Below are 137,910 nucleotides of genomic sequence, written 5' to 3'. Positions count from 1 at the left end.
AGACCCTTGAACTTTGGTCCCCTGAGCAAGGCCCTTAAATGGTGAAATCATCCTGGCGACCTTGGGATTTGAACCAACGACCTTCTGACTGTCCTAACTCGCTGAGCCACAGGCCAACATGTGGGTGAGGTGGGAGTGCATTTGGAGCTGCCTGCGTGACCCGTTACCCAAACTGAAAAGGGAGTTTCGGACCTGGTCTCCCCTCTCGCCTGAACGTGATTCATGCGAGTCATGCAGTATTAATCATTTCCGCCATGGATGTTTCAGGATGACTTTTTAATGAGAGGAAATTAAAGCTGTTTTTGTTTTTATAACCACGGTAACCGTGCCTGTAGAACCAGCTTAAGTTAGTAACATAAGGAGTTGGTGCAAGGAGGTGAATTTAATATTAAAAATTACATGCAAAATTAGTTTTTCTCTTTTCCATCATCAGCAAACAAAGAGCTGTGAAGCTTTCAAACCATATCCAGGACCCTGTTTTTTAAATCTATTTAATCAGTAAGGGTTAATCATTTTAATCAGTAAGGGTTAATGCACAAGACGCTGCACTTCATCTGCTTTTAACTGCACGGCTGCTCAAGGCACAGAACCAGGCGACATGCCGCATCATATGCGGAGTACATTTAAAAACATAGAATGCACAGCTTGGTGTGCATCAACCCGCTTACACCACAGTCACTACACATTTAACTAGATTATTTTCACGTTTACAACTTGAAAATGCATTTATTAGCAGAGCTATTTGCTTCTGCCCTTGATTAAACGTTTCTGTTTACTGACTGCTACTGGAACTTTAAGTGACGTTAGTTAGAATCAAAGATTGTAATAGCACATTGATTTATTGCTGTGATTCTCCTGACTGGCACCTCATGTGCGCTTATAGTAAATGACACAACAGCTTCCTGACCAGTCAGATTTGAGAATCCAACAATGCCCTGGTTTAAATTGACTTAACCGCCATCTTTAGCTGTGCACCTGAAAGGACTGGTAATGTAATAAAGGACTGATTTGGGCAAATGAAAGAAGCAACCCACTCTTCAGATATAAGGCTCAGTCAGTAGACACGACCCCCCCCCCCCTCATTTTTTTGGCCAGCAATGACCTTCCCAGATTGAAAAGGTCACTCGTGTTCCCTGAGTGAGGCCATCTGAACCCCATCAGCCGTGAACGCCGGCCCACACATACGCCGGCGACCTCCGTTAGTCACGCCTGAGGTATCTCACCCTTCTCCAAGGCACCGCCATGATGAACATTATAGCTACCCAAGGATGAACTGTAATACTTGGTGTAGCGACTGGATGGATGAAGGGAGGTTTTCATCTTTAATCACCGAACTTTAATTTTTATATGAGTATGGTGTTATTAAGATTCCTTTGCAAATACCTCCCTCTGATTTATAGCCCTTTGGCTTATTTCAGAAGGAGCAGATCCTAGGCTTCGTTCTTTCGGTTAAGCAGAGATATTTCGTCTTCGGGACCTCGGTTTGTCCGCCGGTGCCGTTGCTGTCTGTCGGAAAGCCTTTCCGCTGTGCCTTTCCTGGATTTCCTGGAGTCGGTCTGTTTCGGCCTGCGTGTGACCCTCTTCCAGCCGTGTTGGCATATGCCACGCAGACCGCTCCCCCAAGGGCCTGACCTTGACAGTGTCCACATGCCCTCTGGGCACATTGCTTCAAATTCCGCAGAGTCTCTCTGTTAAACACCTTGCCTCCATGCTCAAGCGCTTCTGACTCAAGGACACATTGAATTTTCTTCCATGTACCTCCTCTGGCACTTAAAAATCCCCTCACGTTCATCTGTGATGCCTCTCTGCCATTGACGTTAAGTGTGTTTTTGCACAGAAGTAATGGAGTTGTAATGCCTGGTCTGTGGGTACGCTGCTGCAGCTACACACCTCTTCAGGTTTATTCCTGGCTTCTTAGGCACACAAGTCATTTCGAGTCCCTGAGCTTAGAGATTTGTTGAAGACCGACCCATTCTTGTATCCGTGTTCCTTGGTTCTCTGTTCGATCCAATTCAGTTTTATTTGTATAGCACATTTTCAGATCATTACATTGTTTCAACGTGCTTTATAATACCCCTGCTATACATTCTGAGGTAATTGTCCAGTCAGTTTACTTCAAATGATTATGTTCATATGCCTTATTTTTAATAATACATTCTCCTACACAAATGACCAATTTTTCAATCTTTACGTTTTATGTATCACCTGCTACCCAGCTGAGACATCTTCATACGAAAGCATCCTGACAAAATCAAAAACAGAACGAGGGTGATGTCATGTTTAAGTTCTGGAGGACCCCACAGGTGGCTAAATCAATGCCTGTGTTGTGTAGAACATGCCTGCTGGCTTTCTTTTAGCTAGTTCTTGTCCTTATTATTAAAAAAAAAACAGAACTTAAAAATATTTCTTGGTTAGAAATATTCAAAGGAAGATTTGGTCAATCAAGCAGCGAATGATCCTGACAGTCATTAACATTGAAAGAAGGACATTTGTAAAACCATTAGGGTATACGGTGACCTGGGGATAAGGTATTAAATAGCCAATGGTGCAGAAGAGAAATTATCCATAGTGACGTCTTGTGAAACAGACTCCGTTCCCAGTTGGCTGGGACACCAGTAACTCCAGACCCTGCCATCACCGACGGCACTGGGGGGGGGGTGAAGTTGCTTGATTTAATCCACTGGGATCTTTAAATTTACCATCCGTCTTTTAATAAATCAATCGTTCTGCGGTTAACTGAACAGCAGAGCGACTGCGGGCGTGTGGAGATGAAGCAGCGGTCCGTGAGCAGCAGCAGTATAGCTGCCGGTTAAACACCTGCCTTCCAACACCGGAACCGAAAGAAAACCGCAACGCGAATTCCCCGAAGTCACCAGTAAATGGACTGCTAAGCTCAGAGGCTTGCTCTTGTCTTGCTGCAGTTGCAGCACCTACACCAGAGTGTGATGCGGCATCTAAGGCACCTCGACTAAGCAGGACAATGAAAATAACGTGACCGTCGCCTTTTTCTTGGGCTGTGTGAGGCAGTAACAGTGCCGTCCCAACTTCCCCTACAGGCAGGTCGAGAACATGAGGAACTCTGTGAGGAATCACAGAGCTCGAATGCGCAGCTCAGGGAATATTTCGTGGAAATTATTATCAACATAAATGCATTTATGTGAAGATGTCATAAAACAAAAGAGTATGTGTTACATTAAGTGAGGAAAAATGATAATTAGCACTGTAAACTATAAAAAAATAATGAGGCAAATAAAAAAATAAACCTTTCCATCATCTATGAATATCCTCTGAAACTCAGCTGCCAGCAATTTTAAGTAGCGGTTCATTTGTTTATATCGCACTCTTTATATAAGCTTTAAGATCCATAATCTGAATGATATGTCTATTTTGGACAAGCCCCCGGTACCATTTCAGATGCTGTATGGCGGCACAAGTTTGGCATGGAATGTAACTGCAAACAATTTAAGTTAAATACTTTGGTTTTGGGGTTTTTAGCCTGGAATCCTTTTTACAGCAAGGTCGTTTCCCTCCAGAAGACATAGTACTGAAGAGTGGAGCCTCACATTTAGCGGTGCGGCGTGGATCTCCAGTCTTAAAGGCACAGTATGCGTCCGGTCTGGGTGCTATTATAGATGCTCTCTGATGGCTATGAAATAATAGCACTATTTATATATTTATGAAAGTGTTTTTATGTTTCTGAAAAGTGTTTCTAGATATTTGACGTCTCCCACAGCTGTTGACCCCCCTGCAAACAGACAAAAGTGAGTTGACCCGGGTTTAATAGCTTTCCGGTGGATGATTGAGGAGGGGAATCCCAGAAGACTTCAAATAACTGGGTAGGTAAGATTTAAATGGCTGTCATTGGGTTAATTAGGCAGGAATCCTGTCCATCGTGGATTTGGGTCCTACCGCTGAGGTGGCCCAAAATCAGTTAGGGCCGGGCACCCAGCTGCAAATGGGCGTCTCCACTCAGGCTTCTCTAAGGTGTCCTTGATGAATGACTAGCCTCGGGCTGATGTAGTCCTCACCTTTGAAGCTCTCCGTTGACAAAACCCATGCATTTATAAACCCATAATGGTTATTAATAGCAAAAACATCAAATGAAATTGCATGTAAATCATTAATATTCATTTCCTTTCTTTATTAAAGAGACCCCCTGTGGTGACTGTAAGCTAATGCCATTCGCGCACCTCTGATGAGGGAATCATGTCACACCCCTTCAGGGTTGGCCGTAGGATGGACAGGGGATGTGACCTGGATGTGTGGCTGGTCCTGCAGTGAGTGACCAGAGTCCTGTTGGTTCTGCTTAAAAGTCCTTCAAGATTACGATCTCTACTGGTCAGCAGGTCATTCGCAGTGACCTTTTTTAGATTGCTTTATATTTTAACTTATGTTTATTTTATTTAGCCATTTACTTAAATGTTTTTTTTTTCCAAAGTAGAATAATTTTTGTTTTTTCGGAAAACAGGACCAGACAGTACCTGGGGCAATTGGAGGTCAGGAGCCTTAGTCAAGGGCCCAACAGTAATATCACTCTGCTGACTATAGGATTTGAACCAGCAACCTTCTGATCACTGACACAGCAGCTTAACTAAACTAAAACACACACCACTTTCTCCACTATGTGGAAATTGTTGTCGTTTCCCCGTGTACCGTATGTTAGCTGCAGGGAGATCACATCCACTAAAGCTGGTGCACACGTTGAAAATATTAGCGCAAAACCCAGAAAATGCTCTCATGAATCATCGCTCAATCAGCTTCTTAGACCTCAGGGGCATGTTCTTGATTTGATACCCTGCAGATAAACATTGTTGGGGGAGCCAAGAAAAAGTAACCTTGAGAGGGTCCCCCCCCCCCCCCCCCATCAACAAGCCCGGAATTAAGTCATCACAGCATGTGTCAAGAAAGAATGAATATAAACCTCAGTATTACAGGGCAATTACCTGCATACAGATGTTTGTGACTGTCAGGTGATAAGTGTGCCTTTCATATGCGGCTGCTGACTCCGGTGTGGTGGTTTTACACGGACGACACCCCCAGGCAGGGGGTGCTGGAGGAATGTGCCATTCTGAAGGAAACAGTTGTTCTCTTGGAGCCTGTAATGACTGCTTGTGTGAACAGCGTTTGATTTATATCTGTACAGCTCGCCTCTGATCTCCGTCGGGGCACGCAGGTACAGTACCGTCATGGCTGTTCACGTGGGTTTGCAGCTACCGCTCGATCCGTGTGGAGTCTCTGAACAACCATCGTCACCTCGTTTCAGCCCATGGAGATCGTCAGGTCCTCTACGGTAATGTTGTGTGCTCTCCCATCACGGTTTAGAAAGTTTAATTACTAATTTTATTGAAAATTTTGACATTTCCCTCCAGATTTCCTTTCAACTGACATGCATGCATTTTAGGGGAGACTTCGGCAACCTTATTTTTTGTCTCAGCCCCCCAGTAAAATTTTCTAAATTCATGAGTCTATCTAAGGGCCAAATTCTAGAATACATCCCTGTTCCAGCTGCTTTAAAATCTCATCTTTATTCGGCAGACTTATTATTATTGCGAGACATCCAATACTGTGGAGAAAATACGAAGAAGGTTCTGCGTCTCTGAATTGACATGTTGTGTATCTGAAACTTCTTCAGGTTCTCTGTCTGACATCTGCGTAAGAGGTCATTCCCATAGTGCCACACATTACTGATTGCTGGGATGGAGAGACACTTAAGCTAGTTTGTATATCCATGATAAATAGCATGAGGTCAAAGGTCACATTGGACCACATTTGTATCTTTCTCCAAAACTGTTTTGAGGACAACCCCTCCCAAGTTTCACTGCTCAGATATGAATGGAGCTTCTGTGGGTCCCGTATTCAAAAGAAGACTTCCTTGTTGAAAGCCTAAATCACGGTCTATTCATGCAAGACCTGTTGAAGCGTGCCCTCAAGGTCACTGTCCAGAAATGCAAAGAAAGGAACCTCATGATTGCTCTTCTGCCACTTGACACTGCACAGGCAATGTTGCCTGAATCTATTTAAAATCTGTTACATAAGAAAACAATAGTTCTATGTCTTCCAAACATCCCCTCATAGTTAAAAATTCCTTGACATCTTATCTGGTCTTGTCTTATCTGAAGCACACATGCAGAGGTCTTTTAAAGCCGTTCTGTATAATGATGGTGCCTCTGAGACCTATTTTTCTTGTGTGTTAGAGGATCTGACTTAGTTGAGGGTAGGACACAGTCATGCATATCAAGGACTTGGATTGAATGTTAGAAAAACACTTCGGCATGAAATGTTATTTGTCAGCCCGAGTCGCATTCGAATTCGCAGCAGCCACGGCAACGGTCGAGAATGCTGATTGGACGTAGCAGATGGGAACTCGTCAATGGAGAAAATTCTTCAGGACGGCAGGGTACCAGACCTAGTCTTTTCCAATGCAATGTACGCCATGTCACCACTGGAGATCTCGCTGATTTAGCCCGCATGTTTGTGCTCTGTGTGCTAAAAGGGGCATCCATCCATCCATCCATACATCAGTTGATAAACTGTTTTTTTTAACCACAGTCCTCTATATGATATTTTGGTTTGAACACTATAGGATACATGGTTTATTTGCTGATGATCAATATGCCCGATATTATCTCCATTCTCCTCATACGCCGGTGGACTGTGCTTTGCTAGATGTCGCATGACGCATTGCTTGTTTTTGACGCACCAGGGCGTTTTATGGACACTCCTGTGAAGGTAATTAGTGCAGCTGTTTTGTGTTTGCAATTTTTAGCTGGGGGCTTCTCTGCCTTTGGAAGGCAGTGTTTCCTTTGACCAAACAAACTGTACATTCACTCCTGCCTCAGTCTCAAATGACACAAATTAAGTGCATAATGTCTGCCGCAAATTAAATCAATCCAATATGGTATGTACACAAATAATTAATTGCTGTAATAATTAGGTAATTATAATAATTAGAGACAGCCAGTGCCTGCGATCAGTTGGCCTGCAATTTCAGCCCCCCAATTTCAGCCCCCATGTGAAAGCTGGGTGTGCCTCAGGCTTTTTCTGATTGGATATAATGTTTCGGACCCTGGCGTGCGGCGGGATCCATATTGAGTTTCCCAGAGGTCACCGTCACGTGTATGTGCCTGTGGCAGCCCTTTGCAGAGGTCATCTGGGCTGCCGTGAGGGATCACCGATGGTGCAGATATGCAAGTTTGGTGCATGTCTACCTCTTAGCTACCTTCAACCAAACTATGGTAAAGAGTGCCAGAGTTTAATATGCACCATGTCACCTCATGTATATACAGGAAAGGTTATGTTTATGTTTTTAAAGTGAATGTTTTGTGTCGGCCCGTCGCACTGAGATTTGAATCCTGAAATTTGGACTGTTTGGGACGTAGCCATCTTGTCCATTTGAGTTCCTCTGCTGGCCCCTGGAGGATGGGCTCCTCTTTTGAATCTGGTTCCTCCCAAGGTTTCTTCCTTCTAGTGCTTGCTCACTGGGGGCTTTGGGTAGGGGTAACGCAAAGCGCTTTGAGACAATGTAATGTCGTGAAAATGCGCTATACAAATAAAACTACACTGAATATTAATTAAAGGTATTTGTCTTTGCTGAAGGTTATCACGCCCAGCGTAAGAGCAACATGACTGGTGCCATTGCACTGAAGGGCGGGACTAAAGGGAAGCAGGATATTAAAGGTTTGGAAGTTTTCCTGGGATGGTCTGGATGTCTCACATTCCAGTTGACCTTATAAAGCCAATGCTGGAAGGGTATTTGATTTGAGAGGTCTGAAAACTTCTGAATATAACTATAGCTTACTACAGATTCAGAAGATTTCATTCTGGGGTTGGGTTTTTCACTTTATCACTTTGAAGCGATTTATTGACGTTAAAACCCTGGCCATTCCGAAAGTTGCAGAAAATGGACGAATGGTCTTCGTGATGGGTTATGTGGAGCTGATTGCTATGTGTCTGCTGCCCTGGAGGTAAGTGGAGCCACTGGATCGGTGTCTGAAATGAGGTTATCTTTCAGACCTGGGCTCTAATGATTCCCGCGACCTCCGGCCCGTACACTTCCAGAGAGCTCTGAGTGGTCTGAAGGTTTCTGAAGTGTCAGAGCGACCTCATAATTCATTTACCGCCGGCCCCAAGCTCACAATAACTTACCCAAATTAATATTTCATGCTGAGATAATATAGATCCTTCCCAATCCTCCAAGTGCCCTCTAGCTGTGTGCGCAGTCAATTGATAATTGTGGAACAGAGGCAGGTAATTAACTCTTCGATGGATTTTTTTTTTTTTGTGCCCACATTTCATTAAAGCGCAGTCAGCCTTTGTTGCAATTAATTACATTTTTAGACATTTTCGACAAGAAAACAAGCAAGCGGGGGTGGCAGCATGTGCCGTTTGAGTTTGATTTGGCCTCGAGTCGCTGAAATAAAAGGAAACCCTGCACGCTTTTTTTCTTTTACTATTCTGTCTCTTAAAATATGTGCATAGACATGGGAAATTGGAGAAAGTGGAAGGGCTCTCGGAGCCCTCGGAGACGGCAATGAGGAGACAAATTATAAACGTCAGATGGGTGGTCTGAATGTTATTCAGGCATGCTGAAATATTAATGCTTTCTTCACGGACATTTTTATATGGGAAATTGTATAAGCAAGCAGAAAACTGCAGCAAATTCAGAATATAAAGTTATATACATATAAGAAAGAGAAGTGATGGGGAACAGATTCAGCCCCCAAAGACAGATTAGTGAACATTCTGCCACTGGATATCCAGTTTTCTTTCAAGCTCACATGACCTGTCACACGACAGTAAGAGCGTGAAGGTGCGACATTAGCCTGGTGCCTCGGAAAGTGCACCATGACTCCCGGAAGCATGGCCGAGGTAGACGTCTGAGAGGGACCCCCCCCCCTCATCTGCTCATGGCCATAGCCTAGAAGGCCCAAATACAATCACCTCGATCAAACTGCTGCTTTAAGAGGAGAGGTATGAATACCTTAAATTTCAGGATTGTGGGGTTTGCTTTCAGGAGTGCTGGCATTGCAGTTACTAGGAAACCACATCAGACGAGGTTGTTGCTACCCAGGTGTCCACTATCCACTGGGGTTGTGACGAACTCAGCATTGCTACTGCTTCAGTTCGACCCTCCCACCCCACCAAAATGCTCCGGATAATTGCCCACAGGTCATACCTCTTTGTCCTCCATTTCAACTTATCCAGTTGATTCTCTCATCACCGCCACTGATTTTAGCTTATGGGGGCGGGGCCTGGAGTGGGGTGGGGCCTATTAGCACGCCAAACTTTGTTGCATCATGGGTTGTTAGACTCATCATGCTGCCTCCTACCGAGAGTGAAGAGTTGAGGCGGGTGATAGCAAGGGCTAATCCCATAACACCCCATTACGTGTCAGACTCCATCGAGTGACCCCAGTCGGACAGAACATTACAGCCAAAACGCTGTCAGTCACTAAGGGGAAAGTTAGCCAATTACATCAATCTGGGCTCTGACGAGCTCAAGGCACCGTCAAAACAAAGCCAAATAGAGACGTTTGAAGCGTTCGGCATTTTGCCCAGAACATCTTTAAAGCTTGTTTCAAAATATTTTGTGAACCGAGTGCTGTGTAATTTAGTCATTCCCCTCATGAATACATCTCTGGCTGTGAAATGGCAGTCAGATCCATCCTCTCTGGCTCCCCTCGTCGTTTGTTTACACGGAAATTTGTATTTTATGCATGACAAATAGCATAATTTTATTTACAGGGTCCAACTTTTATGCTGACAGAGTATGAAGTCACCAGTAGTTCGCAGAGTGGATAAGTAAAGCATTTTTATGTCCTGTTGTGGTTCTAACTTTGCCGGCGTGCAGGTTGTATCAAAATGCTGACCTGTGTCTTTCTGGAAAGAGCGCAGACTGGTCATTAAATCGGTTCGTGATTTGTGGTGAAATGGAGTTCTTGGCGGGTGGGGGGGGGGGGGTCTTTTCATGATCTGCCAAAAAGGCTGCAAACGTTAATATGAAATATTAATATTGAAATGGGATTCTGGGGGTGTTGGCCTGTATGAAATTGTTCTAGTAAAATATATACAGTTTTCAGGGAGAGGACTAAAAACACGGCGCATTGCCTTCTCAGATTGTTGCCGTCGGTTTGTTGACAGTGCAACATTGCTGAAATAACATGGAACTGGGATCCAAGGTGGGCAGTACGACCGATCTTTGTTATTACATAGAAAAGTGTATGCAGCCATTAGATTTGAGAACTTGCTTCTATAGAGGTAAACCGTAATTATTACATTTCTACTGATAAATATGTACATTAAATATACAAAAAATGCAAATGTAACTCTTTCCAAAGGTAGAGAATGTGCTTGTTTTAAAATCAGAACTTCGTTTAGATTTTTAAAATATATTTTATGTCAGGGAAGTAACTGGAAAGTACTGAGAAGGGTTGACCTTCAAAAGCTCATGGTGGGACGTCCAGAGCAGATGGTATTTAACCCCCCTGGCCCCAGCTGACCATCTCGCTGTTCAGGTGCAATGGGGTCCATGCTTGACACCCCCACCATCTTTGGCAACCAGATTCGGCAATTCCCACCCATGGCTACTAAACATGGGGGCCACGATGGCTCTGTGACTAACAGATCTCCTTCACGCTTCTCAAATTAATCAATCCATCAATCAACCCTTCAATTAATCAATAAAGCAATCGCTTTATTTATTAAACACATTTAAGACACCATGTGTCAGCCAAGTGCTGTACAGAATACGAATAAGCAATAAAAGTGGGGGTGAATTAGAATATTATCCATATCATGCAGGTTTGCTCCCCCAGACTAAAGACGTGCAGGCGGGCTAAATGGCGTTTCTACATTTCCCCGTAGTGCCGATTAGTGTGTGAGAGTGTGTGCCCGTGTTCTGTGATGGGCTGGCATCCCATCCCGGGCGTGTCTATCCAGGCCCCTGCAACTCTGACCTTGATGGATGAAGATGGATGAAGATGAATGAATCTCTCACCACAGAAAAATGCTTCACAGTCTGCTGCCTGTTAAGCTATTTGGATTAAATGGCTTCTGTGAGGACATTCCCCTGCAAGGCGGTTTGTGTACAGACATATTCCTCAGATAGTAGCACTTTCTTGTGCGGAGCGGTTAGGAAGGTGAACCTTCAAGCTGTGGCCCATGATAGATGTCACACGATTATACTCCAAGGTGGAGCAACGTGCGGGGTGTGAAGAGCGAGAACCTCAGGACATCCATGACCTTCACTGGGAGGTCTCTGAAAAGTAAACATCGCATGTACGGTCCCAGAACAAAGTCATGGTCTGTGAATCGGTCTCTGTCACACATGGACATTTTGTCATGAGTTCCTTGCTTGGAGATATTCATTAGTCTCTGTCATCTGTGGTGTTTGATTCATAGTGTTTGTCTTCCGCGATTCCAGCGAGATTCCCACAGTAGTCCAATGGTAGCGCAGCTCTTAGTCAATTCCCAGAGCTGTCCAGGTGTGTAGAAGTGTTTTACTGTTAGGATAGACAAATGGTTATCAAAGCTCAATCAAAAACCGTATTCTGTGACCTGACACTGAGTCACACAGCTGAAGGATGACAGCATTTGGCTGTTTGTCCTACGAGATCTGTTGGTGCCATTGCAAAGTGAATAAACACCGCCTTCGGCAAAATGAAATGTGCGAAGGATTAATTAGGGCCGAGGGTGCAATTTATTCCCGCCGTCAATGTGGGACTGTAATATTTTCCGTGATATACTACTTACATGGTGTTGTTTGTTTATTTCGGCTCGAAGCAGAATAACAGGTCGAGGTTGGCTGTCAATGCCCCTGCTTTAAATCACGCACACGGGCAGATATTGCGAGCGATCTCGTTTGGCATTCAGGAAGCGAGCACGGCTTCGATCCAGTCCACGGCTGTTGTATTTCTCAGGGCTGCTACTGCAAAGCTGTGCTTTCCTGGTGGGTCTGAGGACCTTGGTGGAAAATAGGCTCCGTCAAACGGGTCTCTGATTATTTCCCGGACTGTTCTGAGGACCTCCATTGACGGCAGGTATAATTGGACAACGAGAGGAACTTCCATCGATTTTCTGCTGCCTCCGACTCGTCATGGGTGAGAAGGGTATGATTCGCGATAGATTAACACGTCACCTTCGATTTGTACGGCTGATACATCAGGGAGGCGGGCAGGGTCACACTTTCGACCGGCGTGATTTCGATACCATCTTCCTGGATTTACGGTGAGAAATGGCTGACCTTTCTCGGATAGATCTTCACCGTACGGGGGTGGCGTGTTATTAGGGGGACGGCGAGCAGCTTCCTGCTCAGTCTTTGGGGATGCTGCCGTTTCCCAAAAACTCCACATGTGGCTGAGATGGACCTCCCCCCCCCCCCCCCACAACCCCCAGCCCGGTGAAATGCAAACGCTTGCTAATGCCTTCAGCTGTCAAGGACGGAGGAGGAGGAAGTGTGTGGTCCTGTTTGGGAACAACAAGAGGATTATAAAGGAATCACACATGATCTTACAGCAGCTGCTGTTTCTCACCGAACTGTGTCCTGTATACAGGACTGTGCACAAGTCTTAGTCCTCTGCAGGAAATCACATCTAAAGCGATATGTCTGGACAATAAGTATAATTTTGGTCAGAAAACAATAAATATTTAACATTGCAAATAAGATAAGATAAGATAAGATTGCCTTTATTAGTCCCACGGGTGGGAAATTTGCGTTTTACAGCAGCAAAGTGGACAGTGCAGCAGAAATAAGCAGAATGCAGAAAAAATGTAGAAAAAAAATCAAGTATCAAACAATAGAAATAAGAAATATAAATAAAATACAATACAATATATACAATACAATACAATGCAATACAATACGGTATGTGCCTTAGTGTTTGTTGTGAAGTCTGATGGCAGATGGAAGAAAAGACCTGCGGTATCTCTCTGTCGCACACTTTGGATGCACCAGTCTGTCGCTGATGGAGCTGCTCAGTACTGATAGTGTGTCCTGTAAGGGGTGGGAGATGTCCTCCAACAGGGAATGTAGCTTAGCCAACATTCTCCTGTCGCTCACCACCTCCACTGAGTCAAGGGGACCTCCCAAGACAGAGCTGGCTTAAATATATACAAATAAACAATAAAAATTGAGTGATACAATAAAAAGCATCAATAATCTCTTCCATTCTCCAAAAAGTTACTCATGTTGCTGGACGACTAAAAGAACACAGCTTTGCTTCCCAAATCTCTTCTCAGAGGCACCATGGCAGTCCATGTCTTAGTTAAATTTCACCCCAACTCTCTGATTGACTTAATTAGTTATTATGAAGTATTGATTAGCCAAGTGAGATCTGCTTCTGAGCCGAGTTCAACAAATCTATGGGCATATTTGATGGTAACTGGGGTTTAGGTTTTGAAGTAGCTGAGCTGACATACTACAGACAGCAAATCAGGGCTTCGCGACCAACGTAATTTAAACATACTTCTCTTCAACGGCCTAAGACTTTTGCACAGTGATATTTTTATTATTGCTAATGATTGTCTCGCCGTCAATGATCTGCTGGTGAGGGAGGAAGGGGCATTGAGGCAGTGTGTCACTCACTGGGTTTGCATGCTGTGTCTGCAACCAGAAGGTTGCTGGTTCGAATCCCAGTATCAGAGGTGTGATGGCTCTGTTGGCCCTTATCCCCTAACTGCTCCAGGGACAGTCTGACCCTGCTTTCTTGAAAAATGTACGACACTTTGACGAATAGCGCCTGACAAATAAATAAATAAATAAATACAATGTAAATGTGGACTGGTGATGTCACCCCCCTCCCAAAAGTCTCATCCTCCCCCCAGTTTGGAGCAGCATGAGCCCCAGCAGGGGGGGGACATATTTTGACGGCTCCACGACTGCTGGCGCGAGGGATCGCAGACGGCGTTTTCCCACAATGCCCCTGGAAGCTGCCTGATCCCCCCTCCTCGGCGTCTGAGGTTTGGTCCATCCCTCCAGGAGCCCAGATCTGCGAGCTCAGCCTCCAGCTCCTGGCTCCTGTGTCCTACTGCCGGTTCCCCACCCCCCCGAGACGTGTCTCTTTGTGTCTGTGCATGCGGGTGTCTTGGCGCGTGCGTGCGCGCGTGTGTTTAATATACATATCACTCAGCTTGTACTTTCAGGGGGCTCTCATTCCCTCCCTTTCCACTAAGGATATTTATGTATTTAGCTGCCATATGAGATTCCCGCAGGAAATAGCTGCAGCTCCGATCCCTGTAGCTCCCCTCAGACACTTTTCCTATAAGAATGAATCCGATCAGTAGCCTCTGCAGTACTATGAGATGAGGACAGTAGTGGCTCAATTCATTTCAGGCCAAGTCAAGTGTCCTACCGTCCATATACAGGTACACAGTGGACCGAAATACCGTTTCCCCAGGAACATGGTGCGATATACAGACAGCTAGTAAAAGGGGAGGGGCTTCACTGGATTTACAGTGCACAACACAGGGCAGTGCATGACTGGGGAGCTGGACACAAGGGTGGGTATACACAGTGCAATGGGTGTGTAGGTGAACAACGCAGCAGCATAGCAGGGTAGGATAAATATAGTGATGGTGACGTCTGTCATTATCGGGGCTTTTGTGCATGTCACACACAGGATCTTAGCTGCGGTGAAGGTGGAACGTCCTCGCAGATAAAGCAGACACACTACACACACCCGGGGAACAAAGGAGAAGCGGGTACGCTTTGTTTGGCGTGCCGATTTGCCGCAGGGGGATAGAAGCGGGGGTCCACGTGGACCGGCCAGAGCTGGCACACGGGCCCCCGCCAGCCTGGGATCTGACTCCGAGGAGTCCCATCTGTTCTGACATTTTGGTGTCTCTCCACGTGGTGAGTCACAGTCAGAGAGGGGCAGTAGATCTTTCTGCTGCTTCCTCAACCACGCCCAGTATGCCAGGGCGTACTCTACGGTCGGCCGGCCTCTGGTACGAGGTGTGTGAGCGGTGATAGATAAATACAATGTAAATGAACAAAACAAAAGAACAAAAAAAATCACTGATTCCTAAAACGAAAGATATTTTTGTTTGTGGGAAAAAATGAAAGGGGAAACAGATGCTGAAGGCGATTACCATGGAGACCAGCATCTAAGGAATTAAACGAAATCGAAAGGGAATGACGTCATGATCCAATGTGCTCCTCTTGGTGGATCTGGACTACCTGCTGGATGTTTAGACATTTCTGAGACACAACTTATGAAGTAAACATACTCTGGCGTGCAAATGTAAACATAGACACTTGTGTGCTTTGAATGCTGGTGCCCCAATATTAAATCGACATGTGCATCTGTAATAGATATTGTTTCATGTGGATATTAGCTGGATTGGGAACGATTGTCTTTATTTCGCTAATTCCATGCTATTGTGACCTAGACCAATGGAGATGTGACCTTCCCTCAACAGCAGAGCGAATGGAAACATGAAGCCTTGATAGAAGCCTTTTTCTTATCATCGGGTGTATTTTTCCAGTCACAGTCTTAACATCCATTCAGAAAAGGGACGTCATATGAAATCAAGACCCAGCAAAGCCAAGAATGAAATCACATTCACGTGCCTCCATCTGTAAGCATCCATGATTGCGAGCTATAGGAAACAAACTGACTGTACTATTTGGACCGGAAGACGTGCGATTTGCTGAGCTGGAATTAGCCTACAAGCAGCCCTTGGGTAGCGTCAGACGCTCCCGCTTAAAGACGACGCGTTCTAGGGAAATTGCTTAGATTGCTTCAGCGCCACAGCTGGCAATCTCTCTCTGACACAGAGATCCCTCACTCCGCATTTAATGCTCTCCGCACATGCGAGGTCTCTGCTGTGACCCAGACGTACAGCGGTGGCACCTCTGGGTTCCACCCGTCCAGCCAGCAGCCAGCTTCTCGGTGCCCCTGCGGTTTTGCCTTGACCCCAGAGGAACCTCGGAACTCCCGAAGAGCCCACCTCTCAGATTCTTCCGGAAGTGTCCTGGAACTGGGGTAAGACGGAAGCATTCCAACATTCACGTGACGGTGAAAGGGGGTTGGCAATTAGCAAAGTGTGTGCTGACACATTATTTTCGGCAAAAGGTTTTCTTTGTGTTGAAAAAATATATATTTTTTTGCTGTCTTTCAAATATGATTAAGATTATTAATGTTTGGAAGGTTCTAGTACCATTAAAGTGAAAGATGGTTTCTGGACTGTTTCAGCTTCATCTGTAGTTAGAAAATGCTCGACTTTATTTGCATTTGAACAAAGAACGGTGGCTATAGACATTTTAATAACAAATCTGTAAATTCAGTTTTACGCCTACGAAACAATGGAAGTCTTCTGTCTGTAACTGACTGAGACACAGATTAAGTTAAAAATCTTAACAGCTGAGTACTTCACAGAAGAGAGCTGTCACACAGTAGTCAAGCAAAGTATTTAGCTGTTATAAATATAGATATAAATATATAGATGCAAGCATCTGATTGAGCCTTTGTACTGTGGGTGATAATTTCATTGTTACCATGGACACAAAATACAGGAGAATTTCGAATCTCTTTTCAGGAGTCATAATGTCTTTCCTCGTCACATATTCACAAATCCGATGCTGGATATTACATGATATTTTTATTATATGAGGATAATATTAATGCGCATGGAAAGCTTTGCCTGTAGAGACTGCAAGTAATTCTTATCCTTTCAGTTAATCACATTATTATACAGGTATATTATACATAATCCAGTTATTGAGTGTGGTTATTAAGAACAGTATTTAAAGAGAAAAGCCTGCTTTTTCTATACTCACAGTAACTGACTGTTTGATGAAGTGGACATGCTTCAGAATTCCGAGTGTAATGTGTGTAAATCTCATAATGCTCCGGAATTTTCCATAACGCTGTGTAATGCTATAGGTCTGGCAGAGCGCACAGGATAAATAGGGATAATGTGAAAATCGTATTACATGTGGATGGATTTCAGTGCGTCGGCTGGAATTTCTGAGGTACCATCTGTAAGTGGACACGATCACATCTCTCTGTGACCTGGATTAATCGACTGTGATAGGCACTTCACAGGGCCTGGGCTGATGTGGGTGCATGTTATTCGTCGAAGTGTGTGATACGGCCAATCGGATGTGTGTCTTTACAATAGCACATCAGGGACGGATCGTCCGACTGGGGGGCAGGCTGGCCTCCTCTTAAAAACCAGGAAATATGCTGTAATTGTGCACATTCAGGCTTCAGCTATTCAGAACCTGAGAACTTGTTAGTCTGGAGGGCTTTAATATGGCTGACGATATACATACTGTCTGAGCTCCTTCTGATGCTCATAAATTAACGGGCTGGCTGCCGCCCAGCTTTTCTGCTGGGTGTGAATCAGGAAGGTGTACCTTATTGCGCCGGGAGCGTGTGCCAGCCAGTATGTGAGCGGTGCTGCTTTCGAAACGTCAGAAACGTGCATCATCCGTGCAGAAGAATGTGGTACCACGACGTATCTGTCACGTCCAAGATTTAGAGAACCTTCATCGTCTTCAGTGTCAGGGCACTTTATCTTATATCAATGCTGTAAGTGGACTAAGACCAAATCCTTCTTGATAACTGGATTCCGTGGGGGGTAGGAGGAGATCACTTGGGAGGGTTATAGCCCAATATTTCTCAACCCAGATCTCAGGGACCCGGTGACAGTGCATGTTTTTGCTCCCTTCTAGCTCCCAGCCAATGAAGAACACTGAATACCTGCTGGTGCAGCTGGGAGGGAGCGAAAACATGGAGAAGCACTGCTCTAGGTCCTTTACAGCTGGGACACCAAAGTTTGTTAACTAGTTAGTTTAGGTTAAGCACAAAGGGCCAGTGTGTGTGCAGGTTTTGGGGGTAACTTTAAAGTCAGCTGTCCAAACCCAGGGAGTTGTAGCGAAAACCTGCAAACACAGCGGCCCTTTCTGGATAAGATTGGCCACCCCTGCTTTAGGTATTTCACCTTCTAATCACAGTGCCATTCTCACAATGTCAACAGAAGATCGAAATGTAGTAACTTCATTCTGACACTTCTCTTAATTTCTTGATTTGGCCGAACATGGTTTGCCAAGTAACCTATACATTAATCTTTCACAAACTGCGCCTCATCTCGTCCCAGAACCAGCCGATGTCAGAGATCGATTCCGTCCTCAGCTGAGGGCAGATTGATAGCCCTTTCATGAAGGAGATGCATCTTTAGGGATTACACTGTCAACATCTCCATCGGCCGAATCGGTCTTTCTGTTCGGGGTGATCTTGCTCGCTCTAGGGCGGATGAAGATGCTGATACAGAATTTGCAGTATTGGATTGCAGGAAGAGCTCCGGACTCGATACCATGGTAATGTGCTGTGCGGCCGTCCCATCGGGGAGAAATACAATAAGCACAGGTCACCAGCTGAGACGTTTCTTCAGTAAAAATAGCTCCACAGAAGTCAGTTGCCTCCAGATAAAAGACCCTCAATAAAGACCCATGATTTGGCTGGAATTGTTAAAGGTGAGCTGGAGTCAAACCTGGATTGCTTAGGGTTGGACTAACTTTTAACGTACTTTCATTTTTTTAGATGTGAGTCTTTATGTCTGTAGGGACGGGGTCACAGGGCCACTGGCTTCAGCTGGAAGCCCATTGGTCCACAGAGTGCCCCCTCCCCTCTCTTGTCACACACCGATTCAAAACATATCATTCACTGTTGATAAGGTTGGTCCTGCTGTGTGAAATATGGTCCCTCTTATGGCCCCCACCTTAAAAATCCTAGAATTGTCCCTGATATTCAGCATTCATCCGCTTCTATTACGAGTGTAGGGATAATATTTGGTCATTTGCTCTGACAGCTTCTGCCATTTGGAAGCACTGGTCCCACACAATGGCAGCGGTGGGGGGTAATGCAGCTGGAAGCTTGTAGATCTCACTGTAGGAGTACACTGTGCACTGTACAAAGAGTACACAGAATACACTGAACACAGAGACACTGTACACAAAGTACACAGAATACACTGTATACTGCACACAGAGTACACTGCACACAGAGTGCACTGTACATAGAATATACAGAATATTCTGTCCAGAGTACACTGTACTAGAGTGCACTGTACATAGAATACACAGAATATTCTGTCCAGAGTACACTGTACACAGAGTGCACTGTACATAGAATACACAGAATATTCTGTCCAGAGTACACTGTACACAGAGTACACTGTACATAGAATACACAGAATATTCTGTCCAGAGTACATTGTACACAGAGTACACAGAATGGACTGTACACAGAATACACTGTACACAGAGTACACTGTACACAGAGTACACAGAATGCACTGTACACAGAATACACTGTACACAGAGTACACAGAACATACTGTACAGAGTACACTGTACGCAGAGTACACAGAATACACTGTACACAGAACACACTGTACACAGAATACACTGTGCACAGAGTACACAGAACATACTGTACAGAGTACACTGTACACAGAGTACACAGAATACACTGTACACAGAGTACACAGAACACACTGTACACAGAATACACTGTGCACAGAGTACACAGAACATACTGTACAGAGTACATTGTACACAGAATACACTGTACACAGAGTACACAAAATACACTGTACACAGAGTACACTGTACACAGAGTACACAGAATACACTGTACACAGAATACACTGTATACAGAGTACACAGAACACACTGTACACAGAGTACACAGAATACACTGTACATAGAATACACTGTGCACAGAGTACACAGAATACACTGTACACAGAGTACACAGAACATACTGTACAGAGTACACTGTACACAGAGTACACAGAATACACTGTACACAGAGTACACAGAACATACTGTACAGAGTACACTGTACAGAGAGTACACAGAATACACTGTACACAGAGCAGACAGAATACACTGTACACAGAATACACTGTACACAGAGTACACAGAACATACTGTACAGAGTACACTGTACACAGAATACACTGTACACAGAGTACACAAAATACACTGTACACAGAGTACACTGTACACATAGTACACAGAATGCACTGTACACAGAATACACTGTACACAGAGTACACTGTACACAGAGTACACAGAATACACTGTACACAGAGTACACAGAATGCACTATACACAGAATTTACTGTATACAGAATACACAGAATGCACTGTACACAGAATACACTGTACACAGAGTACACAGAATGCACTTTACACAGAGTACACTGTACCTTATTCCCATTATTCAGACCCTTCTTTCCCTGCAAACTGAAGGCCAGAGTCCATGCACACAATTAACCGAATGAAAACAAATGACTCTTTATTTCATTTGTAGTCTGAGAATGTTCTTTAAAATTTCTTATAGTAAAAAATACTGCACATATTTTATGCAGTAGGACTGCAAATTTGTTAATTAAAACTGAAAAGATCTTTCCCTTTCCTTTCGTTTTCTTAACATTTGATTGGCTACTGAAGATTCCCTCCCATCTGAAAGTCTAGGTCAAAGGTCAGGGGCAGTTTCCTTTTAATTTACTGCTGGTTCAGGCAGTGTCAATACCACTCAGATTTTAATTGTGCCCATCCTAATGGGGGGTGGGGGGGGACACTGCAGGGTCGCCATGACAATTGTGACACGCCGTGCCACCGTGGCAACAGATCTAATACGGACGGTGACCTCTGCGTTGGCCTTGGACTGGCTAAAATCAGCGGGGTCGTCGGGTGTGACCTTTACTCTGTGTCGAGGCGAGGCTGCCTCTGTCTAGCCGTCTCAGAAAGGCCGTTTCGGCAGGCTGGGTCTTCCTTTGATCAGTCAAATTAATCGCTCTTACAATTGGAATGTTTTCCTCCTCGAGATATAGGTATGCTTTAAATTTGGGGTTTAAATTGGGATTAAAAGGCCATTTCTGAATGAGGGGCAGCATGAGGAAGGTCAGGTGTCCCCCCCCCCCAAATCACATCAAAAGTGGGAGTGACAGGAGAAACCTGCAAAATCCAACGGCAGGAAAGAAGGAGTGCAAGTAAAACAAAACAAAAGGCAGGGCGAAACCAACATGGAATTGGAAGTGTACAGGTAATGGGAATATAGCATCGTACTCATATAACAGTATGCAAACGGGACCAATAAATGTAATAAATACAACCCAAGGTCATATTAGTCTGAGTATGGATGGTGGATAGGAATGGGGGGGCGGCTCGCACCTCTGGGACCTGGGCTCTAGTCTCCACCAAGGTTCCACGTGTGTGGAGTTTGCATGTTCTCCCCATGTCATCATGGGGTTTCCTTCAGTCCAAAACCATGCTGAAGTTAATTGGAGTTTTTCCATAGTGCATGTGTCGTATTTGGGGTTGTTCCCTGCCTTGTGCCTATGGATGGATATATGTGGTAAAATGGTTTATTGACCAGAGTTCAAGGGCGTGATGCTTCCCTCATGAGGACAATGTGGGTTCAGTTGTCAATTCTGCATTAATCTGGGTGACACAATGGCCAGACATCTTTATTATGTGATCTAAACCATCCCATTTAACTGGCTTAATTCATTAAAGGTTTAATCAATCCCCAGACTGAAATATTTACTGATTTATATGAACAGAACATTTTTGGAGAGAATGCTTAGGTAGAAGACCAAAAACATGGATCAGGAGAAAGATTCGCCAGAACTGCAGATGAAATGATCGTGAAAATGTAAGATATCGGGTAGCTGGTAATGTGGCACTAAAGCCTCGTTTGAGCATCATTCACTATTCCAGGGTCCCTTGATTGTGCAGATCTGGTCAATACAATCACCGGTAAACTTCAGGACTCGTTACCCGATAGGGCAGATTAATTGAGTAATTTGTCTTTAACGTCTGTGCCTAGCAGGGTCAGCTGCCACCTTATCGATTTACTACCAGCACCTGGGAGGAATAATTAGGAGCAGCCTGTATAAACGTGATCTATTACAGGATAAATGCTCCCCATTAAAAAACAAACAAACAAAAAAAGACATCGACAACATGATATATAGCCACCTTCAAAAGAAAAGGTCAATTCCCTCGCTTGTCCTTTACGCAGGGCATTGATACAGGTGATAACAATACCGACAAAGTGGAACAGACTGCGTACAGTAACAATTAAAACGCTCCGCCTGCCTCACAGAATGATCAATGAGCTGGAATGGAGCCGGGAAGTGTGTAATTAATATTCGTTAAGGGTAACAAGCCATCGTGGCTGCGGGAGACGGAGATAATGCCCAGAATGCAGGTTCTCATTAGAAACCGTTCTTCCTACATTCACTGATAGTGCTAATGTTTTCCAAGCAGGCTCATGCTAACCAAAGACAATTTAAATCTGTGTACTGTGTTCACAGGCAGGAAAGCCGCAGTCCGCCACGTCGTCACACATAAACCTTGACCGTAAAACCCTCAGTGGGGATCAACATTTTTGATAGCAGAATGTTTTGAAATGTACTGCATGTGGAATTCAAACCATTCGAGGCTGAATTCTCACGGGTTCAGTTCCTACCATCATAGACCGTGGAGAAACAGCGGCTTGCAATGGCTTTATTTATAGTCGTCACTCCAGACAGAGCCTACACAAGGCATAGCTATTCCCGAAAGATTCGAGGTGGCACAGTGGCTCAGTAGGTTGCAGGTTCGAATCCCACCTCCTCTCCATGTGTGGCATTGGCACGTTCTCCTCATGTCATCCAGGTTTCTTCCCACAGTCCAAACCCTGCAGCTAGGCTGACTGGTGTCTCTTAATTGCCCCTGGTATGATTGATGTGTGTCCCCAGTTCAGCACTGGTGTCCCATCCGAGGTGCACTCCTGCCCTGTGTTGCCTGGGATAGGCTTCACACCTTGTCCTGGGTACATAGCTGGAACATAGAAAACCTCCTGTACAGTATATTATCTAGCTCATTTAGCCAAATTGCTACATTAAAAGGACAGAGGAAACCCTTGGGAATAGGGCTAAGACAGTCACATGACATTGGGATTTTTTTGTTACATAATTGCTGGCAGATATTAAAAGGGTAAAGTGAATGATGAACTTTGACCCAAAGCTCTTGGTTTGGGCTGCACACTAAGGTAACGGGTCACATTTGGGCATTAATTTAAGGTACGTGTCCACAGCACGGGGCTACCCCGTGTCACCCCCCCCTCCCCGTGTAGGAATGTTCTAGAATCCCTTCCAGGGTGACCGCGGTGCACCCCGCCTGCCTGCGGCTGCGTGTACAGCGCCCGGGACCGCGGGAGGATTTTCACCGTCCGTAATTTGTCAGCGTTATTTATTATTGGACAGCGAAGCGGATGCTTGTGTTTTCGGAAGCTGTCTGGGTCTCGCTGCTCCTCGGGGGGCTTAGAAACAGCATAATCAGTGAGAAGAGCAAACGTTTCAACACAAAATGGCTGTAGGAAAAATACAGGAGGATATGTGGGAATAGGGTGACAGTCAAGAACAAATAATTTATAATGATATATAAAAGTAGTAATAATGTTTCTTATTAAAAAAGAGATTAGGATAGAGATTACATACAGAGATGAAACGTACAGTGCAGATGTATGTAATATTGGTAATTTTATGAGGTATTGCACCGTAAGTCTTGGACAAGGATGACTTTACTCCGAAGGCAAATTTATTGGGGGTTTTAAATATCTTACCTCCATTAAATTGTCTTAAACCCACATCTGTAAGCAGATAGCAAATCTTGAGTGTCAGTTCGGATATTAATGGGTTATAATAATCATTCCGATGCCCTTTTATCATTTGTGGTTCCTTTTGAAACAAGCCGGTGCTTCATTACGATCTTTGTTTAACCGTCCTCTCTCTTTCTCTCCCTCTCTCTCTCTCTCTCTCTCTCCCTTTCTCTCTCTCTCTCACTCACTGTTATGTAGCATCGTTTCTGCTGCAGATTGATTGAAGTGGGGGGGGGGGGGGGACCTGTGGCTTTCGCTTTCCTCACTTAGTGCCTCTGATTCTGCACACTTTAGTAAAAGCTCAAACCGGACAGGAGGGGAAGCATATTTTATGGTAACAAATCTCCCCACTTTTAAGGGTCGAGTCTGGAAGAAAATGAACGTCTCTTCCAAGACAGATGAAAAGATGAATTCGGTTCCCAGTTCTCTTCAAGTCCAGCCCGAAAGTCAACTGAAACGTGGCTGGTGTTCAAGCATATTTTTGTAGAATTAAGGCCTGCGTTCTTCCTAACCTCACATCATAATGGCATGTAGCAAAAGAATGTTATCATGCAATTTTTTATTCATCTCACAGGCAAAATCATCACGGCTTTGGATGACCTGTTACTTCAAAAAAAACGCCAAACGTTTGAACCAAGAGCTGAAGACTGATAATGAAGTTTAGTAATATCTGTTTAACATCTGGGTTTGGTTTAATCCCACACGTGGTCTGTCCCATGTTGACCAAGAGGTTCATATAGTATCATTTTTCACGTGCCACTCTGCAAATCTGTGTCGAATCCTACCTTTGTTCCTCTTTTCAAATATTTATGGACACACCACTTGTCTAATTTTATATATTTACATACTTGTCATCCACATACCTCTGCTGTTCTCAAATTAAATGGCTTCCAAATGAACGATGGGGGGAAAAAAGTCACGCCGCTCTAATAGCTTGAACTAAAAATTCTTTGTTGGCTTTGTGATACCTTGAAAAGACCGACGGAAGCATGAAAGATGGAAACGAAGCGCTCATATTTTTCACAGATGTCTGCGAGCACAATGAGCAGTCGATCTGCGCAGCAACTAGTGCCGCCAAGCACATTCTTGCTAGAAATGACCGTTTTGCGAGACCGGGCCCAATTCCCTCATGATCGGGGTCCATTTATCGTTCTGTTGGCACTCTCCAATCACAGTTATAGACGTCTGCAGAGAAGATCAGGGTCATTAATACTCGAAACAGGACGAATGCAGACAGTGAGAGCCAATGGGCCTCTCGGGATCGAGCAAATGACAAACATCTATTAGAGGACCCCGGAATACGCGTGAAGTTTTGGGATCGGAGTGCAGCAGATGTCCCCTGGTAGGCCGTGACTGGATGCGTACCGACGGTGCGTACCAATTCTCTCCGGCCCCATTATCCGCTCCGGCGCAAGCAAGATCTGTCAGAGGGCTAACCCTGGCGCGTACGTCTTCATTTCCTCGACCTTGCAGGGCGCCGGTTGTCATTTCATTAGCCACCTGCAACTCCCGCTCTGTGACTATGGCCCGCACCCTCGGCCTGCTGGTACCGCTGAACGGCATGCTAATTAAAGACCGAGCGCTCCTAACGGGCCGATGATGATTATTGTTATGGTTTTTGGTTAACGAAGTGGCTCACGTGTCTCATGCAAGTAGATACATGTTTCATCGACCAATTATTTCAGGGACACTGGGTCAGCTCCATTCGCGTAACTGTGCCACCCAAATAGAGCTGTTTACCTTGAGAATACTGTGTTATACCCCATCATCCCAGGAGAAGAGAAACGCCACACAGGGATTTCACCAGCTGATGGGTAGCTGAACGTTTACTCTTTTATTTAGAGGAGCGAATTTTGCAAGGATCAAAAAACAAATAGTTTGTGAATCTTTCTCAGAAAAACAACATGTTTAGAAACAGCTTAGTCTCAGATTATGATATCTGAACAGGAGATGCACGCCCCACCACGGAAGCAGAAAACTGACAGCAGTGGTGGGGGGGAACGCATATATATGGGGGCGATGGCCACAGGACCACTGGCCCTAGCTTAAAGCAGATTGGCTCAGAGAGCCCCACCCCCTGTCACTGAACGATTTAATACATATCATTGGCTTATGAATATGTAGTCCATCCTGTATGAATGTTGGCCCTTATAATGCCCCCCACCTTAAAAAAAGCCAGGAATTTACCCTGGGGGTGAGGTAGAGAAATCCCCAACTACCTTCCAGGGTGCAGACCAAGGGCACCGTTGCCTGGCACTGGCCATTCCCTGCTACCCATCACAGGCCGGGATTTAAAGAGAAGGAAATCACTTGAAAAAAATCAAGTACCCCCCCCCCCCTCCCCTTTTCATACATGGAAAACAGTGATGCTGACAGGCTCATTTTGTGGTAAAATCCTTCACGCCTAATGCATGCTATTTTTTGAAGCATTATGTTGCATGTGGGGAGGGACTGTGAGTGTTGTTGGGGGGTGGGGGGGGGGGGCGCGGATGTGGGATGAAACATAGAGGTCTCTAATTAGGCCATCAACAGCAGTCATAATTTTCTTCAATTACCCCCAATGTGTAGCAATTACGAACAATGGCTTCTGATATTCCCAATCCCCCGCGTCCGTCGTGACAGGAAGGTCGTGGCAGAGAATCTGCGCTTATAAAATTTTCATTCAAGCATTAATTTTGCTGCAAAAATGAAAAGGAAAACGTTAATAAGCGCTGCATAAAATTATGAATTGGGATTAGTGATAAAGCCAACGTAGTATAATTTCCAGCAATGCAGCTCATTCACAGTATTAATTATGCAAATCAGCTTAACGCACCGCAGGACGTTAATGGTTCTGAAGGCCCGTTTTTTTTCGCCGCGTGATTACGCCTTTAGCACCAGGTTCCAGCATCGCCTCGCTTCCCGCTGAGAAGGTCGCCTCCAAACCTTTGATGGACCTGGATGCAAGTGCTCCACGTGAATGTGAGAGCTAAGAGCCCTCAACTGAATTCGTCTCACTTTTTGCCAGCTGCATTCATGTCCGTTAGCGGTGACTTGCTGAGGCCTGCGTGATGAGACATGGAGATGAAAACGCTCCCCCCCTTTCTGCGGCAGGGGTCTCGCTGATACCTGTGACTCCTTCGTGCTCCTCGCTGTCTTCCGCTGGCTTGCACTGGTCCTCGTCTTTGGGATTACGCCAGACCTGTCTCGGGTGTCCATCCTCCAAGCGATGACTGACGTCTTCAGCGAACGAGACCCACGTGGCCCTGTGAGGACGTCACCTCAAAAATCTTTTAAAAAAAAAAAGTTTCTCTGCTTGTTTATACCGAGCTTTTATCAGTGTTCAGGGGTTCATCTCCCAGCAATATACACTATAGGGCTGGGTGCTCTCATTTTATTGGGATCTTATTTAATGTCTTGTTGTCAAGTGGTTCTATGTCCTACATGTGTGTGGCAAACTGTTTTAAGCCTGCAGATTTACTTCCTTCTGTAACACACTGACACGCGTGTTTACAGGCTTAATACACTTTGACCATACAAATATTTATAATAATTGTATAGATATTTCTGAATAAATGCATATGTTGACTTTTGATAATGCTTGTTAATATTTTATGCGCAGTAAGAATTTGCTTTGTATAGGATGGCAAATGCTTATTCCTTATTTAAATAAATAAAATTATATTAAAATAAGATATTCAATATTTATGTGTATGATGCATTAAATGCTTCTAATTAATAATGACAGAAAGGACCTGTCATGCCCGGCTCGTACGCTCCTTGTGTGTGTCATGCCCGGCTCGTACGCTCCTCGTGTGTGTCATGCCCGGCTCGTACGCTCCTCGTGTGTGTCATGCCCGGCTCGTACGCTCCTCGTGTGTGTCATGCCCGGCTCGTACGCTCCTCGTGTGTGTCATGCCCGGCTCGTACGCTCCTCGTGTGTGTCATGCCCGGCTCGTCCGCTCCTCGTGTGTGTCATTCCCGGCTCGTACGCTCCTCGTGTGTGTCTTGCCCGGCTCGTCCGCTCCTCGTGTGTGTCATGCCCGGCTCGTCCGCTCCTCGTGTGTGTCATGCCCGGCTCGTCCGCTCCTCGTGTGTGTCATTCCCGGCTCGTACGATCCTCGTGTGTGCCACGCCCCCTGATTACCCATGTGTGCTTCCCTGATCGTCCTCAGCTGTGTCCGATTATTTTGATCAGTCTCGTCCATTTAAGTCCTGGTCTTGCTTGTATCCGTTGTCCGTCATTGTGGTTTCGGTGTGGTTCATGTTTCCTAGTCTTGACTCCCTGAATAAACTCCGTAGTTTACCCCGATCTTTGCCTGTGTGCCCGTTCCTTGACCGCCTGCCCACACGACTGGATTAGGGGTTGTTCCTGGAGATATTGCGCCATTATTGCTGAAAAGCAAATCAGAAAACTTGAGGGTAAATGAGTGTCACGTTTCTCTGCATATCGGTGTCTGGGTGGTAGGGGTCATTTAATTCCACTCTCACAAGGCGAGACCTTGTCCTCAGATGGCACGGTCTGAAAACACCAACACGGCATTTGATTTAATATCCAGGTAATGAAATAAAAATGATCCCACACAGTTTTTATCATCTATGGCATCAAAGACGCCCACATACCGTCCCGACCGACGTTCTCATCCACAATCAGGTCGTGATTGTCTCTCCTTCTTGCTAATTCCTGCTAAGCTGTGGTAAGTAAGTGGCATTAATGATGGCATGTATGCTGGGCATCTTTTGGGAATCGGCACAATTCCCTCTCTGCCTGTTCCTTGTTGCAACTGCTCCAACTGGGCGTCACCCGGCCCATACCCCATCAGCCATGGGAACGTAGGACAGGCGGCGATGACCGAATCTTCAACAGCCCCCTCCGTCAGGGTGCGATCTTGGGAACCCACTCAAGTAGGAGTGAAAGCTGGACACGTCCAAGCAAAACACGTCCCCCTACTGCGTAAACAGGGAGTCATCCCCCTTGTCGGCCTGTTTGAACTTTCTGGGCAGGGGCTTCTGTACCAGGGAGATCAGCACCAAAGTACCACTTGCTAAACAATGCAAGCGGACAGCACACTCCTATCTGAAGACCTCTGATGGAGACTTTGCCTCTGAAGAGTCCCTTTGTCTGCTTTCTGGAATGCTTTCACGCTGGATGAAAATGCTCTCTTACGCATACCGACGAGTGGCTAACTCTAATTTGAAAAGGGCCGTTATGTTTTTGTGTCGTGCTCGAGCTCCAAAATCTGAGAACAGCCTCGTACAAAAGCAGGGTTTTCATGGATAACCTTCATTCTTCAGGGGTAACAATGAAATATGTGTTTGCAAACGCCGACACGAGTCCCGCAGCGCTAATGGGTTGACGACGCTAATGGGTTGTAGTGTATCCACTTCCCGGGACACACCAGGACCTGTACATGAGGAGCTGTTTTATCATTTTAATTCAGACCCCTTTGGGGGGGGGGGGGGGGGGGGGGGACTTCAGCTTTCGCTTACCTCTGTTATTCATCCCGGCTTGCAGTGCGCTACATTAAAGGCCTGTTTCTGCGATGCCGTGCTACAAATTAGCTAAAGGCTGAATGAAATATGTAAATGTGTTTCCTATCACGTTACCCTTGATGTTTATTAAAGAAAACTTCCTCTGAAAGCACAGCCACTTAGCTGATTATGCATCCGAACCTCCATATTCAGCTTTTGTCTTTCAGATCTATTTAGACATGTTTTCTACGGCAGCTGTCGGCACAAACAATGCAGCACCATTCAAATAGCAGCGAGCTGCTCGTCTTTAGCAGCTAACCTACCCGCTGCCCTGAATGGCAGCAGCCGAAGCATATAAGAAGTAGAAAGGTCCTTTTGGGGGGGGGGACTCACCAGCCGTGTTTGTGTTGATAAATGGCTAGCTGGGGGCCAAAAATGTTTTATTGCCCGTCCACCCGCCTTTGGGGCTGAAGAATGTAGCCTCTGGCAGTCCCTGCAGGGCCAGCTAGCTAACAGCGGTACTGCTGGTTAATCTGCAGCCAGTGTTTTCCTTTTGCGGGGAATTTCTGTTTTCCATGCAAAGATAACAGAGCCAACCACCTTGGGTTTATACTGAATGATTCTGTTCCACCCAGTCTTTATTTGGGTCGGGGATCATATGAACCTGAAGGGGTAGGACCGTCACAGCCAAATAACCCAGCTTTAGGTTCTGGAACTGGGAGGGCTGTTTTGTAGCTCGCTGAGATCTGATAGGCAGGTGGAAATTTCACAGTGATGATAACTGGGGGGTGGGCTAAAGAAAAACGATTCTCCACAGAGTGGATCTTGGGGAATTTTGTGCTTTTCATTTTTCACTGATGACGGCATTGCTGCGGAGAGGCCTTAGCCTGGCAAAACCTCCAACGTGTCCTGACTTTGCAGCTCGAATACAGCGTCTGTGACTCATCCAGTTTTTCTTAATTACGTCTTATGTTTTTCGCTCTTGACTCTTGGCAGAATCATTTCGCAGTTTAAGAAGGAAAGTCGGGTTTGCCACAAATGCTGTACAAATCACAGTAGACAATTATACTTTTATGCTTGAAATCCTTTAACAGGATATTGCCTGTTTCAGTGACAGCTGGACATGAATTGTTCATTTTGTGGGTCACAGAAAAGCGAGTGTGGTGTCCTTACAGACCTGGCTGTCACAGTAAAGCCACTAAACATGGGCACTTTATGGAAGAATCTCTCCTAACGTCCCCCACGATCCACAAGGTAGAGATACAGATAACTATAACTGAAGAGCCAACCAAGACACGAGGCCCCCACTGATATAAACTCAAATGAAATATGGCTTAAAAAGTCACCTTCCATTAGACGACTTACTTTTCGAGCACGAGTAAATTTACGAGTAACATATGCATCTATGTTTCCTAATGGAGTCTTGGATAAGTTTGCTAACCAGCATTACCTTGTATTACCGTGTTTACTGGTGTAGACATTCATATTCCTCTGCTAAAAGCCATTTAAAAACAGCCATTTCAAATTTTCAGATACTTGGCTGATGACATGGATACATGACAGGTTTCTTGTAAGAGCAAAACACTTACTATATAAACAAGAAGGCAATACTGTACACTATCGGCCTTAAACTGACTTAGTGGATTAGTAAGAAATGCGTAGCGTGTAACACGAGAGCCAGTTTACGTACGGGATAAGGAGTAACCCGAAATGGCGTTATACAAGCTGTGGTCTGTTAGACCAGTGTGCGTTTTGTTCCCATGCTACAGAAAGGCTCTGAATGAGCATTAATTATCCCCTCGCGAAGCGGCAGTTTGGACAGCTAAAATATGTCCGCTTTATGGAATGTTCTGGAAAGCAGAAGTCAGACGCCCCCGTAAATCTCCCTGACCAAGCGTTCGATAATTAGTGTCTCCATTGGTTTGCCCGTTACCACTTTATAGACCAAATAGGATTCACCACACTGCTATTTTCTTCTATTTTATTATTGCTATTTCGAACCCAGCTCTCACGCTCCCGTCCGTGTGTGTGTACGCGTGGGTCCTGCATGTGCGTGCCTGCCCCTAGTTGTGCCCAGCCTCATAAAAGCCCCCCCCCTCACCATAATGAGGTCCCACTGCTGTACCATGAACCCTGATAATTTCTTCAATTTGCCTGTGTTTACGTTAAACATTAAGACAGCAGCTTAAGGCCCATCAGGACAGTTACTTCGGTAACAGGTGTGCTGTCGATTGTACGCTATGTGTACATTTCCAGGACTTAAGTATCCTTAGGGTTCCGTTTTATTTTCTCAATCCTTAGAGCTTTATGGCTCCTAATGGTGTTTGGTCTGTCGCCTCCGAAGCGACTCGAATTCTTTTGTGGACCAGGCGGCGGGAACGAGCTCCAGCCATTGGTCATCTGTTTCACTGCTTCGTGGCGGGATTTCCGCGCCTGACAGGTGGCGGGGGAGTATAAGAGCGTGTGCTGTACCTCTTGCTGAGGCCATTTGTCAAACAAAAAGCACAGAGGGAAGCCCTTGTGGCTTCTACGCCGTGCTCCAGCTCAGAGGGACATATGTTCATGGTTATGGACTTCTTCCATTCCCCAGAACGACCTTAAGAGTGCTTTTAAGTCTCAAGCATTTTGAGTCAGAAACCATCATTTAGGATTCTACCCTGCACTTTCATTCAGTGGCTCTTGAGGACCGTTTTCGGAAATTTGTCCCGAAAGATACTTATGCTAAATCTGGTTCGTGGTTTGTGTTTCTTCACCTGGTGCTCCCGCACCTCCTTAATTAAGGGCTTCCGTGCTTAAGGAAATGGGCTTGTAACTTAAGATTTGCTGCTTGAAGTCTTTGGGAGGGGCCTGCTTCTCACAGCCCTGCCCCATTAAAAGATACAGCTGCGTAAATGGTAATTCACTCTGGATTAAAGCTGAGACTAAGTGCAAATAAATATGTCCAGCCTTCCAGCAAACATCTGTAGGCAGCTGTCTGGGAGGCTCGAATCACCTGGGGATGGCTGCCTTGTTTAATTGCCTCCAACTAATTGTCAGTGGCTCATTGTTGCTGATGCGGAGGTTTGCCCCCCTTTGTTGAAGAGACCAGCCGGTCTTCCCAGGCCAGCCTCACACAATGCTGGGTTCTGGAAGTTTCCACGATATGTGTAAAATGGAAGAATACATGGGGAGGGGCTCTCTGATTTAACTCATGGTCCTTGCATTGAGTTTCTGTGGGGTTTTCTGTGTCCTCCTATGGGACACCAGTGGGAATGTTCTTCTGGTGCACTTGAAGGGCTCGATTCCACTTTTTGCTCGAATGGCTGCTTCCCGTGGGCCTGCAGCTATTCGACTTCTTATTTAATCATGTCTTTCATCTGCATACATGCATGCAACATCCAGCCTAAAACAGAAAGGGAGGCAGGCTCGATATCGAAGTGCTTCGTCTTCTGCCAAGGGTAGAGGTTCAGGAAGGACACTGCAGGACAATCAGCGTCGTCCTGCAGGATGCAGCCTGCAACGTGGCTGTCCCCCACGGCCACCGACATCCCATAATGCTTACTGCTATCAGCGTCGACGCTCAAACGTGCATATGATATACTTGTCAGTGGATCTAAAAATATTTGCGTCAGTTTTGGGGGATTTTTATTTAAATGAACAATAAGCTTCTGAATCGCTGACAAATATAAGAGGCACTGACGGGGGGGGAGGTGGGGGGTGGGGGTGGAGAGTGTTCCAAAATAACATGGTAGAAAAAGTTGTTGATTTAAATGGGTCAGCTGTAACCTTCAAAAGTTCTTCTGCATACGCAAGTTAAGAAGGTGCAGTGAGATTTTTGGATAAGTGTCTACAGTTGGATTAATGACCTTGGAAAGTCACATTCAGGAATCATGTTAATTTTACCTGATAAAACACTGTTCTACCATAATTAGTCCATTAATTTAACCTGTAAATACAATCATCCATTGCTGCTGTGGTTCTGCGGTCATTAAGCGCTCAGGGTTGGTCCGGTCGACATGCCCACACAGTTCTGTGAGCGCAAATCCTGAGCCTCGTGTTTAGTCTGACTTGGTTCCGTTAGTCTGGACATCTGATGCTGAGATAATGTAGTGTGAAGCCTTTCCCAGGCTTTGTGGCACTTCAGTCCAGAAACTGAGCCCCTCGCCCCACGTGCCCCCGCCTCATAAAACCATGCCAGCGAAACATCGCCTCCAATCTGGGGGAAGACGGAACCGGGTTCGCCATCGATAATCCCGATGACTCTTGTGGAGTCATCCTCTGTGCTGACCTCGTTCATTAAATACCCCCCCACCCCCCTCTTAATAAATTGTACATTTTCAGCTGTTAGAAATGAGCCTCAGACTGTCACCGAAAGTGAAACGGAGAACCGAAAATGGAAAACACACACATGGTGATGGTAAATTACACTAATGGGAGGCGGGAATCCCGCGCTGATTAATTAACCCGCCTTTGGCGTCGAACCCCGTTTGCACCTGAGCAGAATAAACGCGGCGGCCGCCGACCTTTCCTGTTCTTTGGTGAAGGGGAAAGCCAGCATGTGCTAGGAGATGACCGGCGTTTCCCCCGGCGACACCACCGCCCTTGCAGCAAGGGCTCTGCCCCCTCACCCCCCCCCCAGCTCATGTGACGGGGCTACTGCCGTGATGAAGCACATCCAACATTAACGTCCGCAGGCCGACCGGCTCTTAGGCCAGTAAAATGTCCGCTGCTGCTTCCTTTATGTCTCTGTTTAAAGCCAACAGTCACCAGACCTACAATAACACTCTGAATACTGTACATGAGTGATACCTGAATCTCAGTGAACCTTGTGTACGTCGTATTGAATTTCTTAGTTAATATTGTTATATAATTGTATATAATGTGTGTTTCCTGTTTTTCTCAAGTGGTTGTCCCTCACCCAACCAAACCCAGTTCCTGTATATCTCATCATCCTGTCTTTCCGGAGTCCGACTGGTCCTCAACGGAACCTGACGCAAATTACCAAAGATATTAGAAAATTCCCGTTAAAGTAATATTTCAGCCATCCATCACTCCATTTTCCATAACTGCTTTTCGGAATATTACTACACCTTACTAATATTTCATTCTCCCTTTAATTATAGAACATGGGCCAATATTAGAACCACCCTCCCCAAAAACGTGTAAGTAAAAACAGACAAAACTCCAATAAATCCATCCATCCATTTTCCAAACTGCTTATCCTACTGGGTCACGGGACTCCAATAAATGTCAGAGTGAAATTAACTTTACTCGTAATTTATTTGTGACTCTGATTTGATCCAAATTATGATTAAAGTAATATTTTGCCAATAAATCCATCCATCCATCTATCCATCCATCCATCAATCCATCCATCCATCCATCATCCATCCATCCAACACAAACTAAAATAGGTTTGATTTTTATTCATACTGAAATGAATTTCCCTCATAATTGGAATTGATCTGCGACGCTGATTTGAGTTGAAATAACTATAAGATGATGTGGACCATGACCGCAGAGCTCGGTGGAAATGCCAATGGACTTTGATCCGGCAATCGAGTCTGCAGATAATCTGTTGATGGATGGATGCTGAGGAATGTCAACATGAACGGCTAGAGTGAGTCGATATGAGACCTGGGGGTGTCCTGCTGTGAAACAGTCAGGTCATCTATAAGAGTCTGAGATGAACCCGAGCAGAACGGACCCCAGCGATCCTTCCTGTGATGGAGGAGCTCAGTCCATATCCCACCTGTCCCATCAGACTGATTTTCCCATAAAGGATCAAAAGGATGGATTGGGCTGGGGGAGGGGGGCAATAGCCCCCTATGATCAATAAGTCTCCTCTGCTTTTCAGAAATCAAATAACACCGATTACGTCAACAAATATAAGGCATTATATACATTTATATATTCAGCAGATGCTTTCAAACTAAGCAACGTACAAACGAGGCAAACAGCACATTGCAAACATATGACTGTCAAGCAGTTGACTAAGGCTGAGCTTCCAGACACGTGTCAGCAGTATTGTATTTTAGGAATATATTGTAAAAATACTGCCATATTAAATGCATATTTTATTATATTGGGTTTTTTTAATTGCACTAATGATGACAGTAATCACACTGAAATTTTACATTCCATTCTGTGTGTCTGTCAGTATTACAGGGAAGTTCAGTGAGGTGGTTGACCTTAACATGTGAGATATACAGAGTGGGCGTGGTCCCGGGGCTTGGCTTAGCGAGGTCACATGACCAGCACATTGTCCGTGCTGGACCAGAAAAACGGTTCCGTTTTCCCCTAATGCGCTGAGTGTCCAAAGCCTGAACCTGCACCAGTTCTCTTTCCGGTGAGTTCCCCCTTGCGCGGATGCTAAAATTTCGCTCTTCTCCTGAAGGCTTCCTTCAGCTTGAGTAGTTCTGTTACCCTGGTATGCTGGTCTCATGCAGTCAGGCAAACGCAGAGGCTGCTTAAGGCCTTTCCCTTATGTAATGTCAAAGAACCTTGTTGCATAACCTTCTCGTTGTCCATAATAGACTGACTTAATTCCAACTGGCGAAAGAACAGTACACACCCTCTTTATGCTGCCTCTGCTCTGATTTGCTGGTCAAGTTATCATCCCTTAATCCTATTGGTTAAGGATTGTCAGGACACGTTTCTAGAAAAAGGTTATCTTTCAAGGATTTTACAGCAGATTGTGTAACTAAACTGCACTGACAGATGTGGATTTATTGTAAATGTATCATAATATCCACACAGGGGAGAAAGCATTTTTAAATCACTGTTACAGACCTGCTGTTAGACACCTTGCAGATGTTAAAGTATTTTGACTGGGCCATTAAAAACAATTTTATTTTAGCTATAAAAGTGCTGGTCTCCTTGACCTGGACTTCAGCAACAAGTATGATTTTTATTACTGAGTGGAAGACTGCCATTTAGATGAATGATAAAATATTAATCAAGTGTAAATACAACTCTTTTAAATGCAACTTCTTTTTTTTTTTTTTTTAAAGAAACACAAAGATTTCTAGATAAAATTTTATACAAAAAAAATGAAACAGGATGACTCTTGGTGGCCACAGAGCTAATGATTACCTGCTTGGTAAAAGTGTGTGAAGAATAACTGATTCCAACAGAGAAATTTTGAAAAGTGCCATTGGCTGAGTCTGGCAGGCCGGCAGGGTGCTTGATGGCAGCCTGTTTGCAAATGACGAGAACGACAGTAAATGGCTGTTAGGTGCATGAACCCCTGAGGGATTTGAGCCCACAACCTGCTCCAGTTAAAGGAGTAGCTCCACTTGCTTGACCCCATCAATGCCCTTTCCCTAGCCCCCCCCCCCCCCCCCCCCCCCCCATTTGTTGCACCCGGAGCGCGCAGTTCAGAGATCTCACTCAAGATCAAGCTGCTTAAACCTGTTTTACAACGGCACCTGCAACCAATCCCCCGACCCATCACAGGAAGATAATTATTCCACCACTCAGAATTACTTCTTTAAGCTCCCAGAATGCAGCAGGCTCTTGCAGACACCGGGGGTGCCATCCTGTCCCCCCCTTGAGTGTCCGTAAGGTGAGTGGGTGCTGTCGTGGTTGTCTCAGCACCCGGAAAGTCCCGGCTCGTTACACAGGCAGGTGGGCTGATCCCCGACGTGACACTTTCAGGTCACTGGGTCTTCGGAAGATGTGGCTATTTGGGACTCGTAAATCAGAGATATGTGAGCGATGCCTCTGTATCCCGGGGGGGTGTCCTTGCATGGAATTCCCGTGGCCAGGAGAAAACAGCACGTTGTCTGTTATTTTTCTCCCAGTGGTGAAACATCTGTGGGTAATTCACTGGGCGTCTGCAGGGGTCATGTGACCCCCGGGCAGCGGTATGGCGCAGAAGGGAGGCGGGGCCGTGGCATGTGAGGCTCGGACAGCAATCTGACCGCTGCTGTTACTCCGGCTGAGCCGATGGAGACTTTATCTTGGCCATACGCAATAGGTCATAGAACCATGGGAGGTTCGAGCAGGAACAACTTGATGGGGCTGCTGGGGAAGGACAGGAATAATTGCCGCATCCTGGGGGGCAGCTAGGCGGGGCTGGAGAGCGGGGGGAGGGTGCTGAGTGAGTGATTCTCTGTGTGTGTGTCTGTGTGGATCTTTTTAACAGAAACTGGTATTTATGAACCAGAACTATGTTGCTTGAACGTCACTGCAGCGTTCCCAGGAGGCCGTGTGGTGGTTTTGCAGTCCGCTTTGAGGGATCATGGGTCTAGAAATACCTCCACAAAAACATGGTTTTGTGGGTTTTGTATCCGGACAAACAGAAGTCAGGCATCAGGCATCATCTACCGTGGGTTGCAGGCCCCATCGATATGGGGAGGGGGCTACGCCTTAGCCTGCAGCGCTAACCCTCCCCTGCTCTTCCCTGTACAATCTTCCACCTCACTGCTGAGGTGTCATTGTCGATCAGGTTCACTTTTTCAGTGATGCTTTTGATGGTTACAAATGGAGGGCCCTGTTTCCCATTTGCTGTACTACCTACGTTAAACGTGCATCTCCTGGTCAGAGGTGCCCTCGCACCCGGCTCTGTTTCTGTAACACAATACAATCCCTGTATGCAGTCCTGGTTAAAGGGCATGAAAGCTACATGGGAACGGAACGGTCTGGGCGTCTGCGGGTGTGATTACGTCATGCCTTGTCAACAGCATGGGGTCCTGATTTTTCCCCACTTTCCTGTCCTCTGACCGTGCCGCCGTTTATCTTGATGTTCAACTCGGAGGGTCTATTCCCACACCACACCCCCCACCCCTGGCGCCTCGCAATCAGCATCCGCTTTCCGGGTGAGGCTTCGGCACCGACGGAAACGACTGCCGCCTCTCGCACTCTCTACAGACGCGTTTCCCAGGATACCCTGTTCTTGGGGCCATGGTGTGCTCTGCTGAAGCACTGTGAGCATCTCTCATTCGCCTTTGCTGCTGGTATCCGGGTCGCCTTGGGGATCGGCAGACAGGCCGCTGTAACTCTATATATTTGACCTTCTTAGGAGTTGTTTTAATCCCTTAACTACCATCTTTTTTTTTTTTTTTTTTCCAAAGAATGCTAATGCTGATCCTCACTGACTTGGAGCTCAATAGTTTCCGAGGTCGATTTCCTCATTCCAGCCGAAAAGCAGGAATTCATACTCGTTTCTGGAATTCTTCACGATCAACCCATGCTCTTTTTTCCACTCCCTTTTTTCTCAGGGGGAGTTTGGATGGAATTAGGTGTCACTATCCACCAAGATGCCAAGTGCTTCCACGCCAGTTGGCTACCGGAGTTTAAGCTCCACACCACGTCCTGCAGTAGGACCTCTCTTGCTGCCCGGTGATCCGATCTGTTTCCTGCTTATATTGAGCAAGTCATGCATCAGCTCCACATTTCCAAGCCCGAATAGGAGTCTTTGCTTTCGAAACGTAATGTTACTGGGCCTTTAGATTCAAAATTGGTATGGAGATTTTGCTTTTTGGAAACGCCTCCTTTTATTAATAATATTTTGTTGTGACTCTGTATCCCTGTATGAAAATTTACTATCATTATGACATTAGTATTCTATTTGTCATGCTGGTATTAAGTTGCTTGATGATATCTAGTAATGCACTCTTTATCTGGCTCATCTCGCATTCCGGGGGAGGGGGGCACCCCCCATGCAAAAGCCTCTGCGATTTGTACAATATCAGCACGGTCTCTGACCTCTGAAATTATGGACTGTCCCGCCCAATTTTGCGCTACGAATTCACTGTGATTATCTGTAATTGGTCACATGGAGGCTTGATATGTCAGCACTGAACGTAGCTCACATTTGTTTCACCACCTTGAGCATTTGTTACCCACGGTTAATGTATAGTAATATATTCCACTTTTAAAATTGGGTGAATGAGCCTTTTTGGGTCAGTTTCCGGAGCTGAAACAGCTTTGAGATGCCGGAAAGATGAAGGTTTCGGGTTTGTTCTGGCTCGGTAAGGAACCGTGCTCACTCACGGTCATGACCAACAAATCTGACCTTCACTGGGTCTTCCGATTAAAGAGCTTCAAGTATCTGAATACATAATGATTGCCAGACATGCTCTTCCAAGATAGATCGCGATGGATCCCCTTGTGCAGTCATATGTTCTTAGACGATGCCAAAGTGGGCCGGCTCCAATTTCCAAACCCTGATTGTCAAGTCTTGGAGAAGTAAACATCTTGCTTCGCTAAAACGGATTATTGTTTTCGTTTTTTCGTTAAAATTTGGGTGAAAGCTGGCCCCATTGTTTAATGACTCTCAGATGTAGCCATTGTCCCTGAGTGAAGGCTCTACTGAGCTGCTTTTGTCTACAAGGAGCCTCAGAGGTATGTTGAGATCCAGCTTTCATCCATGCCTTTTGATAGTGAGCAAAGCTATAGCTTCGTAATTAAAAAAACTGCTGACGAGGTGAGTCTGAGTGCAAATATGCAAAAGCACAGCTACTAAAATACTGTCTTAAATGCTTATAAATAATATAATCAATAACTCATGCTTGGTCAAGCTTTTTTCCCAAGAGGACATGTTCAGCAATAACTAGAAAGGATGTTAGTGAGAAAGGATGTTAAGATCCTGCTATATGAAACTTCTCATCACCTTGACAAATCGTGCTTATGTGCCGCTTGGCTGTTGCCCTACTGGATATCTATCTGGAATATGGTTATGCAGAGTGATTTTTCAATTTAATACATCAAATTTATGTGCCGTATGTGACTGTGAATGCAAACATGGTCACGCCGACTCGAAGATCAACATCCTCCATGGTAAGCAAAGTGCAGCGTCTTTCCACTTACAAGTAGACATCCCTTAGATGTTTGGGTCAGGTGGTGCAAACCCCTGCATAGGGTTAACAGGGTGATGGACGTTCTCAGCTGTAAAAGCTGTTGAATCCAGCCTGCTATACCAATTAGCCACACATTCTGTATGGAATTCTTCTCCAGCCGGTGAGAATCCAATATCTTTCCCAGGATGAACCTGTTTCAGGAGCGTCAGAATTACAGAGCAGATGAAAGTGTTTATTTTGAGCAATTAAAGATAAATAAACTTGGGTTTGTGGAATCTGTGATAGGTCGTGGTATAAGAAGCGTTATCATTTAACTCCTGTTTTAAATTATGATATAAAGTGTTTTGGGAGAAGAGATGGTTCATGCTTGTGGAGAGAAATTACTGAGATGGTGTTCTGGAGTGAAGGTTGGAGTGATGAACAGGGATGTTTAATGACAGACGGCAGACCCCATAATTAACAAATGTTTTTCCAAATAAGCCACCTATTGCCAAATCGTGGTATAAAAAAGGATATTCACTTAAATCCCAGCAGGAGATTTAACAGATTTATTCACTCAAAACAATCCTTCGCTTTACTCTGCATGCAAGATTGTGCATGCAGTGGCCGTTTTATTAGGTACACATAGCTAGTACGATACAGAACCCACTTTATTAGGTACACATAGATAGTACTGGGTAGGACCCACTTTATTAGGTACACATAGATAGTACCGGGTAGGACCCACTTTATTAGGTACACATAGATAGTACCGGGTAGGACCCACTTTATTAGGTTCACATAGATAGTACCGGGTAGGACCCACTTTATTAGGTACACATAGATAGTACCGGGTAGGACCCGCTTTATTTTGTACACATAGATAGTACTGGACAGGACCCACTTTATTAGGTACATATAGCTAGTACTGGACAGGACCCATGTTATAAGCTACACATAGCTGGTACCGGGCAGGACCCATTTTATTAGGTACATATAGCTAGTACTGGACAGGACCCATGTTATAAGCTACACATAGCTGGTACCGGGCAGGACCCACTTTATTAGGTACATATAGCTAGTACTGGACAGGACCCATGTTATAAGCTACACATAGCTGGTACCGGGCAGGACCCACTTTATTAGGTACATATAGCTAGTACTGGACAGGACCCATGTTATAAGCTACACATAGCTGGTACCGGGCAGGACCCACTTTATTATGTACACATACTATATCTATTCTCCTCTGCCCTCTCTCACTAACAAGGTGTTTTGCCCATGGAATAGCTACTGGCTGAATGTTTTTTTTGTTGGTTTGTTTTTCCTCTGTAAACTCTAGACACCACAGTGTGTGAAAATCCCGAGAGGGTCACTGTTTCCAAGAAGCTGGAACCACCACGTCTGGCACCAGCAATCACACAACATTTAAAATCATTTAAATCAGGCGTTTTAATCATTCTAATGCTTAGCCACAAAGTTAGTGAACCTCTAGCCCCTGTCTGTGTGCTGTATGTATTCAGCTGCAGTCACATGATTGGCTGTTTGTAGAAGCGTACTGTTTGTGTTAATAAGCAGGTGTACCTAATAAACTGACCACTGAGTGAACTTCAGTTCGCAATATATCTTTGCCTTAATTTGAAGAAGCATTTTTCTAACCCAGCAAATGGATTTAATTTAATGTCATACTTTAACATGCATACATTATAATTATTTTTTTTCATGTAATTGCTTCTGGTGTAGAATACGACTAACAAACACCCCGGCCTGACTGCTGTTTGTTTTCCGCACTAACTACCCTAACCCTACCCCTAACCCCGATCACGTTAATCTCTCCAAATGTTTAATTATCAGCCACTACTTTCACCACAAAACGCTGGAACTGAAAAAAATTAAATCCGCAAGAGCAAAGGCACTGGAATATGAACAAACTCTTGGTTTGAGTGTTTACGATTAAATTTAGACGTTGTTAATGATCCTATTTCCCCCCTTAAGTATTCAGTGAGCTACTATGCAAAAATGGCACCATCGGAGGACTACTAATCTAGAAAAAATTATTTATGTAAAAATTGTGATCTTGTCCCTTCAGCCTGCAATTGAGGGGGGGGGGCATTAATCCTGCTTTAGAGAGGCAGTAAATTCCAGGGCTTTCCGTCCTGGGGTAGGCTGGGGTAGGCTGCTTACCAGCCGGCCACCTCACCAGCCTGACGCACCAGACTAAAATAATACATGATCAGGCGAGGATTTGCCGTAATTTGTGATCATTTCTGCAAGAATGACCCCACACCCCCGCCCACCTCTTTAACTGCTGATGCGAAACACGTGAATCTGTTACGTGAAATAACATGGTAGAGCATTTAAATCAGTTGGATGTGACTGCCATCCTGTCTCTGTTAGTTATTCCATCAATCCACCCATCGGTTACCTATTTGGGATTGGCAGTGAATCACAGTATCACAGAATATCACAGTACATTATATTATATCACAATCGCAGTGCATCACAATTAACCTCATAGTGTGTCACGATATATAGCAATACATCATAGAATATTCCAGTATATCATAGTTTATAATACACCCTAGAACTACCCAGCCTTGGTTTATAATCATGTATTTGAATTGCAATTGTAATTTCGTTCAGTGATACATACCCTAGACCCATATTGGCATGATTGGCAGAGAAGAGTGGATGGCCGAGGTCAGCTGATAACCTATGACACCCCCTCCCCGCTACCCAACAGATGTTTTGATTATCACTGTCATGCAGAACGGTTCCGGCTGTCTACCATCCGCGGGGTTCGTCCCCGAGAAGCCCCCCAACCCCCCTCTGAAGGGTCCGGGAAATGCACTACATATCTGTGCCTTTAATCTCAGAAAGCTGAATGTCATCTGGGTGCTTTTGGGTGGGGGGGGGGGGTTGCCTCGAGCAGCAATGTTCATTAATCTTGATATGGGAAGCTGCATTGTTTGTCATTGCATATAACAATGCTTTCGTCTGGATGATTAAGATGATTAAATGATTAAATTTATAACAAAATTTAGTAAAGACGTTTAAATGAGCTTTTCTGAATGCGGTGACAATCTGATTTGAACCCCCTGCCTGCTTTCTAAAAGCAAGAATGTTATTTTCCAGTTTTTTCCATCCCTCAGTGGGCTTGGTGTGGTGAATAAAGTAAATCTACCCATTACACGAGTATAATGAAGCTAATTTAAAACATCCATCCAGCAATTTCTGGTTTAAAGAAACATGGATTCTATGAACTTGTGAGTTTTTGGCTGGAGTTCAGTTTGATCCAGTTCAGTATTCATCTTCTTCTTCTTCATCTTCATCTTCTTCTTATTATTATTTTTATTATATAAGCCCCCTTAACAAATAGCTGTCATATAACAAGCATTCAGTGAAACAATCCAATCGACCAGGCAGAGATTAAGAGCGCTGTACACAGGCAGCATGGGGGCGGCGGGGGGGGGGGGGGGGGTTCTGGGGTTCTCTGTGAGCTGGTCACATGACCCACGTGGGTGGAATGACCTCCTGGAGCTGGGTGCGGCAGCCAGGCAGCGTGCTGTTGGGGCGAGGTGGCAGCTTTCAGGCAGGCAGCCTGTGCTGGAGCAACGTCAGTGGTGTGGGTGAATCTCATCCAGCCCCAGGGACAGGTGGCCCAGACCCGGCAGAGGGGCGCTCGGCCTCCCCAGGGAAGGAGCTGACAGAGGCTCAGGAACTCAGGGAAGACCCTGGATTTGTGAGAACTGTGTTGAAGTTGGCAGAAACAGCTTAAGATAAGATCAGGTAGAACTTCACCGATCCCTGGAAGCAGAAATTTCTTTGTCCAATAGCACAGAAAATGATAAATGCAACAAAGCAGCCCCCCCCCCCCCAGGCAGTTTAGCTACAGCCATCAACCTACACACATGCTTGTGGGCCATGGGAGGGAATCCAGGTGACATAGTGAGACGGTGCAAACTCCAAACACACTGCAGCAGGAGGTGGGAATTGAACCCCTGACCTTGCAGGTGGGAGGTGACCATGCCACCTACTGAGCCGGCCTAAATGACAAACCCATGATGGATGTGAGGAATGCGGCTGGAATCGGACATGGGAACCTGCAGAACTTCATCCATCCATCCATCCTCTGAATTCATTTGTCCTATACAGGGTGGCAGGGAGTCTGTAGCCTATCCTGGAGGCTATGTCCATATAAATGGATTAATCACGTGACTATGCTTTTGATCATGTGACCACATGGACACAGAGTTGCTCCCCCCCCTTCTGCTGGACACGCCTCATTCGCCAACTTTCCCCTTTGTTCCCATCTTCCACCAGCAAGCTGTCAAGTGTCAGAACGCCATGATTCCCAAATCAATATTTTGCTTGGTGTCCGTTCATCCCCAACGAGATAATTACAGTCGTCACACATCAGGAAGACATGAAGTTTCAGTTCCAACCCTGTGTAATTACTCTGCTCAATAAATCTCTGCCGGTGATCTGCTTTTCATCATCGGCTGATATAAACTGGTCAAATTCTTCCACCCTCCAGGTTCCTAGTTGCATCCGGTGGGGGAAAAAAACACTTTGTAAAGTGGGAAACATTATTTAGTGTTTGTAGAAATGCAGAAAACATTTCCTTTTAATTAAACTAAAAACACAATATTATGCTGTGAGATTAAATTTACAGGCACTGTGTCAAAATATCTACATATATAAATAAATCTGTAGTACTCTGAAGTTTGGCTCAATAATAAAATGCTGTTTTTAGCTTTTTCTATGCACAGTGTTGGGTTGTTGGAGGAGCGGCTATGATTGGCTCCTGCCCACTGAAGACGGAGGAGTCTGTCTTTATGTGTGAGAGCTGACCCAGCCCTCTGTGGTGTAACGCAGTAGTTTTCACACGTCGGCATGAAACGCGAAGCGTCGGTTGGCCGCTGCCCCTCACACACGGACTCATGCTCCATCCTCTGAGATCGGCGCCTCCTCTCAGATCTCCTTCCTTTTCCCGTCTCCCCAGATCCATTTCTGTTTTACCCCCCTGACAGCTTCCTTTCCTCCACGTGCCGGAAACAGTCCGGACGAAGCCTGTTTCTGAAAACCGTAGCCGGCGGCTGGGCTGGCCGGGATTCGCAGCGGTGTACGTTTTATTTATTTAACATTTCACAAAGACCTGCTTTGATAGTTAAAGTCCCCCCCCCCCCCCCCCCCAAAGCACATGTTGTGACTGGCTGTTATATTAACTTCAGCGGACCATTAACTCCACTGAGTTTGTTTTTCGATCATCTGCTGATAGCCCCCTCCCTTCTGTGATTGTGACTCCCAATACTACCCACCCCCCCCCCCCACCCCCCAGGATCCCATGGCTGACGGACTCCGGTGCTCTAGGCTTTAATCCGAGGTGTCGAAATTGCTCCCTGAGTGGGGGAGAAGGAGTTTGAAATGGAGCAGGCCGGCCAGAGAGGTCGTCTGAAGGAACTGAGCGGAGCGGCCCACGTGTGGGGGGTCGAGGGCAGGGAAGGGTTATGTTTGCTCAGCGTGTTTGGAACGTGCCACATGCCACCCCGGGGGTCCGCCTGATTGATTCCGACCCTGACCGCGCCTGGTTGTAATAGAGGGTCAACGCGGGTCCTGAGGTTTTTAAAAACATCCTGTGGTCCCATTTTAAAACTCTAATCTAATCTAAATTTTAAAAATCACCCATCTAATTTTTCTTTTCTTCCTGTATCAAAAGACTTTGAAATGAAACCTCATTCCCAGGGTTGTGTTCTGTTTGTTTTCTGGTATTGTTCTTCCTTTTGTAATGTCTCGATTGTTCTCCAAAAGCTTGAGATGGCTGCCATCGTAGGCCACGCCACATCTACAAAGGCGAAGCGAAGTGTGCGACCACACAGAGAAAGTAAAGGGATCCGTTTGACATTTACATAACACGCCCGGGGGTCTTGCATTGTTCCGCTTTCGTTTAATAACCCGAAGGAGGTGGTCACCCAGGGACACTTTGTGTTAAATGAACAGCTAACTTTATACCTTTTGTAGAAAAAAAAGACAACAAAGCCTGGCTGACGTGAACGGGGTAAGTTCAAAGTAAGAATGCTTTGACATGATGCTGCGCTGGGAAAGCAGAGTATCAAGGGCATTGAAAAGCACCCAGAGCAGGTGATCTTGAGTATAAATAATGAGTAATATGTAGTAAAGGATTCAGAAGCTTTGATACATGAATGTGAACCTGGATGATTGTTCTTTGCGGTTCAATATCCTAATTAAGGGGTGGAGAGCAGCGGATTCGTTAATGGTCTGATGCATTAACAAATCTAATAAAACAAAGTAAATCTGTGGCATCGCATGCACTTGGATGCGCTTTGTTTATCTGGGGAGGCCATTTGTTTGACCCTCCCAATTTAAAAATAATATGCGTCCTTCCCCAGGGAGGGATGAATGTCAGCATGATCCTAGATTGGATTTCACGCTAGATTTCCTGCGTTCGAGGGGAGCGGGCTATGAATAAAGGATGAGGCCTTTAGTGGTTGGGTTCTGCCGCCCGTGTGGGCAGGACAAGCTCGGGGTGGGTCCAGAGGCGTCAGATCTCTAGGGCTTGTCTCCGGATCGTGAGATGGGAATGACCTTGGGCTCATCCTGGAATGCCGTGAGCCGTGGCTATGGCATAAATACCGAAGGATTTGCACCAGCTGATGGAAAGGATGTGATTTCTTAGCACTGCCTACATCAAAACATAAATTAAAATGTATGAACTATGCATGGTGGGTGGCACCTCGCCCCTCGTGGGCCAGGGGTTCGAATCCCGCCCCTGCCTCCTCGAGTAGGATTTCTCTGTTCTCCCAGTGTGCTGTGGTTTTCCTCTGGCTATTCTGGTTTCCTCCTACAGTTCAAAGGCATGCAGTTCGGCTAACTAGTGTTTCTAAATTACCAGTAGTGTATGCAGAGGTGATTCTTTTAAGGGGCTGTAATTCTTACAGAGGTGCCTTATAATTATCCAATGATATGTTTTGAATTGGTGAGTGACAGGGGGGAGGGCACACTGGGGACCAATCAGCTTTCAGTTGAGGTCACTGCCCTTGTGGCCTCGTCCCTGTATTTGCCTCTGACTGTATAATTGTGTGTGCTGTCTGACAGACCGGCAGCCTGTCCAGGGTGCCCCCTGCCTCATGCTCCCTCCCCCAGAACTGCATAAATGAATGAAAAATGCTTGGATGTTCTTTATTATGGCAAAAATTTACTTGAGGTGGGAAAGGTCAGAGGGTGTCCGTCAGCAGTTGGTCTGTTCACTTCATTTCAGACGGCGTTCGGGGATTTAGACAGGGGTGTTTATTTGAAAAGAAATCCATGATTTTCTACATTTTTCCACTCTCTGTAGTTGATTTGTGACCCACCTTGCTTTTATTTCAGGCAGGGAGGAGGAGCACTGTCAGAAACGTGTGGTGTCAGGAGACCTTTCTGGGGGTTGAAAATGCCCAAAGCACCCACCACATCTTTAACTCCCATGCATGGCGGGCTGGTCGTGGAATCGTGTGCGATCACATGAAACCATATGTGTGGCCGTCTTAGGCGATAGACCACAAAGTTACTTGATATGAGTCACAGCTAGCCTGTGAAACATCGGCTAAACATGTTTTAAGGAGGTGTTTCTGTGTGACGTCACTCCACATCTGTGCGTGGAATGTACATTCGCATAAAAATCACTTCACACTTCTGTACAGGCATCCGGCATTCGAGGCTTTCGAAACGTTCGGTAACCTTCGGAGGTTCTGTTGAATATCAATGGCTGCTCCCTGCCTCTTGTGGGTACGGTTCCCACACGTTCATTCTTTTCCGTTGCCCAGACGCTAGCCGCCCTTCAACATGGTGGCGATCTCACGATGTTACGAGCAGTTATGACGGCAGCTGACATGGAGAGACCTTTTTTCCGTTGAGATTTACGATGTTGGAAGCCTGACTGGGCTTGGAGGTCTGCTAGCTCTCTCTGTACCTTCCACGGGTCACGGATTACAGTCCCACTGCAAGTGACCTCACCGCTCTTCCATGCTTTTCAGTTATCCATTCTGTCAGATCTGTGCTGCCCCAAGAAATAGTTCCCTCAGAAAACATGGCCGACCTTGTGCGTGAGTCACGAATGGATATGAAAAGCAGATGACATGAGCTTGCATGGTTCAGAGTCTTCGAGAAGCCCCATTACACTAAGCTGTAAAAATGGCGCGAACTTTTGGATGAGAGGTAAAACCTGGGTCCTGACTCTCTGAGGCTGATAACGATCCCTGGGTATCTTTTGCTAGAGTAGGGGCGGTTCCCAGAGCTCTGGCTAAAATTGCCCACTGTGGCCCTATCAGATCTGGCCTCTTAATCATCCCCGATATCTAATTGGGTGAATTCTCTCCTGCCTCCTCCCCACCTTAGCTACTGTGTAGTGCACATTCTGGCATAGAGTGGCTGTCGTTGCATCACCCAAGTGGGGGCTACTGGGTCTTACACAGTGGTGGTGGATGAGGTGGCTCCCCATTGGCCCAGTAAAGCACTTTGTGTGTCTTAAAAAGCGCTACATAAATGTAACATTTCTTCAGTCATTCATTCATTCATTTCTGAACATACAGTAGGACCAGGGGCTGAGCTAGAAACGGCGTTTAAGGGCTTGGTCCCCAGCACCACTTTCAACGGCTCCAGAAAATTTCTGGCCCCCGCAATTTGCCAGGATATCCATGGCCCAAATGCGCCCCTCTATATAGCCAGTCCTGGTAGGTGATTAAAGCATGGTATATATACACAGTTATAAGCACCACCTAGAATATTCTGTTATATAAAGCCATATTTGCATTCAGTGGCTGGACTGCCATAAGGTGGCGCTCTTATAAGGATCGAGACGGGCCCTGGGTATTCATGTCATCTGTGGTTCCCTCATTCCCACAGTGATTTAATGCCTAAATTGGCCCCTTTCCCCTCCACGTAACACCTCTGGCATGTGACAGAACGAGCCTCTTTGTGTCACCAGGTCTGTCCTATCGCCACCTGTGTAATCTCCTCACAAGAGCCCTTGGTGTTGTTACCATGGCATTTGCAGCCCCGGATATGAGGCTCAGCCAGTCGCAAGCTAACATGCCAGGGAAACTCATCAGCATCCAGCACACAGTGCTTCTTTCAGGTGTGGAATATGTGCTTGCCAGTCTGGGAGCCAATTCAGACATTTACATTCCGGAACTTTAACATCAGATCCAGAGTCAAATGCTATTGTACAGTAAGGTTTTTGTTGAACACGTGTATAAATGTAATCTACTTAATATTATTAAGATATGAAAGGGGTGGTATGGGTTTCAGTGAGTTAGGATACCATACGTGTGATCGCTATGGTTGCTGGCTCAAATCCCAGGGTTGGCAGTGGAGACCCCCTGAGTAAGGACCTTAACTTCCAATTGCTGCAGAGACTGGCTGACCTCGCCTTCTCCAAAACGTACCTTGCTTTACATGAAAAGGGTCTGTTAGATAAATACAATATGAGATCACCAACTTTGCGTATTTCTCTATGGAAAGTAACTAACTGATTCCAAGATAGTACTGCTGTGTAGGTGCCTGTGTAATGAGAGCTCCAGCCCGTCTGGTGTTGCGTAAGATCTAGAGTGTTTTCCGGGGGTCCGTTTTGCAGCCTCGTCCCCCGCAGGGCGCTGCGGGAGATCCACATCGCCTCCGGCTGCCTTGTTTGTGCCCAGGCACAGCCCCCTCCCTGCACCCCCCACCCTCACTCCGCTGGGAGCCCCATGTTTCACACATCTGCCAGCCAGACAGCCCCCCCCCCCCCCTCCCGTCTCTTCCCACCCTGGTTCCTGCACTATTTTGTGACGGTGGGGGTGCATTCACGAGACCCTTACCTCCGATTCCTTCACCCGGACCGATCTACCTCCTCTGACAGAAACGGGGGTGGAGATGCCAGTGGCAAGAAAGGACAGGGGAGGACTGGGGGGGGGTGTAATAGTGGCTGGGTGCACCCAGGTGTAGGTGACACCCTGTAGCCTCGGGGGTAAAATGCGGTGCTGTTAAATTAGCGCACACGGGGTTACAGTGAGGGTGTGTGCCGTGTTTGTGTGCATGTGTGCATGCAGGCGAAGGTGATTGGCTGAGCTCCCCAAGCAGTGAGCAGTCTTTCCACCTCGCTATTAAAAAACACGCGGAACTGTTGCCGCAGTTATTAATTCCCAGTTCTTCCAGAAGGAAAGACGACAGTGGATCTCATTAAAAAAAAAACAACAGCGTGGATGAAGGAGGGCGATGTTCTAAACTGCAACCAAGGTCTAGCCGCGGTAGTGATGTAAGTGCAGAGATTCCTGCTAATTGACAGTGACACGTTAGATTAGCTATGCGCTTAAATAATGACTGATGATTCAATGCATAAAATGTATCTGGGTCGACACCAGAACAACCTTCATTTCTTAGGTTAACTTGTATCCTTTTCTTTTTTTGTTACAATTGTGATGCAAAATCCAACCTTATGCCTCATTCATAGAAAGCAACATATATCAACATGCAGTTGTCATAAATCTATACCACCTTGTTGTCCTATTATGAGCTGTTTGTAGTAGACGTTTGAGGGTGGATGGCCTGTTCTAGACAGGAAGATTAACATAAAAATAATTTATGTTGATCTTTATATTGTTTTTATGTTGAGTACAGATGTAAACCTTCTAGATGACACCGACAGGAGGGTAAAGCGAGTGAGAAAGTTACGTATCCAAACATCTCCACTTGACAATGTGCTCCATGATCTTTACCTTCTCCAGCTACAGTGACTGCTACTGTACGTGGGGCCATTTTCACGTGTCTAGAGCAGAGCATGGTGACATCGGCACAGACCAAATTCCAACCTTTTTTGAAGCTTCACTAAAAATATACCCCACAGTTACGCTGCCATAAGTTAATTGGTGCTAAACGTTATCATTTGTTGTTCTCTGTGCCGAATCCTGTGTGTATATTTGTATGAGGTTTCACTTTCACATGGAGTTAATTAGGAAAAGAGCATAAACCTGGTAGTCAGCGCTTATCTGAAGGGTGATCCAGAGTAATTCCAATGAGGCTGGTCGCTAGTCCTCATGGATAGTCGCCACTTCCCCTAAAAGGCATGTGTTTGGGTTGTGAGGTCAGACTGGAGCATCTGCAGAAGAAGCTCCCATCTAGGCTCCCGCAATGCAGGCACTACGAGGAATCGGCATTAGCCACTGCTGCTAGCCCGCATGCTAGTCATCATGAAAGTCAGTGTGTCAACCAAAGTGTTACTTTGTGTCATGCTAGTCATTGCGCTAGTGAGTGTGTTAGCCGGGGTGATTGAACAGCATGCTAGCCGTCATGCTAATCAGCTTGTCAGCCAGAGTGCTACTCTTTGTGCTACCCAGTGTGCTGGCCAGCATGCTATTCATTGTGCTTAGCGAATGCCTTAGCTACCGTGCTAGCCAGTGTGCTAATCATCATCCTAGCAACCATAGTAGGCAGTGTCCTAGAACAGCATGCTAGCCATCATGCTAGCCAGTATGCTAGCTAGAATGTCAGTCATTGTACTAGTCAATGTACTAATGGACATGCTAGTTAATGTACTAGCTAGTCAACATACTAGTCACTGTTAAATGTGCTTTTCTGTGCAAATAATCCCGTTAAATGTCTTAAAATATATATAAAAAAAAAAATACGCAAAGCAAAATATGTCTTTTAAAATGTAAACATTGACCCCACAAATCCCTAACTTACCAGCACTAATACGATTCATTACTTTTATTGCACGATTTGCAATAGCGCAAGACCCATGTGCCCCTCACGAGGGTTTAAGATGTCGCTGTGTTTGATTAATTTTTATGAGGAGGAGGTGAGTCTAACCGCAGGTAGGTGGGTTTACCCCAAACGGGCAAATTAATCAGTCTAGGCTCCCTGGGCTTGCCGATTAGTCGGCCCAAATTGCGTGCAGATATGGTGGCGTAAGGCATAGGAGATAGCAGAATAGTGGCTGTCAGCGGAGACACAGAAACGAGAACGTGGGAAGATCTGGGTGGGACTGGAAGGCATACCACAGTTTTATTATAGACATGCTCCTCTGAGGAACAGGCGGGGGGGAGGGGGGGCCGGGCGGGAGCAGGGCGGGGACGGGGCAGCCCGCCTCGGGGACAACACACGCCAATTTGCCGTCCCATCGAGGACGAAAGAGGAAAAATGGAAATACACAGAAACAAGCTCAGCGCCATGGTGTGTTGGCTCACTAAGGCTCTGCCAGGGGTTACTGTGCCAAAACAAAACGTAAACCATGATTTGCGATGATTGCTGGGTAGAAGGGGAGACAGAAGCCAGTCGGTAACAATATCCACGGTCACCTGACTCAAGATGGCTGCCCCAGCCCTTTTGCTTAATATGAATTTGTAAAAATACGCCAACCGATAATAAACCGCTTTCAACACTCTAAATGTTAATAAAACAACACCCAGTACTCAGAGTGCAGGATGTAGACGTTCCTGGGGTAGGGCAAGGTAAGGTGACCAGCACGTTCATTGCATGTTGTAAATAATATGAAACGCATGTGTTCTTAGTCTTGGCACAGACCACATGTTGGTGGTCCTGATGCCTGTTTTGTTTCCTTGTGTTTCTCTCCTGCACAGAAAATACCATATATTCTTCCTCCTTCTCCTCCTCCTCCTCCCATTTTTGGAAAAAAACCATCCGCCCATCCCGTGTCACATGGTGTAGTTCGTCATTCCACCTGGAGTCAGTCTAACGCAGAGCTGTCTCGTGGCCCTTTTAGTTTAAAGGGAAAGATGAAGGCAGATGTGTCTCACCGTAAATTTGGGGAGGTGAAGTGAGACCAGCAGCTGGTTGCGGATGGACGTTCGGACCATAAGGAGTCGCTGCTCTCACATGCGAGAGATCCAAGGCTTTCTTCGGATAATTAATCAGGACGGCTTGTAACTTTCAAGCCGTAATTCCTCTTGCGTCGCTCAGCCGAACCTGAAGATCAGATTCTTTATGAACCTGAAGTGATTGTGTGAGGCAATATGCCCCCTTTACATAAACCAGATGTTTTGCAGGAAAATTTCAAAAGTGGCCCCCTGACAAAACAACGCGGGGGAGGGATGGGGGGTGGGGGTCATCACTTTGAAGTTGCAATAATGTACTTTTGCAGATCTTTAAAGGGGTGAGGATGTGGAATCAATCAGCAGTTATACACTCTACCTTCACCTGGTTTGGTTTACACAGTCTGCATGCTGCAGACACCAGACTGAACATCAGATACCAAAAGAGGACATTTACTACGTTTAAGTAGCAATTAAGCCTCACATAATGCCAGGAGACTGGCGTGAGAAGTGATCTCGGCCTCTCTTAATGGGAACCTCAAGTACCCATATAGATCATATGTGGCAGAATAGGTTGTAAATTTCTCGTTTTTTTTCCTCCAGTTGGGGTCTATGAGGGAATTTGGTTGTTTATTAGACTAAACTGAGATTTCTGAGTGTATAATGTAATCAATACGCTTCATTGATTTTCCAGAAAATACTCTTATTACTGTCTTGGTAATTGGCAGCGAGAAGTCAGGATTGAGTCAGCAGGCGTAAAGGCCAGGGAATTGAAAGAATAGAGAGATGGAAATGTAAATAATACTGAATAATTAATGTTTAAACTCCAAGGAAGCTGGTCTTTCTGGTTATTTATTTTAATCACGAGTCTGTGATAAGTTTATACGTCCATCTGTTTCGGTGAGCTAGTATGATGTATTGTACCATCTATATCCCCAGCAGAGTTTAGTGTTGAGTTTATATCCTGTATGTACAGTACACACAGATGTATCCCTTTTTTGGAATGGAGTAGTGTTTCTGCGATGGAAAATGTCCAAGGCGCAGTCCGAGCTGACGTATTCTTTCATAGCCGAAGGTGAACTATCATGAGCAGTCAAATCTGATGCCAATGCTACCATCGTGCTGGCCACAATAAAGAAAAGTCGTCCTGGTTACAGTGGGGTAAAAACTTTCATATGGAACGTTTGGTAGGGAAGGCAGGCACAGCCAGGCTCACAGACTGAAAGCACAGGTGCTAATCCTATATACTGTATAACTGAGAAAAGATAGCAAACGAATGCTAGTGACTGTTGCTATCCTGTTTGGTAGGGTTATGGTGTCAGTGATTAAAAATCAGAGTGCCTGGTGTGTAGTTGCGGTTATTTTAATGGGCAGTTGTTCCTTTATGCTTGCTTGGTTTCTAAGGGGGCTTGTTACAGGTGTGACCTGCATTCTCGAGGGGGGGGGGGGGGGGGCTCAGGCCTGCAGGGTGCATGCAGCTGTTTGCTCTCTTCAGAGAACAACCTCCATTCCCTTCCATGATGTGACCATTTCACGCCTCTAATTGGCCGCAGCCAGGAGAGTCCGGCATGGTGTGTTACGAGCGCGGCCCGGCCATTTGCTGGGGCGTAAACGTTGACTCATTTCCTCTGCGGAGCAGGCGTTAGTCGGCTGCTGGTGCCGTTTCACCATATGGCGATATGGAGTTTGGGAGTCATGAATCCCAAAAGTAGGGAGGAAACGCTATCGCTCCGGTGCTGACCTTTTGACCTTTGCTGACCTTTTGACCTTTGCTGAATTAGATCTGCCCAGAAGGTCGTTGCTAAAATAGGTCCCAGCGTTCCGACCGGATCAGACCCCCGCCTGGATTCTTGTTTTCAGATGAGGAATGGCTTGTAATAAAGTGGGAAGTGTAATTTGCGATATTTATGACAAACAGGTGCTTTGCTGATGTTTGCATTATGCTTATGCAGCTAATTATGCAGAAGATGCTGTCACACACTTCCTAAAAAAAGTTATTTAAAAGCTCAGTCATAGAAAAATAACATTGATTTAGATTTCTCACATTTCTGAAGTATCTTGTTTTAAAAACTTTAACGTCACTGATGATTTTCTCTGGCATCTGAAACGGTTCTTTTTCATTGCTGTCATTTCACTAGACATTGCGGTAAAATCCTCCCTTTCTGCTCATCTTCCTCGTCCTCTGCTGGGTCGTGTGAGTCTCGACACCCATCTCCGCACAGACTCTCACATCGCCCTGTGACCCCAGTTCCAGGTTACCCCTTGGCGTCCAGGTATTTCTGTTGTCACTGAATCTCTTGCACTCTTAAAATGTGTGTTTTTGGCATGCCGGAAATGAGGGGATTTCCCACCGGCTCAGAAACAGATCGTTAAACCTCAGGCTGATTTCCCTGCTCGTTTTATTAGCGTTTTCTCATCTTGCTAAATGACTTGTTTACAGGTCGCTTACGGCAACAGCAACCAATACACAAACCGAAGAGTAAAACATGCACGTTTTAAAATTTTTTGGTATCTTGTTTTATCTTCATCAATACACTGTGCCCCCCTTACTTCAAACGCAAAGATAAAAGTCAAGACAGAATTTTGTTTTTTTTTGTTTAACTTCTAATACCACGTATTGTGTCTCTCCAAGGCTCCCCATTACCCATGCACAGTAAAGTTTGACATTAAGTGTATAATGAAATACTTTTAAAGGACAAAAACAGCCGCCCGTCCTACCATCCATTTCTCAGCATGACATAGAGAAAACAGTCGTCATCCATCATTCTAAAAGTCCGTGTCAGGGTGTATTGACTTGAGCGTCGCTCTGCCCCTACATGAGGCAGCACATCTTCAGGCGACGCGTCCTTGAAAGGCGGTGAAAAGCTGCTCTTCCTGCTAGGCGTCCTGTGCAAACCGCCAGGGTTTTTACAGTCCTTTGTGCGGAGAAAGGCCTGGATTCCCTCCCAAGCACCACACCAGTCCAAACATGAACCCCCATTAATAATGCTCACTGCTGACACCTTCCACGGCATTTCCCATGTACCTGCACTGCAAGTACAGTACTTTTCCTGCATACTATATGTTATGGTTAACCAATCAGTGATGACTCCTGGCAAACCAGCTACAGATCAGTATCAGCCTCTCATATGCAGTTATTGCACCATGTTCTTCAGTTTCTGCAAGCGACACACTGAACTCCAGTCAGATATTTGTTTCATTCCATCCCCAGGAACACCTACAGCTGTGGAGTTGTTTCACCAGCAGGTCCAGGGGCTGTAGCTCGTATGCAGTAATTGCGTCATGTTACTCAGTTTATAATCGCGACTGGTCTCAGATCAGAGACTCGCTTCTGTCCACCCCCATAAAGCTGCGGAGCTGTTTCACCGACATGTCCGGGGGCTGGATATCTGTCAGACCCTGAAGATGAGGCCTTGCAGTTCATGAAGGCCATCATCTCCCACGTTCCCTCAAGCACTGTTACAAATTCCTGTTGGCCATATCACAGGGAGGTGCTGGGGGGTGAGCTGACCCCAAGGGCGTCCCTCGGCAATAATGGCCGTCAGCTTCCGAGGGCCTTGACCGCAGGATTCGTCAAGCCGTGAAGTGCTGTCACCCTGCGATGCGGGGCCCCCGTGAGGTTTACCTGCTGACCGTCTGACTCCACGCCGCCCCCGCTGTGGAAAACTTGAACCCCGCCTTCCTTTTCCGATTAAGATCTCTAGCGGACACAAATCTTATTTAAAGTGTTTTTCTTTGTGGCCGGCGGCTGGAGATAGCATGCCATGCTAATTGATTGAGTGGCGGGAATGTTGCGGGAGGGGCGTTAAGCCGGATCACGGAGCAATTTGTCTCCAGTATGTCGAGTGTCCAGGTCATCGTGTGGTCTTTTGTTTTTTTTTTGTTTTTTTTTTTTATTCCACCCCCACCCCCCCCCCATCCCCCTCGCCCTTTCAGACAAAGCGACCTCTCCGGTGGCCCCAACGCTGTAATGTTTGCAAACGGTGACGTTTGCAGACGGTTCTATTTCAGCGTTCAGCATGATTGTTAGTGTTTCAGGACAACCGAACGCATCCACCCACCCGAGGAGGCCTGAGAGGCTCAGACAGGACCACACAGCGGGGGAGGGGGTGAGGGTGTTCTTTCTGCCATCCCAGGTCTATTTACAACATGCTCCTGAAGGCCACATTCTTCTCGCTTTTATATTTGTCTTTTGTTCATCCTGTGCTCAAAGAGCTCCTGTACATCAATGTCAGACTAAACATTTATCAGCTGTGTGCTCTATTTGCAGAACACACCTGGTGAATTAGTGGTGGGCTCTGATCAAACAATCAGACTCGCAAAAAACAAAATCTCCCGTGATTCGTTTACCTTCGCATCTTTAAATGTGTTTGGGTAACAGCGCCGCCCCTGCGGAGCTGTGACAGAGACTGATTGGAAACACATGCGCTCCCGTTTCTCAATACCTGCGTCGTAGGGAGTGAGCGGCAAGATTATAAGCACGGTCAGAGGTCATCTCCGAAGGTGGAAAAAATGACTTAAGAATAGACGACGATAACATGGCAATGAGCTGTCTAGTGCCGTCCAGACAAATGTCTCGAACCGTGGGCTTCTTTCGTGGGGCATTGGTCGCACACACACATCTGTGTGTTTGGATGACTGCAGGGTGAAAATTAATAATCTAACTTAGTGGAAACTTCACATTAGAAGCCGGAGCCGAACTGCTCATGAGAACAGGATGTGTGTAATTGTTCACCTGAGCTTTGGGCCAGTCTGCTGTCAACGCGTTCATCTAGCACCTAAACTCTACTGTGCTTTCAGTTGTGCGGTGGGGGAGGTGTGTAAGTGTGTGCATGTGTGCTTGTCCTTCCTCTGGGTACTTTTCTGTACTTAGGTCAACTGCTTTCTCTAAATTTCCTACGGTGCCTGTGAGTTTGTCTTGATTTGGGCTGGCATCCCGTCCAGATTGTCCCGTTCTCTGTCCTTCCTGGCTCTGCTATCCTGTCCTGGATAACTCAGTGGACGGATAGATATGAGAACTGGGAATCATTCATATTTTCCCAGTGGAAGGTTTTCCAGAGATGTTTATACCGAGGAATTTAACCGTTTAACACTTTTGCGCTTAACTTGCTCATTCATTCCTCAGTTAACTGACGTAATCTCACCACTAATGAAAACAATAGCAAATAAACCTGTTAAATTATTTATGACTCCATTGCAATTAGAGGTCAATGCATCTTGGGCTAACTGTGGTGTCGGTTTTCTGACAGGCTTGCATTTGGAACCTGCCCTGCACCCCCGTTACCCCCCTCATTCAGCAATTCCAGGTACCCATTTCCTGATAGCACATCACGATGGGAGGTGAGCCCCCCCAGGGGAACCCCGCATGCCCCCGACCGAAATCCACCCAACTCGTCGGCACGTCAACCTCCCAACCCATTCCGAGACTGTGTCCCTTTAAAATTAAAATGTATAATTCATCTGGCTTGCCTGGAGCAGGGATAGCTATTCAACATGACACATTACAGGACACACCACTCTCCTGACAGTAAAATTAATGTAGCGTTTCGGACGGGGCGATGTGCAGGTGCGTGTCCTGCTTTTATTCGCATTATATGCTAATTTAATTCAAAGTCCCATAATGACAGCCAAGGGGTGTTACGCCCAAGAGCCACAAAACGCCATCCACCGGTGGGCTGTAATTTAGGACGGGAGACGTTCGTAAAATCTTTGATCACCCTCCAGAAGAGTTTAACCCTTCATCCGGTCTGTACCGGTCGACGAAGCCTGGGGGTCAAAGCTAATGCCTTTTAGCGTCTCTTCAAACTAGGATGACATTTAAAAGGAAGGAAGACGCATTTGTGTCTTGTAGTTAAAGACTCCTCCTCCCCCTGAGCACCGTCCAAGAGGTGCCACTATATTCCACCACTTAATAAGTCACTCAATTATCACGAACGAGAGGACGTTTACCAGGGGATGTGGGTTCAGCTGAAGTGACTGCCAAACTCGTCAGCCAATAAAATCACAGCGGCTCTCATTTTCTCAAGCAACTCTGTGTTTCATAGGCCAGGTTCAATTGTTCAATTGTCTCTGAAGGCGAGTGTCTATGGCCTCGAGGATGAGCATCTTTCCCTGGAGGCTAACAGGTGACAAAAGAAACCTTCATCAACGTCGAACCCGGAATCTTCATGAGGCTTACGGAGGAGTCCTGGGCCAGCCTCCCCTGACCAAGGCTCACCAGCCTCCGTATTTACTGTGTTTACTGTGATTACTTCTTGGGCCTGGTAGTGAATTGCATCTCACGAGCTGCCGGGTCAGACTTTCCTTCACAACCTAAGGCCTATTTTTCTGATTAACTGCTCGAGGATTAGAAGTTCACAGTTGGCAAGCAAACCTTGAATTCATAAATATACAAACATTAATTTACAGAGTAACATTTTGTAGATTTATAAACAAATACAGTACATATGATGGTGATGAGCCAAAGCATTATGAGCCATAATGTGAAGCAAATTATATTGATCTCATAAAAACAGTCTGGGCTGTATTAGAGGGTAAGCTAGCATCACACTGGATTACCTTCCGTCACATAGCGCATCGATGAATCTTGCCTGCCGGGTCGGTTCATGGCTTTCCCCTCCTCAGACCACCCTCAGTAGGTCCTCACCACGGCTGACCCTGAGGACTGCACAAGCATCGTCTGGTGATGCTCTGATCCAGCCATCAGACCATAATGATTCGGCGCTAGTCAACGTCACTCAAATCTTTATTACTGCCCATTTCTTCTGCATTCAACGTGTCCGCTACATGGACAAAATGCCAATTCATCCCAGACCTTGACACGCACCATTTTTACTTGATAATCAACATTGTTCGCTTCACATTTGGGGGGTCATCATAATGTTTTGGTTTGTTGGTATATATACTGTACAGTTTTAAAGACTAATCTAGTCCAGTTATATAATAGGTTATATAATAATAGTCTAATGTTTAATGGAAGGTCGATAATAATGAAATCATTTCCTCCCTTGAATGCTGAGGACTTTGATCTGAGGTACGGAAGCAGCCAAGCCAATTTTCATGGTTGTGAGGAACGGGTGTGTTTCCGCAAAACCCGGAGAGATCCGTGCCGACGGCGTTTTAGATCCTCTTACGCCACGCAAGTGGAAGCTTGAGACGCATGTAGCATTGCAGAGAAGCTAAGTGGAGGGCGAATGGTGCCGAGGCGCTTCAGCCGAGTGCCTGATAAGTCGTCTTAGGAGGAGGATGGAAGCAGCCTGTAAGATGCAGGGATTCTATTGTATGGTTTGATCAGACGTCAACGGATGTCACGTTTTAAAAGATAAAAAAAAACTCCACTTCTTGTAGAATCTTCGGGCCAATGTTTGTAAACAGAGTTTATGACGACCGTGTCTGTTCCTGCATCTCCAGTAAATAGGGTTTATGATGACCGTGTATGTTCCTGCATTTACAGTAAATAGGGTTTATGATGACCGTGTATGTTCCTGCATTTACAATAAATAGGGTTTATGACGACCGAGTATGTTCCTGCATTTACAGTAAATAGGGTTTATGATGACCGTGTATGTTCCTGCATTTACAGTAAATAGGGTTTATGATGACAGTGTATGTTCCTGCATTTACAGTAAATAGGCTTTATGACGACCGTGTCTGTTCCTGCATTTACAGTAAATAGGGTTTATGATGACAGTGTATGTTCCTGCATTTACAGTAAATAGGCTTTATGACGACCGTGTCTGTTCCTGCATTTACAGTAAATAGGGTTTATGACGACCGTATATGTTCCTGCATTTACAGTAAACAGGGTTTATGACGACCGTGTATGTTCCTGCATTTACAGTAAACAGGGTTTATGACGACCGTGTATGTTCCTGCATTTACAGTAAATAGGCTTTATGACGACCGTGTATGTTCCTGCATTTACAGTAAATAGGGTTTATGACGACCGTGCATGTTCCTGCATTTACAGTAAATAGGGCTTATGACGACCGTGTATGTTCCTGCATTTACAGTAAATAGGGTTTATGATGACTGTGTATGTTCCTGCATTTACAGTAAAGAGTTTATGACGACTGTGTATGTTCCTGCATTTACAGTAAATAGGGCTTATGACGACCGTGTATGTTCCTGCATTTACAGTAAACAGGGCTTATGACGACCGTGTATGTTCCTGAATTTACAGTAAAGAGTTTATGACGACTGTGTATGTTCCTGCATTTACAGTAAATAGGGTTTATGATGACCGTGTATGTTCCTGCATTTACAGTAAATAGGGTTTATGACGACCGTGTATGTTCCTGCATTTACAGTAAATAGGGTTTATGATGACCGTCTATGTTCCTTCATTTACAGTAAATAGGGTTTATGACGACCGTCTATGTTCCTTCATTTACAGTAAATAGGGTTTATGACGACCGTGTATGTTCCTGCATTTACAGTAAATAGGGTTTATGACGACCGTGTATGTTCCTGCATTTCCAGTAAATAAGGTTTATGACGACCGTGTATGTTCCTGCATTTACAGTAAACAGGGTTTATGACGACCGTGTATGTTCCTGAATTTACAGTAAACAGGGTTTATGACGACCGTGTATGTTCCTGCATTTACAGTAAACAGGGTTTATGACGACCGTCTATGTTCCTTCATTTACAGTAAATAGGGTTTATGACGACCGTCTATGTTCCTTCATTTACAGTAAATAGGGTTTATGACGACCGTGTATGTTCCTGCATTTACAGTAAATAGGGTTTATGACGACCGTGTATGTTCCTGCATTTCCAGTAAATAAGGTTTATGACGACCGTGTATGTTCCTGCATTTACAGTAAACAGGGTTTATGACGACCGTGTATGTTCCTGCATTTACAGTAAATAGGGTTTATGACGACCATGTATGTTCCTGCATTTACAGTAAATAGGGTTTATGACGACTGTGTATGTTCCTGCATTTACAGTAAATAGGGTTTATGACGACCGTGTATGTTCCTGCATTTACAGTAAACAGGGTTTATGACGACTGTGTATGTTCCTGCATTTACAGTAAATAGGGCTTATGACGACCGTGTATGTTCCTGCATTTACAGTAAATAGGGTTTATGACGACCGTGAATGTTCCTGCATTTACAGTAAATAGGGTTTATGACGACTGTGTATGTTCCTGCATTTACAGTAAATAGGGTTTATGACGACTGTGTATGTTCCTGCATTTACAGTAAATAGGGTTTATGACGACCGTGTATGGCTCTGTATGTTCCTGCATTTCCTGACTGTTCTGTAATCCATTTTCTGCCCAGGCCACCTGGTTAACAAACTCCCTGTGTCACGCCTCGCTGCTTAAACAAGCTGGAGTACGTTTTGCTGTAAAAGAAGATAGTTCTTCATTTGAAAAGCATTCAGCTGAAGCCGCCATCCCATTTATCACAAACCGCGGAGTGACTGTTGCATTATTTAATGTCAAAAATGCACCACACATGCAGGTGTATGGATAATACAACATACTGTATGTCTGAGAATCAACTATACTCAAACATCAGACTCACTTCCTTACTGAACTGCTCTGCATTGGATACATGTATCTATATTATCCAAATATGGTTTGTGTGCGGAGCTCAATGGGCAGTAATGCAGGTTCACATAGATCTAAGGCTACCAGATTGATTCCTGTCCCCAGCTGTGTACGCATGTGGATTCGGTTTGTATTATATTGTGGGGATCAAAATCTGTTATTTTTACATATTTTTCTGTGAATGCAATCAAAAAGCAAAAAAATTCCAAAAGTCATGCATTTTGTTTGCTTCCTTATGGTTAAGGTTACGGCTGGGTAGGGGTTAGGGTCGTCATGTTGGGATTAGAGTTTTCCCCATAGAGATGACTGGAGTCCCCACAAAGATATAATTGCAAACCTGCATGTGTGTGTGTGTGTCTGAAGCTTGTAGGTTTCCTTTGAGTACTCAGGGACCGGGTGGCTCAGTGGGATGTGCCTTTAACCAGACGGTTGCTGGTTTGAATCCCAGGGTTATCAGAGTGACGCACTTAACCCCCTGTTCATGCAGGGATTGTCTGACTCTGATCTCTGTCAAAACATGGATGAAAGCACCTGCTAAATGAATGCACTGCTCTTGTGCACACCGATAGTTTAACTGAGTTGGTGTCTCTTGGTTGTCTGTGAGCCATGCGATAGCCTGGCATCCTGTTCGTGGTGTTTCCCTACCCTGCGCTTCCTGCGATAGGCTTCAGGCGAACTGCGACTCTGTCCTGGGCAAGTACTTATGGGAAATGAATGGATTGTCCAGACATTACACATTCTACTGTATCACTGCTGGACTCTTACCTCCCTAAGGGAGAGCTTCTCCGCTGTGCTAGAGCCACTAAGATCCAATGTAATCGCATCTCAGCATAGACCAATAGGGCCAGTTTAGGAGAGCAGCGGGATTTATGGCACGCCGCATGCCCGCGCGATTCATAAACTCGGGAAGGAGCTGCTGTCTCAGTAACCGTGTTAGCAGGGACCCGATGATCAAGCAGCGGTCCCGGGCACCAGACGTTGGAATGCTGTGTAAATCACACCCGCACTCCTGCGGCTCGCTATTTCACAGCCGCAGTGTTATACTGGCCAGCCGGATACCTGCGGCGTTATTAGATAAGATAAAATTTCATTTATCGCCAAGGGAATTGTTGTGCCCAGGAATCATTATCTGAAGGACACGAAAGCCGCGGCTCAGCCAAGCGACCAAACACGTCTCTGCGGAAGCTTCCAGAAAGACGAATCAGACTACGGGCTGCAGACGGAACTTTGGGTGGACTTACTCAGACACCGGGCTTTTTCTCTGACCCAATTAGCAAGCCGCGAGCGGCGAGCTGGCTCAGTGGCGTCTATCGAGCCAAACGGAACCAGGGACCCCGGACCAAACAAGCTGGGTCCTTTAATTGCATCCGGTCAGCAGCAACAGAACATGCTTTCATACCTCAGTAACTGTCAGAATGACAGAGAGACGCACAAAAGGTCCACGGCCGAGAGGACTAGCCAAAGCTAAGCAAAGAAGAGAATTGAAGGTTTGTCTGTTTCATCATAAGCAGAATGGTGGCCATTTTGGAGGGCGGTCAAGCTAACCTGGAGCATTACCCATCACCCCACACCCAACCCAGTGCCAAAGTCCTGCACACCGATTGGCTGCCTAATATGGCCAGCCCCCTCTCCATACCTTCATCGCTTTGCCTTGGAGTTTAATTCACGAGCGGACTGAATTAGCAATGACCTTAGGTCTCCTACAAAACAATGAATCATAAAAAAGTCATCGCAGGGTTATCCGGCTTCACTAATTTTATGTTCTTTTAGGAACAGGGCTGTAATGACCTGAGAACACTATTACAATATAATGCAGTGACATAGCTCATAATATCATGCCGCGCTTCTGGAAACTGTAAATGGACAAAGTACCTGCCCAGGAGCCTAAAGAAAATATGCACCAGACATATGCACACAGTGCGTGTGCATGTATATGTATAAAATTATGGGATGTGAGTGTTCCTGTGGGTGTTAAGGCTTTGCATGGAGAGGGCTAGGCGTGTGTATTTGGTAAGGTGGGTGGCGGGTTGAGGTTGGGCACCATCCCTCACCCTGCAGCTCTGATTACAGACCGAATGATGAGGGCGGTGCTGGTAGATCGACAGGAATCTCGTTTTTATAAAATCTCCTGTTGGCTTCGGGGGCGGCTCCCGGGGAATGGGCAGCCATCCTGCAGGGAAGTACAGCATTGGCACCCTGGCAGGAGGCGAAAAAAATAGACCACATTCCCTCGAATGCCCATGACCACTGAGCAGTAAATTAAAATGGGGTGCAATTTCCTGCGGTCCAATTAGCTGAAAATTGGTAGTGTCTGTTTCATCAGCCTCCCCGGGGCAGAAAAAAAAAGCACGGCGGTGAGGCTGGCACAGTTTGAGACGGCGGTGGGGCTGGGGGGGGGACTCGCAGGGAGCGGGAAACCACTTTTAACACGCGCCGGTGTAATGGAGGCGCCGGGGGAGTCTCACTCCTGATTAATGAGCAGATGACCCAGCTTTCTGTCCGTCTGACTGGCGGGCCGACGAGGCAGACGAGTGGAAACACGTCGCAGCTAATCACCTCCAGCGCCTTTTGCATCTCAAGTGCTTTTAGCTTCTTAATTCTTTACCTCTCATTGCAGCATAACGCACGCACCTGACCGCCACCAAAACCAGTTTGTTAATCAGGGACCCTAATCGAAAAGCCACTTTGGGCCCCCACCAGTATAGTGAACGTTTACAGTCAATAGGGGGCGCTCAGGGGCCCCGCCGAAATATGCGATTTAAGTGGTAATAAACATCACTGTGGGGTTGTCACAAGTATGTAGGACCTGTGAGCTACAGGTGACCACCCCCACACCCTCCACTGCATTTTGAAGAAATGAGACTGAGGGCCTGCCAACAGAGAACAGCACCGCCCTAGGGTTTATCTGGAGTACTGCAAGTGGGGCAGATCTATTCCAGTTCTCCTGTACAGAAAGAGTGTGAAAGCTGTTTTTTAATGTTGCTGGTTTCTCACCCCCCACACTGTTTATTACACTATGTTCCTCTTTGCAGGGTTTCTGCAGCCAGCTGAGTATTTCGTAATTACATACCGAGTGACTTTACTCAAAATGCATTGCAGATTATAATCAGTACATATCAGTGGCCTTGAGTACCCAGGAGTGTGAAATACCCCACTATGCCGCGTTGTACCAATCCCTCTACCTGAGCAGCCCATAGCAGGAGGGCTAAAGAGATGAACCAGGAGAGAACCAGCTGTTGTACCTTTTAGTATTTACATTATCCAAAAGGTTTTACTAAAAAGTAGTGAGTAACTAACTTGGTTTAAGAATGGTTAAGCAAGTCTCTTCCAGTAAATAGTTTTGCATGATTTTCTTGATTTTCTTTACCTCTCCTCAGCAAATGCAGTATATGACCTGTTTTTAGTCCTCTGATTTGAGTATTTTGAAGCAAGGAAAAATCCATTTGCTTTCACTGTGAGCTTCCTTCAAGGTGACTCCGCTCAGTGGTGACGAGGTCAAGGCTGCCGTTCGGTTTGGAAACACGGATACTCACCCCTCAGTTCTGCACTGGCAGTGCGCGCCTGCTCTTGTCTATTCCACTCTTAATGACTTCCATCACAGTGTTGATCAGTCCCGGACATGACCCTAAGTATAATAAGTGATTTGCAGTAGGGCGGGAGGGCCGGGCGGAATTTCTATGCAAGTGAAAACACACCTGGACGTCCGGCCCCCTCAGAAAGTCATACATCTACAGTAAATGCTTATCCAGTGTGCGGGTGCTGTGATCTCAGCCTAGACAGCAAGGCCATCCTGTTACAGACCCCAAACCCAGCCGCTCACATCGTGCCATTTAGAAAAGCTGATTCACCGACCTGCATGTTGTTGGACTGCAGGAGGAAACCAGAGCACCTGGAGAAAACTGGCACCCATACAGGGGGATGGAACCCACATACACACACGCAGAACCCAGGGTGAGATCTGAACCCATGACCATGGCAGCGTGACTTCACCTAAAATAAACCTACATACAGTCTGTAAGGAAACCCCACAATCTTATATTGCCCAGCAGGAGTTGGTTTGTTGTTTCTGAGATCCTGCTCAAATAGACCCCCCCCCCGCCCGCCACCCCATCCTCCCAGTGTAGTGGCTGTTTGTGGCCAGCAGGGGGCCCCCAAACCTTGGGGGCCGCATGCAAAAGCATGGTGGTGTGTCAACATCGCTGCTGCCGCCCAGTCACACAACAGTATTTTTTCAAAATCCTGATAAAATAAATAAAGTCAAGCCCGAGTGCGTGTGTGTCACACTCCTGAAGGGGATCAGGTAGCAGCCCCCCCTTTACCGCTGTCAGAGGGGATTACAGTCGCACCGCGGTGCAGCAACGCTGGGTCAAGGCTCCTTCCTGCCGACACAGAGCGCCATTATCTACCCAACAAAGAAAAATAAAGCCGAAAGGACGGGAACGTGAGCCGAGCCGTCGAACTTAACCCGGCATGACATGAGCTCTCACCCGAGCTCCTGCGGTCTGTGGTCAGAGAACAAAAGGCACTTATCCGGGCGAAGGATGATCGATGCTTATTGATGTCCGAACCCACCACCTGCCAGTCTCATTTTCTATCTATCTATCTATCTATCTATCTATCTATCTATCTATCTATCTATCTATCTATCTATCTATCTATCTATCTATCTGTCTGTCTGTCTGTCTGTCTGTCCTCAAAGCATATGGTGTTAAACCTCTACCGATACTTAGCATGGCTTGTGTAATTAAGGGAACTGTTAATTATCCTGGAGTATTTCCAGTTCTTCCCGTCCTGATCTGTTAATGTGACAGTTCCGTTCGCTGGTTCCTGTGCTGTTCCTGTATGGTGGGTCCCCCGCAGTGCCAGCTGGCTGACTCGTGTCATGTATGAAGCCCTCCTCGGGGGTCTTTGAAGCCCTTGCAGCTGCTAATGGTCTGCGGGCATTGCCTTCAAAAGCACAGCGAAGGTTAAATCACTCACATTCGGCTCTGCAGAAGCATGTGTTGTGTGTGCTTCTGGAAGGTATTTGGTTACCGGCCAAGCACGGCCCACATTTCGCTCATCGCGGCTCCGGGTCCCTCCCTCAGCCGACTGGCCCGTGGTTATGTGGCGTCGACGGGGAACAGGGAGGGGCTCCACTGGCATTTGTATCTTTTTAGCTTCCATGCATCTTTTCAATCAAAGATCTTCTCTAGGAATGATGCTGGTCCTCACATGCACGTTGTCCCTCTCTGAGAGAGCCAGCCCTTTTGTAAACACGTTGTTATATATATATATATTTTTTTTTTTTGGAGGGGTGGGGGGGTTGAGGCTGGGGGAAGAGAAGAGTTTCATTTCAGCCTTCAGAAAGTTTCTGGAATGTCTAGACTGTGCCCACTGTTTGAACTTTGGTGTGGGCTGACCTTGCTGAAGAAGTGAGCCAGATAACAGATTTGGGAAGCTATCTTTAGGCTTGACATGTGAAGCTTTAAAAATACCTTAAATTTCTCTGTACCGGGAAGAAAGGAGGCCTGTTCATGTCGGTGCTACAGCAAGAATGATCAATTACAGCGTCGCGCAGAAAATCTGCCCCATCTAGGATAAAACATTTTATGAAAAGTTAAGGAAGATAGAAAATGCTGGGAAAAAACTGCAGCTATACTTTCAGTGTATGTGAGAAACGTCGGTGTAGCGCTTCTGCCGTCACACTCATCACAGAATAATCCTGCTGCTTCCATGGAGCGAGCTTTAGCCTTCAGGACAGGTGGAAGGCTTCGCCAGCACACCACACAGAAGTCACAAGGTCGGCCTTCCCCCCAGCGGGCGGGGGGGTGGGGGGCATGTCCTGTGACCAGGTACGTCACATAACGTTACATCACAGCAAAAGATTCTTCGTGATTGAAGTTTTAGCAGCAGTGGGGGAAGCAGAGATCTAGCCGGGGTGCCGACTGAAGCAGAGGACCGGTATGTGTGTGCGTGAGTGGGACATGCATATATTACACTGTGGGGACCAAACATCCACAAATTGTTATAGAAACCTGTTATTTTGATATTGTCGGGACCATTTTTTCCGTTCCCAGAAGGGGAAATTCAATTTTATACTGCAATCAGAATTCTAAAAATGCCAAAAGTCTTGTATATTGTTTTGGTTACTTATGGTTAAGGTCAGGGCTGGTTAGATGTTAAAGATGTCATTTTTGGGATTAGGATTATGCCCATAGAAACGAATGGATGGTCCCCACAAAGATATGAATACAAACATGCATGCATGTGCATGTGTGTCTATATGCATTCAAGTGTGTGCGTGTGTGCATGCATGCGAGTGTGTGTGTATGTGTGTGTACCTGCATGCGAGTGTGTGTGTGTCTGGCAGATCCGCTATCTAAGTGCCAGAAACGAGATGCAAACCTGACCTGTTACTCAGCCTGGGCCCCAGATGCTACGCTAAGTAGGTCATACCTTTGCGCTTCCTTTACTTCCTCCTCTTCCCTGAGTACAGGAAGCCCTCTGATTATTGTCCTGGCCCACGTCTGTGGGAGACGGACGCCGTTTGCTGGGACTGAGCGGCATGAGCTTGCGTGAGGACAAGCAAACTGCCCCTCGCCCTCCATCTGCACCCGTTACACCAATCAGCCAGCTCGAGCAAAAACAAACTGAATGATTACAACAAACTCAGGTTTAAGCTTATGCTTCATTTACTACCAGGTATATTCTGTATATACATAGATCAAGGTATTATAGAAAGGGGCCGTTAATCTTATTTAATCAAATTCCATCGAACTGTCTCCAACTCCCTCTAATTACAGTGTCATTAGCCAAACATTTGCCACCCAACTTTCCCCAATCATGTGATGCATAATACTGAAATGTGATTGGACAATACGATACACATTATACGACAGTGTTTCATTTCAGTGCCTGATAAAGCTGGGTTAGATACCCACTGATCCCTCTACCTTCCATCAGATCTCAGATCTAATAACAAGCAGCCATGGAAATCCAACTATACTCCATCCGCAGGCAGATGGAAAATCTCATACTCGAGACAGTAGCCCGGTTTAGCCCCATTTGTAGTAATACTAAACTACTTAGCATTACCACATGTCTGCATGGTCTGATGCAGCCGCCCCCCCCCCCCCCCCCCCCCCCCGCCCCAACCCCCCCCAACACGCCTGTGTGGTTTGTGTTAAAGCTTTCAGGGACCAGGACAGATTTTATCACTCGCTGTTGAAATAAATTCACCACCTTCCTTATAAAATGTAAGGGAAATTTAGGAGTGGGTTTCAGGCATGCCTTTTCATTCTGAGGGTAGGCGAAATTGCACACATGTGTAAATATCTTTCCCGCTTTTGCCGTTTAGACTTGACCGTGGAGCCAGAAACAGATGGGTGAGAGTACCTTCACCAGGCCCGCTGGAAACGCGCTCGAAATGTGGGGGTTTCAAACATTCCTGCACGGATTTCTACAAGGTCTCCGTCCGGCCCTGGGCACGACTGTTGTGTTTTTGTGCCTGTTGTACCGACGTTTGAGTTAAAAATCAGGGTGATTGAGGTCTGTTCATAGCGAGCTGTGAGTGTGGTCTTCAGTTAGCACAAAATTCATCAGTTTGAGCCGTTCAGGTGGCAACAGCATTAAAAGTATATGTTCTTTAAAAATAGTGCCATTCAAGTGCGCTTCAGAGAAATTCCATTTTTAAATTCTTTTTATTTAAAAGTGCCAGTACTGAAACCATGCTGAGAATGTCCATTAAGATTGATTTGAATGTTAACAAGTCATTAATAGATTATTCACCATATAAATTCTTAAATTCTCTAAAATATAAAGAGTATAAAAGTATTTTTTCCCCCACTATAATTACAGGATAATTTTAAATTCAGTTTAATACAGCAGACAGGATTTTAAGCGGCTCTATTTTTATGTAATTCAGTAAGGGGGAAAACAATTGTTCTTGTAAATTTTATGTCAGGCATATAAGTGCCACATTTATAATTAAGAAAAGTTGGAGTGGTGTGGGACCTCAGCCTACAGACGGGCTCTTAGTAAACACATTTATGCATCTTTCAGGACATCAAGGTGGGCTCGTTAGAGTGGGGCCATTGTGTCAGGTCTGAAGCCCCCCGAGTATCATGTTAATCACCCCCCCTCCCCAAATGGTTTCCCTGAGCAGGCGGTGGAGGGTACCTAGGTAAGACACTTTTTGCATCGTGGTGGGGTGCTTTGTAAACACTCATTAGTCATTACCCATAATGCTCGGCCCGCAGATCCACACCACTTAAGGGAAACTAGGGTTTTCCTCCAGATGTCTGGCTTGTTATGTCCCACAACAGAAGGCCAGAAAGAAGGCAACCTGAAACACTCTGCCCTTTACTCTCAACAACCCCGCTAACTCAGCAGTTTAAACTGCTAGAACAAACATGGCCATCTTTCACTTGTAAGTTCTGAATTATCGACAGCCCAAATGATCCACATCCAAAACCTTCCTAGAGACTGGGCCTCCCCTGCTTTCTTAGCTTCATCTGAGGCCCCAAGTCAAAGCGTCACATGAAAAGATGATGTCACACTACAAGGCAATGTCATATGACAAGGGGATGTCACATGACACTATCATGTGGTGAGGGGCAATGCGTCTCCACACTTTACAGTCATCTGCTGTTTCTCTGTTTACATGTTTACAAAGAACAGATCAGTTAGGAGACAGACAAGTAGGACGATGGGTCACACTGTGCGCACTCATAAAAAATCATTTTGTAGTAACTAGAAGCTTGTTATTTTTTGAAGAATATGTTTTCCCCTCATAAAACATTATTTATTGCTTGTGAAATGACAGTGCATTTAATTAACTTTTTTAATGTCCTGGAAAACATTTGGATTTTGGGACATTTTTCATGTTTACCTCGTGCTGACCATGACCTGACAGCATTTATAGAACATTCTGGAATTGTAAATTGGAATGTATTGTGCCTGGAACCTAAATAAGTTTATTTTTTGGTAGATAATTGTTTGAATGCCTTTGTTGTTGAGAAACGGTTGCAGGCTAATTAATAATGGAAAAACAACCCAAAGAAGAAGCATCGTCTCACACCTCCAGGGTCTGGGGTTCGAAACGCCCCTCTGCCCCGCGTGCGGAGTTTGCATGTTCGTCTCTGTGTCGTGTGGGTTTCCGCTCACAGTCCAAAGACATGCAGTTAGACTAGCTGGTATTTCTGAATCGCCCGCAGTGTGTGAGTGTATGCGCCCCGCCATGGAACCCTCATGCTGTCTGAGATAAACTCCACCCCTCCAGCCCTGAGGTGGGTAATCAATTAACAGATGGATTATCCACCAAAAATGGTGGCTTTCTGTCTGACAACTTGGAACAAAACCCCACAAAAGTGACTCGGCTTAAGAAAAAAAATGGCTTTTCTCTCTGGTTATGAGGTCTGACTTGTTTAAATCTTGTGTTTGCTGAAACAATGACGTCAGCAACATAAAAGTGATCTTTCAAATAGCGTGTATATGCTGCTTTGGGTTCAGTGTGGACAGGGAACTCATTGTCCTGGGGGGGGGGGGGGGGGGGAATCGAATACATACATTGGGAGTGGGGGAGCGTTGAATCAGTCATGTACACCTTCTGATATCATCAAATCCTTGAACTTGAATTGCACTGGCTGCTTGGCTTTGAAAGTCATATTTAAGTTCTTTAAGTTATTATTTTAGAATGATGTGTGAGGCAGGGATTCACGTTACACTGCCGTGCATTTTGTGTGTGTGCGTGTGTGTGTGTGTGTGTGTGTGTGTGTGTGTGTGTGTGTTAACCATGTCACGGACTGGCATTACCACAACCCTGCACCAGTTCAGATGTTATGCAGAATGGGAGGATTTCAACCAGCTCTCCCAGCAAAGAAAATAAGGGAAATTTTCACCAACAAAAAAGCCTGTGGAATGCCTCATTAGGCTCACTGTGTGCTCTTTAATATAGACTTAGATTTAGCCATTTTATAGATTGTGATGCTTCTATAGTTCTGTGACAAAGTTTTGGGATACAGAACAGCAAAAAGTTTAGTGGTTAAGGCCAGAATTGATGGTTAGTGGTTTATTCTTGGGTCAGACTAACTAACTAAACCCCCTTACTAAAATACTCAGCAATAAAAATAACCTAGAAAAAACAGCTGTATAAATGGTTCAAACTATTTTGCTAAAGCCAATTATGCATAAATATATTTCATTCAAAAAATTTACAAGATGAAATGTTGAAGATAGGAATCCTCTGTTCCTCATCCCAAAGAATCATCCATGTTCTAGTGAGCTTTCAGGGAACAAGAGCCACTCGCCCTTCTGGCTTTGAGCTAAACCTGCCTGCACACAACACTTGCCCTTGTGAGCATGTTGTGGGATTCAAGTTTTCCGGAAACTTCCAGAGTTGGGAAGGGGACGTCCCATGCATGGCGTATTGCCATCAGAGTCTTTAGGTATGACGTCAGGATGCAATAAAGCATCATAAAGATAATGAAAACCAAAATGTACTGTAGGAGCAGAAGTTGCACATCATTAACCTCTAATAACAGCCTTTGGGTCATTTATTTCCGCTATTAATGCATTCTGATAGCAAATCACAGCCATTGAGTCAGACTTTACTAACATACACTGGCCGGCCAAAAAAAAAGTCGCCATTTGAATTTTCGTTGTACCGCCTTTAGCTTTGATTATGTCGCACATTTGTCACGACATTGTTTCCACAGGCTTATGCAACATCTCACCCTTTATTTTCATCCAGATTTGCATTAATTTCTCTCTGTGATCCTGTATTGACAAGTGAGGTGAACCTCCATAGAGCCTCCTTCAGCACGTCCCAAAGACCTTCAATGGGGTTAAGGTCACAACTCTGTGGTGACCAAGTCATGCGTGAAAATGATTCCTCACGCTCCCTGAACCTTTTTGACAATTCGAGCCCAGTGAATCCTGGCATCCTTGTCCTGGAATATGCCCATGTCAACAGGGAAGAGAAAAACCCATTGATGATGGATGGAGGTGTAACCTGACCAGTCAGTAGATTCAGGTACTCAGCTGATTTTACTTCATTGCTGCATAACGTTGCTGAGCTGTAATAATGATCCAGTCATTGGCTCTTAAGTATTTGCTGATATAACTTCAAATGGCTACCTTTTTGCCCAGGCAGTGTATAAATCTCTGTCTCCGATATGACACAGAAACAGTACTTCAGTGATGTACAGTATAGCTATATTGGTGCCATAATATTCATTACAAAATTCTGGAATATTGGAATAATCATGTAATCCAACCACAGTAACTACAAACGCTTTCTCTAGTCAATTGTGCAGTACTGTGCAAAAGTAGGGGCAGCCAAAGGAAAAGTTTAAAGCCATTTATCTGGCTGGTACGTGTGTATGTGCTCAGAACAAATGCACAATTTAGCGTTAGAACATGCACAAAATAAAACATAACAAAAACTACTAAGAATTTCTTATGTTCTCGAAAAAGTTGTCAGACGGCTAGATGAACACCGATTCGGTTCCCAAACCTCTCCTCAGGGGCACCCCAGTCATTCCGTGTTTTTGTTAAATTTCACCACCAGCTCACTTAACTAATCTATTTCATTAAATGAAGAAGTAAACAAAGTGCTGATTAGTCATATGAGATATTACCAGTGGTCGAGCCAAAGGGGGGGTTATACAAAAACATGCCAGTTTGCGTCCCTCAGAAAAAAAACTGCTCTGTAAATCTCAGTAAACAATCAGGTATTATCTCATTTTTATTTAGCATAAAAACATATTACATTTTTGTTTGTTTTTAAAGCATTTTAAACACTTTTTTGTGAGAAGCAACCAGCCTGTCCCTCAGTATATGTTTTCTACTTTTACTAGCTATTGAGGCCAAAACAGTTAAATTATCATATACAAACTTAAACTTGTAGCCTCAAGTGTCCTTTCATTGCTCATTTACTCGTTTTCATTACTCAGTTTACTTGGGTCCCACGGTTCTTGTCAGCCCTGTTACATTTTCATGAAAACATCCCTTAAGCGATAAATGAATGTTGCGAAAGTAAAAATAAGATGAACTGAGATGGCAGGATGCTTTATTTCCGAGCGGTAAGGAACTCTGAATCCAAAAAGGTGTTTAAAATGTTTTTAAACAAAAATTTTAAAATTAAACATTAATATTAATATCAGCATGAAGATCATCTAAGCATGATTTTCTCCAACTGCCTGAGACTTTTGCGCAGTGCTCCGGTCATTCCTGTTCTAGTGCTGGACTGCTTCTGTCCCAGGAAAACCCCACCATGCCGCAGGAAGGTGGCAGGAAGTCTGATTCGGAATCACCCTCATTTCCTGTTTCCTAAGAGCTCTGGGAGAGCAGCCCCCATTTCATACTGGTGACTGGCTTTTTTCCCCACAGCGGGGCCTGGGGAGTGTTTCTGAGGTCCTGCTCGAGTACGTAGTGTGTTCCCGATTTACACAAAAAATGTGGAAAATCGCGGTCCTATATTTTTCCTGGCCAGAGAGCCCAATTGGTAGGTGGGCAGAGGTAGATGAAGACTAAAACACTCATAGGCTATATGAAACGGACGCAAGCAGCTCTGTAGCCAACCATTGAGCAGAACCCCGTCATGATATTCAGAAGGGAGTCAGCATGGGTCTCCCAATATCTCCATTCCCAGCTAAACTACTCAGCCGTTTTCTGCTTGGGAGGGTGTGCTCACGTTTCAGCCAGGCGTTATTCTTGATACTAAGAGGGCAGAACGGGGGGCAGTGGAGCGGAGATAACAGCCTGCCTTGATGGCGAAAATGTCTATATTGGACCTTTCAATGTTTGAAAACCAAGATGTAACGAAACCATAAATATCTGTGCTTCTGTTTGTGTGGGCTTTGTAAGTGTGGCTAAGTTTAGGCTTTGTTTTCTTTTGAATGTGTTGCTTGGATAAAGAGACATGTAGGCCGTGAGACCATATGGCCTCAAGCTGAAGACAGATTTAAATTTAGTCCAAAATATTAGTGAAAGGTTAGTGCTCCGTGCCAATTTTGTCCTGGAATTTTGCCGAATTTTTGTGGATTTTCTATGGTTACTCTCTCATGCTAAAAATCCCCGGTTTGAACATTGCCGCTCCTCACGCCTGACGACAAACCTGAAGACCACCAACCGTCTAGGTGGCGTCAGACGTGAAAGGAACAAGTGATCTGCTGTCTGTGTAGCTTTTCTAAATTCTAAAAATAACCATTCCCTGTGGTATTTCAGCTACATCCTGAAAAGTAAAATCCTAATTGTAAAAAGCTAGGGGTCAAACAGACAAAAACCACTTCTCAAATGTCACATAACCCATTGCTATGGCCACTGGAGGGCTCGCACATTCACTGAAAAAAGCAGGATCTCAACAGCTAATTTATTCAACACACAGTGGTCTCCTGTTCATTTTCTCATCCATTTTTCATCAAGAATGAGCGAGTCGCAAACAGCGTGTGGCTTATTTTATCATAAATTTTGCATGCTACGTTCTGCATTCTCAGGCAGCTATAAGCATTTTTTTCTCTGTGATTAGGGCACATTTACCATGAGGAAAGTGCATTAAACACTTTAAATTAGAGAAGTAATTTCCTGTCTCGGTAGTTTCTTTACAAATTTATATTTTTTCTCCCAGTCATATGTGAAACATATGGCTAAAATATCGCTGCCGCTCCAGAACTTGGTATTTTAGAAACATCGGGGTTGAGTAAATGACTCACTTTGAAGCCTTTATGTTCTATACTATCTTGATCATCTTTGAAAGTCATCACAACCTATATGAAGGCTTAACTTCTCAAAGTTCTCCAGAAGGTGATTTGATTTCACTGTGCTCCAAGCGCTACGTTAGTACGGCTTTTCTGAGGCCCTGCCGAGGCCTGTTCTTGGCGCCAATGGACCCTGTTGTGAAGGTTTCAGGGACAATTTCTAATGAGAAATATCCGGGAAATGTGAGCCGGAGCTGTAGGCGTCACCCGTCTGTCGATCTCGTCTTTCGCCTGGGAGAAACGAATCTCCCTGCACCGAGATGCCGCCGTGGTGTTCTGTACAGGGCTGTAGTAGTGATGTTCTTGTGGAATGTGCGCGATGTGATACCTGTACGATCTTTTTCACACTTACTAAACCTTAAGCCTAATGAATTTGTGATATTAAGGGTTTCTCTTTTTGGGGGGGGGGGTCTTTAGTTTCCTGGTTCTTTAGCAGGCTAATCCTCTTCTTTAAGAGGGTATTCAGAAGATCCTGTCAGAGCTCTGGGTGGGGGGGTACATAAAAACGGGTGGTGCGCCTCCCCACTCAGAGGTAGGCGGAGGTCAAGCCGGGATTGAATGGGAGGTCAGGCCGGGACTCACAGGGAGGAAGCAGGGGCAGCGTAGCGTAGCGCGGACGGCAGGCCCCACGGACTTGACACACCTCAGGCGGCTTTTCAATCTAGCTGCTCTGATCTGCCCGGGGGCCGTGGGCCACCGCACATTGAGAGACCTTTGAAAGATGCCCCCCCCCCCCATGTTTTTTCGTTTTCTCTGGAAAGACGCATGACATAGCAAGCAGAGTGCATCGGCGCAGGCTAGCAAGTAGCGGCAATGCTAAATCAGCTATTTCTAACATATGCAAATTCCCCGCTGTCCACCTCTCCTTGATTAATGTCCCTCATGGCTCGGCCCATCTCAAAGGGCCCCCCTACGGGACCCGGCTCAGGAAGCGGCAGTGAGCTTCTTTGGTGTTTAGCTGGGTCTGCAGTTAGTTTCGTCGACGGTTTGTTTCACCAGCAGCTATAGTCGGTGTTTAGCTGTGTCGGCGGTTACCTTCATTAGCGGTTAACTTCATCGGTGTCTAGCTATGTCAGCGGTTACCTTCATTAGCGGTTAGCTTCATCGGTGGTTAGCTATGTCAGCGGTTACCTTCATTAGCGGTTCGCTTCATCGATGTCTAGCTGTGTCGGCGGTTACCTTCATTAGCGGTTAACTTCATCGGTGTCTAGCTATGTCAGCGGTTACCTTCATTAGCGGTTAGCTTCATCGGTGGTTAGCTATGTCAGCGGTTACCTTCATTAGCGGTTCGCTTCATCGATGTCTAGCTATGTCGGCGGTTACCTTCATTAGCGGTTAACTTCATCGGTGTCTAGCTATGTCAGCGGTTACCTTCATTAGCGGTTAGCTTCATCGGTGGTTAGCTATGTCAGCGGTTACCTTCATTAGCGGTTCGCTTCATCGGTGTCTAGCTATGTCAGCGGTTACCTTCATTAGCGGTTAACTTCATCGGTGGTTAGCTGTGTCGGCGGTTACCTTCATTAGCGGTTAGATTCATCGGTGTCTAGCTATGTCAGCGGTTACCTTCATTAGCGGTTAGCTTCATCGGTGGTTAGCTATGTCAGCGGTTACCTTCATTAGCGGTTAGCTTCATCGATGTCTAGCTATGTCAGCGGTTACCTTCATTAGCGGTTAGCTTCATCGGTGTCTAGCTATGTCAGCGGTTACCTTCATTAGCGGTTAGCTTCATCGGTGGTTAGCTGTGTCGGCGATTACCTTCATTTGCAGTTAGCTTCATCGGTGGTTAGCTGTGTCGGCGATTACCTTCATTTGCAGTTAGCTTCATCGGTGTCTAGCTATGTCAGCGGTTACCTTCATTAGCGGTTAGCTTCATCGGTGGTTAGCTGTGTCGGCGGTTACCATCATTAGCGGTTAGATTCACCAGTGGTTCGCTGCGTCTGCAGTTAGCTTTGTCAATGGATTTCTTCATCGGCGGCTAGCTGCATCAGCAGTTAGCTTCGGTGAAGGTTAGCTTAACTGGTGGCTAGATGTGTCAGCAGTTAGCCCCGTCAGCGGGTAGCTTCATTGGCGACCTTCGCTGGCCGGCCAAGCAGCATTCAGATACGCAGGCAGAGCCCTGGTCGGAACAGGAAGGGCTGCCCCGCTGAAAGTGAAGAAACTTCATTTATCCAGGAAGAGCTGCTAAGCCATGTCAAAGATGCAGACTTTCCAACCACGTGGAGATCACTTTACGGCCAAGAGGGATACATTAAACAAGCCCAATGGCTCCAAATAGGCTCATTCCATCTTTATAAACTATTTATTTTATTCATATATGTTACTTTGTTTATTCTTGTTTGGTATGTGTCAGTGTTTATTCAAATAAATATACAGAGATTTGTATGTTTTTTGAACAAAATCCTTCTGGTCATTGGTAATATTTACCATATTGGTTGATTACATGCACTTTTTATGGTATTAGTTTATATATTTTTGCCCTATATACAGCATAGTATAGAGCAGGCAGTTTTTTTAAAGTTTCCCAGCCTTAAGTGACGTCTTTGAAGATGCCATTAACCCCCAAACACCCACCCCCTCAATTTGATTAGATTACAGCTTAATTCCGGTATTCAGCTAGAAGGTTAATGCACCCCAAAGCTCTTGAGTGGTAGGCTCACCTTGACGGGATGGGGGGGGTCCTGCCAACTGGGGGGGTTTAAGACCGGGTTTCATGGGAGAATAATGAGCATTCCTGTTTAGTCGGCCGACTGAAAGCTAAGCCCTCTCCCCACATTTACGAATGCCACCTTGCATTTACATATACATGGGGCCCTCAAGTCCTTTTGGCCAGGGGGATTATTCCTGGTCCTTCATTGCCTCTGAAGAGCCTTTATCCTCGACCGACGTGCCAGTTTAATATCCATTTACGATGTTTCCTGTCCGTCACATGCTTTAATTGATTCGTCTGAACGTAAACACACTTTGTGCCGGGAGAAGGAACCTGGATTTCACATAAAATGTTTAGAGCTCCCAGTCTTTCTCTTGTCTTCTCTTTCTGGGTGAATTTGTCATTGTACAGCCCCCCCCCCCCCCCCAATGCATGCAGGATGCCACTAAGAGAGGGGCTCCCGTTCGACAGTCAGAAGTTAAGGACTCCGGTGGCCAGATTTACCTCGCTAGCGAAATCGTGGGCGGGCCGTTTATGCTTCCGTTACGGAATGCGGTGGCTGCACCATGTTCCCGGGGAGCGAGTTGGGAAGCTTCGGAACCACTGAGCGATTGACGGACCTTAACGGACAGCAGGGTAAAGGCCCTCCTTCAAGGGCAGATTAACATTTGCGCTACAGATGTTAGGACAGGAAACGTCAACTAAGCCCCCTTAAACTGCCAGAATTCCGAAGCTGAATGACGGAAGCAGGACAGGAAAGTCCAGCATCATTCCCATGAGTTTCCAGGCCGGGCCATAAAACCATGGGTGCCTGTGGAAAACTCAGTCAGCCCCCTGCGATCACAATATGATTGTAACTCTACCAATGACCTAGAAAGATGTAATGTTCGCCCAATCGGCAGCAGCTGAAGTCACATGAAAAATGTGTGTTTTTACTCAAGAGAAAAAAATGGTCAGGAAATAAATGTTGACATGTTAGAGTTTGTGCTCTCTGGAAAGATGTTTAAAGTCACACGCACAGGCCTGACATGTGTGCTGATGTTCATCATTTGCTGCAATGCACTTGAGAGTGAAAGTGTTCATTCTTTTATAGGGTGGTGAAAGGTCCCAAACATTAACCCCTCACCCATCATTTAGAAAGAAAAATGTTACTTCAGGCTGTGTGAACCCCACCACCTGTTTACAGATACTGCTTTTTCAGTATATGCTGTGGAACGGAGACACTGTGTGTTAAGTGTTTGGTGTTCAGTGACGGTGACTGCTCTCTGCTGTTGAATTTCTTAACTAAAGCTTAAAACTAATTTCTATGCATTAACAGCCAAAATATGCTCCTTATCCAGTTAATATTACATATTTTTAAATGTATTTAGAATGTATAAAGTATAGAAGGCTCCCTATTTTTCCATCAGCTGGGTAATATAATTTGTACTCCAGTCACTGAAATGCAAAGGTTATTTGCAGAAATGTCCCCCCATGCTTCTGTGCACTAATGGGATTACGTTAACTTTTTCATAACCCTGGAGTCATACAAAGACCCTGTGAATGGTTCCCTTTGTCACCACATACACTGTGGCTGCGGCCGTTGTCATCCTGCTTTCCACCAACAATATGTCATTTGTAGTGTATAACATTTCAGCCGACAGACAGGAAAGCTGGCAGAAGGTACAGAACGATGCCAGGTTATTACTCAAAGGCTGCGGTGCTGATGACCCTCGCTATGCTGGGACCACACAGGAGGGGACCTGAGGGAAGGAGACACAATGAGGAAGAAGAGAAGAAAGAAATACAGTTGGTGACTAATTACGGAGGGATGACACATGATGCCTCTAAAATATCTGTAGAGGAATCCACCATCCATCCATCCACCCAACCAAACACACAAACTCCACGACAAGGCAGGGAGAACACGCAAACTCCACAATAATGTGGGGAGAACACGTAAACTCCATGAAAATGCGTGGAGAACAGGCAAACTCCACGACAAGGTGGGGAGAACATGCAAACTCCACAATAACGTGGGGAGAACATGCAAACTCCACCACAACGCGGGGAGAACACGCAAACTCCACAATAACGTGGGGAGAACACGTAAACTCCACGACAAGGCGGGGAGAACAGGCAAACTCCACGGCAAGGTGGGGAGAACATGTAAACTCCACGATAACGTGGGGAGAACACGTAAACTCCATGACAATGCGGGGAGAACAGGCAAAGTCCACGATAATGTGGGGAGAACACGCAAACTCCACAACAACGCCGGGAGAACACGCAAACTCCACGACAAGGTGGGGAGAACACGTAAACTCCACGATAACGTGGGGAGAACACGTAAACTCCACAACAACGCCGGGAGAACACGCAAACTCCACGACAAGGTGGGGAAAACACATAAACTCCACGATAACGTGGGGAAAACACGTAAACTCCATGACAATGCGGGGAGAACAGGCAAACTCCACGATAATGTGGGGAGAACACGCAAACTCCACAACAACGCCGGGAGAACACGCAAACTCCACGACAAGGTGGGGTAAACACATAAACTCCACGATAACGTGGGGAGAACACGTAAACTCCATGACAATGTGGGGAGAACAGGCAAACTCCACGATAATGTGGGGAGAACACGCAAACTCCACAACAACGCGGGGAGAACACGCAAACTCCACCACAACGCGGGGAGAACACGTAAATTCCACAATAACGTGGGGAGAACACGTAAACTCCACGACAAGGTGGGGAGAACACGCAAACTCCACCACAACGCGGGGAGAACACGCAAACTCCACAATAACGTGGGGAGAACACGTAAACTCCACGACAAGGCGGGGAGAACAGGCAAACTCCACGGCAAGGTGGGGAGAACACGTAAACTCCACGATAACGTGGGGAGAACACGTAAACTCCATGACAATGCGGGGAGAACAGGCAAACTCCACGATAATGTGGGGAGAACACGCAAACTCCACAACAACGCCGGGAGAACACGCAAACTCCACGACAAGGTGGGGAGAACACGTAAACTCCACGATAACGTGGGGAGAACACGTAAACTCCACAACAACGCCGGGAGAACACGCAAACTCCACGACAAGGTGGGGAAAACACATAAACTCCACGATAACGTGGGGAAAACACGTAAACTCCATGACAATGCGGGGAGAACAAGCAAACTCCACGATAATGTGGGGAGAACACGCAAACTCCACAACAACGCCGGGAGAACACGCAAACTCCACGACAAGGTGGGGTAAACACGTAAACTCCACGATAACGTGGGGAGAACACGTAAACTCCATGACAATGTGGGGAGAACAGGCAAACTCCACGATAATGTGGGGAGAACACGCAAACTCCACAACAACGCGGGGAGAACACGCAAACTCCATGACAAGGTGGGGAGAACACGTAAACTCCACGATAACGTGGGGAGAACATGCAAACTCCACGACAACGCGGAGAGAACAGGCAATCTCCACGACAATGCGGGGAGAACACGCAAACTCCACAATAACATGGGGAGAACACATAAACTCTATAACAAGGCGGGGAGAACACGCAAACTCCACAACAAGGCAGGGAAAACACGTAAACTTCACGATAACGTGGGGAGAACACGTAAACTCCATGACAAGGCGGGGAGAACACGCAAACTCCACAATAACGTGGGGAGAACACGCAAACTCCACGACAAGGTGGGGAGAACACGCAAACTCCACAACAATGCGGGGAGAACACGCAAACTCCACGACAAGGTGGGGAGAACACGTGAACTCCAGGACAACATGGGGAGAACATGCAAACTCCACGACAACAAGGGGAGAACACGTTAACTCCACGACATTGCAGGGAGAATGCGCAAACTCCACAACAATCTGGGGAGAACACGCAAACTCCACGACAAGGTGGGGAGAACATGCAAACTCCAGGACAACAAGGGGAGAACACACAAACTCCAGGACAACGTGGGGAGAACATGCAAACTCCACGACAACAAGGGGAGAACACGTTAACTCCACGACATTGCAGGGAGAAAGCGCAAACTCCACGACAATCTGGGGAGAACATGCAAACTCCACGACAACGCGAAGAGAACACGCAAACTCCACGACAACGCGAAGAGAACACGCAAACTCCACGACAAGGCGGAGAGAACGCGTAAACTCCACCACAACGCGGGGAGAACACGCAAACTCCATGACAAGGTGGGGAAAACACGTAAACTCCACCACAACCCGGGGAGAACAAGCAAACTCCACGAGAACGTGGGGAGAAAACGCAAACTCCATGAGAACGTGGGGAGAACATTCAAACTCCATGACAACGCGGGGAGAACACACAAACTTCATGTTTTTATTATGATTTTGGCATTTTACATCGAGTGTGTTGCATTATATGCATTATAATATTGAGCAACCAGTTTGTAAAAGCTTTTTTAACCTTGAGTGATTTACATTTTATTTATATAGCAGACACTTATATCTGAAGTGACGTACATTTTTGAAAAAGCAGGGTCAGACAGTCCATGGAGCAACTGTGGGGTAAAGGCTTTTGCAAACAATGACATCACTCTGCTGACTCTGGGACTTGAGCTCATGACCTTCTGATCAGTAATGTTTTTGAAGACTCATAAAGCAGGACAGTTACCAATGTCAGCTAGCTCGAAATTACCAGCGAACTCTCCGGTCGGGTTGCGGGGGAGGTGACATATTGAGCACTCTTTTCCCATGAAGGGGGCAAAATGAGGCTTTGAAGCCCCCAGGAGGTGGGATTAAGGGGCACCGTCAATCACTAGCTGATCTTACCCAACAGGATTTAAACCAATGAAGCTAGTAGATAGTCTCAGTTGAACCCATTGATGATTAGCCATCCACGATAATCCCACCATCGTAGGTTTCCAAGCCCCATTTGTCTTCCCTCTATGGAATCTTCTAGAAACTAGCCAGATTTGTCACTAACCCGCTGCAAAGTCAGCTATTGGATGGGAGGTAGGATGTTGGAGGCTGTTGCCCTCGGGAATAAGACGGGAATGAGCTCAGTTCAGAGGCGAAGGTGCCGAGGAAGTGGCAAGTGTGCAGCTGTCTTAATTATTTGATCATTACACCGAGGGTGGAGGGTAAAGAAAAGGAGAAAATCTCTCACTCTGTCAATGACACCTCCCCCGGGCGGGTGGAATGAGACCCACAGGGGCCACATCCCCCCCCCCCCCCCCCCCCCGCAGTCACAGGCGGTGGCAGGAGACTCATTCTGCCCGTAACCCGAGAACGACACGGACGCACATCACAGCAGGGCTTAATATCTCGCAGGAAGTCGGCAACGGCAAAGAGGAAGCTGATGACAGACGCACTGGGCCTTGGAACAGGAGTGGGAAATGCGAGTGGCCTGCCGTGTGCCGACCCGCCGCACGCGGGGCTCCCGGGGAGGGGGGGGGGGACTCTTGTAGCACGACATACAATCCCTGCCTTTTTACTTGAAGGAAGGGGGCTTTTACGTGTCACTACACCCCCCTGGGGGTCTTCTTGGCGTTAGACATTGGGAGGAGGGGTACACCATTATTGCACTACTGCTGTGCCACAGACATCATCAAACATTATAATTATCATCAATATTATTATTTTTATTACTTATTACTATTATGATGCTGTTGCTTGGCATCTCAGTGGAGACCCTGCAGACATGTAGCATGCAATGTAGCAGTTAGTTTACAGGATATTTTTGTAAAAAAGCAAACTTGTGTGCAAACGGACCCCTGAAAGTTTGCCCCACACTTGTTCAGCTGTTTCTGTAATGCTTTGGCTACCTGTTCTCTGTGCACCCTGAACGGTCAGGATCCTCTCTCCGGGTTTCGGCTACCTTTTACCTCCGCTGCCTTCTCTGTGCACCCTGAACGGTCAGGATCCTCTCTCCGGGTTTCGGCTACCTGTTACCTCCTCCGCCTTCTCTGTGCACCCTGAACGGTCAGGATCCTCTCTCCGGGTTTCGGCTACCTGTTACCTCCTCCGCCTTCTCTGTGCACCCTGAACGGTCAGGATCCTCTCTCCGGGTTTAGGCTCCCTGTTACCTCCGCCGCCTTCTCTGTGCACCCTGAACGGTCAGGATCCTCTCTCCGGGTTTCGGCTACCTGTTACCTCCTCTGCCTTCTCTGTGCACCCTGAGCGGTCAGGATCCTCTCTCCGGGTTTCGGCTCCCTGTTACCTCCTCCGCCTTCTCTGTGCACCCTGAACGGTCAGGATCCTCTCTCCGAGTTTTAGCTACCAAAGTACCTTGGTTGGGGGGGCGTCCTTTGACAGGATATAATAGGGAGGATTCTCATGATCAAAAGCTACAGTTTGAGTGCCCGGCACGCCCACCCCTCTTCTAAAACCCCCTCTAATCTCACACTGTCATCGCCGCACCCCCCGGTGCCTCCCCCCTATATGCTCTGGAGCTGAAGCATGACCCCAGATCCAGCTGATGGCTCTCTGGTGACTTTACTGAGGGCTGCGGGTGGAAGAGGCCATCCTGACCCGGCCCGGTATGGCCCATCAGCCCCTGTCAGTGAGTCCTCATTAAGACCCAAATGGTGCATCTACATTTATTAAAATGTCATCCCTCAAACATCCCACCCACAGCGCTAGCCACTAATAGGAACGTGAAGAGGGCTCCTCTTCCCCGCCAAGGATGGCACCAGGTAGGTCCACAACGTGCACAGACGCACCAGCGTTTCTCGAGGGTTTAGGTTCAATCATCCAGATTAAAAGGCCCTCCATCTGTGATACCTCTTTCAAAGGAGTGGGTGGGGCCTTTCAGGGCTAGAGCTCCACCCCCTTCTGTTTATTGGCTCATTCCAAATGGAAGAAAGCAAATGTGCCAGGCTAGGGGAGGAGCCTTCCAGGTAGGCCCACCCTCCACCGTTATCCTGCTCTATACCCCAGTGCCTGGTAGTAAGCATTCGGGTAATTGTACTTCAGTGTTCAGCCTGTTATGTTTGTTTCATTCTGATTAAATTCAGTTTTGTTACAAAAAACGCCACCAACAGTATTGTTACAGAATCTCTAATTCACATAATCATGATGGTATCAATTAGAAGCAAGGATGTGGAAGAAGGTGAAAAATATGTCAGTAATGTAGAGTATTAAAATATCGTGACACGATGTAAAACAGTAGAGGTTAACAAAACAGCAGCTCACTTTCCCCTTCATTTCCTCCTCTTGGCTGCAGCGCAGCCCCACGTTCCCCCTGGCGTGAATTGGACCATTAAGAAACAGACGAGTCTGAGTAGAACCGGCTAGATTGAACAGAGGGGGTTCCGTCGGCCCGGTGGCGGAGGGCGGGGGGTAAAGCGAGCCAGATGCCTGATTCCCGAATCCCTGTACTGTGAGACCGCCTTTGGGGTGGGGGGGGTGCTGTGGAGGGGGTTGGGTCTGTGGGGGTGGGACCAACCTGGCTGCTATTGTCAGGCGGCTTGCAGAGGGAGGGGGCACTCAGGAGAAGAAAACCTGTCCATTGGATCCTCTGTCATCCCTCGGTCTGCATCGTGGCTGTGTCTTACCCTCCTCTCTCACTCCGTCCCTCCCTCTCTCTCTCCCTCTCTCTCTCTCTCTCTCTCTCTCTCCCCACAGCCGCTCTCGCTCGCCCTCCCTCCCCAGCTTCGCGGAGCACTGCTCAGTGGAGTTGAGTCGCGGGCAGGAATAGACGTCGCCGCCGGTGGCTGAGTCGAGGCAGAAGGTTCCAGGCTCCCGCGTGGTCGCACTCGCTACGGCTCTCTCTGCAAAGTCTCGTCACAGAAGACCCCCACCCTTCGACCCACCCCCCCCCCCCACTCACTTTTCCATGTTGTTCCAAGTTCGTCTGCTGCTGCCGACATTCTCAAGGGGGGAGATGTGAGGAGAGCCTCCTGGAGAACGCCACCTCCTCCAGCCGCCCCAGCCACACATTCCCGAATCACCTGTTAACCTCCGGGTTCTGGGACCGCCGAGGACCGCGGCGGGGTGCGCGTTCGCTGCGGTCCGGTCCACTTACGCCACGCTTGCACCATGGACCTCCTGGGGATTATACTGCTGCTCCTGGGGGGGGCCACCCTGCCCTCCATCCATGCCTCCCAGCAGGAGAATCGCAACGTCCCGAGGCTCAAGCTCTCCTACAAAGGTGTGTTGTCCGCCGCCTTGCCTCCTCCCATCAGTGACCCCCCCGGGTCCTGCTGTGGCATGTGCTGTACAGCCGTGTTCCTGGGATCCAGATGCGGTTCCCTCTGGACGGCATGCCAGCCTCTCTCCCGCCCGGGGTTCCCGGCTCTGTGTCCGCCAAGTGCCCACGGCTGCCATCTCCAGAGAATTCCGATTCGCATTTATAGATGCGTCCGTCAGTAAAGTTAGCTTCTCTTTCTGCGAGATTTTGCCACCCGACCCTAAATTCACTGCACTCTGAAACTTATCCCAAAATAAGCTTGTCTGTGTAGGAATAATGTCATTTAGCAAAAACTTTTCTTATACATATCTGCATTTTAGTTTACTGAAGTGTTAATTTAATGTGAGTTTGTGAGCTTGTTAGCGTGGGATAGTTTTACTTTAAGTTGTTTTTCTCGGGTAGATGTGAACCCCAATACAGCGAAGCAGGTGGGAATTGCTGAAGGATGAAGGATGTTTTTTTGAGACGCCCCGACTGTAAATCTGTGCTGCGGAGAGCCACGATGCTAGACAATGTAATTATACATCTTGGAGAAATGAAGATGCTCCTTATGTTTTTCTAGACTTTTTCCTTTTTTTTCCTGAAACATGGAGGGGGGGGTCATATGTCTCTGTTGTGAATATAATACCAGTGTCAGATTCCTGGCTTTTCCAAGGTGCCTTAAAAGCTCAAATCTGAATATTCCTGCCAGACGTACAAATTAATATCCCACCCCCCCTCTTTCTGGGTAGCTGAATGTCCTCTAATAGAAAATGGGTCTGGGGGGGCATGCCCTGTTAGCTCCTGGCGAACCCCTCTAAGGTGTAGGACTGGGCGGTGTTTATAGCCTCCATATGTCTTCAGTAGTCGACGTCAAATAAATGCTGGATCGAGGAAAACAGAGAGAAATGGTGGGTAAGGTTTATAAACCGGTATTTATGAAAATAAATGCAACCTAGATTCAGCAGGGCGTGGTTTAGTGCGTCGTTAATTCAAACCCACGTCGGTGTCATTAAACTGAAGTAATTTCGCCGCCCTGAGAATTATTATTCAAGGAGGGAAGCCTAATGTGCAGTAAGAGAGCAGCCAGGGAGGCTCTGCGGAGGCATGTCTGTTGAACCTTGAATGTTTTTCTGGTCCTTTGCCACGTGGGAGGACTTTGGTGTCAATATGTAATCCAAGCATAAATTGCAATTTATAATGTACACTGCTGTTCTCAACTGTAATTCTTTACCCTCTCTACTTAATGTACTGCTGCTTTCATATGAAGTACATAGCAGCCTTGAAACACAGTCCAAATATTACATATGAGGGACAGAACAAGTTTTTTACCCCTAGAATGGAATGCAAGTGGATCTTAATATGTTTTTTTGTTGGAACGCGACATTCAAATTTAGTACTGCGGGCGAGGCAGGTGATGTCGTTCGGAGGCGGGAATGCCAATTAGTGTTACGAGCAGTGTGGCGGCGTCATGGTAGCTGACAGGAATTGGTGCAAGCTGCACACTTGAGGGCCGAGGCCCCCTATGGGTGGGGAGGAGGCATTGCAACTGTTGTGCGGATAGGCGGACGGTCACCCCGCATTACGTCCATTACAGAGACAGCTTGGACAAACGGCTCCAGCAACAATTCAGTACTTCTCGAGTGACGTGAGATTAGTCAGGGGTTATAAGGAGAGGCACACGGGTAGCTAAAAGGGAATAACCGATAAGAGGATTCTGAATTTAAAGAGATTCCCCTCCCAGCAAATGTCTAAACGTTGGACCCAACATAATGCCGGACACCTACGGTCCTTCTCGGCGTCACACCCAGGAAATAATTTGCTGGAATATCAAGTGGCCTCCATGCTTCTCTGCACGACATGCACAAATAAAATAATAGTGAAGTTTAAACAGATGATCCTCTGCTGCTTTTACACTTAAAGGTGCTCAGGATAAAGAAAAAGAAAAAATTAGTTTTTTAAGTTGGAGTTTTTGCAGTGGCTGCAGATGCTGTAAGTGGTTATTTCCAAGCCTCTGTCTCCCACAGTGGCTTCCTGGTGAGGTCGACTCTGTCTGAGCTGTTCAGCTCGCTGCAGAGTATACTGACCCCTACAGGTTAGAAAAGGTGGCTTCGGCAAATAGAGAATGAGACGAGATCCGTCTGTAAAAATGTGTATCGGAACTTTAACAGGCTCGTTAAACAACATGTTAATTGCACCGCCCTGGAATAATTACAAGCCACCTCACTTACTTACTTTTAGCCTTGAAAATTAACAGTAGGGTTGCGTTTATTTGGATGCGAGGACCAGTGAAAGAGGGCTGCAAGGGGCTGGAATCTCCTGTAAACCCTTTGAAATAGAGCCACTGTGCATGGACCACACTGCATGCAGTCTGGAGCCATCCCATAATAACTTTACATCCTCATGAACTTCCAGTTGGACGGATTCCCGTGACAAGGCGGAAATGGGTAATTACAAGGTGCGCTGGATTATTCCTTCCAGAACGGCGCTAGCTTCCATTTGATCGTCTCGTCGCGGGACGGTTTCCAGGAAGCCGCAGACCAAGCACTATAAGTACAGCGTTCCACTCGCCAGGAAAGCATCCCTTTCTCCTTAAAAAAAGTCGCCCCCCCCACTGTTCTGTCTCCAGTGTCTCCAGTGACACACCCATGGGCCGACATTATGGGGGAGACGTCTTACCGATTTCTCAATTAGAAGCTTCGAGCAGTGACCCCAGGTGATGCAACTCTGGGACAGTTCTCTGGGTTTCCGCCTACGACTGTATGCCGTCAGAAATATACGCAGAGGAGGCTGAGACTGATTTAGCAATGTTGTGGGTGGGGAGGGGTGTCACGGACAGTTCTGGAATCACATGCAACACGGTCACGGTGTCTCGGCGTGGACGGACCATCCCGCGCACTTGTCATGGACGTGCAATAAGCTCTGGTCACAGCTGAGTGATACTGAGTAATTGAGTAATGCTGCGTTAAGTACTGCGTTTGGGCCTGAACACGGCCGGGCAGGGAGTTGAAATCGGCTCAATGACTCGTAAACGACAAGACTTATTCGCTGAAAAGCCATGCAGAAAATTCTTCAAAGATGAAGAACGATTTAAACCAAAAGTTTTAATAAAACGAATGATAGAAATCTAAAATATCCCTATATCTGCCTATTCCGTAATAATTTATAGTAATCTTCACCATCATTATTATTATTATTATTATATGACTGTGTTATATTTACCTATGACTATTATTTCACTGTACACATTATTATAAAACCCGAAATAGCAGCTCAGGAATTTCTTTGCGTTTTCCCGGGAACATCGGCACGTATCCCTGTGGCGAGACGGGAGAACCTCATGGCGGCTGATGGGGCCTCCTGGCATCAGCAGACAGGCGTCAGGGGCCCTGTCATCATGGAGGCCCATCGCGGACGCCCGTCGGTCCGTTAGCCTGCCGCCCGCGGCATTGGCGTGATTAGCGAAGGAAAGAGGCTTTTGTTCAGCTATCAGCCTCCTTCATCATGGTGGGGATGGGGGGGGGGGGGTTGCAGTCTGCGACCAATAGCCACGGATGCCCCCCCTCTCCATCATTTCACTGTCCCTAGAATCTTACCATTCTGTATAATCTGTTGTATCATGTCTGAAATCCCTCATTCCATGTCATTCCAGAAACCCCAGCAGGCTTTAGCGGAGAGTGAGAAATCTCCCTCCTTTTGCTGATTGGACTGTGCTTTCTTTGCGATGCAATGCACAGCTGCCGAGAGCTGCAGTCTTTTAAGGGATTCTTTCATTAACTGGTATTTCATTCAAAATACGTTATTTAGGGAGCTGGTAATAACACGGATTTTTCATTGGTCACGATTAGATTTTAGCTGATTTAAAATCTTCAGGTTTTGTGATATGAAATCTTAAGAAGTGGGTGGTTTGTTGCTGTTCCCTGGAAAAAGTGTCCCTTCTTAGCATTCCAGCACCTTTTTTCCAAACAAATAAAGCTCTGGGAATGAGTAGATATCTTTTCTTTTGTAAGGCGGAATCCTACTAACGATTTTCCACTCAGTGTCTTTCTCACTTCCTTGGTATCACTAACATGGGATTTTAGGCAGAGAAGCCATCCCTGTGCCCCCCCCACACACACACACACACACTGAAGAGAGTACTGCCCCCCCCCTCTGCTGCTTGCAGACATACATTGTAGGAGTGACTGAAGTATATTAAATACTTTCTCCTTGTGGCTTAGGCACAACTCCAGGATTTCTGAAGGAGCAGAATGACTGAAGCCTTGGGTTCGACTCGAGAGCCCATTCCCCAGCATTCCTGGAAAAGGCTGCCCCCCCCCCCCCCCCGATCATCACTGGCGAGAGGCTCCCAGCATGACTGGCATGATTTGTAGAGGGGGGAGGAGAACCGAAAGGCAGATATCAATGAATCACCATGCAGCATGAGTAGAAACAGGAGAAAAAACATATAATCCTTTTAATTTGAGTTACAGACTTGCGTGACTTTAAATCACTTCTTCTACTCCACCGCTGGTTAATTTATGTGAAATACATCATTCGGGGCGTCAACTGTGTGCATTTCCTCTTTCAGAATGATCATCGTGAAAGCTTTGGAAATCATCTGGGTCCGATACACGGTTTACCCAGTACTTTAATTAGGGTTCTAATCCTTGGGAACACGAGGAATGTGGAGCTGGCTGGGCCCATGGCAGGCGTCGGTGCCGCTTCGCGTCGACATGCCGGGCTCATCCAGCGACAATCTGGTCACTTAATCTGCGGGCCGGTTTTCGGCGCGGAGACTCGCCTGCCGGCGATACTGGCAGCCTGGCCCCAGCGCCCTGCGCGTGTCTTCGCACCTCCGGGACGTGCCGGAGACAGACGCTCGCAGGGGGGGGGGCGCGAGATCCCAAGGTGTCAGACGTGATTTGGTGTGGGGGGGAGGGTGCTCCCGGTGGAAAGTCAGTGACGCCGATTCACACCGCCGCCGGTACTCGATATGCAGGTGATCAGAAGGCGCTTCTCGCCGCCAAGCTGACATGGTCTTGACCCCTCGCAATCCCAGCAGCCCCTGCTGTGCTTCTTCAGGCACAGCGCGTCCAACCGGAATCAGCCATATGAGGCAGTCCTCTTGACACGCCCCACATGCATGATGAAGCTGGGATTCCGTAAATGGACTGTCTGCTCATAATAATAATAACAATAATAATAATAATAATGTGATTTGCTTTTGTTATTTTGGCTATTTGCCTACAGATGAGCAGAGCACAGGGTGGGGCGTTGCCTGTGTGCACTCTAGGAGGCTGAGATGATTTCCTCATGGGCCATTTCTTAGTAGGGGGATAGTGGGGGGGGGGTAACGAGGAATTTATTTTTATCCGCCTCTAATGGGATTCCATGGGTCCATCCGTCCACCCTCTGTAACTCACACCTTTTTGTAAGAGAATAAATCTGGGAGTTTTCTAAGGGAAGCGGCATGTGGATTGGGACTGGGAGACAGGAATGACAGAATAATTATAAAATAGCAGGGTTGGAGAGTAGGGGAGCAGCATACGGAGAGTGAGGAGATGATGCATGGCCCGCTAGCGAGGGAGAGACGGGGAGGACAAGGAGGAGAGAGCCAGCGCGAGAGATTCTGAAAGAGGGTGCCCTTATAGACAGATGGAAGGCACATTCAATGGGGATGGAAGGGTGGAGGGAGGTAGACACAGTCAGAGGAAGAGATTAAGTGGAACCAAAGCAGCATCACTCTGTGGATATCGGCATCGGGGCCAGGCGGTTATTGGGCCGGATTTCAGCCCGGCAGAGACCTGTCTGCTTCCTGCTCCGGCCCGCGCTCTAAGCGAACAATGGCTGCACCTGACAATGGAGATCGTCCGTCGCCGTTTAGCCAGCAGGAAGGTGGCCTGGCATTCGTCCTCACCACCTGAGTCTCTGCTATGTTTCCTCGACTTATTTCTGCCCCCTCCTCCCGACCCCACCCCAGCCCGGCCTGTGTCGACGCGGTCAGTAGGCATCGCAAATACGAGCCCACTTTATTCACCATCAGACGGCCCATGCGATGATTAAAAGCATCTAAGCACAATGTCAGCGGGAGCATCAGACTGATTAAACGGTTCCATGTAGGCTGAGCGTGTGCCGGTGGATGGGCGGGGAGGGGAAGCAATAGATTCACCGTGCATCGTAAATGCTTCAGTTCAGAGAGCCCTTCCAATTACTTCACAGAGCATCACGTCACACATATGAGTTCTGTTGGACATACATGCAGGAATGGAACATCCCAGATTGTTCCAGCCATGTCTGGTTTTCCAGCTAGTTCTCGCTCAAAGGTGCGTCTTACGACATCATTTCCGTTTTTCTTGCCATTCTGGCTTGTCGTCCCATGATGGATCCACGTTCCTGACTCCTGGTTAAGTTGGGGCAACCGATACAGAGGGTTACCTCACTTGGCGGGGTGTTCCCTCTTATTGTTAGATCAGGAGAACCATTAAATATTCTGCCAGACGCTTGCTGCAAAGTAGGTCCCATGGCAGATTTAAGATGCAAGATGGTGCCTCAACCGTTCTAGAAAACGTTTCCCCCAAACGTAAAGCCGTGTGGCCTGCGTCCCGTAGGGAGACGGACCTTCGCCTTTTGCCAGGGTATCTACAAAACAAACAGCCAGGCCCCCGCGCCATCTGCAAGCCAATCTGTGGGCGGGGCCACTGCTCTGTGTCGGATTAGAGCCGGAGGGGTCTCAGAAGGACCCCCGGGGGGGGCACGAGCTGGCCGATTCTCACTCTGAACACCTTCCCTGTCATTTAATTGGCCCTATTAGTCGGTAATTACCCATATCGCTCATACCGCCATCTTTCCTACCCCAATGGGACGTTGCGCAAGTGCCGAAATGAGACAGCCGGACCCACGGGCATGCTTTCTGTATTTTGGGAACATCGCTATGCATTGGGGAAGCCCAGTCTGACAAGGTCATTAAAGGGAAAACGCCGACCTTAGCAGCAGCACCTGTCAAAAGCTGGGAATTTAACATCTGGATTAGGAGCACAGACAGCAACCAATAACCATATCCTAACAAATACCGAGTGCATATCGCCCCCTACAGGATGGGGGGGAAGTAGCTGGTTCTAATTTAACTGAGAAACTGTAAATTATCTTCTGGGTACTGTGGCTGGGGGGATTAAACCCACCACCCAACCGTTTCAGTTAAAAGGTCTCAAGGGATGAGTCTGGGTACAAACTCATAAAAAACAGAACATCTTTTACTTAATGTATTGCGGCCTCACTGTTTTTTCATAGGTCATTTGATAACTGTGCCAGAAACACTTTTGTAAATAATTATAATATGCATTTTTAAGAGGCATCTTTTATCAAAAGGTGTATCTTATCTAAAGGCGGCAGCAGTGGATTTTACGCTTAGTGGAAAAGTGTGGAAATCAGTGGAAAGATTATGAGATGTGAATGTGGAGAATGGAACTGAACTTAATTGCTGTTAATTACATGTTGTAAAAATTGGACGGCCTCCGCGTCTGACAGAGACGTCGGTTATATGAGAGGCCGTCGCTGCTGTCAGCCACACGCACCGCACACGTACACACACACACACACACACACACACACACATACACACACATACACACAGCGTGATGCAATCATTTGCAGGTACCCAGTCTTGTTCAGTCATCATGTGATCTATTTCTGCTGGCTGATAGGGTCTTTTTTTCAGATGACCAGTTTCACAACACATCATCTCAAATCACCTATCCATTTATCTTCTATACCACATTCCCACAGAGGGCACAAGGCAGGACAGGCACTCACACAGTCAATTTAGAAACGGTTACATAGATACATGTCTTTGGACCGTGGAAGGAAGTCAAAGTACCCAGGGAAACCTGCCCCCCCTCCCCCCCCCCCCCACACACACACACACACACACACACACATACAAGATATCAAACCTACAGACCTGGAGGGGTAAGACCTCAGCGTCAGCATCACTCACTGAATCACCTGTCTCTGAGGGAAAATCGGAACATTTTTACACGTTTTCTAACCCCCGGAAATGACAATGTCGCCATTGTTCGAAAGGAGGTAAAGGACGTAAGAAAAAAAAATGTAATGCAGTTTACAATACTGTTATTTCTTTTGCGGAATAGTCCAAAAGAGTGCACTTCATCCACAATGTGTTTTTGAATCAACAGGATGGTTCTTTCAGATGATTCAATATTTTGCTTAAGCTGTGGAGTGCATTCACGGGACGGCTGGAGTGGGTTGTGTAAGCAACGCTTAGCATTACAAAGAGCACCCGCAGCTTTAGCCCATGCAATCGTCTCTGTTCTAATACCCTGGGGGGCGGTTTGAGGGCCACTCCATTACCCGAGCCCCTCTTGACCTCTGCACACTTTAGGGCGTCATTCCGTGAGATCCGGTCGTGAGCGAACTCACCAACACGCCCCGTACCCCCGCCAGCCCAGAGAAGACTTCCCCGAGAAGCCTCTCGCAGGTCCAACGGCGCCAGCTTCGGTCCAAACCCAGCCTGAAGCTCACCATTAGGGTTACTGCGGCTACCAGATCGTTCTTGGGGAAAACAGACCATAAGCTGTGTCTTCAGGGACTTTGGGGCGCAGTGAGATTAGGCTTCTGTGGTTGGATGCCCGTCGGTTTGAACTTCATGCTTTGCAGAGTAGCTGTATCTCCACTGGGCTTTTGAACATTGTTCTTTACCCCCTGAAAAATGTGCCGGGGGGGACCTGACGGTTGGCTAACCCTGTGATCGATCTCCTGGCTTCGCTTTCACCTCAGGATGTTCCTGTGTCTTTAAGAAGGAGATGGCATATGTGAAACAACGCATTTCTATGTACTTCTACAAGCGGCACATAAAGCTTCATTCCTTCTGCCTGCGGAAGAGTTTGCGGGAGCGACCCCCCCTCCTTGGTGCAGGGTCCAGCCCTGTTGTAGCCACATCAAAGAGGCTTCCTGGACGGGCGGCGATGGGAGGGGGAAGCTTTTATTATTCGCGTGCTTGTTAGGAGAGGTTGAGGAGACAGAGGTCAATGTGGCCCTGAATCCATCGGGTTTGGACACTTGAAATGAAGAAGAACATTGTCTAGATGTGAAATGGCTCCCCATCTTGTGTTCAGTAGCTAATTAATCTGGGGACTCGATCCCTTCAAGGCCGGGAGGAAGCAAACTCACTCACAGCTATCAACATTGCCAGTCAAAACCCATGTGGTGCTCTAGGCAAGCATTCCCACCAGCGCCCCCTGTCTGAGACAAAGTGCAATTAGCCGGCTATGTCGGCACCCTCCCACAAGATAGCTACCTAGGTTACCACCTGGGTTGCCTAATAGGTTGATCGGCACTGGCTGTGAATATGGCCTCTAGCGAGTGAAGGTATTCTGGATCTCCTCAGCGGGATCCACCGGCTCGTAGAAGCCCAGCTCCGCAGTGTGTGTCTATGAACGGAGTGTCAGTCAAGTCCGGTTGTGGTTGCCATGTGTTCCTGTAAATAAGCTGGAAAAAATGCAACGAGCCAGGATGAACGATGGCTATCACGCCACTGCCGGGGAAGGGGACATGGTGATGTCATCCAGATGAGCCCAGGTGCGAGTGTGAGTTGCCCTCTCCCAGTGCACCCTGGGAGTGCAACATGATCACTAACAGCATGCTATTGATTAGCCCATATTTACTGCCCTGGTTCTCTATGTATTTATGTAGGATTGTCAGACCATAAATGATCTGACAGGTACAATAATGGCCCTGGGTACTTAGCTTGTCGTCCCAGGGGCAAAGAACGTAAAGTCACTTTGGCCTTTCTTTCCATAAGATTGTTTCCATGAGATGTGTCCATGTTTTTCTGTTTAAATATAATTTTATGATGCTGCAGGGAACTCACCTGGCTGTGTTTAACTTTCTTTTTTTGAATCCTTTGGCTTTGGAATCAGTTCCTTCAACTTACATTCCCTGACACAATGACTGCTTTTCAGTGGTCAGGAAGAGTCGGGGAATTTCAGTTACAAAAAACACTGGGGGCTCGAATCGCACTCCTGGCACCCCTGGAGTTTGTATGTTCGCCTCATGATTGAAATTGCATTTCCATGTTCCTTGTACATTCCTAACACACATGGTTAGGTGCTGTCTCTAAACCTCCCATAATGCACTTTTGTGAGCTCCGGTGGACTGGCATCCTGTCCAGGGTGTTTCATGGGATTGGTTCAGATTCACTGTGACCCTAAGCAGTTTGAAAAATGGATGGACGCTTAAGAGATTTATTGCTGGTTGTAGTATGCAGTAAGTAGAGAATTTATCTGTACATGTAACATTCTGATAAAGTACCACTGTGTTTCGCTGGCGATATGAAGTCAGATGTGTCTGAATGGTTGAGGAGCAGCCCTGGGCCTGTTTCAGTCTGATGTTAATGTTTTATATGGGGGGGGGGGGGTTGGTGAATGCATTCTGCTTCATAAAAGCCTGGTCAGATTTCCTCCTGGAATGGAGCTCATACATCCCCAAGCCCTGCTGTCAGCTTGTGCTCGCAGATATACGTAGCAGCAGTGGATTTGCCATTAATCACTGTCCTAAAAATTCCATATATGCTTTGATGTCAATTCAGGGCACAGTGGGACTGCACTTTCTCCAGAGAAATGTATCCATAGGTGTAAGGAAAACAGGGGCAAATGTGCGCAGGAATGACACAACTGGTATTCGATATCCGATCTCCGCTGCACATTTAAGGCAGTCAATTTGCATTTTAGTAAATTGTGTGATCTGTTTCGACCTTACAACTGCACCTCGTCAACTTCAGTTCACCTCAAAATCACCAAACCTCATGCATTACTTATGAAATTCGTACACTTCACTGTGGCTTGGAAATCTCCACCTTAACGATATCATCAGCAGAGGATTGCTCTCCACAGTCGAAGATCCGTGTGTCACGTGATGCGTTTAAGTGATATTTGCATCTATTTGTAGTGTAAGATAAGTCTGTGGCTACATTTTACATTTCAGTATATTTTTCTCCAAATTGGAGCCTGTATCCACAAGCAATGAAAGAAAATAAAGCTCGACCTTAAAGGTTAGCCGTTATCCTTGAGGGTAAGACTGTACTTCCGTTTGGGATGGTTCCCTGTTGTAAATCATGACTCGTAAGGAGAACATGTGCCTTCAATTTCCAGAGCAGTGCTGAGTTTCTCAGAGTGAACGTTTCGATATGCATGCATGCATGTATGTATAAAACAAAGAATTATGTCTGTGCAGTCGGTAAACAAGGCCATTGTCACAGCATTGCTAAAAAGTTTATACAACTTATATAGGAGGTACATTCCTTGCAGAATATTGTCAAAGCGAGTAATTCGTTTGTATCACCTGGAACATTTGTTTGTATGTGTGATAATAGAAATGAGTAATGCTCTTTATTTTGAACAAAATAAAGAAACTCTGTTTACGTACAAGAAAATGATTATGGAAAGTATTTCTCAGTCGCTTGCATTTCTGAAGACTGAGTGGCCATAACCAGGAGCAGACGGAGGGCCTGCCCCCCCCCCCCCCCCACACACACACCCCAACCAGCAGTCTCCCGAGCACTGACATGTAAACACACTTCAAACGGGCGTGCATTTCTTTGTCCACTGAGGAAAAATTCATTAGGTGTCCCACTGTTTATCCGGAGACAGGAAGTGATGAGACCCAGATACACAGGAGCTACCCTTGGTCCGCCTGGATGTCGGGATCCTATCAGAGGCGCAAGAACCCAGCAGTCGATCGTGACTCAGATAAAGGCTGAGAGCTCGGGTGAAATGGAACAGGAAAAGAAAACCCAAATGCTAAGAAAAAAAATCTGGGAAATCTCACCTGCCCCCACTCCAAAGCAGGCTTAATGCATTGTAGCTGCACCAGTCTCGTCGTGTCAACCCTTAATGGTGCGGAAATGCATACTGCATGCTGCAGGAGAAGGCAGTCAAAAGGTCACCTGATAAATAAGGTTTCCAAAGAGTCGTTTGTCACAGTTGCGTCCACGTGGTGTAACGATATCGCTGCATTCTCACCTATTGATGTGTGGAGATTCCAGCGAATGATGTGCTGGAGGTAGGGGCCATTGTGCTAGATAAGGATGTTTGTGAATAGATCACGACCATGTCGGTGTCTGGAGGAGAAGCATTAATACGGAAAGCAGAGCCTCTGACACAGACGCGCACGATGAACTTTTTTCCATCGCTCTAGTGGCGATAAATTACTCCAGCGATTGTACTAAGGCTCATAAAACCCTGCACATGCAGCATTACGGCCAGAGCGTATTTTACTTTTTGGAATAAACCATCGACCCTCATGCTGAACCCGCCTTCGAGTCTTTTCAAGATCCGGCGCAGATTGCGATCTTGCAGTTTACTCGACCCATGCTTTTTAGTGCCCAGATGACGACGATCAAGAAAACGCAGAGCTGTTCTCTGCCAGCGAGCTCTAATGGATCGAAAACAAACTCGGGGGAATAAGCCTGTCATCGCCGTGGCAGCGAGAACCACATCTGGCACTGAGGCAACCAAAAGGAACTTAGGCGCAGATGGGTCTTTCTCTCGAAGGATGTGAAGATGCTCACTGGACAAACCCAGTGTGGCCGCCTCCTCACCGGTGAAACACCTGGCTTGCGGTCCTCTGGGTCCCCAGCAATGGAGATATGGTTTTAAGAAGAGGTGTGGGTCCCATGGAGGTCTGACTCTGATAAAAGACCCCTAATTTCACCTCGATACATCTCACCAACTCTGCAAACTTCTCATGGAGGTCCACTGGTGTATCGTTCCATTCGTATCAGAATTTAACTTTTTTTTTCTTTACACTTTGGACACGGCTTCTTTGTTGAAGGTAGCTGGGCAGAAGTGACAGCAGGGGTAATGTAATCGGCCATAAAGTTTTAATGCTACTTTCGTGACACGTTATTGCGGTTAAAACCATTCAGAGTAACGGCGTGTATATATTCTAACATCCTTCATGGCTTTATTTTCCTCACTCAGACCATATCTTGTTACATATTGGGAGACTGCCCCCCCCCCCACTTCCTCTAGTGGCTGTCCGCCTGCCCCATGTGGGTACCCCCCCCCCAGCTGACAGCCCCCAATCAGCCGTGTCTCCCTCCCCCAGCCCCGGAGCGGTGCCCAGGAGCTTTGGCGACGACGTTGTCGAGCGTGGCGCCTGGGGTTTGCGGAGCGGGCAAAAGTGAGGGTGACTGACTGCTGCAATTGGACAGCTGGGATGGGAAGGAGCCGGAGTGAGCGTCCCATAGCCCCCGCGGGCTTCCTGGGACGAATGGCCCCTCCCTTGCACATTTCTGGCACCTGTACCGCTGATGCTCCAGTGCTCTCAAACCCAGAGAAAAACGTAGACTCAGAGCCGCGTTTAATGATGAGGCGAGCTGTTGCACTGCGGCCTTCGGCTACGGCAATTATACCCTGCGACTGAACTCGCAGGATTTGACATTTTCCTGCAGGGAACTGAGAGGCGTAGGCATCTAAAAGCTCCCTCATTTACATCTAATGACAACATCTCGGGATTTAAGACCCTGTAAATGAAGTACACGCTTTTTTGTTTTTTTTTTGTCTCAAACGAGTTTTAGTAAAATGACCAGCATCTTGTGAGTTTGTTGATTATAAATGCATTTTTTTAATGTCCTTATTCACCATAATAAATTATATTGTGACAGATTTTGCATGCAGCATAGTTCTATGCAATTTATTACTGGTACTAAAACTGAGGGAAAAAACCACGGAAAATATGATTTATGAACCACGTGTCATGGCATTATAATGAATAATTGCAGCTTTACCATGCTGTACTTGTTCCGTCACTGAGTAATACCGTTAACCACAGTCATCTTGTCATTATTTATACATCTTTTTATTTATTTATTTAGATTTTTTTTTTTTAAGATCTACCAGAATGGGTACAAATCATGCGCAGTTGTGCAATTTTGAATTGGGACTCTGTGTTGATTGTCATCTTCAGAGCTGTTTCTAGAAGCTTCCAGACGGTCCCTTTAGTTATTAAAATTCCCGGCCATTCATAAAAGAAATGAATGCGCCAGACGTTTAAAAAAAAGTCCCCGGCACAAACCCCACCCGCTGCGCTGGGAGTGACGCCTTTTCTTCTTAAACACAAAACCTTTCGGTGGATAAATCATAAATTAAACATAATGTCGCTCTCGGGAAGGTGGAGCTGCCATGTGAGCAGCTCTGTGGTGGTGACACGGTCCGTCGTACCCTCTGCCTGTGAAGTGTCTCTGCTGCTTAATGAAATTTCAAAATTTGGACTCGGTTACGGCCCAGTCTCCCCCCCAACAACAGTAATCGTTTATTATTATTATTTTTTTATTTTATGGTAGATGAATGCAAGCTTGGACGTATGGATTTTTATTAATATTAGATGCAGTCAGTGGTGGATTCATGCATAGTCTATCCTAGGCTGTATCCTAAGACCCCAGCCCTTGGGAAGAACAGAACAGCCAGTTAATTCCTGACTGTCCATGCTCACATCAGCCCAGCTCCATGAAGCTGGTTTTCTCAGTTAGCTGGATTAATTTAAGCTAGAATCATGATTGTCCAATAGGAATGCTCCTTGCCTAAAATCTTATTGGGTGATCATGACTTCTAGCTTAAGTTAACCCAGCTAACTGACTAATCCTGCTTTGTGAAACACCTCCCAGCCCTGCTTATAGCAGTAGGATATTTTGTAATTACTTTTATGTAGATTTTTTTTTCTGGCTAATCAGTAATATAGACATCATCCTTGACACGGATTCCCTGTCTTATGAGTTTTCCCATTCCGAATTCTGCTGACCCTGGAAGTCATTAAGCCGTTCTTCCCTGACGCTGAATCCCACTAGCAGAAACCAGACGCCGCATCCGATGTAAACAAGCGGTGACTCCGGCTCCACACGCACGTCCTAAGCGCCGTAATCTGCGGCACTTTCCTGTGTCACCCTGCCAGCTTCTAATGGCCCGACGGGAAGCGCCGGAAAGCTCCGGGTCGGCAGCCGTGAGCCGGCATGTGGGGGAAGCGGGATCCCCGACGGGCCAAGCCACAGACGGCTGGAGTTCGGTGCCGCAGTTCCTGCGGCCACAGCGGCGATGGCGTGTCTGCACGACTGACTTTGCCTCTTTCCTCTGCATCGAGGAAGAAATTACATGCACTCCTGCACCTGATTATATATTTAGAAAATATATCATATATATTTATTTATATGAAAATATTGATATAATATTTATTATATAAAAATATACATGCAGGTTTACCCATTGTGTTTTAGTGCTCCAATACTCATCAGTGCCTAATCTGTGGCCAGCAATGGTGCTTGTTACCGTTCAAGCAGTGTATCTGCGTGCAAAGCGACCTTTTGAGTTTCGGGACCCTAATTCTGTGCACTGCATTCCCCGCTGACCTTCATCCTCCCTTTCCCTTCACAGAGATGCTGGACTCCAACAATCTAATCACCTTTAACGGTCTGGCTAACAGCTCGAGTTACCACACCTTCCTGCTGGACGAGGAGCGGGGCAGGCTGGTGGTGGGGGCCAAGGACCACATCTTCTCATTTAATCTTGTCAACATTAACAAAGACTACCTAAAGGTAACGCTGTTTCAGAGTTGGGGGGGAGGGGGGTGTCTGGGGTGAAGTAAAGCCAAATGGAGCATTAGGAGTATCTGGCACTGGGTGTGATGTCAAAATATGACAGCCGTCAGTATTTTAGAACAGATAACTATTTTTGCTGATGATTTTGTCTCGTTGGTCTGAATCTACGTTCAGTTCAGCTCTGTGTTTAACGTTTAGAGATGGGCTGAAATCTCCGGTCAAGCTCAATCTGCAACTAAAATGTGGAAATATCCCGATGTTTATTCAGTACCCATGACCTGGAGCTTGTTCGAGCAGATATTTAACATGAAACAGACACAGGTAGAAGCAAACATGACAGATGTTTGTGCATGTGTAGCGAATTTCACCAGAAGGGCATGGTCTAACTGCGGTCAGGATTCCAGGAACGCAAACGGTCCATGGGTATGCCACTTTGTCTGACATATCATTTCGGAGGTTTTCCATATGCCGTTATTGCAAAACGGTTTCCAGTACACCGGGGTAGACCCCCCCCCCCCCCCAGCAGCATACTGACCCACGGGAAGTAGACACAGCTCGTCATGGGAATGAGGAAATGAGATGTGAAAACCGTGATGGGAACAACAGCAGCAGGCAGCAACAAAAAAACCTGCCCCGCGGGCTGCCCCAGTGGGGGAACATGGAAAAGCTTCCCTGGGAATATTTAAGGAGGAACCATCCCACATGAGAGGTCAGGGTGACTAATAAAGGCAATAAGGGGACAGTGGACATCATTGAGAATGTGACCTGGCATCGCCGTCCCATGAAACAGGGAGAGCCGTCCAACACGCAGCGAATGGAGGAAACACGTGGCCAATGGCATCTCCAATGCCTGGAAAGTCCCTTCAACCCATCATGATACTGTGAAGCTGGAGATTTCCCCATGTGACATAGTGAGTTTTTGGCTTAAATATTTTAAACTGGTCTCAAGGTACGACAACTTTTTCATGAGCCTAACCCCTATAGAGCTGGACTGGGATGAGTTGGATTGGATCGAAGAGTAAGAGAAAGGTAGCCAACTTGTACCCAGAACTTGTGGAAACTCCTTCAGGACCGTCGGAGAAGCGTTCCAGGTGGCTACATCTGGAAGCTGGCTGAGAGAATGCCAAGAGTCTACAATGCTGTCATGGAAGCAAAGGGGTGATATTTTGAAGAGTCTAAAATTTTGGTTTTTGCAATATTCGATGTATATTACTTCATTGTCTCGAGGCCATTTACTTTAAAGTCGATAACAAACAAAAATGGAGACCAATGCATTAAAAGCAGGTTCAAATTATTAACTGGTACTGTATGTTATAATCTTAATATATTAGGATATTTTAATGTGGGTGCAGATTATTGTGATTTAGAGACTTTCCTGTCTACTTATGCCATCTGAGCCTGGGATGATACTGAGCATTACAGTAGAGTAAGATGTTTACAGTCTGGCTCTCTTCCTAATGGCATTCCAAGAACACAGCAATATCGACAATGTGCGAGTTTGGGACACACCATTGGGACTGAGCTCCACAACACCGAGGAGGGGGGATGGGGGGGCATGTCCAGGAGAGCTTGGCGTCAAGCCCACGAGGCCCCGCTGAGGAAACGGTGTGGGGGGGGGCTTTCTTCCAGGTTTGCTGGCTGGAAATCCTACCACATGTCCAGCTAAATGTCGAAGACCTCCCTCCTGTCTTCTCCTCGGTCTGGCAGCATGGAATTTCATTGCAACCTGGGGGTGACCGACGTGCAGACAAGCACTCCATACCGGCAGGAAAATGGGAACTAGGAGTGGGGGGAGGATCTTTGAAAGAGGATCCTCGTCTCTCTGACATTAACCGTCTGGAACGGCCGGCTAGACTCGGAATCCAGCTCGCTGGAGAAAGTATGCTGTCAGGAAGCCCAGGTCCCTGATCTCATTCTTATTCTTCCCTTCTTCGCGATCATATCTCCATCCTTTCCCCCCTTTTTTCCTTTCTCTAGTTCCTGGTATTGTTTTCATTTAACTCCAGCAGCAAATCCTGAGTATAATTTCATTATTCCACCTGGAACGGGTTTAAAGACAAGAACAAAAAAATTATCTGATCTTTCCAGAAGTCAGGGCAACGCTGCTCAACGTAAACATTTCATTTGTCGGGCAGGAAATATTTAATTTATCGTACTGTCGTTTGTAATCCGATGCAAACACAAAATCTGTGTCTGTTATTTAATTCCTGGAATTTTCCAAGTTTCCAAGCTGGTATCTGGTTAAACTAGTGATTTATGGCTATTTGTCCAAAGCACATGCACATAAAATTATTACTTGGGTCTAGCAAAATGTGATTCAGAAATGTGTCAAATAAAAATCGACCCTTTTTGAGAAGTTCACATGGATTGTAGGTATGGTTATTTGTCGAGGTAGCTACTGGAAAAAAATGAAACCTTAAAAACCTTAAATATGGTGTCTCAAGAAGTGATTTATTTACTTCTCAGTTTTAAATTCGATTTTAAGAGTTTCCAGTGCTTTCAGGGTAATGAGCTGACAAGATTGTCTGCTTGAACACTCCAGATTTCATGGCCTGCTACCCCATCAAGGCGGGATGAGTGCAAGTGGGCAGGGAAGGACTTACTGGTGAGTATTCTGTGTATAACTCCCCCTACTGAAACAAGGTTTGCTGATTTTCAGGTAGGTAGCAAGGGGGTGTACAAGGGGGAAGAGGCACCTCACTCTCACACACACATGATGAAATTTCCTCCTGGTTAATATTCAGGACTAATAATCAGAGTCGACAAGCAATGCTTTCAAAAAGGCTCTCATGGATATTAATTCTATCTTAAAACAATGGCGCTGTTTGGAAAATCCCTCCTGTGTTTATAAACTCAGCATCCAACAGGGTGGTATTTTTCTCTGAAAGAAAACCATTGTGGTTGTCAGAAGGCTTATACAGTCACCTCGTGTGTTTTTAGGCGGTGATGAGATTTTTGGAGTGATAAATGAATGAACAGGCTTTTGTTTACGCAGATTCTGCCGATGTACGGTGCTTTTTTGTGGCAATGAAAGCCCAAATGTGCAGGCCCACTAAATATTTACTGTAAATGGCTGGGGTGGGGGGGCGGGGGGGGGGAAAAGGGCACTTTAACGTTTTGGAAAGAAGGGGCCGCTCCTTGCGTTTGGAAATGACCCTGCCAGTGTCCCTGCCTCGGCCCTGGCGGGTGTAAATGAGGAAGGTGATTTGTCCTTAATAGGAGCACAGTGTGCGAGATGTTTACGCAAACGCCCTCTGTTTGCCCGTATTATGTACACATTAAGGGGGTGCCAAATGGCCTCCTTGAGTATATTTAATGTCGATTTCAGGTAGACACGCTGAAGTCTTCCAGATGTGGCCCTCGCGGACTGCTTTCTGCCAACCACTAAGAGCATTTTTTGGGAGGCGGGTCTTCAAGCAGCATAAGCGGTGAAAGTCCGATGGCATATATGCGACAAGTTCGAAATTCGCTTCTTGACAGCTGTTTATGTCACCCTTTCAGCATCTGGGTGTTTGATTTAGGGTAAAATGCTTTCAGAAATGGGCAGGTTGGCGATGTTATTAAATAAACAAAAAATAAATTTACATCCATACGTAAAAAGTCTCGTTCGATGTGGTTTCACAGCTGTCATGAGCATCGTTTCCAAAAGCGGCTGATTAGCCAGATGTCGTTTGGGTCCCTGGCATCCCGTCCAGGATGTTCCCCGCCTTGTGCCCTGTACTATCTGGGATGTGATCCAGGTCCCACTGCGGTCCTGTCCTGGATAAGCAGCTGGAAGACTGATTGATAAATGGCTAGTTTGTAGCCCATTTAATCTTAGCGAAAAAGATTCTTTTCCAAATGTCAGGTTTGAATCGCACTCGGGCATGTTTGTGGACTCCCCTCATCGCCTTCTCAGCGGATGTTTTATGGAAGTTGAGTTTCACAGGTCATAATTTCATGGCCACGTGCGCGTTTGACGTTTCACTTCAGTAAGGAACCCGCTGAGACGAGGCGCAGGACGGGGAAAGGGCTGAGGGCCAGTGTTAGTCCTACCGGGACGTGTCACATTGGTATGGGTCCAGAAAGGCTCCACTCTGCTATGTGAGCATGCAGGGTATGGTTTGTTTTTTTAGGGGCCCCACTGAAAAAGTGTAGTGACTATTTGTGGCCAACAGAGGGCCCACATGCAAACGTGTGGTTCGAGTGTTGGTAAACAGTACTGCCACGAGAATGTTACAGATCATATCCTGGAATGTAGTGGGCTGGAGAAGCACAGAGAGGCATCACCTTCCATGGGCAGTAGTAGCCCGTGTTTCACGCCACCTCCTGGCCATTCTCTGAATTACCAGCAAGCCACAAACTGCCTTTCTGCCAGCTTTCTGAAATCCCTGCACCATTCGACTGATTACAGATGACTGAACAGACAGTGCAGGGTGACTTTTTGACCTTCACAAACCCAGTCAAAATCCATCTTTGATTCTGCTAATGACAGCGGACTGAACACCCAGTAGAGAGAGACAGCTGCATTTTAACCTGTATGAACCATGTCAAGATTCATCTTCAGTTCTGCTGATTACAATCGTTGCTTAATAAATGCAGAAATTAAGGAAAGCTTGGGGTCAGACAGCAGGGGCATCCAGCATCCCTGAAGCAGTTGAGGTTAAGGGTCTCACTCTAGGGCACCGCTGTGAAATGATTACTCTGCCAGCCACGGGATTCAAACCCATGACCTTCCGGAGACAGGCTGAGCTACACACCATTCGGATGGCTTCCCTTCACACCCATGCTGAGCACATGGCCTTGGCCTGAGAAAGGAGGGATGGGTCGATCGCCGGCCTCCTCGTTCCCACCGAGGGCACGTCATGATCTGTTTCCGGCTGAAACAAGGAAGCCTGGCTGATGTTCAGCTGACCACATTAATTTATGCTCCACACCATTGGTTCCTCCTCAGAACAAACCAGCAGGGTGTCAGCGATCATAATCATGCTGTCCTCGTCCTCTTCTGAATCCTGAAATTAATACATTTTGTAATATTATAAGCATCATTTTTTACAAATACAGTATGTCTCTCTGATTTTTATGTCAAACCAAGCTTCAAACATGGAGTCCGGAGTGACTTGGTTCAATAAAAGGGAACCGTATTTTACCTGAGATGTTAGTATATCCGTTTGAAGCATCGTGCAGGTAGAAGCAGAGATACGCTAAAGCAAGGTGTTTGCTGGTGAAAAACAAAAGAGGAGGGAAGAGTACTCATGCACACGGCTGTCACCTGATCCACATTCTTGTCCTCCACAGAAAGAGTGCTCCAACTTCGTCAAAGTGCTCCAGTTTTTCAACCAAACCCACCTGTACGCCTGTGGAACAGGGGCGTTCCATCCCGTCTGCACCTACCTGGAAGTGGGGAAGCGTCCGGAGGTGAGATGGCATCTGCCGTGGCTGCAGGATCTCGGCTGTTTGACGCTGACCCAAATACTGTGTTTCTCCTGTTTCATTCATTTTTGCATATCTTTCTGGAGAATTGTAATTGACATTTCTTGTCTCAAGTATTTTCTTGGTGGGGGGCATAAAAGTACCAGTAATTCATACAGAGGAGTTACCCTTATGATTATATTTTGAATCAGTGAGTGACATGGGAGGGGGCACTCCGGCAGCCAATCAGCTTTCAGCAGGGGCCAGTGCCATGTGGCCCCACCCCTGCACGTGACCCCGTTTTCATGGTTTTTACCTTTGATTTTGAAAAGCCTTATTTCCATAAAATGATCCTGCTTATTCATGGTATGTGTCATTTCCTTAAAAGATTTGCTTCCCCTCCCCCCACCGATTATGGGAGTTCAGCACCATTGAGCAAATCCCCCAATCTTGATCGTGATGGAATCGGTCATACTTTCATGGCTCCATGAAGAAGCTTCTGTTCACACCTTATTTGATTCCCAAATGCTTTTAATTGAACGTTTCTGAGCCGAACTGGGCCAGATCCGAGAGCGCCAATAGGAGTGTACGGTACGGTTTTTTATTTCTGAAATTGCCATCCATCAGGGCCACAATGCCATTGTCCACCTCTCGACAATTCACTGATGGCCCCTTAAATCGTTTCGTTTAGCTGATGAAGTGGAAAATGAAAGGAATGTTTTGGGGCTCCACGGTCTTTAATCTTTCTTGAGCAGAGCTGTCGTTTCCTAACCCCAAAATGTTGATGACTGTAGACATGGTATTAATTGGGTTTTTTTACCCCATTAGCAGAAATTGATCCAGAATCATCCAAATGACACACATACACACGGTAACATCCTCAAATACCTTATGAACTTGTACTTTTCTAACTAGGACAACGTCTTCCGGCTAGAGACGTCGCAGCTGGAGAATGGGCGCGGCAAGAGTCCCTATGACCCCAAGCTGCTGTCGGCGTCGCTTTTAATTGGTGAGTGCACCAGGAGTGATCCTGCCTCACCTTCCTCCTGGGTTTCCCAGCAAGCTTTGCTGTCCGGATATAAATAGAGACGTGGGCGTGTGTGGTATAGAGAATAGACTTGTGTCTGATTCCTCAGCCGATCACTGGACCTGTTCCTGATTACTGGATGCTATTGTATTTTATCATACTGCTCACTCATACACTCTACTGAGCAGATATGCTAGTGGTAGCTAGGGGGCGTAACAGTTATGGGTACCGGTTACCATTTAAAAACCCAAGAGTCCTCAGACACTCCTATAATATAGTCAAACCTGTGTGAGACTGTGCTGATGTGAAAGAGGCTTTGAAATGATAAAATGCCAAGTAGGACCATTGAGAGACTGAAGCCAACATCCTGCTGGCTAGGCCTTGTTCCTCAGCAACACTTCTCCCGTGCGATTCCTTCCTGTAGGTTTCCTCCCTTTCTTAAGGCTGAGCCCAATGTTACCTCTCGTCGCAAACCACTCTCAGATGGATTGTTTCACAGTCCTACAGTCCATTCTGAAAATGCAGTGCGAGGTGGGGATTGGGCATGGAAGAGTAAACAAATATGGTTTTAAGCAGTAACAGGGTCGGGAAAGGGATCAAAACAATATGCCAGGAAAAACCAAATAAACATCACCGCCACAGCTCTCAGGGATAAGCGTCTAGCCGCTGGTCTCGGTTCATGGAGGTGAAACACAACAGAATACAACAATATGTGAATGAGAGACAGTAATCAGTACACAACCAATCAGCATGCAACGGCAGAGTTACGTTTAGCATAAAAATCCTGAGAATAAATGTGATTTATATATGCTGTTTTCACTCTATATGCCTTTTACTTTTCTTTAACGCTGAATGTTCTTTGCAATGCCCTTTTTTGTAATGTCTCATAAAATCACCACCAAGGCAAATTCCTTGTATGGAAACATACTTGGGTAATAAAAATTATTCTGATTTTGATTTACAGCTTGACAATTTTTTAAGTTAACTGATCGGCAGTCAGCCTGGTGTATAGGAATCTTCTCACTGGCACTCAGTTCCTCTCTGTGAAAGAGATTCGACCCTCGGCTCAGCTCAGATCTTGGATTCATAGTTCAATCGATATCTTGGATTTACAGCCGGATTTTTCGGGCTCGCATCTCGGATTTGCGCGCATTAGATGGGCTGCAGACGACATGGAAATGTGCTATAAAAGACGCTGATAGACAGAGAGACAAAGTCCTGTTTTTTTTTTTTTTTGTAAACTTTAGCCAAGCACAAAGATGGGATTTAATTGTTGGGGCCTGCAGGTGGCATAGTGATTAAGGGTGTAGGCCGATAAGCCTGTGCAAAGCCCGATAATATCCTACCATGGGTGCTGCTGTAGCGTGGAAGTAAGAATGAATTAATCCATCAAAAATTCCAACTGTGGAAGTGTTTAACGATGGATAAAAACATCAGCCAAGCACCTAAAATTAAATCACCCCGGTATGTGGAAGATGGGTGCTGATACTCATATTTTTTACTGTTTCACAGACGGGGAGCTGTACTCTGGGACATCGGCGGATTTCATGGGAAGGGACTTTGCTATTTTCCGCACACTGGGGCCACATCACCCAATCCGGACAGAGCAGCACGACTCCAGGTGGTTAAATGGTATGGGAACGGACGGCTGACACATCGCCATATTCGCATTGCCCCCGACGCGTCTGTCATTAAGGGTGTTCCGGCCTGTTCTCTGTCTGTCAACCACTTGTCTTCAGAGTCCTGAGAAAATCACCACATGCAGTAAAACCTTTAGAGAGCTCAAGTTCGCGTGCAGTTCATATTTCATGGCTGATCTTTTATACCTACATAACTGCTTTCAGACAGCCATCAGGGGGCGCTGCAAACCTACTCTTTGAATCCTTCCTCCGCTTCACGTAGTGCTGAGAGGATCAGAGACATCAGATATTGCCTATTCATAACCTTGTGGTTTTTGATGTCTCATACCCACTTTGGGGATTAACAGGGGCTGAAGTGCGCCCCCTGTCTGCATGAAAGCAGGAATTAAGAAGCACAATGGAGAAATTTAGGGCTCAGACTTGTTTCATATATTTCCAGAGACTTTATACTTACTCAGCTTTTTATATGGCCTTCAAATCTCAAGCTGCATTACTTAACCCCTCCCTCCCACCCAACCACCTCCCCGCTCTGTTAGCATCACTGCAAATAAAGAGCCGGCTTTGTCCGTCTGTTAATCTTTTTAGACTTTACACAGATTACACTTTTATCTCCCGTTTCCTTAAGTCTTCCTCTTTTCAGAGACTCTCATTGTGGGTTTTTATGTGAAGAGGAGGTAATACGAGGATTTCGCTAAATTCCCAGCAGACTTGTTTGTATCCTTTATTCTCTGGTAGCTGGAGTTGTTGGTAAAACAGATATGTGGATGGTTGTTGGTGGCTGGGGGGGGGTGAGTTGTCCTCAAAGAGGTCAGCCGGGATGATTTAGGGAATCTTTCCCCCTAACATGTCACACCCCAGTGGATCTGAGATGTTATGTGTGAGCTGGTTTCAGCTCAGCGGAGGATTTTACTCCATGTAATCAGTGTCTTCCTCTCTATGATTCGAGCCCTTTACTGTTGTTTTGGTCAGAGCTATGTGACAGGGACCCATTAACTGGCAAACACAACCCCATTTTACAACGTTCTGTCCAATATCCAAATATTGTTCAAGAGCTTCAGAAATAATAGAGAGATTTTAGACAGACAGGCCAAGACCTAAGGCTAAAGTAGTTAGCATTTTCACCAGAGGTTAAGTGTATGTCAGTGTAATTTTGGTAAATGAATATTTATTCTGGGTGAACTCATTTGCACATCTACAAACTAGGTTTTGAGGGTTCTGTAAACATGCAGTTACACTGGTTGTAGGAGATTCTTGAGGTTCCTCAACAGTCTCCGGAAACCTCCCGATGATGTGATGCTTCTGTGTCTGTTCACTCTCAGACCCCCGGTTTGTGGGCGTGAACTTGATCCCTGAGAGCGACAACCCCGAAGACGACAAGGTCTACCTGTTCTTCCGCGAGAACGCAATGGACGGCGAGCACACGGGGAAAGCTACGTATGCACGCATCGGACAGCTCTGCAAGGTGACCCCCCCTCCCCAGTGGAAGAACATCCACACGCTCTTAGCGAAAACAAATAAACCTGAGTACCAGCATCACTCAGCCAGCTCTGATCTGTCGTTACGCTTCTTGGGTAAAAGCTCTTCAAAGGCTTTTATAAGTATGTGAACGTGTCTCTGTGCATGGGAAGATCCTGCAGGCTATAAGTCCGTGTGCTGAGATGTCCTGAGACAACGTGGTCCTCGATTTCACACATTTACTGGTCATGACCTTTCACTGGCAGCAGACCTTTTATTGCTAACAGAAGGGTGAACCTGATGGTGCTTGCAGAACATCACAATGGGCCCATTGTGCAAAATACCAAGGATACCTCAGTTGGTATCCAAGGAGAAGTTTGCACTCTTTCACATATAAATCGTAATGCCACAGGACACCGGGTGAAATTACCTTTGCAGCTTCATGAGAGTTATTCTGCTCAATAAATTGGGAAATGTATTTTCCGTATTTTTTTCCATTCTAATGATGTCCCGTTTGTGTATTTGTCAATGAACGAGTCAAATGTAGAATGTCTGTCTGTTTGTTTTGCAACCATTCATTCAAGTCCTATCTCTTTAACAGAATGACTTTGGGGGTCACAGGAGCCTGGTGAACAAATGGACCACCTTCTTAAAAGCCCGGCTGGTTTGTTCAGTACCCGGCAATAACGGCATCGACACCCACTTCGACGAGCTGCGTAAGTCGCTTTGTGCCACATTTTCTCATCCCGCAGGGCAAATGCCAGTGTTTTGTTTGATTCATGCTAACTGTGTCTCTATCACCCTTAGAGGATGTGTTTATGATGAGCTCAAAGGACCCGAAGAATCCAGTCATTTATGCTGTGTTTGCTACTTCCAGGTGAATGCTTCCTTTCTTTGAGGCTGGCAACGTTCTACAAGAGCTTTTGGAGAGGATAATGCTCCCGATGCTGATGCCCCTTCTTATCCCATATTTAGGGAGCATGCTGTATAGTCTCACTTGGCAGAGACATAGGATTCCTTAGAAGTCCACTTAGTGACCTGCTGGTCCAAATATCCATGTCAGTAAATGTGGGCCGGTCATCATGTCAATGAATGCAGCGCACACGTTAGCACATGTGAGCAGACCAAAAGCGGACTGGGATAATGACCTGCCTTGTCCTTGAAAAGCATGTTTCCTTCTTCTGATTAAAATTTATGCAAACTTTTTAAAAGATGTGTGCTACATATTCAAGAGGGAAAGTGGGGACAGATCTATGATATTTACAGGAAGACGTCAAAGAAAACAAAGGGAAATATTATTCATCTGCTAGCTTTTTCTCCTTTGACTGCATTACTGCCATGAAGCGTGTGCAGCTGCACAGTGTGATAAGAGTCGGCGTTACACCTAATTGAATTTTCCCTAAATAACATTTAACAAAAACTAACAAACCATCCACTGCTGCATCGTAATCAATACGTGGGCTAATTGTGTGGGGGAAGGCAGTTTATCACAGGGATTAATCTGTAGTTGAAAGAGGCCTGGAGGTTCTCCAGGGTAATGGATTTGATTTTCTACTTGCAGTAACATCTTCAAGGGGTCGGCGGTGTGCATGTACAGCATGACTGATGTTAGGAGAGTGTTCCTGGGCCCCTACGCACACCGGGATGGCCCCAACTTCCAGTGGGTGCCTTTCCAGGGGAGGGTACCCTATCCACGGCCAGGAACAGTGAGTGAGGGATGCAGAGGAGGCCAAGTGGTATATGATATCAACACAGGGTTGCCATTCCCTCACTGCCGTGGCTCTTGGTGGTTCACAGTGCCCGAGCAAGACCTTCGGGGGGTTCGAGTCGACGAAGGACCTTCCCGATGATGTCATCACCTTTGCCAGAGGCCACCCTGCCATGCACAATCCCGTCTATCCAATCAACAACCAGCCCATCATCACGAAGACTGACGTGGACTACCAGTTCACCCAGATTGTGGTGGACAGAGTGGAGGCAGAGGATGGCCAGTATGACGTCATGTTCATTGGGACAGGTGACTACCGCCATGATCAGATAAAGTTGTTTGTTTCTGCAATTCCCTTCCCGACAGACCTCCTCCTAAATAGTTGATTATTTATGTTACATCATTTTTAATTCTCTTTTGTTTCTCTATTGGCTCTGAAAATATGCCATGGCCCCTGCCTCTGAGTCACTACATTAGGGGGGGCAAGGAGCCCCAAAGTAACTTTTTGAGTGGGGCCCCAGAGACAACACCCCCACCCCCACATGACATAGCCCAGGGGGCTGTGCTGGGTCACATTCACATTCTCTGTCTTGTTTTCAAGATATAGGGACTGTTCTGAAAGTGGTGTCCATTCCCAGAGAGACTTGGCACGATCTGGAAGAAGTTCTGCTGGAGGAGATGACCGTCTTCCGGGTACGGCCTGCCAAGATTCATAGAGGCGAACAGAAATGCTGCAAAAGCAGTGGCTGAAGGGCGAAATGCAGTTGAACTTTTAAAAGCTGAAGAGTTTTACTAAACCCAACAGGAGAGATTCCTCTGGTCAACACACACACAGATCATAATAATCTTAGAATAAAAGTCCATAACACAAAACACGTTTCCAAAAATCCTACACAAAATATGTCAATAAGATACTACAGGCAACTCAGCAGCTCCAATGCTGGACCTGATTTATTTCCAGGATGCATTACGTCAAGAATGATCTGCTGTTTTGTTAACAGAAAATCTCTAATATGATGCCAAGAGAGGAGAGACTGGGGAATATGTAGGCCAAGCTCGACCACCTATGACCAAATCCAGAGAGGAAGGGGATTTTTTTGTCTAACCGCAGAGTATAAAGCTGAAATGTCAGTGGTTCAGTGAACTCTGATGCAGAGGTCAGGGCTTTTTGCTGCTCTATATTACTGCCTCAGTGGAGCACTACATGGAGGGGATGTGAGGTGTTGTTTTGTGAAAATGAACTCTGAACTTTATTAATCTGGCTGCCACTCTTCCTCGTAGGAGCCCACTGCCATCACAGCTATGGAGCTCTCCACCAAGCAGGTAAATCCTCAGCGGAACACATTCACCAGCCTCACGTTAATCTGAGATTTTCTCAACAGCCTTTCCAAAGCGTGCCAAGCTCAGTGAGGCTGTTCTGCAGCCAGTCAAACTCAAAGGAGGCTGACATCCGGACACAATCGCTCGAAATTGAAACATTTGTTGTTAATGTTGTTCCAGCGATAAATGTCAAGAAGCAGCTTCGCTGGGGAGGTCACAGTGCCCCCTAGTCAGCATATTAAAGATGAACTTTAGCTGACACGGTAATATCTGCTTTAAAGGGGAATGCCACAAGTTACACTGAACATCTCATGTGTGTTTCATTACCAAAGACATTCACGGAAAAACAACACAGGAAATGACATGGAGGGAGAGGCTAACATACGTGGCCAAAGGTTTCCTTCAGTTATTGTTTTGCACAAAGTCTCACGAAGCTTGAAAGTGGTAGCTCCAGGCTCATTAAAATGCATTACATACGCTGCAATGACCCTAAAACCAAAAAACAAAGCAAAAATACAAAGGAAATATGTGAAACATTCCCAAAGGGTGAAAAACACAATTCAAAAGCAAAATAATAAGCTTTTGGTTTTGCTTTACTTGGTATGAAATCTAAGGCGAGATTATTAAAGGGTTTTTGTGTGTAATGGTTTCTGTTGTTCTTTTTGTTTTTTTTTTTTTAAATCTGTTACACATTGTAGTCCGTGGCTAATTTTCAGGATTAATGACACCACTTAAATGTTCATCACAGCTTGTGTCTGAGATATAGATGTACAGAAATATGTTCAGCGTCAGCCTTTGAGCAAAGGGGAAAATGTTCCATCACAAGTGGGGTGGATCGACATGCAATACTTTAACAATCATTGGAAACTAGTACTTCTTTAAGCAGTCAACCTACACTGCTTCACTGAAATGGGTAATTTGTAGCACTTGTTTAAAACGCTACCGATTTCTGCTAGTCTAATTTCACGCAGTATGAAGTTGTCTGCTTCTGTCTTTGCCCCTTGAACCCACTACAGTGAACAGAAGCAGACGATCACCAATCCTCCTGGACAGTAACACACATCTGCTCTCCCAACAGCAACAGCTGTACCTGGGCTCATCCATCGGGGTCTCCCAGATGCCCCTGCACCGCTGTGAGGTTTATGGCAAAGCCTGTGCTGAGTGCTGCCTGGCACGAGACCCCTACTGCGCCTGGGACGGCACCGAGTGCTCTCGCTACTTCCCCACCGCCAAAAGGTAGCTGGGCCACACCCCCCTTGCACTCGGACATCACCACAGAAGACCACTGTAGTCCAAACATTTGCTTTGCGTGGCGAAATGAGAAACAGACGATTTGTCTCACACTGGACACGCCAGGCAGGAAGGAGGAATGTTCCTCAGGAAACCATGCAGGGTGAACGGCTGATAGAATGTTCTTTAACCCTTTGTGGGCAAATTCAGTCCATTGCTTCAGAGGGTAGGGCAAAAATCTTGGATAGTGTTAGACCAGGGCTGGCCAACCCAACTCCTGGAGATCTACCACCCTGCAGAGCTTATGTGGCACCCAAATTTAACACACCTGATACAGATAATCAGGCTCTTCAGTAGCATCTCAGTATTAGAGCCAGTTAAGTTAAGACTAGGCCGGGTGTATTAAATTGGGGCTTCAACTAAGCTCTGTAGGGTGATAGACCTCCAGGAGATTAAATGAGCAGCCCTGTTCTAGACACTGTGCAAACATGTCTGCAAATTCCCCACTTCCTTAAGGATCAAGAGACAGAAGAGTTAAGTGGAAGATCACTGGGTCTTGGACCTTGAATGTCATCAAATATACTAAAAAGGTTATTTTCTGAAATTCTTGTTGAGGACAGTGGCCATCTGTGAACTAGGCCTCCTGTGAAAATATCCCTGTTGTATGACATTCTAAATTCCTTGGAAAACAGGAAGTGGATTTCAGATAACACTAAGAGGCCCTCGAAAGTAAAAAAAAATTTCATGAGGGACCATAGTGTAATGGTTCACTGCTTTCGGTACTGCAAGAGACCAGTCTGAATTGGATAATGCAAACATCGAGCATCGGCCAAAAATAATTTTAAAGATGTTTTTAAAGTCATCAAAGTTATTACAAAAGGGGAGGCACACTTCCAGGTTAATAGTCTAGACATGACCATCTCTCACTCTTGCCTTTTTTATGTGTTGTTTTCAACATCCCTGGGTCTGGAATATGAGGGTGTTGACCATTTTCTCAGCTGTAGCCCTATGGCTCAAATGTACGAATTACAATGTAAAGATCGGCCAGAAAGGCAATAATAAAAGATCCACTACTGGTCAAGCCATTGGGTGACATAGGTGACCACCTCAGGGATGCCAATTAGTCTCAGACGGAGCTTGTCAAAAGTGCCACTTGGGCTTCAATCGGTACTGGAGGTACTAAACAAGGTAAGAGTTCTGGCCAAATCCCTCCTTGCCATTTGGATTTTCATTCATTAGTGCTCAGATTCCGACCTACTCTTCCAAAAGGCAGTCAGTCCCCCTGGCGTGTGGCGCTTTCTCGGGTTACCAACTTCAACATCGGTAGCTTGACATCAGGTTTCCACTGGGTGGCTCGGCTGCCGTAACCCCGTAAGATAAGCGAGCAGCACAGGGGCCTAAGCAGCACCACGCTGATGTCACATGCAGGGGAAGAAATATGCCAGAGCATGGAGGCCGTGCCTCGGGTTTTTGCCGTACTGGAGATTGAACACAAAACCACATGCGTGTGTTTGCTCAGGAAATTCCACCCTGAGCAAAAACAGCCCTTTTCCACATTAAAAATGAACATAAACGCACAGCAAAACATTCAAATGCGACTGTTTGCTTACTGTTGCCAAGGCACTGCATTGTTCTTGCCACGCGTATGTTAATTAGGGCACGAGAACAGGCAGCTGTGTTAATGGGAAGCGTCCATGACTTTCTTGTAGGAGGACAAGGCGTCAGGACATCAGGAATGGAGACCCTCTGACCCAGTGCTCGGACCTCCAGCATAATGGTATGCCCAGTGTCTCATAACCCCACACAGTAGTTCTCTCTCAGAAAAACTCCATATGTCTAAAATTTTGTCTTTCTTTGTAGAAACACAAAAAGCAATTGTCGAATTCACTCGTGCTCCTACAGCAAGATGTTTCTGTGACAAATTTGACATTTCTCTAAATATACATTGAAAGTTATTTTTAAAATGGTCAGCACTAAGGGGAGATGCTGTGTTTCTGATCGGAAGGTCACCAGTTCAAATCCCAGGGTCAGCAGAATGATGTCATCTTTGGGCCCCTGTGCAAGGCTCTTAATCCCCAATTGCCCCAGGGACCGTCTGACCTCACTTTCTCAAACATGTTCATTGCTCTGGAAAAATACATATAAAGGTCAGAATGACATCAGTTATAAAAAGTTTAATGAGTCTTTGAGGCCCCTTACAGAGCCCCCAAAATTGTCGCCTGGTTGTTCACATGCTGCCTGTGTGAATCCCGGTTATAGTGAGGAAGGTCCTTCATCATTAACAATACATCCTACAAAAGCAACTGCCTGTTATCGTCAGCCTCAGCACTAGGCGGGGGGTAATGGACCACACACAGGGACCTGCCTGTTACTCCGTAAGCTAAAACCACCTGAGCGGCCAGGCCAAGGCTCCTGGGGCTAAACCAAGGACAAAGGAGTGAGCAGAGACCACTGTGCTTCACTATTAATGATGGCATGGAAGCAATTCTGGAGCCGACAGCTGGAAATTAACAGCTCTACTTGGTGACAGATGTGTTCTCGGAACATCCATGATCCCATTTGGCTACAGATTTTTGCATGCCAAAAGCTGCTGTTTTGTAGGGAGAGCAACACTGAGGCGTGAAAAGCAATGAATAGGCTCCCAAATTTAACAATGGCACTTATGGGTTTGATTTTGACTTTCCTAAGAAGCTAAATGACAAACACAAAGCAATGGGTCATACTGTGCAGATTCTGGCAGCTCTAGTTTAGCTAAGACCAGCCTAGGTAAATCCAGACTTGCGCAAAAAATGTCCAAGATACACGTCTAAAGAAGTGCTAGTGCCAAAAGACGACATATGCCTGTAAGATAATTTATACTTTATCTTTTCATTTATTCAGTATGTGTTCTTTAATATGCATATTTAGTGTTTTTTGTTATAAGGTGTCTTGAATGGTATATGAAGGTGAATAAGTCTTGTGCAAAATCTGACTTACATGAGGATTCTGGAATGGATTACTCACGTTTGTACGTATATAAGCGATAAGCCTTTTTCTGTGGATCCTCTGCTTCGGTAGACGATCTCACCGGACAAGGCACCCTGGAGGACAAGCTGACCTACGGCGTGGAGAATAGCAGCACGTTTCTGGAGTGCAGCCCAAAGTCACAGCGGGCTCGCATCTACTGGCAGCTTCAGAGGCAGGGAGAGGAACGCAAGCAAGAGGTATGCGGGATGAAGGGGGGTGTTTGGTCATGCTCTCTGCAATAACAGCACTCGCACTCTGTAGCCTACACTACCTGCAAGATGGACCAAAACTGTCCACAGGCTCCAATTCAAGTGTGGAAATAAACCTAATTACGTTAATAAATCCATTTAGACCCTTTGCCAACTTACCCTTTCTTAGGTGGGCTGAGAAATTAGCACCAGCCATGATGCTGGGGTATCAGCTCTTAGAAAGTTACAGAAGATTTCCACAGCTAGTTCCGTCAGTCCTTGTTAGCCGAGATTGATGTTCTTCATTTGCTTCATTGACTCGTTATTTTTCTTGTCTCTCTTTTAACATTCTTCACTTGTTGGGGAACAAGGCAGCCTGCCTGACTAATGGGAGGTGGGGGCTGGGTGTGAATAATGAGCCGTGACCACCCCACAGGTGTAAGTCCGTGTCGGTCCATTACGGTTCGCAACCACCATGCTCCGCATGACCCCAGCCGTCTGAGGCCACAAAAAGCCCCCCGTGATTCCTACCGTCCGTATGGAATCTGTCATCGGGGAATTTTGCTTATTTTAATGTTCCTTTCTCTTTTAGGATTTTCCTAGGATCGGTTTCCATTACGCTGTAGTTACACTTGCCTTTTTGAAATCGCAGCTTCTCTCCCAGGAATTCTCCACAGAGCACTGAGAAGGACCTCGAGAACAGCTGAAAATACAAGACGCAGGCTTTTTGTTGTAGTGAATGACCTCTGTGACTTCAGTCACTCTTTATGGAAGAAAAGGCTTCTGTAGAGGATGAGAGGAGAGAAACATTTTAGGATAAGTCACCAAAGTATGATCAATAAATTGGGGCTAGTGATAGCATATGTCCTCAAATCCTCTTCTGTTTTTTTCTCCACTGCAGATCAAGTCGGATGACAAATTCATAAGGACTGAACAGGGCCTCCTCATCCGGAGCCTACAGAAGGAGGACTCTGGGATCTACCACTGCCAAGCAGTGGAGCATGGCTTCATTCAGGCCTTGCTGAGGGTCTCCCTGGAGGTCATTGACACGGAGCGTCTGGAGGAGCTACTGCACAAGGAAGAGGAGAGCTCAGTAGAAGGTGGCAGGGCCCGAGAAGGAGTGCCCCAATCCACCAGCCAGAAGGTGTGGTACAGGGACTTCATGTCCCTCATCAACCATCCCAACCTCAATAGCGTGGAGGAGTTCTGTGACCAAGTATGGAGGCGAGAGCGCCGGCAGCGGCGCCAGAAGACTCAGAGCGGCCCAGCGCATGCAGGCAAGTGGAAGCACCTGCAGGACAACAAGAAGGGCCGCAACCGGAGGACCCACGAGCTGGAGAGGGCTCCGAGAAGCGTCTGAGCGAGCACCCTGATGTGCCCGAGCAAAACAAAACATGTACATTCTTTTGAGTAGATTCCCCAAAGGAACTTAAACTGGAAATGAGTGCAGAGATGCTCCGGGCCCAAGATGTTGCCATGGTGAAGATGTTTACAAAGAAGGGATGAAGAGAACTGAAAGCGCCCTCCCCTGGTGGCACTCCACCCCCGTCTGACCAATCTCCATCAAGGGAAGATGGACACCGATGCAGTACACGGACACGGGACTTCCTGTAAATAATCTCCAGCAGAGACTATGTGTGATGCTTGGTTTTAGCTGAGGTCTGTTAATATTCCAGTCATTTTGAATGATTACCACTTCTTAGGTAGCTGAAAACCATGAAATCCCCATTATGTGAGGAGAGAAACGATAACTCTTGGAATAATTAGCCTGTATGTAGTGGTTAAGTCTATCATCTAAATGCTTACACCAGTTATGTCATTTTTTTTTACTGTGGGAAATCACCGACAATGACATTTCTTTGAATCCTTGTGGGAAAAAATATATACCCATTCTCCTTCATGATCTTAAATTCACATCTTCAATACTAGCCAGCATGGTGAGCTGATCATTGCAGTCTTTAAATTCTGAAGACTCAAAACTCTAAAAAAAAAAAAATAATAACATTTTGATTTTCTTGTACTGCCATCAGTGGTTTATTATAACAATACGATTGTTATATATAATGCTACTAACATGCACATTACTCAAGGATCCTTGCAACAGGTCAATACAGCAAGATTCAGGCCATGAGGCCAGCGCTGTTAACAATCTGAATAAGCTCTTCCAGGTCAGATAACTATGTAAACTTGTTCCAAAAGGAATGTTTTATTTTTGCATCAACAGAGTTTTATCGTAAAGTATGGTAAAATAGTTTTATTTGTATTTTATTGTATATGTTTTTGCTTTCTACACAAACTACTGCATCATCTTGGGGTTAGAGTCCTTCTTAGAATCGCTTCTTTACTTTTGTGTCATTATTTCTAAGTTATTTAGTTTGATTTGAATCCGCAGCATGGTCAACTGAATGTGTCTCTCATGTTCAGAAGCAAACTACCATCCAGTTATGTATGTAAATTACCATAAATTATTCCAAATAGCTTAATGGAAAGGCTATATTTAAAACGTAAAATATCCTTAAAATAAAATATCCTTTTCAGTTCAATATTGACTGGAAGGTGTAATAAGAACTTGTAACATACTGTCAGTCAGTGAGTTGAACCAACAAATTAAACATTCCTTTTAAATTAAACAGTCCTTCATTTTTTAAGAGAACAGTATATATATTGATTTTTGATATGTATTTTTTGCATTCCAGCTTGTATATATTACAACTAATAATACTGTAAAGTCCTGACACCTTAGAAGACCTTTGCTGGATCCACTCCTGATAATTTATTAATTAACGAACGATGCATGCATTAGGCGACAAAGGGGAAAGACTAGATTTCATTAAGCTACCAATAACTATCTGCACGAATTTCATACCACAGTGCAGTCAGTATAGTGCAGTGATTGACAGAAATTACCTTTTACAGAAAGTTACTTTTACCTCACGTTGCAACGCTGCCATGCTGGGTCCAACTTTGGCCAAAATGTTCAGCAGAAATGACCGAGAAGCTGACAGCATGCAAATGCCGGCTTCTGAGTTTGACTTAGTCAGAGGAAACCGTCTGTTACGTGGAAGAAACATGTTAAGACGAATTCATGCTTCACTTCTCCACATGAGCTTTCGGTCCACACACAAGGTGGCATAAATTTTGTCATTAGGGGTCAGTGCCAGACAGTGCCCAGGTTATCATGTCCAATGGAGATAATGCACGCCGTTGCATGTCGACTGAGCATGTCCAAGGAAACTGATGAGGTGTTTGCTGTAGGTGGCAGCACCAACTAGCAAAAACCATAGATCAACCTAGAAAAAGTATAGGAAGAAGAATTGTTGTTGGAGCTGTGGAGGTGGATCTAAGTTTTCATACTGTCCAGACATATGGTATCTTCAAAATCAACATGATTCATTTTGAAATGAATTCAGAATATTCTATTTCCATATTACTTTACTTCCACCCAACTGGTAGGGTAAACTCTTCATAAAATTACACCCGGTTCACTACACTGCTCGTATTTGTTTTTGTTGTAATGTGCACTCTCCTGGTCTGGTGGAATATCACTGCTGTATGCATGACCCAACCGCGATCATCTTCGTCCACGGGGCGAAAGTGCACGCGGAAAAGTGAAGTATGAACTAAACTTTATGTTATGTATTTGTCATTACTCACTTTACGCAATGAATGCGATATAAACGTGGTTGTTTGAGCCTCTTTATGTCTTATGTCGGCGCACCTTATTACCGTATTATACCGTACTTATACCGCGAGCTTTGATTAGGGTCGGAGATGGAGTTCGGTTCACAACTCGACGCTCCTCTACGTTCACTCGCCACACACAGAACTACGCTCTTTTCTTTCTACATTGCGCGCTCTATGGCGTTACAAAAAGGTCAAACCGCGTTTCGCTAAATAAATCACATGCCTTTGCTCGTTTGGCGTTCCGTAAATAAAAGTCGTTACCTCTCCCTATAAACCAGCCAGTAAACTAGGGGGAAAAAGCGGCTTGTCAAGAACTTATACTTGAACACAGTACGCGACTGGATGATTTTGTTTTACAAACTGCAACTCCAACATGGCAAACTTATAGAATACTTATTCTTTTCAAGACAAAATATACCCTGCCATAGCTGTGAATTTTATGTAAAATAATAGTGATAACAATAAAGCAAATCATGTCATGGTCCAACATGCACTGTGTACAAATTGCATGTGAATGCTTTTTTGTGCATCGGGAGTTTTTTCTTTACCATTAAAGTCTCTATTAATGTCGTGTGTGTAGAATTTCCCATCAAGCAGTACACATTTACCTGTTTTTGAGGTGTATATATTTTTCCTTAGGTAAATCAAGGGAACGGTGTACAATACTTGAGTCTATAAGTACTCTTTTTCCAGTGTGTGTATATCACTTTTTCATCGACGATATGCAACCATGGTTTATATATTTCCCCACAAGCCAATTAACAGTTATTTAATGTTTTGCGACACATACAAAACAGTATCCATGGATCGGTACATATTCAGAAGGGCTCTGTGGATTTGGAAGAGGACTGAAAGGGAAAACTGCTGCTGTAAATTATTCATTTTAGCATGTAATCCGTTGTTAAAATAAACGATTCTTTCAAAAGCTGATCCATCGGCTCCGCTCAGTAACTGTACACTGAAAGCCCGTGTGGTTTAAATGTGCTCGATTTTGCAGTTCAGCAAATTTTCCTTATTAACATAAATATGGAAATAGGGACCAGAAATGATGCCGCTAAGGAACCGCGTTTAGCGAGAAAACTATGCACGGTTAGGGAGATGCTCAATTAACATTTCTGCAAGGTGTTGTCTTCTAATTAACCGGACACAATTAACTTCTCCTAAAATGTTTAAAGCAACAGGTTTAAATACATGATTTGCATTTGTTATCCCTCTAACAACGCCAATGGCCCAAGAAATAAAACAATACTTGTGTTGTTTATTCAATTATTTATAAGCTGTTAAACCTTTTTGCGTTTTGTTTATTGGCTCCTGTCATAAAATATGGTCATGCACGGTGCATGCGGCTGATGCTGTGCCCAAGTGTGGAAGTGAAGGTAGAAGGACCATGCAATAAAGAGTGGGGTAGTTAGTGTGTGCGACATGTAACGTGGTGGAAAGAAAGAGAGAGAGAGAGAGAGAGAGAGAGAGAGAGAGAGAGAGAGAGAGAGAGAACAATAGGTAAATTTACAGCACTGAGGAGAAAAGGTTGCAGCGTTCAGCCTGATCGGTGCTGGTGTGAGAATGATTTTACTGTGGAGCCTGTAAATTGCAGTTCTCCGCCCCCGCCAGGGTACGACATCGGCATTTTCCATAGGGTCCTGATTTAGTTCAGGTACGTGATTACAGGGCTTTCGACACCTAGATTAACACGTTACCGTGGTTATATGGGGGGGGGTCTGCTACAAAAGAGGGTCCGGAACTGATGCTCTCCATCCCATCCGAGCTGCGTCCTCAGTTGTTGTTTCAGTTTAAAGATCCAGGATCTGCATCTTTGCTCCGTCGATTACGCATTAACTCCAGTTAAATTCTCACGCTTCAGAAACTGTTAAACGGTGTTATTAATTATTATTACGGTGGTAGTAGCACTTGGACACTAAAATGTGATATGTACAGCCACTGTACGCTAAACTATACATGTTAATCGTAGCCAATAAAATCTGGTACTTTATTGGCCATTTAATGTAGTACTAGGTTTGTGCGCATTTAACTGCTTACCTAAGGCCTTCGAGGGATTTAACTTATTAATGTAGGTAGTTAAGAAGCTTGTTTATTTAGATGATTCTAAAAAAGCAAAGCACACGACCCCCACCCCTCCGCCCCGCCCTCATGGGACTCGAGCAATAACCATCAAGTCCTTCAATAGTAAACTACCAGCTGCTCCTCTCAAGTGTACGGTGTAAAATGTATGTTATAAGAATTTCGGTTGTTTTGGAAGCAAGAAAGTGACATGCAGAATTACTGAGACTTTAGTGTGGAGAGACAAGGTCACCACACTCTTTTCTGGGTCTCCATGCTCCTGTAGCCTCCAACAGAAGCTTCTGGAAACTTCCCATAATAAACCTTTTCCCTGGGGCAGGGTATCCGAAGCCAGAGAGGCGTACACTGTTTGTATGGTTCTTTGTGATATTCGTATGAGGGATTCTTCACATAGTCCCAGAAAGTGCTTTAATGACAAACAGCTTTAATCGGATTTGCACATTTTGGACTCGGTTGTATGGTTTGCAAACCGGGCCCCAATTTCATGATATTTCATAACCAATTTCAACTCTTGCAGTAGTAATAGTGCATTTCTATCAATTACATCATGTTTGGTTGGCTGCACCACATTTAAGGTGATTTTTCATCTTAAGTAGGAGAAAGTGGACCATTAGAGAATTTTATGGCCTGATATTCTAGAAGTAAATCAGGGATATTTAATTGAATTAATCAGCTTAATTTTTATGAACTGGTGAGGAGGCACAGTGTCTGATGTATGAAGATGCAGTGATGTGCAGTGCAGTTGAAGTACAGTACTCTCATGAAGTCTCAAATTTGTCAAGGTAAACCAAAACAGAGGCATGCCTAACCAGCGTCTTTAACATAAAATGGACAAAGTATAATATAAATATTGCCCTGTTTGACTTTTTCAAATGCCATGATAAATTAGACAGGAAAATACCGAAAAAAATAAAGAAGTAAAAAAATCGCAATATACAGATCGTCGGATATTTTATTTCTTTTTTGCATTTTTGCCAAAATTTAATGGAGCATTGCTGCCATCTAGTGGCGGAGCTTCAGCTATACGTACTCCTTGTGTTCAAGGAAGCAAAACTGAAAAAGTGTATTCGTTTTTTGTATGATTTTTTCGCTTTATTTTTCAGTTACGTATGCTGTGCTGACAATTGGCATTTATTTACTGTATGCATTAAATGTAATGAATACAGATATATAAGGAGTTAAGCAGTTTAACCGAAAGGACCGGCGATATAAAAGATTTTGCAAACGTTAACTTCCATCTAGTGGCTACATTCGTTACTACAACGTTACGCAGAACTCGAATAAAACGACCGGTTTGTCTGCTCCATTTGTTACCTTTTGAAACTAATATTTTCAAATATAGTAAATTAATATTTGATAATGTGTCAAAATAGTGGCGCTGTTATTTAAAGCTGTAATAAAAGCCTCAAATCAATTTTATATGCAGTATTCTAGCGTTGGAAGTTTTCCCGGGAAGTTCTCCTCTCATATTCGCCTACCTCGTTTGGTGTGACGCCTCGGCTCGGATCGTTGAGTGGCGCCCCCTAACCATTGCCCATACACCGTCCCACTTGTACCATTGAGGGTATTTTCTTGTCACTGGGGCTGTACCATCTGGGGTCTGCCAATTACCTGCCTAGCTGCAGGTAAATGTACCATTTAGTCTAATTTAATATACAGAAATAGACTCTAAGGAACATTTTTATATTATTGCGAATGTTTGTACCTTGGGGAACAAAATTTCACTCTTTTTTCAGACAGTGCATAACATCAGCTTTATCAGCAGCTTCTCACCCTTGAGAAAAACGACGGTCCGATGACAAAGGCATTTTTACACGCTCTTTTGAGACTCGTTTTCCCGCACTCGCTCCCCATCGGAGCACTTAAAGTCAACCCGCCCCCGTTATGGGCCATTTGCGGCGCCTCTTCCCGCCGCACGTCCGTGTTTTTGCGGAGATTCACTGCTTGTTTTTCCGCAGGAGGGCCCTGCTGCTGTGAACTTTACGGTCTTTCCTTCATGGCGAAAAACACAGCAGTTTCCACTGAAAATGCGAAGGAATCTACAACCCGGACTCCGCATTCATACAATATTAATGTGAACCAGTTTCTAGTGAGGCTTCAGGCATTGATTATGAATTGATCAGATGGTGCTGATCATTTTCTGTGTACTGGAATGCCTTTTCTCACGCTGCATTTCTAAGACAGCAATGGAAGGACCTAGAAGGGTGTCGGAAAGCATTTGAGGCCTAAATGTGATTTCATTGACTTGCGCGTAGTGATTTTCACGGTCAGTTAGTGACCTCCCCTCAGAACCATCACCCTCTGACTCAGACCTTGCGGTGTACGGTTCAAGGACCTGATGGAAACCTTCTGGAAGACCATGCTTCCTAATTCCTCAGTGTCATAATGAATTGCCATGCACCTTGTGCATATTCAGGCTCAGAACACTGCCCTTGTATCCCGCATTTCCAACCCCCCCCCCCCCCCCCCCCTCCCCACTGGCATCTGTTTAACACCTGGATTAACAAGCCACATGGGACATACTGGATGTACCTCAGCACCAGGTGTGTGCTTGATTTATACCCACTGGTTTTTACTGGAGACAGGAGAGCACTATTGCTTTTAGTTGTTCCAGTAGACACTGCAAAAAATCGACAGAATTATCAGCTTAGCCAGTGCACTTAAATATTTAAAAATCAATATGTGAAATGGTATTTAATTGTTTTCAGCTGCAAAGACCTTACTTCATCTTTCGGCTGACTGTTTAAAAATGTATTTGAAATACGTCTTGAAATGCTATTGGGTTGAAATGCAGACGTCAATGCCAATGAACATTTAGCAGTCCTGTTTTTAGGAGCAAGATTTCCGGGCTCGGTTGCTCAATGGCATCCGCAGCTGGATTTGGAGCTTCAGCGGAGATTTGTGTCGGGGCAGATTGTGAGCGCGCCTCGGATTCCTGCGGGGTAATCTCTCGTGTCCTTCGTCAAAGGCAGCGACGTGACACAATCACAAGATCTCATCTGCAGTTCCATCACTCCGCAGCACCCTCCAGCTGGAACTCCCGAAATATTTATGTCTGTCAAAATGCATATGAACATTTACGCAACAGAACTTTTCTCCAGAGGCAGATGCTAGAGAATAATGAGACACCGCGTAATAAAAAGTGAGTTAATTTCAGTACAAAACACACGTGCGTCACAGAAGAAGCCACATTAACTTCCATGTGTGATGGTATAAAAAAATTATTTTTAATATTCAAATGAACAACCAATATTTATCTCAATAAATCAGGAATCATTAACTGACTTTTTTTAACCATACTACCTTAAATACATATAAAAAGTGCCAAATATTTTTATGGATTGCTTTGTAAATACTGGTTTTGGCAGCAGTTCGTAACACGACACTTAACTACAAATTTACCCTGTGATGGACCAACTGGAAGAGGGCATCTTCTGCACGTGATGCAGGAATCGCTGGGAATCACTGTTTCTCTTCACTTCTCAGGTCTGTCTGCTGATTTTGAAGCCTTCACTTGCATCACCTCTTAGGTCTGCCACAGCAGAAGGTTCTGGAAAGTCCTGGGAGGAGAATCCATCGCACGCGCTCACAGTGCGTGACCATCCTGCATCTCTCCCCCTTTTATTCCCGCGATGAAACAAAATACTCAGGGTGTGACTGAACCACACTCAAGCAAAGGAGATTGAGGGGGGACATGATCCAGGTATATAAGATCGTAACAGGTTTGTATGCTGTTCAACCAAATAGTTACTTCAGCATTAGTTTAAATACACGAACTCGTGGCCATAGGTGGAAATTAGCGGGAGAACATTTCAAGCTGGATTTAAGGAAGCACTTCTTTACGCAGTGTGTAGTCAGAGTATGGAATAGCCTTCCTGATAATGTAGTGCAAGCTGAATCCTTGGGTTCCTTTAAATCAGAGCTAGATAAGATTTTAACGACTCTGAGCTATTAGTTTAGTTCTCCCCAAGCGAGCTTGATGGGCCGAATGGCCTCCTCTCGTTTGTATAGTTCTTATGTTCTTATGTTCTTATGTACTACAAAAGCTTAATACAGTCATATAGGCAAATCTGTCCCACTTGCTCATTCTTCTCCTTGAGTTATAAAGCTTCTGAAATAAAATAATTCCCAACCCCAATGTTGACATTGTGTCCCAGGTATGAAATAAACCACACATATCGACAGTTGCTTATTTTCATGAGGGCCTTATTTGCGATAGCTGGCATAAACAGCTGATTCACTTTTCTTTTTTCTTCATTTTTAAATTATAAATTTACAAATGTTTTCTTCAATTCTAAATTATACGTTTTCTCTGGACGAGAGTCGCCAGTTTCCCCGTCCTCTCTGATTGGCTAATCGTTTAGCACAGCTAGTCCTGTTACCCACTCTGTGTCCTGCGGTACCACCAAGTAGTGATGCTGAACTCACCCCCATGACAGGGGATCATCCAGTACTCCTGAACCATATGGAGTTTAGGTTTTTGTTCCAGGGCCCTACAGTGATATCACTCTGCTGACCAAGAGATTGGAACCCACAATATTCTGATCACAGACACAGGGTCTTAACCTAAAGATCTCTCTGCTGCCACAAAGCCAGACACTGGCACCCCATCAAGGATGTACCCCTACCCTCAGTGACCATTATCAGAAATACTTGTTGATTTACTATATTTTGAATTTTCAGCAAGAAATGGGTTTAAATCAGTAGGTTACACAGCAAAACACTGGCATCAAATGATTTTTGTATCATTTTTGTATCACTGCGGATGTTTGTACCTTGGGGAACAAAATTTCACTCTTTTTTCAGACAGTGTATAACATCAGCATTATCAACATGTGACATTATAGTGAAAATTAGTTTCTTTGGGATTCCGCCACTTCTTCTGGCTATCAGGATTATTTAATAACACAGGGCCTGTGCCTTGGCAGGAGGCTCTTAGCTCTGGCCTTGGCTGTTATTAAACATTCATTTACACAGTGACCCAACACCCAGGCCTCTTATAACGCAGCGCCTGGGAGGGGGACACGTGTTCTGGCGAGCACCCGGCCCCGCATCGCACCACTCGCCTGCGTGTTTGGCAAGCTTTGCCGTGTACGCCGGCGGGAAAGCCGCCCTTTCTCGTGTGGCGTCATGGCGGGCCCGTTTAATCGCTTCCAGATCCCGCGCCGAGGCCCCCGACTAGCCACATGCCACCCTGGCCTCTAGCAGAACGTCAGGGGTGGGGGTCTCTGCTTTAGTGAGAACGGGCCACGGCGTTGTATTCCAGCTTGTGGTTTAACGTTCACGTCCCGTGGAACGAGTCGCGCTGTCTGGACCTTCTCCGCATTCAGCTAGGGGGGTATCAAGTGGGCCCGTTTAGCCTCCATCGCTATGTGAAGGTGATAAAAACTTAGTTTTTTTTATTATTAATATGGAAGGGATTGAAAGTGGGCGGAGTCAGCAGAAGACCCCAGAGCTGTTTTCGGTGGCGTTTAGCTGAACTGAATATCGGACATGAAACCGCAGTCGTCTGGTCCGCCGGCGCTGGGGAACAGCCGCTTTGATCCTGCCTAGCAGCGGGGGGGGAGGGGTGGGGGGGGCGATGGCCTTCTGATGCCTTCCTCATGGGCCGACCCAGCGGCACGCACGGTTCAGATAGGAACCAGCTTTAAACCAGATATTTGTGCGGTCAGTACCCAATCGCCATGGACCGTGTCCTATATCTTAGTTATTTTTATAGGGTATAAGCTCAATTTAATGGGATTCTGTGTGTGATTATTTGTGTAAGAAATGTTAAACAGACAGAAATGTACAATTAAATGTATCAAAAGCTACTCTAAGCCATTTTTAACGGTGAGCTGTCTGGGATACGTAAGGAAAGGCAGTATTTCACATCACCCTTCTGATTTTGATATATTTTTCCTGGGGAATGTAAATGGCCAACATTCCTAACCCACAGTTTGAGAATTGGTAGAACAGCTCCGCTTCGTAAGCTCTTTATAAAGGCTGTATGCTTGAATGCATATTAGAGTTTGGTTAATTTATTATAGGCATATATTTGAGTTACAGAGGTTTGTAATTTAAAAAAAAAGTTGTAATAATACAGTTAAAAAGACTTTGTCTCGCAATTTTATTTATGGTTGGTCTCAAGAGACTTTGAACTTCAATTATAGGCAGCAGCCTCAAAGTGTTGTGTAGAAGTGGAACGCGCCGGAAAGCAGCTTGTGTTGAATTACCCGTTGTGCTGTTTTGGGATAGGATGCTCTGTATTCCACGTTTTGCGTGCTCACCCTGATTGTGCACTGCGCATCTTAACCCCCTCCCCCACCGTCAATTTGCACGCCTCCCTGCATACCCTCCGTAGCGCAAAGACCGAAATGGCGTAATGATCCCCGAAGTAATTACATTTTGCAGTGCCTGAAACCAGCGTTTGGGGCTCGTCATGCGCGCTCATGCAAATCCCATCTACGCGTCTCTTGGTAGGCCTATATAGCATTTTGGGTAATTATGTTTTCAATTTTTCCTCATTTTACAGAAAAACTGCGCTTGCGTTTGATCTCATCGGTTCATTGCGAGGTCATGCCTTTTGAATTTAAATTTAATTTAAAATCTGCATCGTTAAAGAAGGTTTCCGTCCATGTTTATCAAAGCGTGTCGTTACAGTCTGTATTTGCAGTATTCTTTTTCGATGACCAGTGATTACAATAATGCTACAGTTACAGTTGCACAGCTGCAATTAATTGCACTGTTTGATTTTTGGCTAGTATGAAGAGGTACTTTTGTGCGCATATCAACGGACCAAGATAAAACGTGACTTTTAGTGGTGGCATTTGTTGAAATTATTAGTTTATTTTATGTTTTTATCGATTTATGGAGATTTTTAAAGGGTTTTTCGCAAAACTTATTCCAGTAAAGTTCTGGGTATGGTTGCCACCCGTCCCTAATAATACGAGATCATCCCGCATTAGGACATAAAATGCTGCGTCCCTCATTGACTCGATTGTATATTATTTTCGTTCGCATCGTTTCATATATAAACTAGCTATTGATATTGTAGAGAATATTATGAAAGCAAATTGTTAGAGAAATATGTACTTTTTTTATTGTCATTTTGCTAGATGCCATTTCTTAGAAATAACGCCCTGCAGCAGCTTGATCTTAATTTAGCAATAACTCTTCTTAAGAACTGTCGCTTGAATATTTCCACCCCATACATGGTGATAAACAATGTTGAATGTTATTTGCATATCCTGTTTGTGTACCTCAATAAAAGATGCTGCGAGGGGAGTTCCTCTTTCGAAGTTGGATGAGTTCGACTGAGGGGCTGACACCTCGAGGTCAGGACCGGACTTCCCTTGCAGCAAGTAAAAAGTCATCACAGCTGTCTGTGTTGTTCTGTGTTCAGAGACTGGTTGGTTCCCAGCGTATCTTCAGAAGAAGATAACCCTAACATAAATCAAATCAAAGTTTCAAATCATCAGTTTATGCAAGCTGAGTGAATACATTTCACGATGAGCCAATGGGTTTCATACCCAGAAAGGGCCGCTGTGTCTGTCAGTTTTCGCTGCAACTCCCTAATTAGGTTAGTAATTTGAAGAGTGATTGGCTGAAAAGTCGTCGGACCTGGGTTTGAACAGCTGACCTAAAGGTTACCCCAAAAGCCTGGAAACACACTGGCCCTTTGCGGATAAGATTGCCCACCCCTGCTATAGGCCGACGCGTACTGTGGAATCGCATGTCACGTCAGCGTTGCCGTTCGGCTTAAACCAGAGGTCGTCTCGCGCCGCTCAAAGTCTGACCTCAATCGTTTTTTTCCCGTCTATTGATGTCTGCTAATCCCAGTCGGCAAGTGAAACGTAAGAGGCTGTTGAAGTCTGAACGGGAGACAGAATATCAGTGGGTCATCTCTGTTCCTGGTGAACAATGAAGCCTTTTCCGTCACCCAAGGAGAGACGAGGGACGCCTTACCTGAAACATGACGCTACATGTGCAACCTACATGTGAGCGGCTGGAGGGCGTATGACACAGAGTGGAATCGTTCCGTGACACTTAAATATACCCCAGACTTCCCCTGAGGCCGGCATGCTATATTATTGTTGTTTTTGTTTAATTAATGGCACGCTGCCTACATTTTAGTCGACATTAGCCTATATTATATTGTAGCCTATAAAACTCGGGAATAATCAGTGACTGAATAGCTGCTTCAGAAACAAAGGGATATTTTATGATGTATATTTTCTATTGGATGTATTTTCTAGGGAAGGTTTACAAGGTTTACAGTCACTAATTGTTTCCATGTGTCTGGGATGGAAACAATGTCATGTTTATCCTTTTTAATATGTAACAGTGTAATTGTTAGTTTAATTGTCAGTGCTTTTGTTATCTTGTCTTGCAATAGGGCGCTCTTATTTCTCCATATTGGAGGAGGCGACCCTATTTAAATGATTTAAGTGAGTTGCACTTGAAATGATTTTGGTGCAAGTGACCTCTAATTAGAGGCAGAAAAGTGTAGAAAAAAAGAAAGAAAATGTAAAAACATAAGACAGATACCTAGATTATCTCTCATTACTCTCTCGCTCTGGCAGCCTGCTTTGAAGTCGGCGGCGTGTGGGAGCCAGTGAAGAGGAACAAATTCACCATCACCCTTGACACCAGACGACTCCCCGTATGACTCCCCAGACCCCATCCGGCCAGCGGTGAGAACAGAGGTCACACGCAGGTCACTTGACCATCACAGCATGACGTCCAGCTCAGTGCCTGGAAATTCTTCAGATCGATGCTGTGAGGAGCAGTACTCCTGGCAGCTCGTTCTTTCCAAAACTTCAGTTGTGATGCATCTGTCACACTCGTGGAAAAATCTAGAACGTTCTGCCGGGAGTTACCCTTCATCTTTCCCCAAGACAAAACAGGTGGATTGAAAGAATTGTAATTAAAATATTTTCCTTCAGTGACTGCTAGCATTTGTCAGCAATATCAGTATGTAATTTATGAATGTTATCTATAAGTAATGTGGAATGTTGACCTCTGAAATATTGTTCTAACCTATCTTAAATTTTTTTTTAATCCATATACAGTTTGTGAGAGCAAATCGATGTCAGCCTTTGACACTGAAATGCAGCAAGAGAGAGAATTAGTGAGTGTTTGGAGGCTCCCCTATCAGGGCACGATGGCAGTAACTGCGTCTGTAACGTTTTCATTAAAACTGATTCATGTGAGCCGTAAATATGGTTTCCAAAGGGCAGCTTTTTTTGGATTATAATTATTTTTCCCTTTGAGGATGCATCGTTTGAAGTAGGATATCATTCGGAAAATCCCGCACCACAAACATTCAGAATCACTTGCAGTCGGCCTACTAGACGTGGAACCGAAGTGCCGTCTGTCTCCGTTTTAGTGCCTGGGTTTAGCGACTCCGGACTGACGCTCCGGTCCTGCGGCCTTCAGACGGAGGGCGTCGGGGGTGTCAGCAGGGGTCATGGAGCATGCAAACTGGACAGAGGTCTTTAGTGAGGTTTTCAAAGGGTGCGGAACCGCGTGTTCGGCCGACGGCTTTGAAGTCCGTTATCCACTCAACACTTTGTTGTTTCTTTCCCTGAAGTAACTGTGAAGCCCCTTGATGTGAGAAGATTGATATTAATGCCCTATTAAGGTGTTGACGTGCTGGCAGTCGGGGTTCCGAGCCCACGTCACAGCAGGAGGTCGATGTGAGGTCGAGAGGGAGCCCCAGCCAGCACGGGGGCCTACAGATACTTGGTTATCGGTGAGCAGGGTGTCAGCCAGAGGGAAATACACCTCACCATGTCTCCCACACTGCGCCAAACAGCCCTTGAAGCCAGAGGCGGGGCAGGAGAGGATGGCTTCATGCCCTGGGTGACAGGCTATGTGCCTCCGCAACAGCGCCTCCCCCACACATGCAGCCAAGTTACCGCGTCTGTTTCGGGTCGGTACCAGAAAAAAGGGCGTCGGTTATACTACAAATGGAAATAACAGTCTTGGAAACAATGATGTGGGCCTCATGAAGTCAGTGGGAATGGCAGCAGACATTTTATATCTAATAAAGTAGATGCAATTCAGGGACATGAATAAGGATGTTATTTTGTTTCTTGTTTTGAATATCGTCAATAGGAACTGGATGGATGTTCATCCAATAATGAGCTTTTTGACAGACAATTAAACTCATCTGTCTTTAAAATACAGAGACCTGAGAGTTAAAAGCTGCATCCAAAGCATCGTAATGCATTTAAACGTCCTTGTTTCGTTCGTGACAACCTCCCCGACGAGCATGAGCTCTCTGAGTATAACCCAGAGGGTCCCACCAGAGCAAATTCAATCTTGGTCAAACCTATTGTCCAAATGTTGGACTGAAAACTAATGTCATTTTAAGGGGGGGGGGGGGTTTCAAGCCATAATTCCTGGTTATTCCATCTCTGTTCAAATTGAATCACTCAAATGATGCCATCTGAAAACAGAGCAGTGGGGAAGGTTTAACTCAGCCCCTCTTTGTTTGTATGATGTTGATATTACTTTGCACCGGCACAGGAAATTGCAATATATTGAAAATATATAAAACTAGCGTTCCTCTAGCATCACAAGGGGACATGTCTGGCCTTGGTTCGGGCTTTAGCAAGCAGCACTTCTCCACTTTTGTGAAGTCCATACCTCCAGTAACTCCAGCGTTCCTGCATTATGCTGCTGGATCTGAGTCACCTCCCAAGAAAAACAAGAAACCTCAAACTGGTGCAGATTGTCACGTATCGGGAAGTACGGAAGCGAAGGCAGGTGTGGCGGGTTTATTTAAGCAAAACACAACAAGTAGGGCCGAAGGAAAAGGGCTACGAGGGGTCAAAATGGGGTAGGACGAACTGGGAGGGAAGACAGGGCGCAGGGCAAACTGGGGAGGCAGCAGTCCCACATGCATAACACTACAATAACTGGACTGGGGAGCTCAGGACTAGGAGGCACTACAGTATATACACCGCAGATGGGGAGCAGACGAGAGGCACCTGGGATCATCCACACGAGGGCTGGAACGATTGACAGGGCTAACCGAGGAACAGATGTGGCTCGTTAGTGCCACACCACAGGAAATAAGGGGGAAAAGGGCAAGCGGGGCGTGACACAAATTCCTACAACTTATGGAGTATATTAATATAACGGAATTACTCTGGGTGGGGACAGGGAGTGTTAAAGGTATAAATGAAATGATATTTTATTTGCCATTTGCTAATATAGGTACATTGGAATGCTTCTTTTCATATATTTCACTTTGCTTTTTTCTGAGACATACAGTACACACACAAGTGACAGTGAGGCCTGGAGCCCAAGCACAGGTCAGCCATTTATCCAGCGTCCTGGAGCAGTTGGGGGCCATGCTCAAGGGCCCAGTGACGACATCATTCTCCTGGCCCCGGGATCAGAACCTGCGACCTTACAATCACGTGCGCAGAAAAGCTGCATTAGTACCACATAACAGCGAAAAGGCAAAATTCCACCAGCTCCCTGCGGATGGCGTTTCCTAAAAACGTCCATATGGAAAGAGCATTGAACCAGAAGGGTGACCACGGCTGACTGCCTGCCCTCTCCTGGCCAGGGTGCTGAAGGGCCTGATGCCTGTCTGCTATGAGGCGTGAGAAGGTCGGGTTCCATTTGACGGTGCTGTCTGCATGGGGTCTCGCCAACCCTCCTGCCGCCCCGTCACACGTCCCGTTGGACAAACACTTCTGACAGACGGCTGTGGGGGCCCTTTCGTTTTCTCTGGGTTTTTACTTTGCTTGTTTCCACGCTGAACAAATCTGTGCTCTTTTTCGTTTTCCGTGCCGTGATCGTGTGGCAAGGTTCACACTAAGAGATCATGATTATCCAAGTCGAGGCATGAATGATTGTTGACAGCTGCTATCTTTTGAAGAGTCAGAAATGATCTGAAGGGTCATAAAGTTTAAACATACATATACCTGTATTTTTTTGAGACACATATCCATGTTGTCAGTTGAACAATGACCCCTTATGGCTGCTGGAGTACGGCTGCCTCGCCCAAGCCTTGCTGGAAGTGAGAAAAGCCCATTTCTGTCTGTGGCCTGCCTTCCCAACTGGGCTTGTCCAAACAGGGCAGCACTGTTCACCCATAGCACATGTCCAGGACACTTATGGATGTCACTGCTCCAGTGCACCTTCTGATTGGTTGTCAGACTGACTGCAGTGACTGTCTTATCTTTAACGGTAACTGGGTTGTGAGAAAAATTGTCTACACCTATTACAGAAATACAGCTTACGTTGTTCTTCAGGCTAAAGCAATGAGATTAAATAGACAGCTGCTTGTGGGGCAGAATTTGTAGAAACTTAATTAGGATGCAGACTTCCAGAGAAGGAACCTGGTCTCTTCTGGTCTGGGAAAGACACGGTTGCTCCATGTGAACACACTACCCTCCGAGACCAGCTTCAGGGTCGGATTCCTCAACTCCAGTTCCGTGGCGAATGTGGAATGTCTGTTAAACCGGAGATGTGGAGAGACGTCCCAGCTACACGAATCCCAGCTCCCCAATGCATGTTTCAGAGGCACATCATCCCGCCATCATTTTGTCTTAGCTCATATCTGGGAGCTCCTCTTCCACACCCTGCACCTGTGCCTGTGCGTGTTTGTGCGCGTTTTGAGATAATGTCCTCCGTCCGCGTCTGTCTGCCGCAAATCTCAGGCTGCCTCCTATGGTTAGGAAGACGGACAGGGTAATTTGACTTTGGCTGGGTTTACCGTTCCTGCAGCGGCTTCCTGAGCCACAGTACAGCTCAGGTGCAGCCAGTCTGTGATCACTCCACCCACGAAAAAGCCCACGAGATATCCTCTGCTT

The 137,910-nt window shown here is 45.8% G+C and overlaps 1 protein-coding gene across 2 annotated transcripts; it reads left to right on the top strand.

Moving 5' to 3' along the window:
- The first annotated feature begins 50,070 nt into the window (after positions 1-50,070).
- sema3ab (sema domain, immunoglobulin domain (Ig), short basic domain, secreted, (semaphorin) 3Ab) lies at positions 50,071-123,943 on the top strand. 2 transcript variants are annotated; one of them, XM_049012698.1, is made up of 19 exons: positions 50,071-50,167; positions 54,821-54,955; positions 86,235-86,760; positions 102,201-102,361; positions 104,907-104,969; positions 107,642-107,761; positions 108,671-108,764; positions 110,295-110,414; positions 111,742-111,884; positions 112,479-112,593; positions 112,685-112,754; positions 113,439-113,583; positions 113,675-113,894; positions 114,187-114,278; positions 114,867-114,908; positions 115,984-116,141; positions 117,845-117,912; positions 119,193-119,338; positions 120,231-123,943. In XM_049012698.1, exons 3-19 carry the CDS (start codon positions 86,649-86,651, stop codon positions 120,687-120,689), a joined length of 2,328 nt encoding a protein of 775 aa, XP_048868655.1. In that variant the 5' UTR covers positions 50,071-50,167; positions 54,821-54,955; positions 86,235-86,648; the 3' UTR covers positions 120,690-123,943. The 2 variants fall into 2 exon arrangements, with proteins under 2 accessions (XP_048868655.1, XP_048868654.1); XM_049012697.1 differs by lacking the exon at positions 54,821-54,955.
- Positions 123,944-137,910: the final 13,967 nt, after the last annotated feature.

This window comes from Brienomyrus brachyistius, chromosome 1, assembly GCF_023856365.1.
Source record: "Brienomyrus brachyistius isolate T26 chromosome 1, BBRACH_0.4, whole genome shotgun sequence".
Classification (NCBI taxonomy): domain Eukaryota; kingdom Metazoa; phylum Chordata; class Actinopteri; order Osteoglossiformes; family Mormyridae; genus Brienomyrus; species Brienomyrus brachyistius.
Note: the sequence above shows the minus strand (reverse complement) of the source record. Positions and strands in the feature narration are given on the sequence as shown.

What these genes read in the sequence shown, in the direction of transcription:
- sema3ab (XM_049012697.1), top strand. Translation starts at nt 86,649, where the DNA reads ATGGACCTCCTGGGGATTATACTGCTGCTCCTGGGGGGGGCCACCCTG. An exon ending in CACCCACTTCGACGAGCTGC is followed by an intron (nt 112,594 to 112,684) that starts GTAAGTCGCTTT and finishes TATCACCCTTAG; the next exon opens with AGGATGTGTTTATGATGAGC. An exon ending in CCTATCCACGGCCAGGAACA is followed by an intron (nt 113,584 to 113,674) that starts GTGAGTGAGGGA and finishes GGTGGTTCACAG; the next exon opens with TGCCCGAGCAAGACCTTCGG.